The sequence below is a fragment of the Haemaphysalis longicornis genome, unplaced genomic scaffold (assembly GCF_048455015.1).
Source record: "Haemaphysalis longicornis isolate Haplotype H1 unplaced genomic scaffold, Haemaphysalis longicornis Haplotype H1 scaffold_10, whole genome shotgun sequence".
NCBI lineage: Eukaryota > Metazoa > Arthropoda > Arachnida > Ixodida > Ixodidae > Haemaphysalis > Haemaphysalis longicornis.
The window spans coordinates 58,329,324-58,473,502 of record NW_027526204.1 but is presented as its reverse complement, the minus strand read 5'-3'; the positions used below and the strand labels follow the sequence as shown (position 1 = coordinate 58,473,502).

Below are 144,179 nucleotides of genomic sequence, written 5' to 3'. Positions count from 1 at the left end.
ACGACGTTAAGTAGTTTGCGTTACGTTAATGTTGTTGTATTGTAATTAAATGAGACGTAATTACGTGGTCACGTGACATCATTTATTAGCAGGTGGGTATGATTATTGTGGCGCAGTGGGAAGAGCACCATGTACCTCGCGTTCCGCCCACAGGTAGTGAATGCGTTGTATCAGCAGCTTCTTGACGTAGTTTGAATGAGTCAAAGATATAAGGCGCGTTCGTAGCTCTCCATTCTGTGTCGGCTTTGTTGCGCAGTGGGTAGAACACCATGTACCTTGCGTTCCGCCCGCAGGGTCGTGGGATCGAAACCAGGCGCCGGTAAGTATTTTTTTTATATGGTGTAGGGGGAGGGGTGCGGACCACTACGGACAACTAGAACGGGTGACATCGTGAATAAAAGAAATGCTCTGCATTCAAAAGTTACAGTTATCACTGAATTGTTGGCCAAGTAACCCCATGGAGAAATACAAACGTTGAAGGTTCAGGTATTGCAACAAAGCAGTTGCGCTTTAGGATTACAATATATTAAATCTTTCATGTTGTTGGAGTCATCGGGTAGGTTTTCGTGAATTCTAGCAGTCCGGAGCCGCCATGGTTATCAGCTCTGCTCATTAGGCATCTGTTGCAACATAAGCACAAAACGAAAATGGAGACGCGAAGCCAGAAGCAACAGCGTTCATAAAACTGAAATCGGGCGCAGCGAAAACGGACATGTGTTAAGGTGAACCCTGCCAGTATGTTTTCAGATAACGATATTGCTGCGGGGAAAGGGTTTGGCAGTCAAGCAAGCACCCCGCCTGCATGATAAAGTTTGTTTTCCTGCCATCAGTGGTAGCACCGATGAGTTATCTTCTCTGTCACCAGCGATGATTGATGCGGTGGGCATGAGGGGCATAATCGCTGACACATCGCAGGGCCAATATTTGGCGTTTCGAAATGTATGAAAAAAAGAGGGCTACTAGCACGAAGGTAGAAATTACGCCCATGTTCCCGCAAGGGAACCCTTGAGTGATGCGACGCATCGGGGAGTCCAATTCACAGCGCCTGAAGGAGAGGAGACGGCGGAGGAGAGTCGAGCATGCGCGCACTTGCGCCACGGGAGCGGAGCGAAGCGAGCGAAGCGCGCACACGCAGCTGTTGTTTATGATAATGAGACGGAGTGAGAGTGTTGCGCACAGCTGTCGGAGAGAAGAGCGGAGGAGAGTCGCGCATGCGCAGGTGGCGTGCGGACGCCGCCGACGCCGACGCAGGAGGGACATGCCCCAAAGCAAGAGATGCGTTCGCATCTAAAAAAATGGCTTTAATATAATCTCGCTGTCTCAGTTGACCATAAATGCGTTGAGAACGCAATGGGTGAGCGAACCTGCTCTTTTCCAAAAACGACCCCCGACGATTAAGTGACGCTATGGCGTTTCAAATTCTTAAGCATAAACGTAAAAGGCCTCTTCAATTTCTCTTTAATGTACACTTTTATGGAAAAATTTGTAAGCCTTGGCATCACCTTTGTCAAAACGTCTATGATTACTGAAACCGTCGCACACTGTTTGGAATAGCAACTGAATGACACGCCCTGATTTACACGGGCAGCTGTCATTCAAGCATTCATCCTTAACCCAGACGGGCGACACGGAATAGTACCTATATCTTGGTCGTCGTAAGAAGTAACTTCACTCCATCACACTCCTCTCAGTGTAGTGCTTTTAGGTCTCCAGCACTACCATGGCGGGAAAAAGTGCTTATTGCAAAAAATGAAGGAGTCTCACCCTAGTCGTAGTGATGTGAAGGTAGCCAAACTTTACGCAACCTTCACGACCATCACGACGGCTGGTAAGCTTGTTCTTCGCTGCCGCAACGTTTACCCCACCTTTGTTGCTATTACTTTGAGGTTCCTTCATTTTTTTGTGGAAGTGATAATCATTGGACAACACCTTGGAAGGGTGTACTCTATGACGTGTCTTTCTCGTTCCGAGTCAATGTTGCCACGATTACAGTTCACGCTGGAGTTTTTTTTTGCCCAATCTTGGCCAATCTTTCTTAGTTGTTATGCTTGTCGTGACAAACGTGCGCTGGGAACGCTGGGGCGTCGTTGCGAGGCACGTACACACGAGCGTCCGGTATTTTATTGTTTTTTTAACTGCCGAGTGGTCGCCGCAACGTTGACCAATCTCACTAAGTGGGTATGCGTGGATTAAGAAGCGTGCGCACGTGAACGCCATGCGGTATTCGCTAGGCACGCAGACACGAGTGCAAAGCATTTTCTTGGTTTTGTAAACTGCCGAGCGTTCGCCGCGAGGCCCGCGCTTTTTTCCAACAATGTCTCCCGACAGTTCAGCAACGCTATGGCGTTTTGAATTTTAAAGCATAAACGTAGGCGGCCTCCTCTATTTTCTTCAATATTGACACCGAGAAAAAAAATGGGTGAGCCTTGGCGTCACCTTAATCAAATGTCTATGATTACTGACACCGTAGCAAATTGTTTCGAAAAGCAATTAAATTACACACCCTGATTTATACGGGCAGCTGTCAAACCCGTTATCCTTTCCCCCAGAATGGTGACACCGACTTGTACCATTATCTTGGTTGTCATAAGAAACAACTGCACTCCATCACACTCCTCTCGGTGTAGTGCTTTTAGGGCTAAAGCGCTGCCATGGTGGGGACCGAGCGCTTATCGGAGAACGGATCTTCTCGTAGTAGCAGAGCAATTTGAGAACACTGCTACGTATCCGCCGAGAACGCCGTTAGCATTAGGGTTCCGTATTTTGTTTTGTGCAGATAGATATTCTTGATACTGTCGCAATGCGCCTTTAATAAATGCATACAAATAAGACCATGGCATTTGTACACCACAGTTTTTTGAGGGCTAAAGCAAGACATTCAATACAACATTTGAAAAACAGCTAAACTGCAGGCCAATGTGTTTCTACGACAAAGCCGAAGCTATTCGACAAATGTGATTACGGTTGTGTTGAGGGAAGGAAACCGAAAGCAGTTTATTTGTTGTCATGTATTGTGTAGGGCAATGTTCCAAAATCCCGCACACTCCGTGAAAACACCCACACGGTGTCTGTTTATCTCCGCATCTGGCCGGAATGACGTTTCCAGTGCTACTTCCGCTGCGGACGAAGTGTGGCCGCATGCACACAGCGCAAATGTCTGAGCACTTGCAACAATTTTTTTAAAGGTTGAGGAGCGAGGGTTAACGTTCACAAGAAAAAGAACAGGCCCCGGTGCTCTCTACTTGTGAACGTTTGTCTTTTTACTGCATCAACTTTTCAAAACGATTTCAAACCAACTAGTTCCGCAATGCATCCTAGTCGACCCGCCACGACCCTTTAGCCTGGCGAGGAAGATCACAGCAGAACCGGTAGGAATTAAGGCCAAACACACTTCCACCCTGCGCAAAATATGCTGAGGTTCTCTTCTGCCGGCTTACACCTAAATAGGGGCGCGCAAGGTAACAACAGCGCCGTCACAGCGTAAATTTTAATGCCTGCGGAAATAGGTCGGCAGCCAAATTTCATCAGCGTGAGGTTCGCTCCCCTCTCCTTCCCCTAGCCGGAGGGAAAAGAATCCGCTCTGACGAGACCACTGCGCCATCTATCGGTGGGCTTTTGAAACGCCGGCGAGGATCACTGAAACGCTGTTGCCCAAGGGTATTCGGTATAGCTTAACGCATATACTATACCTTGGCTCATGTCGTACTCCTTACCTGTAAATGAAAACAACGATTGGTTAGATGTTTCAGACCCACAACTCCTAAGGCAACAGCCCGTACCCAGAATGTCAAAAGCAACAGCATTCACAATTGTGCTCGCGCCTTAAAAACAACCATGCACAACGTATTTAGTGATATTTTATTAATGAAAAGAGCAATTATCACTGCAATGTTGGCCAAGCCGCCAAATGGAGACATATACAGGCGTTCAAGTTGCATCCAGTTACAATAGAGTAGTTGCGCAGACACACCGGTGCAGGCCCATAGACAGAGGCCACCAGCGGGTCTGGGAACCAGCTTCTACCCCTGCGTGACGCGAGACCAACAGCAGACGGACGGAAGGGCTCCAACTCCACCAGCTTCGCTGTTAAAAATTTTTCCTTGTGGGTTGCAGTTATGCCAGGTTTCTCGGGCTCGGTTTTAGCGCCGAGAGCCCGCAGTGAACGCGAACACACTTGCACCGCAAGACAAAACGCAGCCGCCGTTCGGAGCAGCGGGCGCTGTAGGCTCGAGCCGGCGCCACCTTGAATTATTTTCTCCTGGCTTCCATCCTTACTCTTTCCCCTTATCGTCCTCTTTGGACGTGGCCCTTGGAACGAAGGAGCCATCAGGTGCTATAATTGGCATTCCGCACAAGGCGCGGTCTTCAGGCAGGTTGGCTGAGCCTGAAGGTCAGATAGGGTACCGGTAGACGCGCAGTCTCATGCGAGCGTCGTCTGCTTCCGCCACTCCCACTACGACAACTGCCCTGGCCTCCCGTCCGCAGGCGGCTTTCACGCGCTTGTGTGCGTGTTTATATGTCGCAAAGAGCTTACCCTTCGGAGTAGCAACTGCTAGCATCCATCGCTGTTACTGGTCAAAGTCATGGTGCATCAGCGTTTTTGTTTCGGTGGGAAAAGGTAAACAACACGCACACACTCACGTGAAAGCGGCCAGCGGACGGGAGGCGAGGGTAGGTCTCGGAACAGAAATGGTGGAAGGAAACGACGTACCCGCGAGCCTTTGTGGTTCTATGCCTTACGTATTGACGCATAGAGGAATTAGCGGAATGAAGCGTTTTATTGGTTCGTACCTGGAGTATTAGAGCTTTCGCTGTAAAAATATGGAGCCATTCCACTCTGTGAATGCTGATGGCCAGCGAAGCTGTATAATATACTTATTACTCACACGGGTAGATAATGTACTGCCATTCATTTTGCACATCATTCGGTAATGGTAGTTACTATATGTGATTACCTATAATGAAACTTGGTCAGGGTGGGGTTTTTTCGTAGCAGAACAGTATGGGAATGTCCACACCGCTCCCGTAGAAACCCATGTATTGACAACCGACGATAATTCTGTAAATTTTATTGCTCAGCATTATTTGCAGATTATACCCAGAACCGATGCCGTGAAACGCTCTTCATATCCATAAAAATTCAGATTTGGTGGAAGTTTCACGTTTATTCATTATAGTAGTGTAAATGTAGATGATGGATCGGACATAATTTTGAGAAATCAAAAAATAAAAACAAAAATAACATTTCACGAAAATGATCTGACAAGATCAAAATCATAAATGTTATAAATTTCCCGCAGCAGTCGAATAATAAAGGAAAAAAATTCAAAGAGCGCTCAAAATGCGGAATAAGAAATAGGGAAACTGCGAACCGTGCACCGTCCTGCATTTCTACAAAAATGCAGATTTGGCGGAACTTTTAACTTTATTTGTTATAATATCGTAACTACATAGACTTGGTCGGACGCAATTTTCAAAAAGAGCGCAGTAATAAAAACAGAAAAAAATCAAATTGTAACAAAGATGAGTTGTCAAAATCGAAAATATGCATTTTCTGGAGCTCCCCTAAAGCCGAAAAATTAAAACAAAAGGTCTGCGGAAAAGCGTTCAAAATTCTAAATAAAATAATAGAAGAAGGAAAAACCGTGTAATGTGTTGCAGTCCGTGACGCGGTCCGTGACCCTCAAGCTGAACGTGGGCGTCCGCTTTTCTCATGGAGGCGAAAAGCAAAAACGCCCGTGTGCGCGAGATTTCGGCGCACGTTCAAGATCCCCAGGAGGTCAAAATTAATCCGGAGCCCTCCACTACGGCGCGCCTTATCGCCTGCGTTGCGTGGGCGTGCTAAACCCTACAATCAATCAATCAAATCAACGTGGGCGTGAGGGCCTACGAGCTAACCCACTAGCTTCGTGTCGCAGGCGCTCGTGGTCGTGCCCGGCAGGGCCCCGCAGTGCCTTCGCTACTCTGGCACGGGGCACATGAGGCGCGACTGAAAGGTGCCGCGCTGCACACTCACGAAGCGAACGAATGCGTACGGACGTACGCGAAGGTGGCCGGACCGGTGGGCGATGTGGACCGAACGGAGAACATCATAAGCCGCGTTTACATGAATGCGACAAGTGGCGCATCGCATCGCATCGCATCGCATCAATTTTCTAGCGCATCGCATCCATGTAAACGGGGCTAATGCGCTAGGAAAGCGCGTCGCATTAACGCGCCAGACAGGGGTGCATTGAGACGCGTAAGTCGACTTTCGAAGCGCATGTAAACGCGAGCGCATCGCATTAGAAATTATGTCGACAAGAAAAGTAAGCCCTGCAAATGCAACTTTGCATTTCAAAACGTCTAAATCGAGTGTAAGACGCCAGAAAATGCGAGTCGTGAAAAAAGAACAGAACCAGACGTGCCCGAAGCTTTGGAAGCACCAGAAACGCTGCTTTGCCTTCGATGTGCGACGCCGTATGGCGCCACAATCGCACCTGGGGTAATGCGCTACATGTAAACGCTAGCGCATCGCATTACTCGTGATGCGCTAGGACATCTGACGCGCTGCTATCGCATTCTGTCACATTCATGTAAACGCGGCTATAGACGAGGAGGAGACGGAGGCGGCTGCAGCAGGGGGCGGCGGAGACCCGGTGACGGAAGACGCGCCGTCTGAAAAGAGCACTGAGGTGAAGGAGTCGGACGCCGTCGTAGTGTAACTTGCGCAAAGTGCCAACGACGGAGACCAGCTGACGTACGAAGGCGACGGCGAGAGCCCGGTGAGCATGGCGGGTCAGTTCCCGGCGTCGGAAACCCCCGCCCCCCAACAGGGCGTCGACTTGGAAACTGGCGACCAGGACCAGTCTGTGGCCAAGCGGCCGCGTCAACACAGTGTCGGGCAACAGTGAGGGGGGGGGGGGGGGGGGGGGACGGCTTCGCCCCAGTGGGGTCGGTGATTGTAGACCTAAGTTGTGGCGCTCGAGCTTCAAGCCGAATCTTAACACGCCCTACGACAGAGGACCCACGGCATCAGAGAATTCGTAAGAGCGCCATCCTTTCCTTCGCTTTCGGACTGCTAAAAGTTTTTTTGGAATCGTCGTTGTGTGTCGTTGTAACGCAAAGAAAGTTCAGGGCGTGTTGTAGCGATGGGCTTAAGCTCGTTAGTTGTATTTCGTGGGTTTTCGGTTCTGTGTCGGGTGTCGAAAAGCTCTTTCTTCGTGCCAGGGTGGGGGTATGGGGTGTTTTGTATGCACGAGCGTCACGTGAAGCTCTCTCGAAGGGCTCAAGTTGGCCCGGTTTTTTTAGATGCAAGACATCTCTTAGTCGACCCTCCGTCGTCCGTCGGCGTCCGGCGTCCGCACCTCTCCACCTTGTCCCCCTCTCCACGGCAGCTGTGATAACGCCGCTCTCCTCCTATCCGCTCGGCTCGTCTCGTGCCGGCTCAGGCAGACACCGGCAACACTGTCGCTCCAGGAGCCCTTAAAGGGGAAGCGTGCTCGTCTCGTGCCGGCCCAGGAAGACACCGGCGACACTGTCGCTCCAGGAGCCATCTCATGGTCGGGGCTATGTCCCTCCCTTGTTGTTGTGCCGTCCACACCCCCTTTGCGCATGCGCGTCTCTCCTCCATTCTCCTCTCCTCCAGCTGTATAAAAGCAGGTGCGCGCGCTGCGCGGCGTTCAGTCTACTCCGAGACACCACCTGCGCCGGTTCTGCTCCGGTGTGGAACCTACACGGAACCCCCATGCTTTGCATCACCACATAGTTCCCCTCGGGGAGATGGTGTAATTTTTTTTGCGGGAGGGTCGGGGGCGTTTTCGTCGTTTTACGGTCGTATCAGCTGTATCGTTTAGTGACCGAACAAGACCTGGATATAGTGGCGGTACAAGAAACAAAGGTTGAGAGAGGGGAGCAGACAGATCGTATGGTGCGCCCGTTTGCGTCGAGGTACGACGTGTGCGCCGCTCACGCGGTCGGGATGTCTGCGGGCATTGCCCTGTTGGTACGACCGAGTTTGGGGGCAACCCTAGTGACTGTCACCGTGTCCGAGTGTGGGCGTTTTGTTGTGTGTGATTTTGTTTTTTCGTCAAGCGAATGGCGCTTGATTTGTGTGTACGCGCCCACAAAGGCAGCGAAAAGGAAGGGCTTTTTTTAGGATGTTCGCGGGTTTTGCGATACGGAGAGGCTCGTCATTTTACCTGGCGACTTTAATTGCGTGTGTTCCGCGCAAGACAAGAGTAGCCCGACAAGTTTCCGCAATGCAAGTATGATAGTTTTAACTGATATCGTCGCTGACTTTGCGCTGGCAGATGTGGATGATAGCCTTGGCAGTGGCGGTACCGCTCGCTGTACACACTTCCAGTGCAGCAGTCATGCGCGTCTCGACAGATTGTATGTTTCGACAGAGATTCTACCGGAGTGTGATAGCTACCGAGTCTCCCCCGTTTCCTTCAGCGATCACTGCCTTGTGACCGTAACCGTTGGTAGAATTTCAAAACCAGGCAACGCGTTCTGTTGGGGGCTTTGGAAGCTTAATAACAAGCTACTGCAGGATGAACATTTCACTGAGGCCGTTAACGCATACGCGCGGACGTTTTTCGGTGGAGAAGAGAACGTTAACTTTACCCTCAATTGTGAGCTTTTCGAACAAGAAGTTGAGTTAAAGGCCCTCGAAAGATCATCCGCAACCAACAACCAAATACGACGAGAAACGAAGAGAAGGTGGTTACGAAGTACCCTGGACGTTAGGAAGAGTGTGAATCGCCCGGGGCGTTGAAGGGTGACGTTCGAGGAGTAAAAGCGCAGCTTGTAGTAATAGATAAAGAGAAGTATCAGGGTGCGCTAGTGCGCGCAAGGGCTGAACGATTTTTGCACGGGGAAGCGCCGACTAAAAGATCGTTCAGCGCGGGAAAAAAGTATGTTCGCAGAAATGCGATAGTGGAAATTGAAGCTGAAGGCGTGGTTTACATTGACCAGGCTAATATCGAGCGTTGTTTTTGTGACTTTTATAAAAATTTGTTTTCTTGTCATCCTGTCGATTTTGCCATGTTGAGAGAAGAGTTTACGTCGTTAATACCAAGCTTAGACGTGGGAGTTATGGCGTATATCTCGAAAGAGATATTACAGTAGAAGAGGTACGCACAGCTATCGACCAGTTGAACCCAAAAAAGATGCCAGGCCCTGATGGCCTGAGCGCGGCTTTCTACAAGGCGTTTAAGGGTGACATCAGCCCGGTTGTATGTACAGTTTACTCTGAGGCGTACCACACAGCTGTGCTACCACCTTCTTTTCTCGTGTCACACACTGTGTTTATACCGAAATCGGGGGAGGTTGCGAAACTCAGGCAGATCCCTGGGTTTCGTCCTATGAGTTTGACAAATGTCGATTATAAGGTTTTAATGAAAATGTTGGCTAGCCGCTTACAGACTGTCATAAAGGACGTGGTAGGGCCGCATCAAACGTGCGGGATCAAAGGGCGGTCGATAGGGCGGTCGAATATTTATACTGCCCGAAGTGTTCTGGAGTGTTGTGACGCCTTGCAAGGGACTTTGGCAATGCTACAGGTAGACATGGCTAAAGCCTTCGACCAGGTGTCGCACGAACTTTTGTTAAATATGTGAGAACACCTGGATGTTAGTTCTGTTATTTTCAATGGTGTGCGCATGGCGTACACTGGGTGCTCTACTAGGCGTGTTATTAACAAAACGATCGGCACAACCGTACCTCTTCAAGGTGCCGTTCGTCAGTGTTGCCCATTGTCTCCGTTGCTTTTTTGTTTGTATTTTGAAGCCTTTTGTTTAAGTGTAATCAGGAGCGAAGACCTCAAAGGTTTTAAACTTCAGTCGTGTGAAGGGCAGGTGTTAGCTTACGCTGACGACAGTGCTCGTTTTTTTTGTTGATAGGAGAAGCATAAGCATTGCTGTAAACACCTTGAAGAGTTTTTGTAAGTACAGTGCCAGTGGTGTTAATTGGCAGAAATGTCTAGGCTTCTGGCATGGCTGCTGGGACACTACGCCTAGTGTTGTCGAGGGTATCAGCTGTCCGACGACGCCGGTGAAGTACTTTGGAGTGCCACTCGAGAAATATGTAGACAGCGACCCTAATTGCACAGTCAAGTGGTCGAACTGCGTGAAAAGGCCGAGAATTGTAAGGGTAGCGGACTTGCATTGTTTGCGAGGTCCTAGGTGTGTAATTTGTTTTTAATTAGCAAACTGTGGTACGTTCTACAGGGGTTGCACTGTTCGCCGGCACATGTATAGGCTGTGCCCCGAGTTTTTGCTGTGTTGATTTAGGAGTCGCCATGGGAGAGAACCAGCCGCTCGAACCTGTTTCGGCGCGTGCGTCTTGTTGGTCTGTCATCATCGCATTTGTTTTTGCGTCAAGTGGTAAATCGTTTTTTAAAAAGTTTGGGAGTTGGGCTAGTTGGTAATGATGCATCTCGAAAAACAAACTGCGCTGGTCCCCGTTAATTTGCGCGCAGTCTGTTTTTCGAGGCAAATCGTTTTTTTATTTGGCCAGAGCGCTTCCTGATTTTGTTGTAACGTCAGCTTCTTTTTTTTTTTTGGCGCAACGAAAGGCTACTTCCATGATATGGTACAAGCCACCATCTTTTTACGTGCACGTTTCACGCTAGAGCACTTATCTAGTGTGACGGGTAAAAGATTGTATAATGACCATGTCGATTCCGTAATTCCCGTCCCTTTGTATAGATCGCTGTACCGTGTAGGGCCAGGACAGGACGTGTTTAAGTGTGTGAAACGTATGGCGATTGGCCCATGTGTCAAGACGTTTTTCTTTAAACTTCACTCGGGGGTCCTTGCTGTGAAAACATGGCAGCAGGAAAAGCGAATGTTTTTGCCAGGTGGGGTTGACTGCTACCCTTGCAGAAAACCTGAGACTGTAGAACACGTGTTTTTGGACTGCTGGGATGGGGTCTTCTTTCGGGACGTGCTTCAGCGGACCCTCAAAAAAGATTTCCCCCTGGACGCTCACGGTATTAGGTTTTTACCGATTGAGAGTGACGGAGTATTTTATGACCTCGTGATGGTCCTGGCCCTACATGCAATTTGGGAATCCCGAATGGCCATACGCCATAGGGACGTTGACTCTAAATGGTCACGACAATATTTCGATGATTCAATGCGTGTGATTATTGAAGTGTGGAGGGCTCAGCCTGAGCCACCAGAGGGGTTGCCTGTGATGGAAACACTGAGGAACCTCAAACAATTTTAATCGTTTTCCTGCTGGCAAGGTTATGACTAGCAGTTTTATCGTTGCAGTGTTTTGTTTGTTGGTGCTTGTTTTCTACTGAAATATTGCAATAAAGGAAAAAAAAAGCTCGTAGAGGAGTCGGTAAAGCGCCTGGCACCTCCCGTTGCGGCGACGGAGCAGCCGGCTCGAATCCTGGCGCAGCCGCGGTTTCCAGGCCCTATCATTTCCGGGACGCATATGACGTTAGTGAGATCTTGGTGGATCCCGGCATAAAACACGTTCGTGTTAAAAAAAAAGAATAACGCGTATTTTGCTACACGTTGCCATGTTTGACTGCAAAGAACACACACTCTACGCAAGTGCCATAAGAATGTTGCGCGTTAGTAGACAATTGACGCAATTGCTGCATATTTCTATACGTTTATCGAATTCGTTTGGTTTATATCTGACTAGTAAATTAAAATTGCCATAATTTCCCGATCGTCTGAGCGGGTAACCAACATATGTTCTTTTGGGGGGTTCCTATAAAACAAAAGCTACAACCATTTTCCTTAACCCCTTCCGTAGATGGTTATGCATTGACGGCAAATGCGAAGTTACGACGTCAGTGTCATCTAATTATGACCAGTTAAACGCGGTGTAATGAAACTTGTTATAATGGTCAATTGTTATGTAACCGTTTCTGAGAAAGTTTCCACAAATCAATAGTGAAAGCAGCTTTATGCTGAGCATTCGCTATACATTTGGCTTTGCCGCAATGTGATTTCGTGTTCGCGCTAGAAAAATTTGTACGGAAGCCTATGTATATAAAATTTTGCTTTAAAGCGAGGTTCTCGCCAAGACGCGGGAACCCACTGTGGGCTACCCCGTAGCACCTGACACCAAGTTAAAAGCCAATGCGTCCCTCCAAAAAGCCAATGTGCAGACGGGTTTCGGCAAGAGACACTGCGGGCAATGATTGATTGATCGTGATGTTTAACGTGCCAAGTCTCCTGGGCAGTGGGGAATGCCGTTGTGGAAACTTCTGGATTAAATTTGACCACCCGGGAATCTTTAACGTCGCTACCTGCAAAACTAAGTTCGTACAGCACAGAATGTTCCCCGAAGTTGAGCCCACAGTGGTTTCTTCCTCGGAAAGACCAAGTCAATAAAATCGCTTCCAATGTCCGTTTCACTCGCGCTGATAAGCAGAACAGTACCGCGGTTACATTGGGTGCACCTTAAACGCCACAGTGGCTGCGCCCTGAAGTCTCCGAGCCTTGCGTACGGGTCAGCATTCAGGCCAGGGGTGCGGGCGCCGAAAGAATCTGTGATAGGGCATCACTCACCCATGATGAAAGAGGTATGACAGCGGGAAGCCGATAATCAGTGAAGCGGTGCTGCCGAACGCAAAGAATACAAGGGGGATAATGACGGTTATGACGACGACAACGACCACGATGGCGGTGATAATTGGAGCCCAAAATGTGCGCGATATTTTCTTCCGAGATACGAAAAAGTCAGACACTCCCGGGGCAACGCAAAATATAATTTTAAGATGGTCATAGGCCGCTACCCGCCGCTATTCTTTGCTAAAAGATAGCAAATATATTTACAAAGTTATTTCGCAGAAATGAGCCAAAGGAACATTTTACGTTGTAACTAAATTACGGGTCTTGCAAACATTTCGGCACCGCAGCAGCCGGAACCCAGGCCCGTCGCGACCGAATTCGTCGTTCTACAAATTAGGATACTGAAGCTGAACAACCGCGATCCTTTAGGCGCTGGTCAATCAACTGGAAGTATTTTTCTTGTTCGAAGTGGGGAACTAGGGGGCACTGGATGCGTACAGGAAGAGGCAGAAAGGAATCTCACAAAATGTACCCATGCTACCTTTCATGCATTCGGCAAACTTCGCGGCTTATACGCACTCCACGCTTGCCTTTCTTTCGTGTGGTACTAGAACAATAGAAGGAGTAATAGATTTATTGGTCAGCTGAAGTGACCTAAAAGGTACGGAGATATAATTTTAAAAAATATATAAATATTGGAATTGACCTAAGATCAAATGGGGGCACCTAAGGGTTGGTTGGTACCTTTTAGCGCCATACTATGCGAAACTTAAGAGAACACGTTGTAGTTAAAAGGCTGGTACTAACTCAATGTGAACTGTAGCACGAACTACCAGTAGTGAACAATTGTGTGGTGTGTATAGAAGCTCCATTAGGTCCATGGCACGACGCTATCCGTCAAAATAAGGTTGCCCGTGCGCTAAATCTTACCAAAATTAAACTAAAACTAAATCTCACCAAAATTCATTTTCCCCCCGAACAGCACGTGAATGGAACCCGTTGCCTGCACATGTTGTACAATGCCCGGATGTTTTATCATTTATGCGTGAGCTCCCAAACCCACCAAAATGTTGATTTGTGCTTGAATGATGTGCTATTTTTTCTTTCTTTGTTGTGCTGTTTCCTTTCGTTGTACCACCCACTCCTGCTTAAAGCCTTGCCCCAAGGCTAGCAGAACCCCAATAAAAAAAATAAATGCATTATTTAACTTGATAGGTATCGCCTCAAAATATTCATCTACAGTGGGGTCCTTTCACCGCGAATTCGGAAATACGAACCCAGGAGGACATTATATGGACATCACCTAGGTCTCACGAACTTGGTCGTGAACTTGGATCTCTGTAACCTGGTCTACGACCCTTCAATCGGCCATGTGGAATAACCGGGGCACATAGCCCTCCAACCTCTTCACTTAGGAAACCAATTACCCTACCTACGTATTGCGAAGGAAAAATAAGTAACTGGGGCTCCAACCCAGTCCTTCCGCGTACAAACCCATGCCTCTTCCTGTAGGTCTAATAGGCAGAACAGCAAAGCCTGCTTGGCAGTTGCTCAGCCCAATAGAATCACAGTTCCAGGCGAACCAATAGATGTCTCTAGTGGGGGTGCACCTAGGTGGCCAGGTTTGTCCCTCAGGCTGCCCGGTTAGGGAGGCGACATCATGTTCCCAAATAGGTAAAAGCCCGACAATTTCTGCACCCACCCAGCACAATCCGCCGATTCGTTTGGAGCACTCCGGCTATTCTTTTGAGCTGCCACTTAAAGAAGTCCAGTGTTCGGCTTCAGACGCTCGGGGTGTACGGCGGCGTGTTTTTAGCATGAACTGCGTAGGTCTAAACCCCATCAGTGCTGCTTTAGTCCGAACAACCCGTAATTTTTGCAGTACATTGTTCTTTTTGCTCAACTGTTAGCCTTATTTTGACAAAATAAGAATGTCTTGGTATCTTTCAGATGGGTTTAGGAGCAGAACGCGGAATAACACGTCCAATCTCCTTTCCGCAGCTCACAAGAAGTGAGTGGCGTATATTTTTCTCGGAATGCAATATCGCGTCAGACAGATGGACGTTTTAGCTGGTGAGTTCATAGTCAGGATCGGAACTCGAATACAACCCATGTTTCGTGGTACAATCATGCACCTGTATAACCAGCCTGATGGCACTTCTTCCATGCTACGCCGTGATAGCTTATAACCAGCACCGACGTTTTCCTAAGACATTTTATGATCAAGAACCACCACCGGAGCTCTACGCTAAACATTTATTTATCAACGTCTTGTTGTACTCTGTTTTGTATGATTTGTTTTAAACGTCCCAACTCTTTGTCCTTGTAATAGCTGCTTGAGAGAAGCGCGGAATTCATAAAATCCATTCTAATAACAAATGTCTACTGGTCACTGAGCCTTGTAATTTCCAATGTTTTAGATGCGAGAGAGAGAGAGAAGCACTTTATGAAAGAAGACCTCTAACCGAGGGAGGTGGCCGGCAGCCGGAGCTGTGCGGCGAGCTTCGTAGCCCGGGGTATTATGATCTTCTGTCTCTCCGGATCATAGCAGCTCAGCGCTGCCTCCCAGAACTCCCAGGAATTGATTTGAGGGAGGGGATCATATGGACAGGCCCACATGTGATGTTTCACAGTGGCCTTGTTTCCGCATAGTGGGCAAAACGGAGAGGGATAACTAAGGGGTGTAGTGATGGAGGAGGGCCCTATTGGAAAGGGATTCGGTCTGTGCGAGCCTCCATAGTCGTTCTTCCGTGTACGTCAGTGAGGGGGGGGGGGTCGGTGGGTATTTGAGGCGAGAGAGGCAAGCGTCTTATGGTCGAACCTTGTCCCGCAATGTTGCGCCGTCGTCCACACCTCCACTGCGCATGCGCGTCTCTCCTCCATTCTCAAGGCCGCTCAGAGGAGGGCACGAGCCGCTGCCGCGAAACGGCAGCGGTGAGCAGCGCATCCCGAACGCCGCACACCTCCACTGCGCATGCGCGTCTCTCCTCTATTCTCAAGGCCGCTCAGAGGAGGGCACGAGCCGCTGCCGCGAAACGACAGCGGTGAGCAGCGCATCCCGAACGCCGCACACCTCCACTGCGCATGCGCGTCTCTCCTTCATTCTCAAGGCCGCATAGAGGAGGGCACGAGCCGCTGCCGCGAAACGGCAGCGGCAAGCAGCGCATCTCGAAATCCGTGCACGTGAAGAGGAACGTAAACGTCCGCGCAGAGAAGTGGTGTTGCGCCGGCGTCCACACCTCCACTGCGCATGCGCGCCTCTCCTCCATTCTCAAGGCCGCACAGATGAGGGCACGAGCCGCTGCCGCGAAAAGGCAGCAGCGAGCAGCGCATCCCGAACTCCGTGCACGTGAAGCGGAACGTAAACGTCAGCGCAGAGAAGTGGTGTTGCGCCGGCGTCCACACCTCCACTGCGCATGCGCGTCTCTCCTCCATTCTCAAGGCCGCACAGAGGAGGGCACGAGCCGCTGCCGCGAAATGGCAGCAGCGAGCCGCGCATCCCGAACTCCGTGCACGTGAAGCGGAACGTAAACGTCAGCGCAGAGAAGTGGTGTTGCGCCGGCGTCCACACCTCCACTGCGCATGCGCGTCTCTGCTCCATTCTCAAGGCCGCACAGAGGAGGGCACGAGCCGCTGCCGCGAAACGGCAGCGGCGGGTAGCGCATCCCGAACTCCGTGCACGTGCAGCGGAACGTAAACGTCAGCGCAGAGAAGTGGTGTTGCGTTTGCGTCCACACCTCCACTGCGCATGCGCGCATTCTCAAGGCCGCACAGAGGAGGGCACGAGCCGCTGCCGCGAAATGGCAGCAGCGCATCCCGAACTCCGTGCACGTGAAGCGGAACGTAAACGTCAGCGCAGAGAAGTGGTGTTGCGCCGGCGTCCACACCTCCACTGCGCATGCGCGTCTCTCCTCCATTCTCAAGGCCGCACAGAGGAGGGCACGAGCCGCTGCCCCGAAACGGCAGCGGCGAGCAGCGCATCCCGAACTCCGTGCACGTGAAGCGGAACGTAAACGTCAGCACAGAGAAGTGGTGTTGCGTTTGCGTCCACACCTCCACTGCGCATGCGCGCCTCTCCTCCATTCTCAAGGCCGCACAGAGGAGGGCACGAGCCGCTGCCGCGAAATGTCAGCAGCGAGCAGCGCATCCCGAACTCCGTGCACGTGAAGCGGAACGTAAACGTCAGCGCAGAGAAGTGGTGTTGCGCCGGCGTCCACACCTCCACTGCGCATGCGCGTCTCTCCTCCATTCTCAAGGCCGCACAGAGGAGGGCACGAGCCGCTGCCGCGAAACGGCAGCGGCGAGCAGCGCATCCCGAACTCCGTGCACGTGAAGCGGAACGTAAACGTCAGCGCATAGAAGTGGTGTTGCGTTTGCGTCCACACCTCCACTGCGCATGCGCGTCTCTCCTCCATTCTCAAGGCCGCACAGAGGAGGGCACAAGCCGCTGCCGCGAAACGGCAGCGGCGAGCAGCGCATCCCGAACTCCGTGCACGTGAAGCGGAATGTAAACGTCAGCGCAGAGAAGTGGTGTTGCGTTTGCGTCCACACCTCCACTGCGCATGCGCGCCTCTCCTCCATTCTCAAGGCCGCACAGAGGAGGGCACCCGCCGCTGCCGCGAAATGGCAGCAGCGAGCAGCGCATCCCGAACTCCGTGCACGTGAAGCGGAACGTAAACGTCAGCGCAGACAAGTGGTGTTGCGCCGGTGTCCACACCTCCACTGCGCATGCGCGTCTCTCCTCCATTCTCAAGGCCGCACAGTGGAGGGCACGAGCCGCTGCCGCGAAATGGCAGCAGCGAGCCGCGCATCCTGAACTCCGTGCACGTGAAGCGGAACGTAAACGTCAGCGCAGAGAAGTGGTGTTGCGTTTGCGTCCACACCTCCACTGCGCATGCGCGCATTCTCAAGGCCGCACAGAGGAGGGCACGAGCCGCTGCCGCGAAATGGCAGCGGCGGGTAGCGCACCCCGAAGTCCGTGCACGTGAAGCGGAACGTAAACGTCAGCGCAGAAAAGCGGTGTTGCGCCGGCGTCCACACCTCCACTGCGCATGCGCGTCTCTCCTCCATTCTCCTCCTCACAACCGTATAAACCAGGTCGCACACCACCACCCTACCCACACGTCTACTTACTCTAACACCATCCATCAACTCTACTTACACACAACCCACCCCCCATTGCTGCCTCGCATCCTAATCATGGTTCCCCCCACGGTAACATGGCGTAATTTTTACCTCGTATAGTTGTTCATTTCTTTCGATCGTTATAATTTATTATACAAATACAAGCACCTTACTCAGTGCTCTTCAATGAGCCTGTGTTCAAGTAAATACATAAATGAAATTTGTGTATCTTGCACTACTAGTGCAAGGCTGGAGAAACAGCAGAGCTCGTGGCCACTCTCCCTTTGTGGGAGACCCTGCTGTTGCACCTCACATGTACTTGTGAACTTGCCGGTGAAAGTTCTCCTAGAATGGCAGCCCCGCATCGTTTCGTCCGCAGGCTTTCACATCTCTCCTGGTGTATACCGCGGTAGCACGCGCTAGAACCCGCGGGCAAGTCCAAAGCCAGAACCCGCGCTACGGACCCAAAGAAAATGATGTGCGCCAAAAGAGGAATAACAGCTCAAAAGTGGTAATTTTCAAGTGGGGCTCCGAGGTACCTTGGCGGAGTTGTCGTCCAAGAAATATTCTCGAAAAACACTGGCTTACTATGCCAGTCACTGTGCCAGAATTCTACGCACTTGTTCCAGCGGACTTCACTGCCACACAAGTCGCAAAACCTCCTTGGATCCTTCACCGCCTCACACTTTTCTTATCACTCCAGAGGACAGTAATGTCTTCGGCATATGACAAATTTTAACATCTCTGTACTGCAAACGGAGTACGTGCATATTTCACTAGGGCGCTAGGGAGTACTCGGACAAAACATAAGCAGTGGCTTAGCTCGGCTATGCCAGGATATATGTAGCGTAAGCTAAGGTTCAGCAGGTTATTCGTAGGTTTCCTGGTTGTCTGAGATTAGCTGATTATCATGCTTACTGCTGCTGAAACTATTTCCAATCCAATGCAATCCCATCCAATCCAGTTCAGTCCAGACCAGCCCAATCCAATCCAGTCCAGTCACTGCTCCTTGCGCATGCGCAGCACGGCTCTCCAGAAGCCACTCGAAACGGCTATCAAGCGGCTCTGGCGCAGCGTTAGACTTGGCTACTGCGCAACAGAAACGCACAGCTGGGCACGCTCCGGCGCCAGTGCGTCTGCCGCAGCTATGACGTCACTCCTCTGGAACGCGCATACCGGCGAATGTGCAGACCCAATTCTCTACACATCCTTCTCCGATTGGAGTGGATTTCGCATCCAATACAACCCAATTTATTCAAATCTAATCCAAATCCAATCCAATAGATCCAGTGTTCCTGGCTCCTGCGCAGCACGTCCCTTCAAGTTCCAGGCAGAACTGCTCAACCTCGGCCAGTGTAGCTTACGCTAAAAAAGCCTGTTAGAGGAAGAGAGAAATAAGCAAAATGAGGGGAAGGGATGTCTCAGCATTCCCTCGTACGTCAGTGTGTAATGTGTTTACCGTTGCGAATGCGTGGTACACTCTTCAGGCGACTTGTGTGTAGAGAAGGAACAGAAACGTTCCACGGGATTTTTGCGGTTTCTGTGTAGGGCTCAAATTGAGAGCGCAAGAACCGAACTAATTTGCTTCGCTCGATCAAAAGTGGAGGCTTAGGAGTGGCTGAGTCATTTAGCTGACGTAACATTTTTAGATTTATGTTTCTGAGCACAGAGGGATTGCTTTCAAAGGACTGTAGTACAAGTCCGGCTGTTTGATGTAATGTCAGACTATTGTTTCAACCTCCGAAATTTGCTGTGTATGTGTGCACGCTTTTTTGCGCGCAGCCGTGGATGCTTTAAGATTTGGCAAGTTAGGTTTTCTTTTAAGTATTCCTGTCGTTTACCGCGGAAGTATTTGTACAAAGATATGATTGGTGCGTCTCTAGCTGTGGCGGTTTATTGTCAGTTCTATGCAGTAGGCCCAAGTAATGTTCCGTTTCCCCGAAGTCCGGTGTCGATCAGGAACCCAATCGCCCGGGCTCCGGTTGATTTGGCAGGAGGCTGGCTGGGCGATGGTGTTGAAGTTCTTGGAGACGGCGGTCGAATTTGCGAACTCGAGGCGTTGAAGTTGATTAAGTGAAACGGAAGTTTATGTACAGCTATTTACAGTAGGATAACGGGGTACATGAGAAATAAAAAGAAAAACTTCGAACTTCAGCTAGACGCTAGCTCCGAGTGCGCACATATCACTCGAGCTCCTGAACTTCGTCTAACTCTCCTATTCTCGGAGCGTACACAAATCGCTCGAGAAACCACGGCCGAGACTCTGTCTCGCCGCAATATCCGTCTAGTTGCCCTGTGCGGCGCTGCACCCTAAACCTCCAACGCGATCTTAACCTCGACTAGGGGGCTCCTAAATCCCAACCAAGCGTTAACAGTCGAGACTCCTTGTCCCGCCGGGAACTGCCAGCTCAGCGCTCAGACAAGAACGATTTCCAACGGCCAAGTTCGGCCTTATAAAACCTCGAGATCACCCTCTCTCGGGAACGCCCCTGTAGCGTTCGTACACGCGTATGGGAGTGCCCGAATTCACGTAGACAGCTGTCACTCAGCACGTCACGGAATATTCAATGAGGCGCCGCTATCTTCGGGTCAACGGCACGCTCGCAGACGAGCAGGTTCGAGCGACCCCGCGGGGTGAAAGGGAAAGACGGCGACCGTGCGACATGCTGACCAGGGCGCGACAACAATGGAGACGCCGGTCATCCCACCAGTCGAGCAGACGTTCCGGGAATCTGGCGGCGCCGTTTGCTTTCTCTCAATGGGGGATTATCCTTGAGGTATGCGGTGTGCCAGACGGTCCGTCTCCTGTGCGCGCCGTGACGAATTAGCGGCTGTTGCTGCGCAGTGTCGGCAGTGCTACGTCGCTAGACAGAGCGGCGGGTTCTCACGCGCAGCCCGGGCGCCCGGCTGCTAATCTCATAAGCGGACCTTACAGTCCAGAAAAACCATTATTTAATAAAAGTCAAACAAATGCCAGTACGTTCATCCTTTACATCTTCGTGGTTACGTTCATTCTTTAAACCCTTCTTGTTTAAGCGTTATAGCGGAACGCCTCCTGTAAAACTCGGGCTACAGGAAAAAGGACTATATGTACACCCTGGGACCCTTAACAGCCGCCTATGAAAAAACTTGAAACGATTTAGCGCACCTTCCTGGATTGTTCGGATGCGATGTTCCGCTGGGCCATCCTACAATTAATCCTTAAAAAAGATCTCCCGTTAACACAATATGCCATTCGGTTTTTTCTAGTGGACAATGATGGGGGCTTGTCCTATGATTGTGTTCATAGCGCTTAGTCTGCATCCCACTTGGAAAACTTGTAGAGAAGTTTAAAATGCAGACGAGGATGCTCGTACAGTATGAGAGTATTTTGTGGAAAGTGTTGCCTATGTAAGAGAAGTTTATAAAGTGATGCCGGAAGAGCCTGAGTGGTTACCTATTCTGAATCATACTGGCCCAGTTTAAGAAGTTTTAAGCCGCACACTTCAACCGAGTGAAGGCTGGAGCGTGTAATTTGTGCACGATACAGTGCATTTTGTTTTGTCGCCAAGCACGCAGTAAGGAAAAAAGCGATGATAGCTCAAATAGATCGAGGGCGGTTTCATAACACGACAGACCCAGGTACGATTCGGACCATGGGAAGCGTCTTTTCTGTCCATGGCTGCACATGTCATTGGTTCCCGTTGCTGCTAACCCCTTGCGCCTTTGGGGTGGCCGAGTGGTTAGGTTGGCGGTTTTACTGCGTAAAAACCTGTCTTCGATTGCCGAGACCTCCCTTAGGTTTCGAAGTTTCTTGGTGGGACGAACGGACAAAGCTTTGCAATAGAGGAGCAGCATGCTCTAGTGAGGCACACCAAAAAAAAAAGGCTAGTGAAGATGGTTGGAAAGCAAAGATTTAACCGACACCCACAACAATTATCCGTGCGACTTGACTTGAATTCACACACGTGGCTCTACAAAGAGCGAAACCAAAGATTCGGCCAGCCGTTACCTGAAATTCGTGGGGCGGCGTTCCGAACACAGGAGCGTTGGCCACGGCCGGGCTAGAGCAGCGGACGACGCCGCCGCTGTAGCCCGGCCGTGATTCCTTTCCTTCGCGGAAACTTACTCCACCTTGGGGATTTCTCCTAAATCTGGTCAGTTATCACAAAGAAGACTTGAACTTTTACCGCACGCGTTATCTTAGCTGACCAGGACTACTTCCATAGTTAAAATCTGCACTGCACGCACGTTTACACATTTCCCGTCGCGGTGGCTCAGTGGATAAGGCATTGTGCTCTGGGCCCATGGACGCGGGTTCAGTCCAGGCCGCTGAGGCTGCTTTTCTGGTGGAGGGGAAAAGTGGAAACGCCCGTGTGTGGAGATTTCGGCGCACGTTAAAAATTCCCGGGTGGTGAAATTTAGTCCCGGTACTTCAACTACGACGCGCTGATAGCCCTGGCGTAGCTTTGGCGCGTTAAATCCCACATTGAAATAATTTAGATACGTTTTGGCGTATGAAACATCTTTAACTACATTTGGAACACACCTCACGCATCGTAATAGCAGGCACCCTCATCTGGCTGCGGCGCCACCATAATCATCATTGACTGCATCCTGCCTTCATCACCATCAGGGGGGGGGGGGGGGGGCACGGCCCAGATGCAAGGAGAGAAACGCGCGAAAAATCGAACGTGACCGTGTGCCTAGTAGGTTCCATTTCATTACAGCTCCCAGTTCCGGCCGCGCTTGCGCACCTTCACTAAATGTAGGAGGCCGCGTCAAACCGAGTCCGCAGCATCTTCGTACACCATAATTAAATACCACGCAGTGTTAAATTAGCAAAGCGTACGAACTACACGCCAGTTCCACTGCCCTCGAATGTGCTGAATTGCTATTGGGAAGCAGTTGTGACCCTAGAAAAACAACCAGCATGCCCGGAACAAAAAAATAATCACGCTGAATACTGCAATTCATTTTAGCAGTTCAAAGCCAGACCCAGCTTCGTTGGTGTAACTTTGAAGCCTAGGGCAAATTTTAAGGCTGCAGCCTCAAGGCAGCCGGCTTGAGGTGCTCATACCTCATAACACTGCACCTAACATAAATGACACTGAGGCTAAGTAAACACACATCATTTTGTTCAACTGTTATTACTCTTGATTGCAACATTTAATTCACTCAGCAAAGGCACTCTCGCGGTTCCATAGGAATGCCTCATATATATACGTGGAATAATACGGTACTTCCATGCTGAAATGAAGTACTACCATCTGTATTCAAGAAAACCGTACGCCAAAAGAGTCGCCTCTACCTGATTACATTGGGTAAAGTGGCGTACAGGTGCCAACCGGATAGCGGTACCACCTCTGTATAACCGGTTGTAGGGGGCGGTGCTTGTGCAAAGTTTGTGCAGCGGGTGTGTCGCTCAAACTCGAACCTCGTTAATTCGAAGTCGCATAATTCGAACCAACGGACAATTCGAACTGACCCATGGGTCCCGGCAAATTGACGTGCATTTGAATGGCGGAAAACCCTCGCAATTTCGAACCTGAAACACGGGCCACGGTTAATACGAACAATATTGCCTGTCCGCACAGACAACTTTTCGTGTAATTCAAAGCCGAAGGCCGAAGTTCAGCGCGTCACTAGCCTCCGCAGCTTCACAAACCCGTACCGTGTGTTATGCCAGCAGCTTGGCTGGCATAACACGTGGCCTCACTTCGTGCGCTTGCGGGCGGCGCGGTCGTACGCCGTGCTTTTGCATATGCGGTAGTTTCGCAGCCCAAAGGACGTGCAATACCGTCTACTTTATCGCGCATGCGTTTCTAGTACCGGTAGCGCGCGCTGTGCCGCTAATCAAAGGGACCCCCGCTAGTTCGAACTCCGGCTAATTGGAACAGGCTTTCTGCCCTCTCGGAGTTCAAATTAATGAGGTTCGACTGTATTACCTTTCTTATGCAAACGAGCGACTATTATAAACATTATAGCGCAATATTACTTAAAAGTGGTACGTGTTTTTCGTCATTAAAGAAGGCAAAAGTAGTTCAGAAATTGTGTGCCGTGGCCTCTTGAACTTGAAGGTGTTGATTGGGACCTTGCTATAGCTAGGTCTCATTCTGTGAAATCAAAAACTTGGCGATTATGGTTACGGTGCTATGGTGCTAGTGATTATAACACTGACCTGAAGCCAAGACATAAGGCCGCTCACCTTCTCACTGCACAAGCAGCAGTCCAGGCTGTCTCCTGCCAGCGCTATGGTGGCTGGTAGCCACCATACCAGCGCAGCAGTAGTGCAGTGTAACCTCGCGCCGCTGTTCAAGCCACCCCTTCTGATTTGGATATCGTTACGCATCGCTCAACTTGTATTTAGTCGAGCTGATAATTCCCTAGATTTGAGTTTATCAATCAGGTTTAACAGTGTATCCTCGAGTATAGATTTCTGTTTTCTAACTTGGAAAACATAGACAGTTCTCGGACATAGCAACTACATCCAATTTCACTCCGAAACTAATAGCGTTGAATAGTGTCAGCAGAATCCCCCCCCCCCCCCGGGAGGGGGGGGGAGGGACCCACGTAGGCTAGGTACCTTAAACTCCGTGGCATGGGCTGCACTGGTTTTTGCGCCACCGGGACAAATTCTTATGAACGCAAATAAAGCATTGGTATCGGTTTCAGATGATATCCCTAGCACTGTGCAAAACACTAAGAAGCTCAGCAAACCAGGTCGATATATGTGATGAAGGCGGCACTTCTAGCACTAATCTGTGAAGTCAGCACTGTGGCAGCCCTCACAGCTGCCGCAGAACAATTTTCCAATAATTTATATAATAATATTTTTCTTGTGTCTATTCCACTATTACGTCTACTTTTAATATGCTTTCTTCGAATAGAGCACTGGCTGTTTTTGTATGTGTGTGTGTGTACGTAGTTATCCCCCACTGTAATGCCGCAAGTCGCTTGGGTATCTGATAAATAATAGTAATTTATTTTGGTCCCGAATGCATTACCGATGCTTTAGTACTGTTATCATTAGGGACCGGATTTTAGGCCAATGCCTATTTTTTTCCTTGCGTTCCTATCGCCCCATTTCGATATATGAGCACGAATTGGAGGTCAAGGACGGCTTTTATGGCGGTTTTATAGTGCCTATAAATGCCTATTTTGGGTGTTGGTGCCTAAACTCCGATAAATGCCTATAAACGCATTTTTTGCCAAATTGGCGCCTAAATCAGCACTATGAAGCGTCAAGTTTCGCTTTTGAGTTCAATTTGATACCTTTATTTATTCTACCTGGAAATATTTACTGTTCTGAATTCTACTGGTCTGAACCTGGTCCTCTTTTTAAGACTCCCGCCCCTCCCTTTGCGCCGGTGCAGCCAGAGCGGCGGCTTCTGCATGCTTTACGGGTGGCTTTCCCGCAGGACTTGGCAGTGGACGCACAACTCTACTAAAACTATGATACCGTCAGGGGCAAAGAAAGTGATGGGGCAAAATTACGCCCACCTCCACTCGCGGTAACCCTGGTGTAATGGGACGCATCTGGGTGGTTCCATCGGTGTTTCCGTTGGGTTGATTCTCTAAAGGAACCGTCGCATCAAGCAATCGTCGAGTACTGCGAGAGAGCGCAACTGAGCACGGACGCCCGTCGACTGAGACCGCGTTAGCTATCGGAAAGAGGAGAGGAGGAGAGTGGAGGAGAGACGCACCTGTGCCGACGCCGCCGCCGCCGTTGCCGCCTTGTTTGTAATTTATTAGTTGAAAAGTTCACCAGCAGGGGAGAAATTGGCTCTAGGCGATTGGACCCGACCAATAGGAGGCACCCTTCCCTTCTGGTCCGGTCTTTCAACGTGCAAGGTCTGGCTTTCTCCGCTGCCCTTTTCAGCCATGCCGAAACGGAAGACGCCCAGAAGGGCGTTGATCCGACAGTGGACACTTAACTCACCATGCTACAGAATAGACGGAGAGACCGTGTTCTGTCAACCGTGCGGAAAAAAGGTGAGCCGACGAGTTTTTACGTGGCGTGAGTGTTTCATGTGTTATTCGAAACCACGGCCCCTCCATCAAGTGCGCTTGATCCAGGGGCCGTGGTCGAACTCGAAACTATGCAAAGCTGTCCATCGCGCCTCCTTGGTTGGCGCCTGGGCGTCATGCCCGCTATTCGCTGCTATTGCTTTTTGTTTATACTACCCCTTCTTCTGAGAAAAGAAAGGAGGCACCTGTGTATTTTGAATACGGCAGACAGTGTTCCTTTCGGCATTTTTTCAAACGTTGGTTATTTTGATTGCTAGCGTTGTTTATAAGTTCTAAACTTTCAATACCATTGAGATTATTGAAATGAAATATTTTAGATACCTTGAGAAGGACATTCACATTTTTATGTACCGTCCCTGTGTGCTGCGTTAGGTGAAAATCCAGAAATTTCTTAATCAAACGAGCAATTGATTGGTTGGTACTGAAGGATGATGTTTCAAAATTAGCGCTGATGAACGGAGCGCGTTTTTAAGATATGCACTGGACATCCGTTAAATCGAAGTCCACCTCGTAGCTACTCGGTTAATTAAAGGCAGACGGTAGCTAGAATTACCGAAGTGCGCCACTCTAAGTTAGCACGCAATTGAATCTGGTATCTTACTCCCCCGCCGTGCCACCGTGAAATTTGGGGTATTGACGGCGCGCGCCGAGTCAGTTGAACAGAACGTCATTGGAATCTCACCTTGTTTTTCAAGTACGTTTTGGTGGTATGACACGCGTAGCAGCGCGGCGCTCAAGTGCAGTTATACCATCAAATAGGACGCAGGGGGGGTGTTCGAGCGCTTCTCTGCGGAAGTTAGAATGTTTATTCATGCTTATCGTATTTATTTGTCTTCTGTTAGCATGTCAAGACGCGTAGTATATGCTAGCAGCTTATCTGCGCTGTGATGTTGAATATACGCTTCGTATTTAAGAAATCCTAACGCATTTGCGCAGATTCCTTGCGAGAAGAAGTACAACCTGGCTCAGCATGAGAAGACGGCAGGTCACCTGGCAAACCTTAAGCGGGACAAGCCCTCAACATCCAAACAGTCTTTTTTGACAACAGCCTTCAAGGACGACCGGACGAGCGCTTTCAACGTTGATTTGTGCGAGGCCCTGGTGGCCGCAAACATCCCTTGGACCAAAATTGAAAATCCCGTGCTGAAACAATTTCTACAGAAATACTGCAATCACAACGTGCCGTCTGAGTCTACTTTGAGGAAGAACTACCGCCGGCCTTTGTATGAACCGACATTAGCAAGAATCAGAGAAGAGCTTGGCGACTCCTGCATTTGGATTTCCGTAGAAGAAAAAACAGACGTCAAAGGGCGCTTTGTCACTCACTTTCTTGTTGGGAAGCTTGCGGCGCACAAGAAGACAAGGGCTTTCCTCGTGTGTTCGAAACCTTTGGAGAGAACAAATGGGGAGTCTGTAGCATTCTTTGTAAACGAATCCCTAAAGGTTCTTTACCCTACAGGAGTCGAGGCCACCAAGGTTCTGTTGCTCTACACAGACGCTGCAGCCTATATGCACAAGGATCCCCTGAAGGCCTTCTACCCGCAGATGCTCCATGTCACCTGCCTAGCGCATGCGCTTCATCGTGTTTGCGAGGAACTGAGCAAGCACTTCACTAACGTCAACGAGCTTATTGGTTCAGCCAAGGCCGTGTTCCTGAAGGCACCCTCTCGCATGCGCGTCTTCAAGGAGATGCTGCCTGATGTGCCCCTTCCGCCAGAACCCGTCGTCACACTATGGGGAACGTGGCTAGAAGCTGTTGAGTACTACAACTGCTACTTTTCGGTCATCAAGGGCGTGATCAACGGCCTTCCAACTGACGAGAGTGTTGCAGTCACAAAGGCTCAAGCTGTCCTCTCCGTGAGTAGCCTTCCAGGAGTCCTCGCGTACCTTTGCGCCAACTTCACGTTTTTAGCGGATTCTATCAAAAAACTTGAAAGTGCGGGAGAAACTCTTGTTACGAACGTTGCGCTAATTCTCCACGCACAGGCAAGAATCGCCACCGTTCCCGAAGGACCCGTAGCCGAAAAGGTACGTGCGAAGCTGCAATCGGTCCTGGACAAACGCAAGGGGTTTTCTGTCCTTAAAGAAGCTTCAGAAGTCCTTGCTGGTGAGCACTGTAGGATTCCAGTGTGAATTAACCCATCGAATCTTCCCAAGTATAAGTACGCACCAATCACATCTGTCGACGTCGAGCGTTCGTTCTCTGCGTACAAACTCATTCTAAGCGACAAGAGGCACAATTTTGAACCCGCAAATCTGGAGATGCTGGTAGTTACCTATTGTTTCTATAATTTTCATAGTGATTCTTAAACTAGGTTCCGCGTTCTGTCGAAACACAATTCTTAATATTTATATTTCGAATTAGCGTATGTGTATTTGGCAGTGTTGAAAGGTCTTGTCTGTATAATTAAGGTGCCTGTAGAAAATTGCTAAAGTCTGTACGCAAGTTCTCACATAACATGTTAATTTTTTTAACAAACCTTGTCTATCTTGCATTAATTATTTTCTTTCTTTATTGTAATTTAATTGCGTCAGGCAGACATAACTTTGCGCTTTTATAAATCAGTATTACCATATTTCAAATATTGTTTCTCCTGCCTGCTTCACAATATGCGACGCTTGAGTGACTTTCGCATCTGAACATGTATGTAATCAATGCGCTTGTGAAATTAAGCCTGTTGATCGCCATTAGCCCAGAGGTATTACGGGGCCATTCCACTTCTAAGGTCAATGTATAAAACTTGTTATGAGAGAAAAATAAAGAATTGAATTGAATTGAATTGACCTGTTACTGCCATTGTGGCCTCATAGCAATGACATTTTTGGATTTCCTGTCGCGCTTACAGTTCGCTCACGTCTTCACTTGAAATTATTACCATTTATCTAAAAATTTATTGCGCCTATTTTATTCTTCTTAGTGCCTAAAACGTTGTTTTTGCCGCATATTTTTGGCGCCTTAAACGTGCTTTTTTAGTGCCTAAAAATCCTCCCTCTAGTTATCATATATAAGGCAGGTGTAAACGCACACAAGCATCGCTGCATCCCATGCAAAGGGAGAAGAGGGCTTTTAGCGCAGGTATTGTCCTCCGAGCAGCACAAACTGCTTTCTCCAACGAAGTCTAAAAACGACGCTCCAGGTGAATGACTAGCGATTCAATGGCCGTGTTGACGCTGTTATCAAACATGTGTCGGTTGGTTGCCCCAAAGCATAGACACACCCTCACGGAAAATTGACAAAGAAGCTGCATAGCTAATCACGATGTGACCTATGTTATTTTAGGTAAACTTACACAGTTAATTAGAAAAAAAGTTTTTTTTTAATTATGTGAGCGTAAAGCCAGGAAGAAGAAAAATAACAAATTGAAATGTTACCGACTATCATGGAAACTGGGTTGTCGTCGCAACATAACTTATGCGTGAAAAGCGGACACAAGATCCCCGCAGAAAACCCTTAAAGGGCTGGGGAAGAGCTTTTCAAAAATATTTTGCTGGGGGCAATACCTTATGGTTTTCCAGACGCTGAATTCGAAAAACATGTTTATTTTATGTGTAAATACACCCAAACCATTTGTTTCGTCAAAACAAATGACCCTTGCCCGCGGGCGCGGTGAGAGCCCTGGCTGCCTTTCGCGATTGGCTGGCGGCAGCTGACGTCATATTCGGAAGTTCAGGCGCTGCGGGGACTGCTCGGCAAGAAGATCTCATTATGTTCCCGTTCAGATGCGGTCCAGAAGGTCCTCTGGAGAATGGAGGGCTCACACAGTCTTTTTTTAGAATCGGAGAGGCTGAGGGAAATATAAAACCAACAGGTTCACTCGCGGTGAGCTTTAGAAAGGGGCTCTCCCCCGACGACTCATGGCCGACTTGTTTCTCGGATCCAGGGAAGTTGCGTTGCGCAGATATTGGTTCGCCGCTTTCAGTACCAGCGCTAGTCAGAGTTCCTAGCACAATTTTTTACCCACCATCATCCCTACCCTCAAATGTGGAACTTTGTTTTTGCATTTGGACAGGCGGCAACAAGCTCTGTGCAGCGGCCTGCGATGCGCACAGCCAGCGCGGCCGCCGCCGGTCGCCGCGTCGCGCAGAGGTGCTGGTGCCGGGTCGCTGCTCGGACGGTCAGCGGAACGTGGATTGCTGCACATACGCATGTTTTAGAATAGGGGAGCCGAACGTTGGTCGCCCCCCCCCCCCCCCCGCAAAAGCTAGAGGAACCCAAGCGCAGCACGCTGGTCCCCGACGAGCTTTAGAACGCCTTCCCCAACTGCTCCGGCCGGCTCAGGTTGCACGGATCGCCGCTATGTTGGGAACTTTAGGCTTAGCAGCATGGAAGATCGCTGCTATCTCTACAATTGCGAATGACTATCGTTAACACACTTTTTCACCATACTATCATCCCCTTTCTCGCATGTGGAACCTTATTCCTACATTGATAGTCATTCTAGCGATCGGTGCTGTGCTAATTCTTGCGCGCAGGTAATGCCATCCATCGGCCTCTCGCCGCATCTCGTGCTCGGGCAAGTTCGTTTGCTGCCGTCGACGAGCCTCCGCGACCGGTCGGCGCTCCGCATCGCGATACAGATTCGATCACCTCTTTCGAAATCACCTTGGATGACAATCCCTAGCACAATTTTTTTACCACACTATCATCCTCTCTTGCACGTTTACCTTGCTTTTCGCGACAGCCTTGATTCTGGACGGCAGCGAAGAGCGGTCGCTGCGGTCGAGCCGTTTCGTGCGCCGTACGGGCATGTGCGAGTGTGCGGAGCGCTTCCGCGCGCAGAAAACGCTTCATGCTATCAGCTTCCTTGATTTCTTCTTAAAATCTAGCTATTCAGCTAAGCTGTCGTCACAGCCAACAACGTTGATCGGGAAAACGAGCAAGTTCGGGAAGCCCAGAGCGCCGTGGTCCCACAAATTTTCTAATTCCCTTATAATAATGGATAAGGAACTTGGGGTACCTCCGTATTTGTTTGAGCCCGTCGCTACGCGTGTGAAGCACAGAGCACCCGACGACTCGGCCGGCCCCGCGACTACTCGTGAGGCAATGTAGTAGCCACGGGCGCTCGGGTAGGAAATCTCTTGTATCTAGGAGTCGCTTTAGGGAATCACACAGTAGCATTACGGCTAAAACTTGATGCGGAAGCAACTCTAGACAATGATGATTAATAAAGTGCAGATTACACGCCTGCTTAATTCGGAACTTCGCCAGAAAACTGGGACAGAGCGAAGCGGCGGCGCACGTCGCTTGCCGTCTTCCGAATATGACGCTACTTCCGGTTGCTGCCTCTCAGTTTCTCGCTCTTCCGGCGATGCGGCAGGGAGCAGTGGGCGGGGCGTAGAGTCACTTTAACGACGATTACCGCTGTCCCCAAGCTAAAAATGACGAAAAAAAACTTTACAGGCATAAACTGAACAATATAATAATTGTAAAAAGTAGAGTTTTGACCGGTTATAAAAGCGCTTAAGTAGCCCTTTAAGGCGGGAGCGCCAGTGACAAAAGGCTGAGGGCCTCCTCGAATTATCCAGTTGCGTAGACTAACTACTACTAAATAACTACTTCCAGGGGCGAATGTTTGCCGCCAGCGGAAACCGCCATTTCATCGTTTTGCCGCCCAGAAGTTGCACCATGACGCCATGACGCGATCAATACTAGGTTCAAGGCCACGCGGAAAAGTTAGCATTAACCTCCATCAGTGGGCCAACAATGTGGATTGTACCAGGATCAGCGGCATTGTCCTGTGAAAGCGCTGTTAAACAGCAACAACAGAACAACAACAAAAAAGACATCCCCCTCGCGAGGGGCACGATCAAATGCACAGCATTTCCGAGGGGGTGCGCCGGCAAGTCGGATCTCTTGATCGCGGGACCCGTGTCGCCATCTTTTGGAAGCGCGGGACAACTTGTGGCGCTTTCGAAACAAACGAGAAATGAGTGAAGGATATAAGGCGCGTTCGGTGCATCGAAATCTGTGTCGGTTTCGTGGCTCGGTCGGTTGTGCGCCGGGCACCTTGCGTTCCGCCCGCGGCGTCATGGGTTCGAAACCGGGCGCCGGAGACTGTTATTTCTTCCTGGCTGCGGACTAGGGCGCGCCTGCGGACAGGGCGCGCCTGCGGACTACGACAAGGCGCGCATGCGGACTACGACAGCGCACGCCAACGCCGCGTGACATTGTGAGTTACTAAAATGCTATGCATTTAAAACTGCGGTGGTGTAGGAATTAAAGAGAAGGTGCGGGAATTAAAGAGAAAGTTTTTATATTTTCCGTTTCATCGCAAACGTGCGTTACATCGGCAGCTTTATCGTCACGATGTTCAGTGATGATCGGCACACTGACACGCGGGAGAACGACACTCTATACCGCTGTGCGGTGCGTTCAGGCAAGCGTAAGCGGCCGCTCTTCGGCCAACTAAAAAGAACCGCAAGATTGGCGAATGAAGTTCGTTACTTCGGTCCGTTTCTTCGGTAAGCAGTGTCCTCCCGTGAAGAAATGTGGAGTGGCAAGGTTTGCTTTAAGCTACGATTCTCAGACAAATCGCGCACAACATTACGCCACGGCCCGACGATAAACATAGCGCTAAAAACGAGAGATGTTTTCCGCAGTTGATCTCACCCCCAGTGCTCTCTGCGCATGCGCCTCGTTACTATAGCAACGGAGGCGCGTAGTCGGCTTCCAGGCCGCCGCTTTCGTGCGCCGCGGCTCCGAAGTCAAACGGGAGGGCGCGGCACTCCGCTCGTCGAAAGGCGCGCCGTCGGCAGCGAGAAGCGTTGCCGCCGCATATCCGATCGCGATTTTTATCATTGCAACGTGCAGCGCCACGCATTTGGCGCATTTTTCTCAGCCTAGCGACAAACAGCTGATCTGACGATTCGTGTCGTATTTCGATATGTGCACACAGTAGTTAGGCTATTCAGCGCTATGATGGGCTCTTATCGCGACTGTCGCTTGCCAGAATTGACGCCCTAAGCTGTGCACCATGTCATTGCAACGCAAGCTTCAGAAACCGACTCCACTATGCAAGCACGATATTTTTGATGGAAATGATGTACAGTCGGTAACAGCGATTTCTACTTCAGCTGCATGGGTATATCTGGAAAGCGATGACGGATACTCTTCAAACAAGTTGTGGGTACTGCGTGGTCGGAACAGACTTCAAAATGGTGCACTAATTTTTTCTGAATTATTTCTAGCCAACACCGCCGAAGGCCGGAAGTACAAGAAGCCTTGTTATAAACAAGCGTTTTATCGACTGTAGTTTGATGTGTTCTGAAGTGGGAAACGATGCAAGTCTCTGTTGTTTAGTCTTTTTTTTGTTATTTTTTGACCCTTCGGTCTGGGCCTAAATAGTGGCTTGATGTACAAAAAAATAAATAGAGCAACAAACGTGAATGAAAAAGGCAAACGTACACCCAGTACTGCAGGGTTGAATACCTTGCGCGCGCTTGTCGCCTAGCGCGCATTCTTTTTTTGTTTTTCGATTCGGCTAGGAATGATGCTCGTTGAAAGATGAATAATTATGCTATTGTTGGCGAGATACGCTTCATCACGCGTTTGTTTTCGGCTCCTTCATTATCCTCACCAACAGGAAGCATGCGGCACCATTTAAAGGGGTCCTGAAATACCTTCCGCCGATGCATGGATGTACATGTAACCAAATAAAGCAATGTATTTGCAATCTCCTCCCGCAAGAATTTTGTTAAAGCGATGAGTATTAGCTGAAAAAAACGTAAATAAAAAACCGCGCATTATCGTCGCGCCGCGTTTCCTCCTCCTTTCGCTGTTGACGGCGCGGCAGCCTTCCCTCCCATGATGCTGCGCTCCTCAGCGGTGACGTACTTCCGCTATGGCGCTCCTCAGACTGCCGTCTGCTACGGGCAAGCTTTGTTGACACCATGAATCCCGCACTCCGCTCAAGGCTGGAAAATCGAACGAAAAATCTGGCCGCATTTGCGCGGCGGCCTTGCCTTGCCCTTTCGCGGTGTACGTTGCTGTAGTTGCTATCGGCGGCACGTTTTTTTTATCGGCGGCGAACTCGCAGCCGCTCGGGAAGGATCGTGCGCTCGTTCCCTTTGATATGCACCGCGCACTGTTTATCCAAAAAGCGGCTTATCAGGTGGCCCCGCTGGTGCCGGGTCTTATTTTGCGGCGGTGGTAATTCCTGTCGGCGGCATGTGAAAAAGGCATTTTAAACCAATACAGACCCCGTGCACAAAACGCTTCAATCATGTGACCAGTTCAGCTTGGGGTGACGCGTGGTGGAGAGCGGCAACGTTGGCAAAACATGCTCCGGCGCGGCTCTGAGCTTTCTAGCGCTGGAGCGAGCGCCATTTCTTTGACAATCCCAAACATCGGTTGCCTTGGCAACAAGGCACAAACCAATCCAGAAGTCAATTACGGTTGCGTGATCCCGGATCAGCTCGGGGCCCCACCTCGCGACAAGTGGGTACTGCAGGCGTACCACTCACTCCCCTTGGGAAGTGCGAGATGCGTTTGACATTACAGGAGGCGATGGTGTGTGTGTTGTGGTGGACGCCTTTGTTTCGCGATGAAATGCGACGTTGTGCTTCTGCGGATGGATTGTTTCCCATGGTCTGGATTATCTTTCTCGAGCGACGTACGACTCCACGTCGCATGGGGTATGTTCAGTGTGCGTGGCTAAAAGCCATCTCGGCTTGTGCACCAGAGTTAAGTGACTTGCTGTTCGTCCCCGCAAACCGCGCGCGAGGTGAGTGCCGAATTTACGACAGGCAGGAGGAGGCAACCCATCGTCTGTCAATCGCGGTTCAGACTTGCAACGCATGTTGTGACGTTGTGTTCGTTCGAAACGCATCTCTGGATTGTTTTGAAGTTGAATAAAATGTATGCGTCAAACCCGGGCATTCGGCTCAAGGCGTTCTCTGCGATTGCACGAAAGAAGTGCCACGGAGCATCAACGCATTCTTCATGGAACGTACTCAGGTAAGAGAATATCCATATCGTGTTATGGCCGTGTTGCACTCAAAACAAACGGTTAAGCGTTTGTTTACAGTTGTTTCGTTTGTCGTAAAATGTCCAAGCACTCCGGCACCCCGCTGGCAGATCAGCCGGCGAGCCGACGCTGAGCAGACGACTCATCTCTTTCCCGGAAGTGCGTGAAAAAGCCGCGCAATAGCAGGATGTCTAGCTCACGACGAACATCTGGGAATCGATGATGTAGACATGTGAAGATAACGGCGTCCATAAATACGAAGGGAAGGGTGAGAAAAAAGCGACAAACTTTGCAACAAAAGTGTGAGCTTTCCTGCGCGTAAAAGAGTAATACTTGGCACAAATGACGTTGACGACCCCGTCTAACGATTGCGGTAGTTCATTTAGTGTGCTCAAAACGCCTTTCAGGGCCCCTTTAAGGCGAACGTTCTCAAGCAGACGCGTCCACACACTGAACGTTTACGTCGTAAATTTGAAGTTGCCAAAAGCACAGCAGTCATAAAAAATGATGTTCTTGCTGCTATCGTACACAAAACACTGAGGGTTCTTAATTAAGCGGTTCTTTTTGGTTCAGTAACTCATTGGCTGATCTGAATCATGCTAATCAATAAGGAAATTTTTGAACGAAAACTAATTGCTAGTTATAGCCCATGATTCGTGAACTATCCATTTAAATAAAAATGTATTTACATGAGTAAGCCTGTGATGTGGCGTCTGGTAGTGTATTTCAATGTTCAGATGTCATGGAATTGATGATTACTAAGTTTCATTGTTCCTCAATTCGTACATATGGCCTACTGATGCAGGGTATTCAAACAATGGACATGTGTACTGCTTCATGGATCCTGAAATGTGAAGCAAGGAAAAATGAAGCAGGGGTAAATTTGCCTATTAAATTTATTTGATACAGGGGGGCGATTTCACAACAAACTATTTATATTTTGATGTTGCATTTCTTTTAGTGCATTTGTTTACTAAAAAGATTGCGAAACAATAGCCCAAGACAGTTCAGCAACTTGTACTCATCAGGAAAATCTGAAAAAAAGCGAGGCGTCTACGAGCCCACGTTGTTGAAAAAAAAGGTTTATACATTTGAATGAGTATTAGAATAACAGAAAGATGGGCGAGCTAAACTGATTCATGATAAAAGGAGTACTACCACGAAATTTTTATTATCTATTTTTGTTGCTTTTATTGATGCTTAGTGGTCTGGCGAAGCCGACACAACACTTTAAATACTTCAGCGCGCGATAATTCATTACATTGAACGGCCTGAAAATCATTCGTTTCAATTTCCCGCGCTTTCAGCCCGAAAGGCGCATATGACCGAATCCAGGCATGACCTCACCGCTTTGTGCGGACGTCAAAACACTGCGGAGGCCGGTGAGGGCGATGTTTCGATTGCGCCGCCGCCGAAGCTGAACGGCTGAGTTGCCTGAAGGTGCTACGCCTACCATTGCTGCGGAAATTCAATGACCGCTTTCAATAAAAGTCCTGATGGTGACTTCTATTGCGATTCCGGGCTGCATTATCGCTTCCTTTCCCGTGTGTGGAACTTTATTTTTGCCAACAGTGCCTTTCTGGCAGCGGTTATGCCTGTAGCTCTGGTTACGTGCACGCGTCTGTGAATGCGCCGGCGCTCAGTCACCGCTCGCGGGGCCGTGCGTGTAAAATGACGCAATGGATTTTTGACGAGCGCTGTCCGCGTCACTTCTTCTGGCTACCACGGGATGATGTCACACTGATGTCCATTTGCTGAGTGCCGCTCTGCGTGCTGTTCCGTCGGCGCGATAAATGACATCCAATTAAAGTATAATCTTCGCGTCGCAGGCCGCTCATATTCCAGCCAGGGTTTTCTGTTGAGCAAAGGAAGCCATCTGTGCAATAATATTAACGCCAAAAAATGGTGTCAGTGCTCCTTTAAGTTCTAACTGCGCAAAGGGACAAGGACAAGAGAGGGCACAAACGCTCGTATGCTATTACAATACAAAGCTGCTTCTACTGACTCTTTCATCAAAACGTCAACCAACTATGTTTCCAAGGGCATGTAACCCTCCTTTATTAACACAACAACATCGCCTAGACTGAGAGCCCGCTTGTTCAACTTACCAGAACGGCCTCTATAGTGTGACGCCAGTTCTCAGAAACAGAAGCGTAGCGTTGCAGCACAATTTATGACAGATAGATCTGCAGATAGCAAAGCACGGCACATCGGAAAGAATTGCGACTCTCTGCTCATCTTCTCGGGTGCCAAGTTCAGCTCAAATAACAAGAACGATACTAATGAGTACTTGTTATACCACTTTAGGAAGAAGGATTAAAAATATTCCCATTTAGTCTCTGATTAGGGACATTTGAGGGCCTGCTGCAGTTTTGAAATGAAAAGCTAGTCTCCTTTTACACCTGCGGCGCAGTGAAATGAACTTGAAGAATAAAACTGTTGCCGGAGGTGCGGCAGAGTCTATTTCACCTCTGCATCCCCCTTGAAAGCAAGTGGGAAACCATTTTTGTGAACAACTCCTTTGCAGTACGGCTGGTTGGGTTTGCTCGAAACGCCGAACAAAACAGATGCATGGGGAAGCAGGACATCATGCAATGAGTTCCGTAACCCTGTCTGGTGAGCACAGCATTGAGCAATTCTTGAAGAAAAGAGCTCAAAAATTGAAAAACAACAGGAGAAACTAAGCAGGAACCCACGAAAGTGCATTGCTGGCATAGTTGTTTTCCTTTTTGCTTTTGTTGCTCTGTTTTTCAGGTAGCAATGTACTAACTAGCTTAACAACTAACTAACTAGCTCAACAGCACATTTTATTGAGGCGTTCACATGTGGGCTACAAACTGACCTGCGTATTTGGCGACTCGATCTGGTGAACAAGGTGTGGAAATGTGTAGAGATTGGGGCATGGTGCTGCTGAGAGCCATGCCAGTCAACAAATTACGTGCAATTAAGACCCGACTATTTGAGCCAAAAGACGGGTTTTTGGCAGCCTAAAATTGGCCACAGTTTTTGGGCCACATAGATGTAGGCTTGTTACCGCGGCTTAAACTTGATATCCGCGTTCACTACCAGCGCGAGGGACGAATACTAGCCCACGTTTCACCCCTCAGCACCTTGCTCGCATGTTTAACTAGGTCCCAGCAGTTCTGTCGTGGACAGCGTTAAGCAGCTGTAGCTCCAGCTACCTCCATCAATTCACGTTTGGAGTGAGTGATGCGGTACCGCTGGCTGCAGTGTGCATCATGCGGGTGTCATATGTTACTGCGTCAGTGGCCGACACATGCGGCGTGCATTTTTACATGCAAAAAACAGACCACGCAGTTCTTGACACGCCAGTTAGTTCCTGAATGAAGTGTTCCTCTATTTCTAGTTACCTACTTCAAAACATATTTATTGCACGGGGGGCAAACTTGGACCGGTATTATAGGTTACAGTGGTTGAATTGTTGCATTTGTAAGTACTGTTTCGAGTAGGCCACACTGTATCCAGTTTTCTGAAATGAGCGGAACAAGTAAACACTCATGTCCTATCTTGTAATTGTGTTAAGTTTTGCCTGTGTTTGGGCTGCCCACTTGCAGAAACACGTGTCCACTAAGAGACAAGTAGCCCGTCAGCTGCAGGGACATCAGGGCGACACCATGACCATGCTGATGGAGCTGGGTCAGAGCCAAAGAGTGTCCTGCTGCCACCAGACGCAAGCAACTGTTTGGGCTTCTACCACAGGTACTGCCTCCTTTTTTCACAAATTGCCTCTCTGTGTTACTGACACCTGCGTTTTAGAGCAAAGATGTATTACTCGAAGTACAAACCCAAAACATGGCGGCGTATTTGCTCCTTTCATTGCAAATGTCAACAAAAGACGATAGTCGACTGGCGCCCTTGCCAAGTAAATGCCTCCCTTCTCTTTAGCTCACCTCTCATGCCGTTCCTCTCCGATCTCGTTCCTCCCAGGATAATACGCAAGAAGTTTTGATCAAGTCAATTTAAATTTATTGCGCTCCACTGCTCCAGGTCGGGTGCCTCGATGCCAGGGCTGCCAAACGGCGGAGACGCGGGTGAATCGAGGCACCCTACTACAATGTTTATAGTACCGCATTACCTTACTCCACGAGTGTTCCACGCGGAATGTGGAGCCTACCTAGTGGAACCTTTCGTGGCTGTTGTAGTTTGATATTTTTAAATGCTGCCAGGTAGCGCGGGCAACAGCAGGCAACAATTTTCTGCAGTTGAAGTATTATTTCATCTGTTTTCATAAAAACCAAGCATCCAGGAACTTTTTATTGAATAAACACTCCAAGCGTCCCCGCGTTAAATAGTGATTTCCTGCCTTGTGTTTGCGTAATGTTTTGTTCTTGTTCAACAGTGTTGACAAGTATGAACATTGCCACTGGACTTGGACATTTAGATTTGGCTGTGGGTATATAAGACGATTGGGCAGCTTCTGTTTCACTTTGGCCGGGTGGCTGAATCGAGTCTCAAACCGACAGACAGACCAAAATTTTTGTGTTTAAGTAGCCCATGCAGCGGAAGAAGACGACCAGCGTCTGGCTTCCAAGATGGTGATGGAGTCGACTATCGAGGCAGTGCGCCTCCGATCCTCTTCCTTTCCTTCTACTGTCACCCACTGCCTGCCCATCTTTACTTCTCAACATACTCCCACCGCCACCAAGTTGGTTAAGAGGTAGCTGGCAGCTGCACGGGTAAGGCGAAGCCCCGGCCCCACCACGACAAGTTCTCGGACTTCCGTAGCGACACATAATTTCACAGCAGCGATGCTTGCAGGCTGGCTCGGGGATCCAGTAAAGCATTTGGCTAGGCATCTCGGTGCCGTCGATATCTGTAAACAGCATTGTCAACGCGGCGACCGGGATCGAAGGGGAACAGCTGATGCGGTCGGTCCAACTTGCAGAGATCATGCGGCGAGAGTAGTAACATTGGCGTTGCGTCCACGTCCGCTACGCCTTCCGTGAAGTAGTCGGAGTGTTCCAGCAGCACATTTGGTTTCTCTGCGAACCACAGGACTCCCCTCTCGTCGGACCTATAAACAGTGTAGAAAGGCGCGTCCAGCATCGACTTGTGTTTGTAGAAGAAGGGGCCGTCACCATAGAAGCATTTGTTCTGCTTCGCCACGAGGATGCCTCCCCACGGGGTCTGGACGAGCGCTAACAAAGTTCGCCTCGGGCATCGAAGCTCGCTTACGGAGCGTCGGAGGAGCAGGCGCTTTGATATCCCCTGAAGCGAGTCCAACTTCTGCACGAATCGCGTTTTTGTTGCCGGATCCAACAAAACTTTCTTCCAATCTTAGCACGGCTGCTAAAATGCTGCAGAAAGAAGAGCTGCGCTGCCAACGAAACGGTCGCAAAGGACCGCAGGGGCGCCACCAAAGCGGGAGTCTAGTCAGTGATTCCAAGTTCATGACAGGGCCGGTCAGACGTGTCCAAAGTGGAAGTCGAGTAATCGATGCGAGGGTTGTAGAAGAGCTGTATTGACGTCTTCGAAGTGAGAATTGTGTCTGTAACACCAGCGTCTGTCTGGGGCCACTAAAACGTCTCCAAAGCTAGAGCCAAGGCAGGGTCGCTGAGCTGTCTCCGAGAATATAGTCGCGTCAGCGATGCCGAGGTGCCCGGAGTGTCCTTGAGACTTCTTCAAAACGGGGATCATGGAAACCCCATGGTTGGGCGGTCGCTGAAGCCGCTCTCCCAGGCTAAGCCCCTCGAGGTCTTGCTTGGCGTCCTGAAAGGCCTCAGCACCTCCTTCGTCGTTGTCCTGTTCTACTACGCGTCACCAGTCATTTTCCGTGCGGGCGGCACGTCCCCAGGGACCATTGTCTGCTGGGCCTCCTCCAGAAGCGAGCAAATAGTCGAGGTTGCGATGCAGGTAGTAAGCAGGGCCGCCTGAGGTTGAAGGACGGCGCTTGCGGAAGAGTCTTGGCTCACGGAGAAGCGTATGCACGTTCGCAGGGCGCAGATACGCTCGTCGTAATAGATCGCTTCCAAAACGTCGGCATCAAATTTGTCTTCCTTAAGGTATTCCTGAACTAGAGCGTCGGGTTTGTGCAGGCTCAACTGGTCATACAAGATTAGGTCGAGGAGATTCTGTCGGTTTATGGCCGTTGCTGCCTGACTCCGCACTGTCATGGTTCCGGAGACGGTTGCTCGCAGGATATCTCGGCGAATGCGAAGAGCGTCCATGGCACCAGTCAGCGAAGCAAGACGCTGGGGTTTCGAATGCCTAAGGGACAAGGGCAACTTGGGCACAAGCCGAAAGAGGCGGCAGTCGAGGGCAAAGCTTCCACGATAAAGCAGTACGAAGGTATTCAAGCCTCGCGTGCCTCTGAGCCGCTGCGCCGTCAAACGTGGGTCCGTTCGTTCGTCGTTTCCCTAGTTTCGGCACCAGAAAATGTGTAGCGAAATAAGACCAACGTCTGGCTTCCAAAATGCTGATGGCGTCGATTAGCGAGGCAGTGAGCGCCCCGATCCTCCTCTTCCTTTCCTCCTAGTGTCACCCCCTGCCTGTGCTTCTTTATTTCTCAACAGCCCGAGAAAGAAAAACTTGTTCCTCAGAGTGTCAATCTGGCAGTCATGTTTGTTCTTTGGGTTCCATGACAACCCATGAAGTACCGTGGTACTGGTTGCAGGATGGAAGCAGCTTCAGTGGCTGCACAAACAAGACTGAACGCTCTGGCTCACTATATCAGGACCGCTTGTGCGACCACTAATTTATTCTCCCCACAACTTCGCTGCGTGCACTGCGAGGCGAAAGAGGCACATTTTATGCTAGCAACTTCCTGGCGACCTGCCAGCTCTCGGTCTAACACGCTGGGCAACCCTTATGGTCAACGTCTGCCTCTCGACTGCCCTGCTGCAACCCGGAAATCCCGCAGCTCGTTCTTTTGCCGCAAAAGAACAAACCAATCAAACCACATGTCAATTCAATGACAACATACAGTGGCACACTGGGCATGTGGAACTATTTTCTCAGAAACTGGGTTCCTCAACCGTTCGCCCTCAAGCTAACTCCAGAAGTGATGCATCAAAAAACTGCTTCGACTATTGCACTCACCAGGGTTGGTAGTATTGGAAAATATAAAGATCACAGTTTTATGACCAACACTGTTTTGTCTACTGTTCCTTCAGAAATGGCTAATTACCTCTAATAATCTTGGTAACTAATTGACCGAGTGAAAAAATAATGGCATATTTGAAATCAGTGGGGAAAAAAGCAGAAACATTGACAAGTTTCACAAAGTTTACATCAAAATTAAAAGAAGCTGTTTTAAGGTCAGTGTGCCCCCTCAACACGGGTTTGTTCCCTGATCCACTCCGCTCTCTTCTCGTCCCTGAAGGTTACACCTGTCATCTTCCACTCCATTGCGCGCAGAGTCGTCCTTAATTTAAGTTGAACCCTGTTACTGATCTTCTAAGTTTCTGCCCCGTAGGTGAGTACTGGTGAGAATGTGCTTTATGCCACTCCAGTGTTCTTCTGTTGAATTCTCGCTGAACTGGCTCATGTATGCAGTAGCAAAAGCGATGTCCGGCCTTGTGCCTCCAGCAAGGTAAAGCAGTGCACCGATTGCTTGTCTGTACCTAAACTTTACGTCTTCTCTCGGGGGGTTCCTGCTGTCTCCTTTTTCGTATTTGCTTCCCGGATCTAGTGGAGATGACGCTGGTCTCGCATCTGTCATGCCAAACGCCTCCAGAATATCCTCTGCATAAGCCGTCTGATCAAGAGACAACTTCCCGCTTTCTTCTTTCTTCAGTCGCATGGAAAGATTGTGACTAGCCTCTCCCAGATCCTTGGCGTCAAATTTGCGACCCAACCGGCTTTTGAAATCAGCGATTTCTGTCTCGTCTATTGCGATGATGAGGAGGTAATCAAGGTAGACGCCCACGATGAGCTCCTTTCCTTTGCTGACATAAACACAGGGATCGGCTTTGGATCTTGTCATCCCTTCTGACTTCAGGAGACTGTCCAAAGTGAGATTCCACTCTCTCCTTGACTGTCCTAGCCCATATAAACTCTTCTTCAAAAGGCAGACCTTGCAATCTTCACGAGCTCTTGAAGATTGTTGCTGTTTCATGTAGACGGCCTCTTTCAACGTTCCGTTCAGATGTGCCGCATTGATGTCAACCTGGTTGATTTTCCACTCCCTTTCGACGGCTATCGCCAGCAGCGTTCTGATGGACTCGAGCTTCACTACAGGAGAGAAGGTTTCTGTGAAATAAATTCCCTCCACTTGCGAGTATCCACATGCTACCAAGCGTGCCTTGTACCGCTCCAAGTCACCATTGGCGTCATACTTCTTACAAAATACCCAGTTGCATTTCACGACTTGTCTTCCCTTTGGTCGTGGCACAAGCTCCCATGTTTCTGATGCCTTCAGGCTGTCCAGTTCGCTCTTCATGGCTGCTTTCCACTCTTCCTTGTCTGGAGCAGCCAAAGCTTCCTGAAGCGTCTCTGGGTCTTTCAAGCAGTACCTGGCTACACAGCACTCGGGGCATTCTCTTTAACACATTTCTTTGTTTGCAAGTCTCTGAGACCGTCTCGGTGCCAGAGTACTGTCACTTGTGGCGCGGGACGGCTGTTGCGTAGCTTGCTCGTTTTCGTTTGATGAAACGGCTGTATGGTCGTTTTGGTCATCGCTATCGCTATGGTCAGCACTATCAGCGTCCTGTGGGTCATCTGAGCTTGCTTCAACTTGAAACATTACTGGTTCATCAGTGCTGTTGCAAACCTTAGGGCCGGTGGTCGCAGCTTTTACATGCTTGCATGGGAAGTAATCCTTGTCAAAAGAGATGACCCTGCTAACGAAGAAGTGGTCTTCGAGATTCTACAGCTTGTAGCCTTTCACCCCTTCTGGGTAGCCGACCAGTATGCACTCCTCTGCTTTCGGATCCAATTTGCCCTTATTCCGCAGCCTACCTCGCACGCTCCATGCTATACATCCAAACACCCTGAGGCTGTCCAGCTTCATTTCTCCCCCTGTCCACAAAGCTTCCGGGGACTTTCTTTCAATCGCTCTGGATGGACATTTGTTTCTTATACGGCTTGCAGTGACAACAGCGTCAGCCCAAAGCTCCTTGGGGACACCTGACTCAATGAGGCACGTTGTCATGTCTAGCATTGTCTGATTCATCCTTTCAGCAACTCCATTCTGCTCAGGTGTTCCAGGGCTGGTTAGTTGGTGCTTGATGCCGTGCTCAGTCAAGTACTCTTTGAAGTCAGTGCTGTTGCACTCTCCCCCGTTGTCACTACGTAAAACCTTCACTTTTCTGTCGTTAAAGTTTTCCGCCATGCATCTGTACTCCTCGAACCTCTGAAGCACTTCGCTTTTCACCTTCATAGGATACACAACGGTGTACTGTGAGTAGTCCTCAGTGAAGGTTAAGAAATAACTTGAACCGGCCTTGGATGTCGGCATGATTTTACCGACGACATCTGAATGAATAATCTCCAATGGTGCTTTGGCCCGAGTTGCTTCTCCCTTCAGGAAAGCTTCATCTTCACAGCTTTCCTAGACGACAAACGGCGCAATGATTCTTTATGTGATCTTTGCCGGTTCCGCAGAGGCCCCGAACAGCATCCTGATGCAAATGGCGCAGCCTCCGATGCAAAAGAGATGTGTCTTTTGCCTGGGGAGCCTCGACGATACCTCTGCTTCTTCACGGTGTAGAGTCTCCCTTGCTTCGTTGCAGTAAGGACTACTTCTCCGTTCTATTTGGAAACGAAGGCTTTGCCGGCAGTGAACGTAACTTGCAACCCTCGCTCCTCAATCCTTCCAACCGATAAGAGGTTCCTGTTTAAAGCAGGCACATACAGGACATCTTTGAGCGTGATGTTTGTCCCACCGCACTGCTCATACAGCTGAATCTCGACTGTTCCTTTCCCTTCGACTTTGATGGGCTCTCTATTTGCAGTCTCCACTGCTGATTCGCATGGCATGAAGTCGGTGACCTTTGAACTTTGGGACGTCATGTGATCAGTAGCAGCGCTTTCAAGGTGCCCTACACCAGGGTGTGACGCTGCCTCGTCCTTCGCACATAAGGCCATATGCGTTGCTATTTTGCGTGTGGAAGACTTCTCTTCTTTTCCTGGTCCTTCTCTTCATCCGGAAACTGGTCGCAGTCTCTCGCTATATGACCGATCTTGCCACAAGCAAAGCATCGCACCTTCTTCTTTTGGACACTTGACGTCCGTTAGGAATCTGGTCGTGTTTCTTATGAGCAGGCTGATAGTTCATCTTCTCGTTTTGCGGCTTGCTGTCGGACGTGGAACTAATTTTGCTGACCAGCGCCCTAGTCTGGCTGCCGTCGTTGTCCACACTCTCTTCATTGCGTCGCAGCTTTCTTTTTTTTCAATGAGCAGCCTCGTCTTCACTACCTTCGTGCTCAGTTGCTCTTCGTCCAGCTCCAAATTGAGAATGAGCGGTTCGAACGTCGCTGGAAGCCCCATAAGCATCATAAAGGCGACTTCTCTGTAGGTGAATGCATGTCCCGCACTTGACAGTTTCTTGTGCAGCTCCATGAGTCTTCCCAGGTAGCTCTGCATTGATTCTTCTTTCTTCATCTTTACGTTGAAGAAATCACGCATTAGCTGGAGTATATGCAGATGTCCAAACTTCGAGTGCATCTCCTCAAGCGTCGTCCGCGCTTCTCTCGCAGTTTTACTTTCGCCGATGTCATCCAGGTAATTGTCCTCAATGACGAGGAATAGAAAGGTCAATGCTTTGTTGTCTACCTTCTCATCTTTATCCGTCATCTCCTCAGAATAACCGGGTTCGATGGCGTCCCAGCATTCATTCAGCACGAGAGCGGCTCTTGCCCTTATAGACCAGGTATGGTAGTTGTCCGCCGCCAACTTTGGTAGCCTGAACTCGTCTGATGCTCCCATCTTTATGTTGAACTGAATGCAAAACAGAAATGTTCTTCCCCTAGTTCGGAAAACGCACAACCTCTACTTCTGATACTCTTCTTTTTCACGCCACAACTGCAGAGCACAACGCGATGTCCGTCCCTTCTTCCCGACAGGTTCGTTTCTCCGCAGCCGCGTCGTTCTGCCACTTACTGTGACCACCGTCTTGTGTAAACACCGGCTTCAGTGGCGTCAGCAGTGAAGCAGGTTTCGTATGACGTTTCGTACTTCTAACGAAAACAACAGGCCCTGTTCCACAATCTTCGTGATTAGGCACACGCCGTTCGCCATTCACTTCGTCCCGACACTTTCACCACCCCACACGCGTGTCGCTGGAACTTCTTCCGTGGACAATAGCACGTGAAGCAGAGAAATGGGTGTGGCTTGACTGTTCACGCTTCTTTATGGTCGAAACTTTTGCAGCTCATCTCAAAGCAGTCCGTTGCAGTTCTTCGCCAATTGTAGTCCATGCACCGTCCTGAGCCCATAACCCGTTAGTTTTTGTGGTGTGTGCAGTATGACCATGATGCGAAGGGCACAGATTGCGGCAGCTTCGCGAGAAGCCGAAAGAAACGAAGAGAGGCCGTCAAGCTTCCATCTTCTTTATTGAAACGTAATACGCGCGAGCGCGCGGCACGCGGGAGTAAGACAATACGCCCGTACAAACGAAAAAACAAAACCCACAAAAGCGCAGGACGGTGCGCGCACTCTGAGGTGAGTCACGGAGTTTCTTGAGCATGCATGCGCGCTGCAGTACACGTGGCACGATCCGGTGGCCGTTTATTACACAACTAACAAGCCGTGGCTCGTAGCAAGCTCGATCTTTCCATACTATAGCTTTGATCATTCAATAAATGCGTAAATAGGAACAAATCAGGACTCCTAGATCTCTGGAATTCAGTTTACAACAGCAGTTTCAATCGCTTTCATCGGCAGCATGAGGAATTTTTGCATTTAATGGGATGCCCTGAAATTGTAACACCACTTAACTGCCCCGACATTTCTTTTCTAAGAGGTTAGGCTATTCTTGTGTGTTCGAAAGGCAACATAAAATTACTGAATTTTAACCAGCGCAGAGAAATAGATTCAATCGTTCTATCCGGTCTTTTGAGCGCAGCTTTAGTTAAATGAAATTTTAGTGACTCTGAATGCAGGTTTGATGAATAACGGTGTCGGATAACTTATTTAAGGCTTTCGTCTCAAGTGAACTTGCGAATTAAATTGCTAACGTGCTCAGTACAATCAACCACTCATGTTTAGCTAGACTTGCAAAGTGACAAGCAGGTTCACAGTATGTAAACGAAGCTTCTGGGACCTCACAGGGACGACAAATTTTCTGTTACGGCTGCACTGTTGACCGTTTGTGTTCCTTTTAAAATCTAACAGGTGCCTAGAACAGCGAGATGTCTTTGAATTCTTGCGTAATGTCGCTTACGAACCATCAAGCTGGCAAATGAAGTTGCCCTGTCGCAGACGTAGTAAAACGTTCCTTTTTATTTCTCGTATTACAAAACAGCGCAACCGATACCCGTTAACTACTTTGTGTTGAAAACTGAATCTCACTTTTGTCTTCGCAGTTACTTCTTGGGGATTGGTTAAAAAAGGCACGGATAAAAGTTTTCTGTGCTTTCGCTTTTTTTTGGGGGGGGGGGGGGGTTCTGGCAACGTTCCAAACGCAGCGAGAAGAGAACGCATGTAACGCAAAAAGTCAAACGTTGGCTATAAGTACGTATTACGTGCAATCGAAAGTACGCTAGGCTTCGTGTTTCGTAGGGGTGAAAAAGCAGTACTTCAACAAGTGGATGCCAGTATTTTTAAAACTGATTAACGCTCCTTTTGGCTAGATATTGTCCAGAAATTGTGGCTCGCCCTTTTCAAAATGGTATTTAAGGCGAACATTGTGGGGAAAATAAAAAAAATCCAGCGAGTCGCGGCACACACCCTCCACACACGTGGGCAACAACGTGCATTATATTACGCGATTTCTTCTCCTCCTTTAAACTTAGGTCAACTTAAGAGGTTAAGACGTGTCCATAATATCCATTTGGTTATGCTGAGTGAAACACACTTTTGGGCAAGGTGATTCACGTCGTGAAAAATGCCACACGAAATGCCACATGACAGATGCAAACTCACAACTGCTTAACCTTACTGAGAAATACCGCTGAATTACTCTTGCGCATCCACAGAAGCGTATTTTAAATAATACATAAAATTAACAACACCGTAAAAACAACGACTGTCCAAAACTGGTATTTATTTTCGAATAGGTGCGGGAAACATTCCATTACACAGGCGCTTGCGGGTGTAAAATTCGTCCCCGGTAATGTATGGGCAATAGCGAACGGGTCGTGTGCAGTGTTATTGTTTTTGTTTGTTGCTTCTTTCAAAATTCCTTCTAAACGGACAAAGTGCAATTTTACAAGGCTGTGGCAACATGCAAGGGTATGCACCGGCCTTGTCGCTTCTTACCCATTCCGTGTATTAAACTTTTATTATCCTTTAAATAACCACCACGCCACCTTCAAAAAGCACCTTTCGGAGTTCCCGAAACAGCAGACGACTGCATTCATCAGAAAAGTGCAATGTGTCGAAGCAATGCGTTTCACACACAAGCAGTGGCAACGGTGACGATGTTTCGTGGAACTAAACTAGCGCATTACCCCGCAACGGCCGCTTATTATTGCGTGTCTAGAAAAAAATCCGCAAGCAGAGGTAACTATGCCACTGCTTAGTGCCAAACAAGTGCACATATTTGTTATATATCATGGGCAGCACGCGGCTTACGCCGCGCGCAAAGTGAACGAGCAGACGACGTGAGAGCGCCATCTACACTAGGAGACTAGTTCGTCCCGCCGCCGGCAGGGGCCGACTGTGTTGGATCTCGGGCCGAATATATGCAATGATAAATCACAAAAGCTGGGCCTACAGAACAAACATGCTTAGCATCTCGAAACAATTAAAATGAACATTTTAAGTGCAACTGTTAACGCCCACCCCAGCAGGTCTGATAGTGTTTTAAGCGCAGGGCTGGCCACCACTAAATCTTGCGGTGCAGCCCCAACGCCTCCCGCCCACCGTCAGGACAAGGATGCGCACATGGATTTCTTTTCAGAGCATATGGACACCACCAACAACCGAGGCCGGCCAGAGACGCTAGTCCGCCACATCAATAAAAATATGAGGTTCACTTTCAGCTTCACTAGAAGAACGTCGCCCAAGACATCACATTATCACATACTAGCCTTGTCGCCCTAAATTTCCCAGGGAAGATTGCAACAGCGGCTACATACCATTCATGCGAGGTTCACAATGCCGAAACCCTAATAATTGCCTACGCCGCTACAACCCATTCAACTCTTTCATCCGTCACTATCATTTCCCAGTGCCAACGCGTTTGCAGTATCTATCGAGAAGGTCGCGCCCCATCTCTGGCCATGCACCTCGATCGTCAACAACTGCCCGAAGTTCTCGCCATCACATTCATCTGGACCTCTGGCCACGCCGGACGCCCAGGGAACAAAGCAGCGAATGCTGTAGCGCGAGGCCTCAACTCCCGGGCATTTCCATTCGAGAAAACGGCGAGCGTGGCGCTGACTTTCACACCCTTTGACACTACTTCCAATGTCCTTTTATCTCACTCCGCTTACATAAGAAAAATTATCGCCTCCTGTATTTTTGGAAAAACATATCCCACCATTCAGCACTCTTTTAGCAACCACCAACCTTAAGTCTACCGCCGAATTCAAACTTACACAGTCTTCAATCACACCATCCTGCATCACATCAACCCCAGTGTCTACCCCTCTGGCTTCCAGCACTGCAACACCACTCTCACTGGTTATCATCTAGCCCTCTCCTGCCTAGACTCACCTTAACTTCTCATCTCCTCTGCCATGGAGCAGTGAGCGACTGCGGACTAGCCCGGAGCCAGCTCGCTCCGGGATTCGATTCGGCGCGGTCACGAGGCCTCCTGGACTAAGGAGGCCCCCACTGCCCTTCCTCTTCGCGTTCGCTCCAATAACATGTTGACCACCACCACTACCGCAAAAGCCGGCAGAGGCATTGTTCGTTTATTCGTTAAAATAAACGAGATGGGAAGGATGCACTGCAGATAGTGTAACGTGGTACACCTGCATGAAAGCAGTCCGGGTCCGGGGTAACGGAATATGTAGAGGAGAGAACAGGGTAGGAAAGGAAACAGTGTATAGATCATGTAGAAAGTCTGTAGGGCCAGCGTAGCAGGTCATCGCTTGCAAGCGTCAAGAGCGCAGCTTACATGCTGAAGCACAGAACAGTCCATCCGCGCACTGCACTGCCCAAATTGTGCAACATAGTTGTTATACAGTGCACAGCACTCCGCCGCAGGATTTAGTATATCCCATTACAGCCGCTGTGAAACAGGCGTAGGAAGCGTTGTCATTGTCGCAAGCCCGCTCCGAAATCCGCGTGACTCCGCAGCCTTGTACTCCAGGTGCGTTAGATATAAAAAAAAATTAACGAAGCGCAGTGCTAGGCCGCGGCTGTTTTTGTGAAGGCCCACATTCAAAACAGAGTGCACCGAACACGTGCCGCGTTGGCCTTACCTTACCCAACTGCGTAAAAGCAACAGCGAGACATGGCCGCAATGCTCGAAATTCGAATTGTCAGAAATTATGTCCAACATATTGCAAGCTGCAGCCAACATGGCAGTGAGAATGTCCAATCAACTGGCACAAATTTAATCGCAAAACTCGAAAACATTGCTTGCACGAATTTGTAAGGAGTGCTCTATGGCGTACAATCGGAATAGGAGGTGCTTAAAGGAGACATGAAGAGAAAACACAAGTTTGGTTCATTCAAAAGATTGTCTCGTTAGAATCATACTGACACCACTTTTAACGTAAACTTCGCTCAAATAAGCTACATAATTAGGAAAAACGGGAATGGTCATGCGACCCACCAGCTCATTTCCCGCAACAGAACCTGTGATGTCACATGAGCTAAGCTCTGCGATTGGTGGAGGCTGGCAGAAGCAGACGCAAATTAGGTAGAGCTTACAAACTAGACGAACGAGGGATTTGCGCTTAAATTTAGGGCACATTCTTTACAAAGCAATAAGAATGATGGGACAAACAGTGGAAGTTACGATGCACATGTAAGCATAGAAGTACTGATGCGTTCTGCTGTTCGTACTGCGCACAGCATGCTTGCATGGTTTACCTGCACAGCACTACGGGGCTTGGGGTTGTCTCAGACGACACTGCCCGATTGACGCAAGCAACGGTGTCTTACGTGACCCCATTTGTCGAGCGAGCACTGTTTCAGGGAACGAATGTTTTCTCCCAGAACAAAAACAAGCCAGGTTTAAATGCGGGCAAAAACAAACCAAACGCTTGCCACGGTATGGTGGCGCCATCTAGGTTACGGAACGTAAAGAAACGCGGGAACAAACCGACACCGCTGTACAGGGTGGAGACAACCTTTCAACGGTCTCGTGCCACCGCAATTGGGCCAACGGGCTCAACGCGTTATTCTTTTCGTTCCCGACGAGACCTAGCAACGCGAAACAGACAGTAGAGAGTTTTAGCTGACCGTTTTCGACGCTCCGCTCCGGTATCGGCGGCCTGCTCAGAGCAACCGGAGCCAATGCCGTTCGCGGCCAAGCGCGCCACGCATGCGCATTGGCGCTTCCGCTTGCTATCGGAGCGGAGCGGACCGTGAAAGACGGTCAGCTAAAACTCCCTAATATGATTCAAACTTCTTCAGTAAACCGCGTTGCGGCGATAATTTTAGCGCGGTTTTGACACAATGACTTGCTTCGGCGGCGAGCGAGCAACCGAAAATGGCGGCGCCAGCGTATACGTGTCTCTACCCTGTACGGCGGATGCGTGAATGAAGGTACTCTAGGCTGCAGAGCGGTCGGTTCCTGTGATGTCATTTGGGACCACGAAAACGCACGATTGAGCGGGAAAATCAAAATTTTAACCTAAAATGTTTAATTTCTCATTGAATAAAGCACCGTTTGTATCCGGACAAGCGCTGGGGGCACTATAAAACACGAAATCTTTCGAATAAAACCAACTTGCATTTTCTCTTCATGGCTCCTTTAAGTAGCCTCGCTTGTCTTTTCTTCTTACGATTCTTTGTCATTTTGTTGCTACCTTTGTTCATTTGTAAATTTCTTTTTGCTCGGATATTTCTTTTATTTGTTAGTTTATGTTTGCTAACATAAGAATGTCCATGAGCTTATTCGCCTAGTCTGTGCACCTTACCGTAATCGAGTGAAGGGAACACAGCACTAGCAAACAGAAAAGTGGATGCCAGTTTTGCTCACTGTGACTGAGCAATACGGCGAAAAAAGCGCATCATTTAAAAACTGACATTGCAAAAGCTCTCTCCGAGGGCTCCCCCGTTCTGTGTGTCCTTTTTCTGTGTAGTCGTCATCTCCGCTCCTTTTCTAAAACCGAGGGTGGGTCACATTCTCTGCCGTAACGGAGCCTCTGGCTCCTGTTTTCCATTGATAGCCCAAAAGAACTGACCACTTGCAATAGAGGAAAGGTTTACTCTCTTTCCGTTTTACCTCGCAAATGTGGTGGGGTTGAAATATCTCTGGCGGAAGAAGCGGCTATTGCGCTCGCAATAGGTACCGCGGAAACAAAATTTACTCCGTTTGGCTCGAAGACGGCTATGAGAAACTTCCTAGCGGGATGAATATCGCGACCAGCCGCACAAAAATATTTCGACGTTTTTTGGTGGCATGTTCGGCATGTTAATACAGGCATGTTTGCACTCTAGGGACATTAGCACAGTGGTCCAAGCCGGGGAATGATCTGACTCACGAAGATTTTGGCAACCAGGCCAACATCGACAAATACATCGGACAGACACTCACGGGAGCACAGAGAGGCTTGTCTCTTACCACATAGGCCACTGCTTATGTACCACTACAGGCTGGTCCCGTACCACTACGCACCACTACGCATCACCTCAGGATGAGCCGCCTCAAGTATTCTGGACCACACCATTTTCTCAAAGAAATGGCGATCGGTTGCGTAAAGGCGAGTGCAGTCTAACACGCTACCGAAACATGCCCTCTACAACAGATATTTCTCAGACTCTTATTCAGGCAGCAAGTGGTGTGCAGAGAAAGCGACACTGCAACAAGTATCGGGGAATCATCACATTTTTTTCTTAATGAGATTTGCGACGCCTGGCTTGACTAGGACTTGGCAACGACCAGTGCGAAAGTCTCCACACTTCACGGGGACAAATATAGCTGCCTCAGCTTGTAACAGAATGCCATCGGTGACGGAAAACAGACCTTCGTTTTTGTTTCCCCCTTTTTCAACATAAATAGGTAGTCTTCGAAAAAAATTTCATCAGTTCCGCAGTCCAACGTCGCACTGCATTCGCGTAAGAAGTCTATTGCGAACTATGACTTCATGAGCCGCATGAGCGAAAACCGCAAACTTCGCGCGAGAACTCTCTTCACCGAGTGAAACTGCCGTGGAACATACTCCAGAGGGGCATAAACTCTCGGCTCTGTCACCATGAAATTAAACCCTTTGGTCACAAGCGTCGGTTCTGGACACGCGGATGTTTCGGTCACCAACATAACTTTCGGCAGGGTTGATATTTAAACGCGAGGCTCGTATACCAGAAACAGAAGCACCAGTGCCCATTAACGCTACCGTGTCCACTTCACCTACAGAGTCACTTTGCTTTTCAACATTATGACGGGCAGGGGATGCTCTACACTTCTTAGCCTGCTCATTGTACCGGGAATAAAAATTTTCAAAATAATGCTTCGTAAAGTCCTGAAAAAAAATGAAAATTTGAAAAAAAAGGCCAGCTTTAGACGTCATTTAAAACAAAACATTGTTTCTCAATTTTCGCTATATTTACACAAAATGGCGCTCAATAACTGGGTAGTCCATAAAGCCAGGAATGTTTTGCAATCTTTTTATTTTAACTTCAAAAAATTAGGTCACATTCACCACATTTTTAATGCCCGATCCATAGTTGAGTAGCAGTTCGCAGTAAAAAAAGACAAATAATGTGCTCCCCGGCACCTTGAGGAACTGATGTTTTTTCTTCAAATGAGCGGAACCAACATCACTTATATGCGTTATTAAAGCGTATATTGATGCATGCTATTAAAGCAATCGCTTGATTTTCGCACAACCCAGAGCATTCATGGGCCGAATCAAGTCTGGTCGCGCAGATAGTCGTCATAGTTTTTCTCGACATCGCGATGGACGACAACACACTTATTTGCCTCTGCTGACAGTGGTATCCGTTACCTTTGTATGAAAGTATTTGCGCACAGCACAAGCGGAGGTTCTGACCAGTGTTTGTCGACACGTTGACGGTCCTCGGAAGTAGAAAGCTGCACCCTCTCCTTATCATATAACTTTCCAAAGTAAAGATTGGTAGATTTTGTAGCGGGATAAATTTTGTGTTTCTAAGTTTTAAAAGAAGCACATCTATTTACCGTCTCCGGGAGCCTGAAAGGCGGACAGTTAGAAAGACGAAGTTTATTTGAAGTTAAACTTCGCATGTACCACGTAGAACAGAAATACACCCTTGACCATGACGATCGCATGTGAAACAGTCGCAGTACCAAATAGGGTAAACTACAAATAATGTGGGAATAAGCAGTGTCACAAACGAAAAATATGGGTTTCTGACACAATAAGGCAAGGCGATAACGAAATATTGTTAAAATAGCAACCTTTTGTTTTGTAGAAGACACAAGCTTAAAAACCTCACAATTATTTGGTTGCCTTCCTCAACTAACTAGTTGAACAACGGGTAAATATGAGAACTGATCAGATGTTGTTTCATCAGTAACTTTGTTTTTTTGTTAATCTGTAAAAACAGCCATAATTTTGTCTTTTTTCTCTGAAAAATGCTACTCAACTGATGATCGAACATTAGAAAGTGTTGAATGGCACCTCATTTTTTCAAGTTCAAACAGAAATATTGCAATAAATTTTTAGCTTTTTACAATACTTTGTTATTGAATGTCCTTTTGTGTAAATATTGAGGAATCTGCTTATCATTTTTTATGAAGTCGAAAGGTGGCCCTTTTTTCAAAAATTTCATTTTTTTCGCACTTTACGAAGGAGTGTTTTGAATTTTTTTTCTAGAGCAATGAGCAGGGTATTAAGTGTTCAGGAGCCTCTGGAAAACCAGCGTAAGAATCTAGACAGCCTATTCTGTAGGCTGATGTGTAAAAAATGTTTAGAAGTGCCACTTTTGAGGGACATTGCACTCGCTACTAAGTTTGTGGCATATTTAAAAAAAAAACTACAAGTAGGACGAATCCAATTTTTCTAAATCCAGCAGAAAATTTTGCAGATATTTGGCAAAAAATTAAGAAAATCTGGAAAAATGCTTCTTTGTTTTACGGGTCCCCAGAGTTTCCACAACAAATAATAAGTAAAGCAACCCTGCGGGATCGCGATATAAATATTTTTAATAATACAGTTATGGTGTTTCTCACTAAAATGTTGCCAGTTCCATGGTGGGGATACATTGTTCTACACAATAGTAAAGTTTAATCTCAAACAAAAAATAGTCATGCCACCACTTTGGCTGTTCTTATCCTAGCACACGGAATTATGAAATGATATACACCGCTTTTTTGAATCACACTAGTTGCTGAGCTCTGGTGCGAAATAATTTCGAGCGGAAATCCTGCATGGCTGCACCTGAGCGTTTTATTTTCATTAAATAAACAGCTTAAAAATACTGAAACATCTGTGGCAACCATTTGCATTTTCTGCGCCCCCAGCTTTCGCTGGCTTCCTCTAATCCAGTAAGCAGGATCGCAAAAATTAAAGCATTTTTTCTATTTATTTTAGTTTTTTTACGCACGTGCGCGACCTTCACATAAAAACGGCAGCGACTCGTGATCTCGGAAGCCAATACTTGTAGGAACATCTGCTCCCGTTGGAGAAAAACAGTATGAAGGTTTCTAACGTGCGCCCAACGTGGCTTCCATAGAGGTTTCCAGGTATGAATGTTTCATGAGGATCAACGGAGAAGCGTTACGTGAGTAAAAACAAAAATGTCTGAGGAAGCATACCTCAGCTGCTAAATTTGCAAGTGTGAGTCCGCGTCCTTGAATAGGGCACGCAAAGTTGTTCCTCTACCAATGCTTGACGACAGAAAATTATGGGAAGAAAATATTTTGAAGTATTTGCGTCAGTTTATCCATTGTACGCTTTTGGTAAACCTGTGTCTGCTCCCCAATGACTCTTTCGTACGTAAACCAAAGTTTTGAAACCTCAGAAATGGCCTTCAGTGCTAGCAGACAACTAAGGGAGCGCGTTTTGCCTTAATTTTGCAGGTGCCGGAAAACAATCAAACACCCTTTGCACTTTTGTCACTAAGGCAGCCTGGCACGGGTAGCAACTGCAACTGAAGTGTGCAAAAGTACACCATTGACTATGAATCACATCATTGCCTGCAGGTGAGTCGAACATTTTGTTGCCGTAAGAAGTAGCCGACTAATCTTAAAGAGACCCTGTAACACTTTCGATAAGCGCTTAGAGTCTTTCCTTCGCGTCTGGAACCACTGTGAAAGCTAAAGTTATCGCCAGCATGGAGCGGCACTGCATGATTTGCTCATCGCACCAGATACGCCTTCCATTTCTGCTTTGCTTTTGTGGCTTTTTTTAAGTTTCTTTCGAAAAGCGTTCATTGCTGCAACTCAAAGAAAACCGGCAAACCGCCGCTACATGGCCTTAATGACGTAATTATGACGTAATTAATGACGTAATGACCGGAAGATCGATAAAAAGCTTTTGAGCGAGTTTACAAGTTATCTGATGGACACAGATAAGTAATTTTTGGCTGAGGTACTTTGCGATCCTATAATCTAAGTACTGGGTCTGTTGAGTGAGTACATTCTGCAAGCCTTTAGGATTTCAAAAAAAGTTGTTGCAGGGTGCTTTTAATGGTTTATTCAGAGTGTTCGCGTCTTCGGTACTTTTGAGTCTCTATTCACCATCGCGATGAGTTTGAAGTACACACATTTTTAAATATTGCAAACTGTGGTAGAATGGTGGTTTGGGCTAGTTGGTGCATAATAACTGAATTCAAACCAGGGCAAAAAGACGCGACGAGAAATGGCAACACACCACACCACAACAAGGAATGACCGCAGCGCCGTCTGTTGTTCTGCTTTACGTCTTTTAGCACTGATTTGAATTCAGTAATGTTAAAATGGGATTTAAACAAGGTATAACACTGAGCTGACCTGCCCACCTGAAAGAGAATATACGAAATAAAGGAAGAATGTGGTCAGGCCGAAGGTTCATAAAATAACGTACGGATTAGCCTGTTCTGAAAGGTTGAAAAAAAGAAATAAAAAAAAAAAACAAGCTCCCCGGGTGCGTCCCGAACCCACAACTGCGGGCTACCGTACCTGGGACGCATGCTGGATGCGTTGCGTAACAGCTCAGTCGTTCTCCACATAATAATTCAAATGACACGACGACACGTACAGGTCCAGCTACTCAGTTGTGCAGTTTGCTATTTGCTCCGTCATGGGCAGTATAAAATAGGCGGTTCACGGTCGACATGGTTAAAGACCTCTAGTTTTAGTGGTACGGACCTGCTCTATCTAATGCCGTCTCACCCACAGGTTAATAGAATAGCACAAAACCGAAATCCCACCGTCACCAGCTTGATGTCTATATAGTTCGCATGTGACCATAAATGCTTCGGTGCCGCACTACCATTTGTTACATAGATATACAACAGCGCCGGACATGAAATAATGCAGTATGCTCTTTATTTCCTCCCTACCCCATAGTGATCTCTAAAATCGCATCTTCTATGTTTTCCGTCACGACAATTCATCCGTCGCTCAAACTCAGGCTTAGTGAAGAAAATGTCGTTTACTTTTCCTTTATACTGCTGCCCCCGTGCAACAGTGGACAGGCGCTATGATAAACGACACCCTGGCAGAAATTATAGTTCGAGAAACTTCGTGTGGTTCCTGACTCCTGTTCGAAGACGCGACTGCACTAGAAAGTTTAGTCGAAGTACTCCACATCCCTCGTTGTGCTCGAGAGCTTCGTGTCAATCGGGCGCTTTTTCCATAACGATAAATTTATACATGCTAGTCAAACTTTCCGTTCTGTTAACGTCTCGCGAGCGTCATGCTGGCAGAATTCCTATTTCACAGGATCCCGCCTTATACGTTGTCACATTAGACAAGCCTCGCAAATCTCGGAGACGAGCTTTCCTTTCCACACTCCGGGGAAGTTGTTAAGACGCCGCTGAAGACATAGACAAATACTTCCGGGTGTGTGGCAGAGTATACGCAGAGCCCAAGAGATACAGAGTGATACAGCTTGCTACTTCCGCATCTTCCATGTTTCGCATCTTCCATGTTTCCCATCACGACAATTCATCCGTCGCTAGAACTGGCAGGCCGAGTTGTTTTTTGCGCAGGCTTTCACATTTCTCCTAAAGTGGACCACGTTATCACGCGCTAGAACCGGCGACAACCGACTTCGCGAACTCGGAGTCTGTGCTTCCCCCTTCCAACGCGAATGCAGGTGAACTGGCGAGTAGAAAAAACAGAATGCGAGATATCATGCCGCAGAGTGGCAGTGTTGTCGAGGTGCATGCTCGCGTGCGCTCGTTCTTCTTTCTGGATATATTTTCTGTTCACACCATACAGCGTAACAAAAAGATTAAAAAACTCTGATGTTACTTGTGGTTAACGGGGTGTCAGGGAAACGCGGTTCTAGTGCTGAGAGACAGAAGGGATTTATAAGGGGCTCGCTATGATCGCCGGGAAGGTGACATTCTTTGAAGAATGCGGCCTTGCATCCTTCATTTTGCAGCATCTTAGGCCATCTGTACGACATTCGTAACAATATTATATTCATGTGTTTCTTCACATGCCATGATTCCTGAAAATTGTGCGATTAGAAACGGGCAGTGGAAAACTAATTGTAATCTGCGTTTAGATCACCTTTCCAGTGTTTAAATTCTGCGACTTTTTGCTTGAATATAGCCTGATTTTAGGAACAGTGGCTTATCACACCAAATTCAAGTCAATTCTATGAGTAATTTATGAACAATCAAGTAACCTTCGTATAACGTGGTTGACTTCTTCCATCACTGAATCTAATACAGCCCGTGGGAATCATGTATGAATCCGTCATCGCCAAGGTTAGCGCCATCCAAGCACACTTTATCTTATTAAGTAAGGGTAGCATTGCAGCTTGTGTATCACGAGGGTTAAAAATAAGGACACAAACATTGGAAAAGCATAGGAACCCGCCGCGGTGGCTCAGTGGTTAAGTCGTTGCGCTACTGAGCACGAGGTCGCGGGCTCGATTCCCGGCCGCGGCGGCCGCTTTTCTGATGTAGCCAAAAAGCAAAAACGCCCGTGTGTACGAGATTTCGGCGCACGTTAAAGATCCCCAGGTGGCCAAAATTAGTCCGGAGCTGTATACTACGGCGCGCCTTATCACCTGCGTTTCTTCGGCGCGTTAAAACCCACAATCAATCAACGAAAGGCATAGGAACCTCTTTATATTCCCCTGACAAACATGCCGCAAAACCGTATAAGATATAATCGGATTTTTGTAGAATGATGCCATTTGGTGAACTGGCAATGGTGCTTTAGGAAGAGCTATAATTCAACGGCGCTTTTGGTATTCATGGTAGGCACAAAAAGACACTGGCAAATCGAAAATGTTTTGAGTGTATAGACTGGTAATGCCCCCAAGTTTAAAAAGGAAGACGAGCTTCTGTTGTTCAGGGCACAGACGTTGACAGTTTTTGTTTCCTGAGCGTTCTCCTAGGTTTGAAAAATTGGTGCATCATGTTCTTCCCCTAGCAAACGATTGGACTACAGCGGGATATCCTCGCACAATCATGAAGTGAATGCCGCAATACTATTTCTGAATTCTTGCCCAAGGAAACCTGCTACCAGCTGTTCGTAACAACAACAAAAGTTATCCTCTAGACTTGCGCTTCCGCAAGGACAATTTTGTGCTCATAATTAAGAGATCGGCCCGTTCGATGAACTGAAGTTCTAGTTAATATAATTTGCCCACATTGTGGTATATTTATTATGCAAAGATAAAATCTGTTTCGCTATGTTCCTTAGGAAGTACATTACGTCGTCACTAAAAGAAATAGCGGGCCCGGTTGCAGCGAAAATATCACAGAGAGGTGTGCTTGGAGCTAATAGATATTTAAAACCATATCGCCTGGACAAGTCCAATTGATGTAGTTGTAATAAATGTTCGCCGCAGTTATACGGTCAAACAAACTGATTCATCGTAGATTACGCAAACCTTCCCTTCGGCAGACTTGCCCGGATGAGTTCGCGATTTCTTAGTTATCAATCACCACGCTATCTGAATGAATGATCCAGGGTTCGCTTGATCCAGAGATCATTATTATTTTATTTTTAGTGTGGAAGCACCAATGACCCTTTTTTGCTGATGAGGGGCATTGGCCGCTTATAAAGGATTGACCAGGGATGGCTGTGTCCTACTATATTTGCCGGGTCATTTTTCTAAGGTTACTTCACAAGCAGGAGGATATTACACACGCCCACACCTAATTTTGGCCCTATTTTCAGCGAATTTTTAGGATGTACCGCGCGAAATTTTCTTGTTGTAAAATTGTCCTAATCTCAAAGTCGTCATAGACAACTGTTTCTGTACGTGATAGCGAATTGGCATCGAACATCTGCTGCTTTTGATCGAAAGGGCTGTTGACGTGGCCCGAGCTCAGGCATCCTGGAATGAGGACTCCTCTCTGAAGTTTTTTCTTGATTTATTTAAAGTTTATTCTCTCTCTCTTGAGGGTTGACCTAGAAGTGTTTTTTTGTTTACTGTGAAAATAAGCACGAATTTATGTACATCCATACAGGGTCCGGCTACTTCCCGTTTTGGTGCTGCTTTTGCTTTACGGGAACAGTTTTGCACGCAAGAATGCCTGGAGTGCATCCCAGTCAGCTGAAGTAAGCGAGTTGCGAGCAGACGAAGGTGAGGAACGCAACAAGACTTATACGGCACCCCGCAATCAGCTCCATGACAGTTGTTTGTTTAGGAGCGCGTATTTTTAATGCGTTTTCTAACGTAAGCAGAACAATTCTAAAAATTCTGGTGGTCTAAATTAGTTCAAAACCGTGCACGTTGTCGCAGCACATCGTCCATGTTTAGGTTTCGAGCTGAATACAAAATTGGTTGTTTAGAAAAAATGTATGAATATAAACTTTACATACCTTGCCTTTGGATAACCATTGCATTTGCTGTGTCTAGTAATAACCTAATTGTAAGGCTTATTCCTTGACTGCGTTGCCCGAAATAAACGAAAGTTATTTGCACCTGTCTTATTCAAGAGTTTCCTGCTCCATGTGACTGCATCGCGATAGCAAGAGCTTCAAGGCTACCTTGTCATGATTTTTCAATACATCAATCACCCACAAGACTAGGCATGTGGGATTTGTAAAAAAAGTGCAACAAACCTTGTAAAAGCATATTCAATCGCCACGATTCGTCATGAGAAGCTAATGTATTTTACCCTCGCCTGCGATCGTTAGCTTTACTTTTTTTAAGTTTAACCTCTTTGTGCACGACATCCCTGAGATATGCTAACGAGCAAAGCCAAATTGTGATCACTTACTTTACATAAAATCTGACAAATGTTCAGAAAACGAAAGCTTAGCTTTTCCTGTTGAGCCATTGCTTACCATCTAATTTTCTCAATGTTCATAATATTCGCTTAACCTGTTCCTACAATTCTCCCAAACGGTTTCTTCGGTTTATCAGGCGGAAAGAAAGAAGACAACGGCGATTCATAAAGTTTCATTATAATTTGTTTCTCGGGGGCACCGCGTGTCACAATACTCGGAATAATAAAATTGGCAGCGTTCTTTTAAAACGTCGGTTTTTTTTTTTATTTCTAGGCTCAATGCCCTTCTTTTTATTCTAAGGACCTTTGCCCCACCAACACACAAAACAATTTTCTCTTCCTTGTTTTAAAATCACATGACCCCGCTTCTCAAAAACCAACCATGCGCTTGCTATGCAACTAGAGTTTATTTTACGTCGGCACCTACACTACTTGAGAAAGCTAAGAAAATGCAGGGTGTGTTCAGATAAGGACAGCCAATGTGGTGCCATGACCATTTTTAGTTGGAAATAAAGCCTTAATATTGTGTAGAACGAAGTTGCCACGCCATGCAATGTGAAAAGTAGCCCTGCCCGGTATCATCCTAAATATTTTTTTCTAAATCAGCTAGCGTGTTTCTCACTGAAATAATGTCATTTCCATGGTGAGGACGCAGTGCTCTTCACAATATGAAAGCTTCATCTAAAAAATGGTCATGGCACCACTTTGGCTGTCCTTATCTGAACACAACCCCATATGTTAAAACATCGAAAGATGAAAGTTGTGGGTTGCAAGCGTCAACGTTGTAAAATATAATTTAGCACATGAAACAGTGGGAACCTGTGCTGCGTTAGTGGGAAGTGGAAGCATTTTTATAGTTTTTTGCGGAATTCAGGATACGAGTAGCGCTCCACAGCTGAAAGGCTGGCTGGTCCACACGTGCGGCAGCAGTTTGTGCCTTGACACAGATATGACAAGTGCTCCATGACGTAGCGAAAGTCCTACTTAGTAGGCTTTGTGGCAATGGGGGCATACGGCAACAGCTTTCTCTTCCGAAAAGTTGGATGTCATAATTAACTGGAGGACTCGATAGTCTGAGGAGAACTGCAGTTTGTTTTTCTATCATCTTGGGGTGTATGCCCTAATATGACTTGAGGTCCTCCTACAACCGACGTTCAAAGTTCGTCAGCAGTGGTACTGGGCCCTTTATAATGCGGTTGTTTGGCGTTCGGTAACGGTGATGTAAGCGGTCACTTCATTATGCTTGGCCATCATGTTAAGGATTGGTATTTACTTGATCCTCCCGACTTTCAAGGCCATGGTATTTGCAATGGCATGGTTTGTCTCACGGCAAATGCAAGAAAAAATGCGCCCAGACATTTGCGCTGCATAACAAAATGCTTGGCGATAAACTGAATGAGCAACTGGAAAGGATGAGGCGAGCGTGAAGCCTAATGGTCATGGGGGAAGCGTGGTAGTAGCTCTTGGTGCACGTGGCACTTGAGGAACTGCGAAGGATTTTCAGGGTTGAGCTGGAATTTGGTAGAGACCAGTTATTATCAGCCGGAAGTTTGGCAACATGCTACGTGGTGGGCTGCAGTTAATAGTGCGGTAGTGGTTACCGCTGACGACGCTGGTTCATTTCCGCTCCACACTGACGTGTCTCGTGTTCCTGTAGACTTCGAATGCGATATTTGTCTTTGGCCGTAAATTCTGAACTTTTTTAATGTGTACGCGCTTGTAAAGTGCACAAAAAGCCGGGAACATGCTAGTTTAGGACGTATCTGTCTCGGCCTCCTCTTTGTATTTAGAGAAACTCTACTGCAGGACAGCCAATGGCTGGCGTTTCTGAGACGATAACCAGGTGTAGACGACTTTTAGCTACCCGCCGTGGTGGCTCAGTGGATAAGGCATTGCGCTGCTGAGCACGAGGTCACGGGCTCGATTCCCGGCCGCGGCGGCCGCTTTTCTGATGGAGGTGAAAAGTAAAAACGCCCGTGTGTACGAGATTTCGGCGCATGTTAGAGATCCCGAGGTGGTCAAAACTAATCCGGAGCCCTCCACTACGGCGCACCTCATCGCCTTCATTGCGTCGGCACGTTAAACCCTGCAATCAATCAAAACCGACTATTATCTGCTTTCCATTGAAAGTTCAAAAGCAACAGAAAGCTGACATCAAAGCTCGTGCGGCTTTCTGCGTTTTGTAGGATCTGCTTCGTCGTCCTCGGTGCCGTCCACTGAAAAATGCCCATTTGCTCGCGTGGACACCAGCCTACTTCAAACACTGAGGTAAGGCTACATAGGGATGAGTACACGTATGTTTAGTAAGCGGAATAGGAATCCCTTTGGTAATGATTGATACACAAGAGAAAAATCATAATACTACATCTTTTCGGAAAAGCTGCAGTGTCGTGTTCTACGGCATAAGCGCTACACTTCGTCCGCTATTACAGTCTAGGAACCAAATATACCTGAAACTTCCAGCGCTACAGTATGTAAACATTCGCAAAGAAAACTCATGCAAAACTTTAATTAGGGCGAAGTATGTGGCTATTTTGGTCTACAATGCCTTCAGCAGCAAAAATGCGACGTTTGTAATTGCAAGATTTCAGAATGTACAAATAGCCTATTAGCACAACTGCAGCAAAATCATCGTCATGGTAGAACAAATCACTCCAGAAGCGCACTAATAATAAAAAGTGTTTATATCGCAGTGCCATTCGTTCTAACCGACCGGAACAATGGCAAGCACAGCGCTTGGCGAATGCTTGTTATATTTATGCATTGCGGAAATAAATAAACAATTTTATCAACGTAACTCTTACTTCCCTGCTCTGCAATAACCGACGGAAATTTTGAGAAGTTTTAACAGGCCCTGAAGCTGGCACAGTAGCTATGAAATTAAGTGCTGGGGAGCTGGTGTCCAGCAAGCACACAACTTCCGCATTCAAAAAATTTTTACTGGATCTTTTTCGAATAGTGAAAATGTTACAGGCCCGTCACTCAAATACACAATTTCCCCCTATGGCTTAAATTTTCCATTCACTCCAAAAGTTGTGTGACGTAAGTTGAATTCACACACGTGGCTCTACGAGTGAAACTCTAAACAAGAAATATACACTTAACCACACCCTTTATTACTTCAAAGGTGTACTCATGGATAAGGTTCAATCATTGCATTATCCACGAATGGTGGTTGATTGAGTTGTATTGGTGAAGCAAATGAGTGGAAACTTGTTTTTCTATAAAATAAAGGTAGCTCAATCCCTGCGTTAGACGAGAAGAACTTGCTGGGCTAGTTGGTGAATATTTGCAATGATTTGAGGCGCAACAAAAAACACGGATGAAGAAACAGAGTAGACGAGACAGGCGTTATCTAGTCCGTCTTAGCGCCTGTCTCGTCTACACTGTCTCTTCGTCCGAGTTTTTTGTTGCGCTTCAAACTATTGCACTTGTGTTAGACGATCTCACATCTCCTCCGTGTCTGCCGCCACCGACGGAGGCGACGAGATCGGCGGCAGAGACGGAGGAGAAGTGAGATGCCAAGCATTGGTGTGAGCTTGCTTTTTTCTTTACTAATTTCTACCGCATGCCCAAGGCGCGCACACGGCTGCTTCACGTGCCGTGGACGGAAGGCACAGCGGCGCGATAGGTCGCGTGACGCTATCACGTGGAATTAGGGAGCATGCAGGGGGTATATCCGCAGATGTGGTCGGTGACTGCATCGTCTATATTCCCCATCTCGGCGTGGGCTCGTAGCTCAATCGGTAAGACAACGGGCTCTCACTCCGTTTCTCTACTCGTTCGAGGCACGATTCCTGGCAGTGCCAGTAACCTCTTATTTGTTCGCGGGAGTAACCTGTTGACACCAGCGGTCGCTACAGAACACTTGGAGGGTAGAGGTAAAAAGCTTCGCTTTAAAAAGAGACACAAGACCCTGCCGGGATTCGCCAACCACCTTGATAGTGCGGGAGTGATGATTTAAAACATATCGCCACGACACAACGGTTGCGTTTAGAAAAATAACCTCGAAAAGTATTAGATAGAGGAAAAGGGAAAAAATACCAGTTAGAAATTCACTTTTCGTGCTACACGAATGCTAATTACTTGGTTTAAAGAATTCCTGGCTTGTAAACTGACCACGTTTTGAATGACACTTGCGCAGTAAAGTTCCCTGAAGCCTCCACCATAGCTGATCCGTAGCAACTGCACTGTTTCGGGCACAACAAGCCACCGGAAAAATGTGACCGGCTGCGACTGCAGCAATAGTGCTTGCTGTACTTCTTTTCCGCTTTATGCGTAAAAAGTTGGTCCATATTGATCCCTGTTACCCAACTTATCTTCCGTATCTCTTCTCTTGCTCTTAGGCTGCCTTATATGTTCTAAAACCGTGTTGATCGCACACCCATATGCAGTTTGCAGCTCCGTGAAACAAATAATAATAAAAGTCGCTGAAGCGTCGTAAACCGAAATACGGATCGCATTGGCGATTGTGTTGAATTGTATAGACTTTATGAACTTCACTATGTCTATTGCACTAGAGGAACTAACAGAACAGAACCACATTCGTTAGGACACGATTGCCGGGACGCAGTTTTCGCTTCTCGATAGATTTCCGACCACTCGTCGGCTCACCGTTTGGCCACCGGTTTTGTCGGTGTCTTCGGTCGGCGCGGCAGTCAGACTACGCAGGCGTTCGATCGGCCGACGTGTTTGTGTCGTGGTCCGCGTCGTGTGATAACGCGGTCCTGCCAACTCATAAGACGGCGTCGCCGCCACCGTATTGTCGTCGTGTCGACTCGGCACGAGCACGCCTTCATTAAAAAGCATGGTAATAGCGTAAAAGGATAAATAGACGAACACGGTAGCGTGTAAGCGTGCTGCACGAAGCGCGTAATTAATCAAAGGTGCCCCTGCGACCCACTAACGATGAGCAGACGACACTTCTCTTTGTGAAGTGCAAAAAAAGCCGCGCAATAGCAGAATTATTCCTAGTGACGCACGTGGGGGAATTGAGGACGTACATGCGTTTTAATGGAAGTGTCCAAAACACCCGGGAAAGTCTGGGAAAGGGGCGACAAACTATGCAACAAAAAAGTAAACTAATCGCTGGACGTAACGAAGTTATACTTGGCAGAGATGACGTTGACCACCCAACCTAACGACTGTGCTTGTTCATTTAGTGTGCCCAAACCGCCTTTCAGGACTTATTTAAACGACAGGAGCTTGCAATGCTGCGCACAGTAATTTAAAAACAAAACTTTCGGGTTTTTAACGCTCTGAAGCTACACCTGAGGAATCACGCAAACCGTAGTAAAGAGCTCCGAATTAATTTTTACCACATGTGGTTGTTTAACGTGTACTGAATTCTGAACGCACGAGCGTTTTCCCCTTTCGCTTCCATCTTAAAAATAGCCACTTCGGCCGAGTTGGAACCCCTTTCCTTGGAATTGATCAGCAGCACAACACCTCAGACACTGAGAAACCGCGGCTTTTTGCCTTATTACCTGCTCGTCACAGCGGAGCAAAACAAAAAGGCATGCATACAACACCAACAAAAAACACTTACGCATGGGCATCTGAGCATATCACGGCGGGCTGCAGAAAAGAATAAAAAAAAACCCTTTTATTTCAGAAGAATTATTTGTAGGCATGGCGACTGCTGATAGCAATTTTTTTTAAAACGTCTGCAGCCATGTGATTACTATACAATATAGCACGCCCAGCAGAAATATTTTATGGATATAGTATTAACACTCATATACAGTGAAACCTAATTAAACGGTAACGGACGGGGATGCGAAGAAAGTACGTACTAACGGGTACTATACTATGGTTATCCGAATGCATTAGGTTAAAAGGAAACCGAGTCGGAGATTTTGCTTAACTACGTATTAAAAACTACGGCTTAGGCAGGTACGGTTTGACGAGATTCTACTGTAAATACTTTGACACTGGCTTTGTGTGTTAGCGATGGTTAGTGGAATAAATGGGCCAGGGTTTGTTTGTTACTATGCCTCTAATTTGCGTACTTGTCTACCATGCCAGCTGCGATAAAGGCGCCGGTGAGTCGTTTCACCCTCCTTGGATTTATGCCTGTATATTTGGTGCTTCCTCTTATACCAGTTGCTTTAATTTTTGTTTGTTGTATGTAAATTTTTACTGTTCAAATCGGCTTGTTTATCAGCCAAGGAAATAATCCAGCATCGGAAGCAACCGGCGACGCTCTTCGGATGACGAATGCCTCCCTGGCGTGCAACCTTCCACTCAAGTGCGATCCAAAAAAGCCTTTCCGAGAGTTGGACGGCAGCTGCAACAACCTTGCTCACCCACACTGGGGAATGGTTAACATGTGCCTTAGACGGGAGCTGCCTGCGGCGTACAGCGATTGTGAGTAGTTTGACAACAATAGCCGACGCTTTCCGTAGACTTCCGCGCACTATGGAGACGGTACATTATTAGTAAAGTAACACCGTGAGTTGGCCTAGTTGGAATCTATCCATGGCTTTACCGATGCGCAAACAAACGAGGACGAAGAAAGAACCAACACGGACAAGCGCAGTCTAACAACTGAAATTTTATTGAAGAAAACGAAAGACCTATATACCTACAAACCTGCGCACCATCATCCCAAAATAGTTTTTACATCACGCATAGCACACGCATCAATCACATGTCGGAATCAGACATTACAAGATAGCATCTCTATTTCTTTGTCCAATAAGGCCACAGAAGGGTGACTAACACACTTGGTTTTATGCTTTGATATGTGAAATGCTTCAACAATCTCTCTGGAAGTTTGATTGTGATGAGTAAACAAAACCACTGTTCTATCGAACAAGGGTGTGCAACCACATTCTTTACAATGTGTGGCCAAGTGCGTGAAAGGCCTTCTTTCAAGCTCGACGCGTGTTCCATTAATCTTATATTAAGGCACCTTCCAGTTTGACCTATATACACGCGCTCACATTTATCCAATGGTATCTGGTAGACAACATTCTTAGTACAATCAACAAACGGATGCTTGTGGGCGATAGTGCACACTTTCGTCTTTCGTTTTCTTCAATAAAATTTCAGTTGTTAGACTTCGCTTGTCCGTGTTGGTTCTTTCTTCGGCCTCGTTTGTTTGCGCATCGGTAAAGCCATGGAAAGACATTATTAGTAGCGTTGTTCGTTTCCGGGTGACACCCGATATTTCCTTGTTCGGACACTCCGAACCTGTTTCAGGAGATTCGGTTTAAACCTGATTTCTCTCCAAATGCACTATCGGCGTCAAATGAAACGCGACCACGAAAATATGAACCAGAACGTGCAAAATTGAAAAATACTGTTCGGAGAGTTCATATAATGGCTTGCTATTGGTATGTTTGGAAATCCACTTTTCCCTACTTTGTTTTTGTAACTAAGCCACGCGTCATTTTGGCTTGCATGGAAAGAAATCGCGCTATTTGTGTGTTCAGGTTCATATTTTCGTGTTCGCGCTTCATTTGACGCCGATAGTACCTTTTCAAAGAAGCGATGTGCAGAGACGTGCGCTGACGGTTCGCTGTTCTCAACCAGTACTTGCTGTAAGCAAGTCCCACAAACACAGCTTCCGAACTTTAGTATTGCCATAACTCTGCCGCTCGCTACATCAGGCTAGCAAATTCTGCACTACATGGTTGTGCATCGCTAATAGAAGCTGTTTTGTCGAGAGAACTTTCTCTCAGTATAAACACGTTCAGCAATCGGACAGGTCCCGGACAGCAATCGGACAACAATCGGACGGGCATATTGTGCAAGGAGATGATATTGTATATAAACCAGGGTGTCGAACCGGAACCGAACCGAACCGTAAACCGGAACTGAACCGATATTTTTGCCGGAACTGAACCCGAACCCGAACCGTTATTTTTTGAGCGCGCTGAAACCGAACCGGAACTGAACCGAAAAAAGAAATAACGGTTACCGGTTCATGCCGAAACGGTTCGACCCTCTGTTGTTGATATTGCACAGTCAATGCAATTCAGGCCTTTTTTTCTTTCACGTACCATCAACTTCGTACTTGCTCGGGTACTTTCCCCTCCCGACAATTGAACACTATCACGCTCTATGTAACAACAGGGGAAATGAATTAGCACCATTGTAGCAATGATCTGTTGCTGCTGGAGGCGCGAGCGTAGTGCAAGCTGACCAAACGAAATGTCATTCTCGGCAGCTTGCAGGGGATATAAAACGACTTTGCCCTTCCCTAGTTGCGACTTCATTGGAGCAATCAGGCTGCAGGAGTGCTCCACTGCGCAACAGCGAAAGCTCACACCCGATGTGTGCAAACTTTTTGCATTTCATAATTTGTTTAAAAGGACCGACACCTGCAAATTATTAATACTTGACAAGTGTGACCGCAGGAGCTGCTCAGTGGCTAAGCCGTTTGCTAAGCCGTTTGCCCAACTCGCTACATTGCTTCTACTGCGACTCGTTCCGGAGGGGAGTACTGCTGTGGACGAATTAAAGAGCGTCTACCCAAAAAGTCCCATCTCATGCTCCGCGTGACAAATTTCCCTTTCATTTTGTAACCGCATTATCTGTTATAAGATTCCGCAATGTAGCACACGGAACGATGGTAGGGGTTCAGGCGGTACGATGACATACTGATTGTAATGCACACTTTCGGTATCGCAAAATGAATTGCAGTGGTCAGAGCAATAATGCAGTGACTGAGCATTAACTAAAGCTTACTTTTAACAAAAGTGTGGCTAACACATTCGATAAGGTGACAGCTAACAAATTATTCAGGGTGACCAAATATTCTAATTCATAGGTAGTATTTATGTGCCTGTTGTAGGATTTTTCTGTTTTGTTACAAATATAAAAAAATGTGCGCCATTGGTATTAAGCGCTGGTATTTGAACGCGCCAGTACGCAGGACTAAATTTAAGGCTTCAAGGTTAGCGTGATGGGTGATTGCATAGCGACGATTGCGATTTCAACAAAAAAGGAAAGGACAGAAAATATATCCCACCGTCATATGTCTTGGCGGTGGCTTTATGAATAGTCGCTGGTACAACATAATGTCTGAGCGAGAAAGAAGGTGGTAAATCGTCGCCACTTCATTTGTTTTTCTAATATCTCGTGATTGTTTAAAGTTTGCTTTGCAATTGCGCCACTGCCCTTGGGGAACAGCAGAATTTTGAATTTTTGTTTGTGTTTTGACTTGAAGGTCGTTTTAAACTAGTAAATGTTTTTTTCTAATTTCAGTGATAATTCAACTCGTCGAACCGGTTCGCGAACCGGTTCAAGCTCCCGAACCGGTTCGTGAACCGGTTCGGTACGTGATTTTGTCGAACCGGAACTGAACCGGAACGAAATTATTTCACCCGAACCCGAACCGTAACCGAACCGGTATTTTTTTCGGTTCGACACCCTGATATAAACAAAGATGAGCAAAAAAATCGATGACGAGCTTTCCATTAATAAAATATTTCGTGTCTTCAAAGTTATCAATGCTATTTTACTGCCATCATCACTAATTCATTTTCAAACAAATTCAAACTTCTGGAGAGCATTTTTTAGAAAACCCTGGTGTCTCATAGATTACCGAATTGAAATAAATACCAGTTTTACGCCTTAGTATTAAATAGCTTGTGATACTCTTTGAAACAAACTGAGTGTATTAACATGTACATTTGTAGATTCACCCCAAAGCATCGAATTTCGGAATGGTTCCAGAAAAAACACCGATTTCTCCCCGACTATCAGTTCAAAAAATAGCACCCGAGTTTTACGCGCCGATTTTTACTTGATATAACGAACATGCTATTTATTAATGATATGCAAGATGGTTGAAGGTGCATCTTCTGGGTAAAATGTCTGCAGGGTAAACACATAAGTGCATTTCTGAAAATAGAAAAAAAAAACTGGCAACCGGGAGAAAAAAAACCTTGCACACTAAAAATTCAGAATATTTATCAACACATACGCCAACCTCTTTCTAGAATTTCCCACAAGGCAGTGGGTTTATAAAAGAGAGTCTGATTTGTCCCCGAAATACAGTAAAAGGACCCTGTAACAATTTGTTACCGTATTTCATTGCAAATCTCTAGTCCTTTCAGATTGTGGTCAATCAGTACTTAAGTTATGGCGCCATAAAATACGTCAGCCAAATATTACTTCTGTACTCTCATTGAATAATATGAAAACTTGCTAAAAAGTCAGGGCCCTTCTACTCTGGGAACGTGAAATTCAATGAAGCTGTAGCAGTTGTGCGTTTTGCTATTGCGGGGGTTCGCTGTACTGAATTTATATATTATCTTTATGGGCTCAATTCGGCGTCCGAAGTGGAGAAGTTGCATTTCAACCGGGAGAAATTCGTAGGAACTCGACAAGGTAGAACTCGCAGCGGCCACAGTAACGGCTGCACATTCAGCGGCAGCAGTATTCGTCGTTTTCACGCCCACTCAAGCTTTTGTGCATGCCTACGCTCCTTCAATTCCGGCTGCTCCTCTAATTAGGGACTAGCACGGGCCCATCCCAGGAGTTAAAAGTGCGACTGCTGATAACGGCGGTAGGGCTGTTATAAATCGATTGCGCAAGTTGTGAAAGCAACATCCATGGTAATGATGAGTATCAACTCTGAATTTAGTTCAGTTCAATTCAGATATTTTATTTATTTCACGCATTTTTACGGAGAAAACATTGGGGCCAGAGCATGTAAGCCCTTAGCAAGGCTGCTAGTAGTGGGCCCAAGCAATAGGTTTACGCAGTCACCGACTCAGGTGTAAGACAAATGAAATGTACAGCACGTACAATAATATATGCGTACAACAAAAGGCGGAAGCCAGTTTGGTCCCCACAAAATCTACGTATTGCACGACAATTACCAAAAATACGTGGAATAAATCAGGCTGAAATACTTACAGGTTATGAATTATACATAATAGAAAAGGTAGAGCTTCGTTTTTTCCGATATGGATTTCTAACGCAAGACGGAAATTAGTGCTCTGCTTTACAATAATGGGGAGGATATTCCATACTTTCGTTCCATTGTAGAGTATTGTGCGTGTACAATATAAATTCTTGATAGATGAAATGTTGAGGTTTCTGCTTCTTCGGTGTCTGGTTCCCTTAAATAGGCTATAAATAAAATATTTGAGAGATGGTTGTCATCTTGCTGTATTTCGTAGGTAAAGATCAGGTTTTGTAGTCTGTACATTATCAAGATCGGCATAATACCAAGCTTTTTAAAGATTCCAGCAAAGTGCTCCGTACAAATCGGAAAAGTGACACTTCTGACAGCTGGCATTCGTAATGTTTGATGGTGTCTAGGTTAGATAAATTAATATACCCCCACGACTCTATATAGTACGTTAAATGACAGTGAAATACGCTGAAATACAGCATTCTCAACGTTAGTCAGGGGGAATGCTGTCGTGCTTGATATAAGGTAAAGCAGGCTTTGCTCAGCTGCGAACAGATGTTATTTATACGGGCTTTATAATGCATTTCCTTTTCAAATGTACATCAACATAAAAGTATGATTCAACTTCTGAAAGAGCGGATGTTGGTAATATCAGGGCAAGCTTTGTAATGTGTTCGTTTTGGGATGAAAATATAATATGTTTAGTTGTGGATACGTTTAATTCAAGTCTGTTATCACAGAACGATTCTACTAAGTTACTGGGTACGTTAATTGCGGAGGATTCTATTTGCTTAATTTTCTTGCCTGAAATTAGTAACACTGTGTCGTCAGCGTAGATTTTTCTTTGTGCATTACTAGTACGAAGTGGAATATATGTTATGTACAGTGAAAATAAAATATATCCCTGTACCGAGCCCTCTCGGACGCCGTGGGTCATGGTAAAAAAGTCGGAACACCCTGCGTCAACCTGTACACGTGGCTGACGGGATTCTTTATAGCTTCTAAAGAATCTTAGCGTATTGTTACGGAAACCGCAGCGTTCCAGGTTGTTTATTAGTATTTAGAGATATAGGGAATCAAAGTTTTTTTATGTCTATGAAAATACGGACAGCAATTTTCAGTTCATTGAGCAGTTGTTAATATTATTTTAAACGCAAGTCACCGCTGTGCTAGCCTATTTGTTTAGGCGAAAACCATGTTGAATTTTGCTGAAACATCATATTGCTATTAAATGCTACTGAGTAATTAGCTTTGCTAATGGTTTTTCAAAACAGAAGTTGATTATAGAAAGCACTGAGATTTTTTTATTAAACACTCAGTAACTAGCTTTGCTAATAGTTTCTCAAAACAGAAGTTTGTTATAGAAAGCACTGAGATTGGTCGATAATTTATCAACAAATTCTGGTCGGCACAATTAAAAACTGGTGTAAGTTTGGTGTGTGGGTATTAACGCAGGTATAAGCAGCAATGAGTATTTTAGCCAAATGAGGGCAAATCATGTCGAGATTAGATTGCAGTGCGTTTGGTGATATCCTATCGCAACTTGCCGCCTTACCGATTTGTAGTGCTAGGATGACATTGTTTGCTTCCTGAGGAGTAATATGAAAAGATGCAAAAGACTAGTTGATGTACTGAGAGCCTTACATTAAAACAGGAGGGCAGCTCAAGCGCCATATTCCTAGCCATGCTGCTGAAGTGTTCATTAAATGTGCTCGCCAGACTTGAATTGTAGCCTCCGTATGGGGTAACGTGTGGAAGCTTTGGGAGTGGATTTTTACCTTTATAACCGGATTGATTATTTCCCAAAGTTTTCTTAAACTCAGATCATTCGCTTCCAGGTGCGATATTAATGCTCTGTTTTGATCGACGTGTCAACGCTAAGTATTTTATTTCTATAATACGTGTATAGATTGTTACAGTAGACATTGCCATTGTTTTGTTTATACTTATGATACCAGTATTCTTTTGAGCGGGAATGTCCTAGGGCTTTGCGTGCCATCCACGAAGGACACTTTGAGAGAGGCGTGGGTGGTGGCGAGGCGCTTTTATTTTAACGGAGAAGCAGCGCGGAGTAAACCTTCACCGCCTGAAGAGAAACCCTAATTTGAAAAGCAAAAGTTCGAAAAGCGAAAACGCCCGTGTGCACGAGATCTCGGCGCATGTTAAAGATCCGTAGGTGGTCAAAATTAATCCGGAGCCCTCCAACTACGGCGCGCCTCATCGCCTGCGTTGCATCGGCGCGTTAAACCCTGCAATAAACAAGGATGCCGCACTTACAGGCACCCTGCACCTGACAGGGGCCGCGGCGAGCACAATATAATCCTAATGAAACTGCCTCCACAGCATGCTAGGGATTGATAAAGGAGTGGTGATTTCTAGAGCAGTTAGGACCCACGTACAGCAGCGTGCCGTACCAGCGGTCTACGTAGCTGACACTGAGACACGGTGTAACGAAAGACGCCTCTGATTAATGCATCAGTTCCTCCATGCGTCTTGTGTCATCCACAATTTCATTGATCGGCCTCAATACCAACGACTAATGTATTTTATTCTTGGTCTGTGTTATCATGACATTAACCAATATGCCTTTTTTGTATGGGCGCTTGTGCTCGACTCATGATAAGTACAGCTGTTGGTGTGTCGGACAGAGTGCCTACACCTGCGTGTGATGACGCCGTGTGATGAACAGACGTCGTGATGAGCATTGTGTCTTTCACAAGAGAACCGACGCCCGGAGACACCAGGCTATGGAAAATGCGCTGCTGCTTCTGAGGCAAACAACAGTGAAACGTCCCTAAACAGCTGTGCGGTAAAACGTTGCTTTCTCTCCTAATGTGGAGAGGGGTCGCGCGATTGATTACGCCATTCAAGGGATAACACGGTTAATTTGCTGTTTTTCCTCTGTCGCACAATGAACGATTGCGATAGCAGCTTTCAATAATATTGCAACAAAAGCAAAGCAGAAGCTGGATGGGGTAGCTGCTGCCACAAGCAAATAACTCAGTGCGGCTTCATGCCGGCGAAAACCAAAGCGCTCGCAGTGCTTTCACACCCGAAAGCAAGATTGAATGCTTTTATTGGAAGAGAATATTTCGGGGTCTGAACACCCTCTGAAAATTTCTGAGCGCTTCATTCTCTGTTCTCCTCTTTCCGGCTTTTTTATCATCGCGCTACTTACACAATGCATCCATGCATTAAAGAATAACAATCATTATAAAGTGTCGGTTTGTAAAATGGTCCATGGTTACGAATCAAGCTCGCGGAGTCCTGTGTGCCCTGGAATTTTTATTTAGGCTTGACAATGAACGGAACAACTAGCCTTTTTTTCTTACGAAAGCAGAAAGATGACTAAGTTATTTTTATGGCCTTGGTTCTATTTGTTTTCATTTGTTACGGGCGGCATTTAAATTCCCCTCCCTCCGGAAAACACTCCTCCAAGCGCCGCCGTTAAGGAGAGTGCGTGGTGTGTTTCGTGCTTCAGTACCAGGCATCACGCGAAACAATTCCGTGGCAAGTAATTCCACTCTTTCCTGAATTAAATCGCCCTTCCGTAGTATCACTACTGAGATTAGAGCTATGGCGTGCCAACGTCTATTACGAAAAATAATAACAATATCGCGGTTCTCATCCCGTTTGCTACTATTGCTTTGAGGCAGCCAGAACGATTACACTTATAAACATTCGGTTCTAGCTACAGGGTTTAATTCGCCGAAGCTGTGCCTGGGCTACGAGGCGGGCCGTAGTGAAAGTCTCCAGAATAATTTTCACCACCCGGGGAATATTAGCGTGCGCTAAAATCTCCACACACGGGCGTATTCGGTTTTAACCTCAATCATAAAAGCAGCCACTGTGGTCGGGTCGAACCCGCGTCCTTGGGATCATCAGCACGAGCCCTCAGCCTCAGCGCCACAGCGGCGGGTGACGCTACTTTCGTGTTTGAGAGGGTATTGTGCTGGCAGGCAAGTATGTGTTTGGAGCCAGATATTGGCGCCAAACAGGCTTTGAGTTTGTTTCTATATTTTTTGTTTTTACCACACGGCCGCGGCGGGCTTTTGTTATATGTGTGCGTAGTGAGGCGGGTGTATCATTCTTTATTTTTTATGCCACGCGGGTTATCTCATTTGATAGGGAGAGTGGTGCGCCCTAACGTCCCTAGCCTAGAATAATTTCCTTTGAGCTACCATGTTTTCGATTTAATTCCGCGGTTCGAGAAACACTCGTGCCGAAAGATAAATTCCCGCAGAGCAGACGCCGCGGCATTTGATTCGCCGACACTCGCCTACGCACGTCACATTGTTGACTGTTGCTTCGCCGCTTGTGTATTCTTTGAGTTGTTAGGGGAGCACAAGTTATCTCCAAACGGCGTGTTTTTACTTCAAGACAGCTGCGTCCTCTTTGCCTTCGTGACAATATTCATGGTATTCCTAAGAAGGAAATGAAGTTAAGAGTGAAAGAGATAAAATAAACACAGCTGTCTGTGTATCAGGGCGCCTAACGTTTGTTAATGAGCGACCGACTGCAGGTGTTTCCTCTATACGTGTTTCTGTGACTGGGAGGCCTCTACCGAGTACCCGGCTTGTGTCGACGACGGTGCACTACGAGAACCGCAGCGTTGACCCTCGCTTTACAAATATGGCGGTGCTGTTCGGCCAGTTCCTGACACACGACATATCGCATCTCACCGGTGTTAAGCTGTCAGCGCTGCCCATCGACCTTGGTGAGCGTGCTCCTCATGTTACAATATAGTTTGACGAGCAGTTTGTCTAATATTATTTGAGGTTGTTGCTTTCTCATAGTACACAGCAGCAAGGCGCAAAAAAATCCTCACGTCACACGTAACGAAGTACAAGATCATCTGAAATAGGCTGTCTTACTCAGAATACTACAGCTTGCAAGCTATAAAGAAACAAGCAAGGGCACGGAGTAGGCTAAAGAAAAGCGCCGACTGTGGCCAAGGAAAAATCCTTTGTGTTGTACACTAATGTTCCCCGCCGCGCCGGACGCCCATTTTGAACTTTGCTCTTTTCTTTTTTAGCACCGCATCCCGTCGTTGTGCCTTTGTACTGTGCTCTCCCCTTGTTCGCTCTCCCTAGCTGCTTGTTTTCTTTCGCCGCGACATCTGTCTCTAAACATGTCGAACTGTGTGTGCAATCTCTAGACATGCCTACGCGTGCGGAATATAAATCCCAGTTCGCGGCCGCAATGAGCGGCGCGGGTGATCGCACACCGCCGCATATGTGAGCATGGCTTATTCCTTATCAGGGAGCGTTTAGTGAGACGTAATCAATTCCGGCTGAAAGATATCGATTTCATCCGGGAGATCGAAGATGAAATCTTATGACGACGATGGCAATGACGCATATTTATATTTAGACACCTGACATGAACGGCTGCACTTTTTTACGACTATAGAAAGGCGCTGCCTGCGTGATAAAGTGACCGAAAAATATCAAACTCAATCTTTATTTTAATCCACACCGGCACTTACGGTTCGATTTTCGCTCTTACTGTGCGGTTCTGTGGTCTTATATATGCCGACAGCGTATAACGCCACATGCATATTGTTGAACAACCTGGTTTGATGACCCGGTTTGTGAAAATACAGACGTTGTAAAGCGAACAGCCAAGACAGATGAATACCTATATTCCGTCATCAGAGTGATTGCGTATTTGTTTTGCGTGTAATTAATGATTTTAACACGTACTGATACCTAGGTGTGTGTACGGGCTGCTTTCCCAATCCTTTACGTATCTTCGACCTAAGACAACGTCATTTCATCAGGTACCGGTTACCCAGTAGGCGCGGTCGAACAAGCTCTATAAGCCATGTGCAGTAGGCGCGCAACGAATGCGCAAGTGTGCTAAAACAAGCCCAAAACAACCGTCGCTAAAGCAGACGAAAATTCACCCAGACTCCGTCCCGCCGTCGTGCCCGGCGGTTACATCAAGCGCTAGCGCGCGGCGAACGCTGGGTAGGGCTAAGGCCCCTCCTTAGACAGTGACCATTTGTAGCGCCATCTAGACCGTGCTCCGCAAGTTGGTGACATCAACGGAACGTCTGAGATAGCGTAGTCGACTCTCTTTTATAATGCCGCGAACCATACATTGGGTTTGTTTATTTGTGTTTTGCTTTTACCGCCAGGCTGCGCCGGTCTGTGTTATCTCTACGCCAAGGGAAGCGCGTGTTCCATTCTTTCTTTCTGTGCCGCATGTGTTATCTGTTGTGATAGGGAGAGCATTCCGATCTAACGTGAACAGCCCAGAATAATCTTCTTGGATCTACTATGTTCTCGATGCGAATCGACGTTTCGAGAACCACGCGCGCTAAAAGATAAAAAGCCTGCAGTGCGGACGCCGGGGCATTCGATTCGACGACACTCGCCTGTGCAAGTCACTTTGTTGACCGCTGCTTCGCCGCCTCTGCATTCTTTTGAGTTGTTAGGGGAGCACAAGTTCGCTCCAATAAACGTGTTTCTCATTCAACACAACTGCATCGTCCTTGTCTTCGTGACATCTGGTGGAGGTGCGGGGTACGCACCCTTCATGCCCACTACAACCTCTGGAAGCCGCCAAGCCAGTCCAACAAGAGCCAGCCTCCGCGTGCGAGATTTACCACCCGAGTTCGGTCTACTACCGGAGAAGACGAAGAAGAAAGACGTCGCAACCAGCACCATGCTCAACCAAGCCAATCCTCCTGTCGTTCTGCAGCAGCCACGGGAACCGCCATCATTCCGAGGATCCCCCGCAGAAGACCCAGAAGAATGGTTGGAGAAACTGGAGCGCGTCCGGAAATTCAACAGGTGGGACGACGCAGAAACGTTCCGGCATGTTTTCTTTTACTTGGAAGATTCGGCTCGCACTTGGTTCGAGAACCACGAGAGCTCCTTGACAAACTGGGCTCAGTTCAAAAGCGAGTTCACTAAGACCTTCACTACCGTCGTGCGGAAAGAAAGAGCCGCCCTTTTGTTGGAAACGCGCACGCAACACCCCAATGAAGGCGTCTTGATCTTCGTTGAGGAGATGAAGCAGCTATTTCGCCGCGCGGATCCCGAAATGACGGAAGAAAAGAAGTTGCGGTTCTTAATGCGCGGAGTGAAGGAGGAACTGTTTGCCGGACTTGTCCGAAATCCGCCCAAAACTGTCGCCGAATTCGTTACCGAAGCCAGCACCATTGAGAAAGCCCTCGAGATGCGTGCTAAGCAGTATGACCGCAACTTTGTTGGCGCGGCCAATGCGAACGACTTTGGCAGCACGCGGATCCCGGCCTTACCTCTGACGTCACCCACTACGTCCGGAGCTGCCGTGACTGCCAGCGACGAAAAACGCCGCCGACAAGACCCGCCGGACTTCTGCAACCGATCGCCGTCCCATCGAGACCATTTCAACAGATTGGAATGGACCTTTTAGGCCCGTTCCCTACGTCACGATCACAGAACAAGTGGATTGTCGTAGCGACAGACTACATGACGCGCTACGCAGAGACCGCCGCTCTTCCGAGGGGGACTGCACAAGAAGTGGCGAAGTTCTTTATAAGCCAAGTTGTGCTGCGACATGGAGCCCCGGAAGTCCTAATCACAGACCGCGGAACGGCATTTACTGCGGAGCTGATGCAAGGAGTATTACGCTACAGCAACACGGATCACCGAAGAACGACGGCGTACCACCCCCAAACGAACGGACTAACAGAACGTCTGAACAAGACAATCGCAGATATGCTGTCAATGTACGTTGACGTTGAACATAAGACGTGGGACGAAGTGCTCCCGTATGTCACGTTTGCGTACAACACGGCTATCCAGGAGACGACACAGCTGACGCCGTTCGAGCTTGTCTACGGTAGAAGGCCGACTACGATGCTCGACGCCATGCTTCCGCACGTAGAAGACGACGACCTCAACGCCGACGTCCACGGATATCTTCAACGTGCGGAGGAGGCCCGCCAGCTCGCTTGAGTTCGTATAACGCACCAGCAGCTGGTGAATGCGGGCCGCTACAACCTCCGACGCCGAGACGCCGAGTACCAACCAGGGGATCGTGTGTGGGTTTGGACTCCCATCCGACGACGCGGACTCAGTGAGAAGCTCCTGCGACGGTATTTCGGACCCTACCAGATTCTACGACGTGTTGGCCAACTTACCTACGAAGTGATCCCCGATGGTGACTCCGGCACATCACGACGACGCACGCGGCCTGAAGTCGACCACGTGGTTCGCTTAAAACCTTTCTACGGACGATGACGAGCTTTTATTTTCATTTGTTCGGACTGTCGCTTATGTTAGCATCGGGTCGATGCACTCTTAGAGGGGGGGGTAATGCCGCGAACCATACATTGGGTTTGTTTATTTGTGTTTTGCTTTTACCGCCAGGCTGCGCCGGTCTGTGTTATCTCTACGCCAAGGGAAGCGCGTGTTCCATTCTTTCTTTCTGTGCCGCATGTGTTATCTGTTGTGATAGGGAGAGCATTCCGATCTAACGTGAACAGCCCAGAATAATCTTCTTGGATCTACTATGTTCTCGATGCGAATCGACGTTTCGAGAACCACGCGCGCTAAAAGATAAAAAGCCTGCAGTGCGGACGCCGGGGCATTCGATTCGACGACACTCGCCTGTGCAAGTCACTTTGTTGACCGCTGCTTCGCCGCCTCTGCATTCTTTTGAGTTGTTAGGGGAGCACAAGTTCGCTCCAATAAACGTGTTTCTCATTCAACACAACTGCATCGTCCTTGTCTTCGTGACAATATATCTCTCCATCACCCCGAGTTTTAGGAATTATATACCGTAAAAGCTCGTAAACTAGGACTCGCTTAATTCGAACGTACAGTCAATTCGAACTGACGCCCCGGTCCCGGCACAGCCCTGTATATTGCAACTAACTCGTTATAATTAGAATGCCCCGTAATCCAGAACGGTTAATTCGACCTGGGATCCCCTGATTTCCATCGCTTCTCGCAGAGGAAGTCTTCCCAGAGTGATTACATTGTGTTGCAAATCTAAAACAAGCCAAACTTACTGGGAATGCGAAAAAACGAAACAGAAAATCAAAAGCGTAGCGCACGGGCTAAGCTGCTGCGACAGCTTACTTCGCTTCCACAGCGGGCGCTGGGACACCGGTGCCGGTACTCCGGCGCATGCCGTTGCAGTTTTCCTTTGTTCCGCGCTCGGTGGTCTGGGACAGCGATCACGTGGAGTGCGCAACAAACGCGTAGTAACGCCTAATTAGTGATTAAGACTCAAAAGGTGACTTTTAAAACGAAAGTGTTTTATTCCCGCATACACGAAGATTTTGCCGACGTCATATCCGTCACGAAAGTGATGCCAGTGCAACGAAGCAAGCAACCTGCCAAGGGTGCACCCCCGTACAGAGGGTCTTCTTGCGGGGAAGCAACCTTTAGTACTAGAGTGCGTTTTAATTACGGTTGTTCGTTTTGAGGTTTTATATTTTAACACGAAAGCGTTTTATGCCGGGATACACCAAGATTTCACTGGTGTCATATCCGTCACGGAAATGACGCGAGTACACCTTTTCCGAAGCGACCCGCCAGCAGGACGTCGATCACCAAGCACACCCGCAAGACAGCCGCTAACCCGCAAAACATGCTCAGCTTCAGATTTCGCTGCACATTTAACTTTCGTGTTTTACTGATTCCTATGAAAGAGGAATCAACCAGTTTTTGTTTGTGCTGTGCCCGCGCGGTGTGGCGCGATGTCCATTCATTTTAGCTGCCGCCCGCTAATTCAAACTCCGCCTAATTCGAACGATGTTGTGGTCCCCTTCGAGTTCGAATTAACGAGCTTTTACTGAGTTGTGAGGAACAGACAAGGAGTCTGAGACTACAGAGTTATTAGGGAATCTTGCTATGGGCGATAGGACAGAAGGCCTCCGGCAAGGACGGATAGCTTTGTAGATGCTGATAGGGATAACAGTCTGAACGGTGAAGAGTCGGAAGGATTATGTGGTCGAAGGAGGTGGCATTGGCGCGTCCCCACGGGCAAGCAGGTGGCAAGTAGCCTTTAGTATAGAACCCCCTGGAAATGGCCGGATAATAACGTTCGTGCCACCTTCGTTACAGTCGGCGTTTACAATATATTAATCGTTTTGTTTTCTTTCTAAAGGCTTCAGATATCGAGAAAAAAGTGTGCAGTACTCTTTGCCCTTCCTACGTACTTCGAAAATGTATTTCTGCAAGCTATTTGTGAAAGCGGCAACGAAATCACTACTAAGGATGTTGGTAAATTCATATATGTACCACAGAGATTGTTACTAACCTGCTCGAGGTCACTGCTTGAAGAATAGTGCAAGTAATTTTGAGGTGATACTAGTGATACTTCGAAAAATCATTATTCGCGAACCGATACCTGTACACGATTATTATTTCATCACCAAGATGTTAACTTAATCCGGACATTATTGATCGCCTCACGTCATCACACAAGCGCTGCATACTCACTCTGGACATCAAGGGTTCTTTCGATAACGTTTAACACAAAGCAATACTTGCAGGACTCGCATCTCTCGGATGTGGAGAGCGCATGTATGAATACGTCAGGGCCTTCTTAAGGGGCCGTACTGCGACAATCGGTATTGGATATCTTCGATCGTCCGCTTTTGCGATTCAAGCGAAAGGTACGCCCCAAGGCTCGGTAATCTCGCCACTGTTATTTAGGATAGCCATGAAGGACCTCCCATCGAAATTGCAGTCAATTCTCCACATTAAACACGAGCTATATGCAGATGACCTTCCGTCTGGACGCCTACTGCCTCCATTGGAAACTGCAAGATGCCTTGCAGCAAGCGTTTACCGTTACCTTTCACTACCTCCAGACACGAGGCCTCCAGTTCACACCCAAAAAATCGGCTTTGCTGACGCTCCACTCTCAGCCTTCTCACAAATCCGTTCGAGGTTTACCTGAACCTCAGCTGGCCATTGCAGGGCAGCCAGTCCCGAACGTCCCGCAACTGCGGGTGTTGGGTCTCACAATAGCCAAAAACGGCTCTGGACTGCACAAAATTTCCCCGGTACATTTAAACCCTGTCGCAACTTATGGACCTTCTGCAACGCATCTCCCATGGCCGTCAGGGCCTTAAATAGCACGATACAGTACAGAGAGAGAGAGAACAAGACTTTATTATCACTATCCGGCGTGTGAGGGAGTGGGTCATGCCGCGCAGGGCTTCGCCACCCCTCTGTCTCGCTAGACCTCTATGTTGCCTGACTCATCATTGGCTACTAGGAGGAGTCTCCGTTCGCCTCTGCCGGGTCAGCGCAGCATCGAGCCGCTGGATAGCTTGGAGTTGCGTCGCCTGATGGGGCGACGTGACGCACTGTTCAATGTCCGGTGGAAACGAGTCCCAGGTATTCCCCTGCACGGGAACACCACACCCCCACATCAAGTGGGCTAAGGTAGCCGGTCCGTCCCCGCACGCACTGCACATTACACTCGCAAACAATCCGGGGTTCACATGTCGAGCGAGTGCCGGTGTGAGGACAGTCCTGGTTTGTAGTTGTCGTAGAAGGACACCTTCTCTTCTGCTTAAACCTGGATGAGGCGTGGGTAGTTGTGGGCGGGTCTCCCGGTACCAGCCGAGTATCTCTCCGAATTCCATGAGTGGTTCCAAGTTAGCTGTGGTCGTTTCTTCCGCTTCCGAGGGGCGGGGGGCGTCGTGCGGCACGCGAGCTCACGCACGACGGCGTCCGCTTCCTCGTTACGGTTGGCGAAGCGTCCAGAGACGGTCCCCGTGTGGGCTGGAAACCATCTTAGGTGTGTGGTGGTGGTTTTGACATTGGGTAGTATCTTGGCAGCCGGGGCTCCAGTGTACCCTCTGCTGTAGTGGGTGATGGCTGAGCGAGAATCGCTGAGTATCGTGGTTACTTCCGGTCGGCATCTGAGAGCCAAGGCGATGGTGGCTTCCTCCGCCTGCTCCGCCGACGTGGCACGTATGCTGCACGCGTTGATCGTCTGGCCGTCCGTTGCCCGGATAATTGCCAGTACAAATATATCCGGTTTGCAGTGGTGTTTGGCTGCGTCGACATAGACTGCTTGCGAGTCGTCTGCGTGAGTTTCGATCAGGACCTTGGCTCTGGCCCGTCCTCTGTTTGCAGCGTTACATTGACTGCATCTGCAGCGGATGGTTTACACCAGTATCCGAGAGGTGGGAGGATCAGAAGCTCAGATTTTTGTGGCGAGCATCGAAGTCCCGTCCCCCGCAGGCCTTCTTCGATTTGTTGTATCGCTTCCTGTAGCGACGCTTCTATGTGACCAGTGTTGCCCCCCGCCATCCATAGCGTTATATCATCCGCATAGATCGTGTGTCGGACGTGTGGAAGGCGGGATAGTCGCTTGGCCACCGGCATCATCACGAGAATAAATAAGAAAGGGGAAATAACGGCTCCTTGCGGTGCGCCGGTACTTCCCAGCTTCCGTTCTTCTAGTTGGAGGTGCCCAACGTGGAGACTTGCTGTTCTGTCGGTGAGGAATGCTCCTACGTAATTGTAGGTGCGTTTTCCCAGTCCGAGCTGTTCGATTTGTGATAGTATAGCGGCATGCGAAACGTTGTCGAATGCACTCTTGATGTCCAGTGCAAGAATCGCTCTGCAGTCGACCTTGCTGGGGTTCTCGAGCAGGTCTTGTTGGATGAGCAGCATTGCGTCTTGTGTGCTAAGATAGTGCAAGCTATGCTTATTAGCAGCATTAACTATGGAGCCCCATACCTCGCTCTCAATACAACGGAAAAGGCTCGACACAATATCATGATTCGCCAAGCGTACAAAACTGCGCTTGGCCTCCCCACTGCCACTGCGACCCAAAAACTACTTGCTTTCGGAGTTCACAACACGTGGGAAGGGCTGCAAGAAGCCCATCCTTCAGCTCAACTACGGCGCCCGCAATTTACTCCCACAGGTCAACAAGCCCTTAAAGCATTAGGACACCGCCCGCTACCCCCGAGGGAACAAAAAAAAACGCGTCCCTCTAGCCCTGCGAGATTGCATCCGAGTGGCCCCAATCCATCCAACTATGCACGCCAACTACCACATTGGGCGCCGGTCTTCTCGGGCTCGAACCCTTACTGAGCGATACGGGAACAACCACAGCGCCCTGTACACAGATGCTACCCCTACCCTGGGCGCGCCCGCCACGTAGCATGTGTAGTTACACATACTGGCCGATGCATCAATACCGCTACTACTAGAACAACCTGAATCGATGTCGCCAAAGAAATAGCCATTACCCTGGCCGCCACTTCCCGCCCTGAACCAGTTACTATCCTCACCGATTCGCAGACAGCCTGCCGAAACTACCAGATTGGCCGCATTTCATTATCAGCAATACTCATCCGCCAAAACTGCTCGACAATCCCTGATATCTGCATCGTCTGGGCTCCTGGACATGCCGCCATCCCCGGCCATGAAGCGGCTCATGCCGTGGCTCGCGATTTGATACAGCGAGCCATTGCCGACGGTGGCCAGTGTCTACCCCGTCAAGATCAACCCCACTACTGAGCGGCTACACAAACATTCTCTCCCATTACAAGTAAACTCGCCGCAGCCTCCTACCACCACACTGGCGCCTCTCCAGAGAGGGAGCTATAACTTGGCGGCGTCTCCAGACAAATACCTACCCACCTCCTACCCACCTCTACCTCATCTTCCCCACCCAACAACCTTCCCTCTGCGCTTACTGTCCCCAGCCTGGCACCCTCTGCCACATCATATGGGACTGCCAACGAACTCCAGACTTCCCCAACTTCCCAACCCCACCTTTGATCAGTGGAGGGCTTCCCTGGCAAGCCCGGACCCGGAAATCCAGCTTAAACTGGTGACCCGAGCACGTACAGCTGGACGAAGTCAAGGCATCCCGGACTAGTGCCGCCTTCCGCGGGGCGAGGCCGACACATCAGCCTCTGCTGGATAAATAAAAATATTTATTCTCGATGTCTTGAATAAAAGGCACGCTCTTCACTTCCTATCTGCATCATACGTGCGAAAGGTCCATCCTACGAGCATGAGACGAAAATTTCATAGAGTGTGGTCAAAAAAGTTTCAAGCAAAGTTAAGGCGTCAGGTCCGACCCCTCAATATATATTTTTGGCAAAGCGTGTGCAATGGCTTACTTCCTGTGAATTTAGTGGTTTTTAATAGGGAGGCAGGGGTGCTCAGTGTAGAGGGCACAGATTTTTACAACCAATTTTCACAAACAATTTAATATTGTTTTCTTTAATTTCATAAAGTGTGGTCAAAACGTTTCAAGCAAAGTTAAGGCGTCAGGTCTGACCCCTCAATATATATTTTTGGCAAAGCGTGTGCAATGGCTTACTTCCTGTGAATTTAGTGGTTTTTAATAGGTAGGCAGGGGTGCTCAATGTAAAGGGCACAGGTTTTTACAACCAAGTTTCACAAACAATTTAATGTTGTTTTCTTTGATGGTTACGAACACAACTGTGCTGTTTAGTTAGAGCAGAAGGAAGCAGCCGATTCATCAACAACTCTTTGTATACACAGACACCATTGAATTGTATGAAGCATGGTACACCTCATGAAATCGTATGTGAGGTGGTAGAGTGTGCCTCTCAATGAGTCGCAATAATGCAGGACCGGGTCCAAACCCCCCATGTCTTCAAGGAGATCGTTGCTTTCCCATTCCTGTTCCCGAAAACGACTATTTTTACGGACAGTACAACACCACGCTGATTGGAATCAAGCGAACAGAACCTTGCGTTCAGTGCGGACGAGGTACAGTATCTCCACTCGTATAATTTTTTTAATGCCTTCCAGCAGCGGTTAATGCAGTGCTGCATTTACGTATTACATTGGTGACTGATATTTGGACAGAAGTGATATGTTTGGATCTGCTAGTATTGAACTGATAGTCTACAGTACTACTGTTTATGAGCAGCACTGGACGGTCAGAAAGACAATATAAGATTATGTGAGTTAAAACAAGTAATTTGTTCAGAGTATAGCATATCACGCGTTTTTGTGTTCCTGATGCATTGAGAAAATAACGAGCTTGGGTAGGCACAGGGAGACAGTGATAAATGTGGAGGACTTCCCCAGACTGGCGAGACGCGAAGGCCGTTGGGACCAAGCCGAATAGAGGATTTAACCTAAAACTATTGCAGCACTGTACCAGCATCTAGGTTCGGACATCATGATGGTGGGATCTTCTGCTAGGATGATGAATGAGCAATGAATAAGCGAAAAGATTAGGACACGACAGTGATCGAGATCAAATGCTGACTTAAACAGAAAAATAGAAGCGAAGCAGGTCGTTGTGCGTATTGTGAGAAAATTTGTAACAGCTGGGCGAAAAATTCAAGGCAACACATTGGCTATATTGGAGGAGAAAATTCTGCTGTGAATATTGAACAAGTTTTACAAGGAATGAGGAACAGAAAAGGAACATAAGAAACTCAAGGGTGAAACGGGTAATAAAGTAGGCTTTACTTTAGGGTCAACTTCGATACTGTGAACGGTAGTAAAGTGCAAGCCGAGGTTGAGAGCCGTGACCACGCGAAGGGGAGGAAAAGAATTAGCGTAGGTTTATTCAGAGAAAGGATAAAAAATAATGAATAGAAATCTAAGCAAACTCTGTATTTATTAGCGACAGGGCGCACGACTAGACTGCTGGCTTTATAACAAACTTTCTGTCTCAACCGGAGTGGAGGGTGGTAGTGCACACGTACGGGACGACAGCGTGGTGGGTCAGAAAAATTTCAGATTCATCAGTAGCAGATATGAGAAAAAGAAACGAGGAAGGAGGCTGTTGCGCTATTTTAAAACAGGAAGAGCGTTTTGAGGTATGCTGGACATAAGACAGTCATGAACGAAATGTACAATGAAATAGCCGTAGTTGACGAACCAGATAACTGAACAAACAAACGCAGTTCCAGCCAGTGTGAAATGAGCAGAAACAGCGGAGCTGTGGAGCTGTGGTCTCTTGTGTCAGCTCGAACGTGAACTGTCACTCGCCTGAGAACGGCAGCGCCGTCTCTGCGGAAATTATGTGGTTCGCGCAAGGAATACGCAGCTAAACATCATCTGTAGGCCCTCTTTTCCGTTTATCCGGAGGCAGAGAAACCAGCCCCTGCTAGACCACTGCGCCATCTACTGGTGGGTAAGAAAACAGGTTTCTGCCAGTCCGCCGGTATGTCTGGTAACCTGTTCCTACGCCTTCGTGACGCACGACCTACAGCAGACGTCCAAAAATGCCGTACCTACAACAGGACCGCAGCGAGAGTCTGTAGCAGGAGCTGGTATCTTAAAGGCATCAAAGAAGAAGCTTGCATTAGTGGATGTGGAATGTATACACTGACCGGTGAAGCTAGTAACGTAACGAACAACATGGGTGAGACTGTGATGTCGAAAATATACTAAGCAGAATCATGTTCTAGCAACACTAGGCGAAGATAGTTTCGAATGGACTAGCTTGGTTCGCAAGGTTCCAGGAGTTAGTAAAGAGAACGTTAATAGGTGGAGCAAGCAATAAAAAGAAAAACAGCAAATCAAGGAGGAATAACCACAGAATTAACGTGGCGTTGGTCTTGTTAGAAATAGAGCAGAACGATTCTTTCGCAGCTGCAAAAGTAGAGGTACCACTAGACTCAAAAACGCCAACCAAATTTCAATTCGGAATGTCGAGATGTCAACGGCCTTACGAGCTATAGACACATCAGCCTACTCTCTTAATGTTATAGGCGCCCATGTACGCGGCAGCGTCCATTTCAAACAACCCAAGGAAGAACATTGATTTAGAAATGGCGACTCAAGAATCATTTGCATGCAAGTAATTCGCTTGGTACTGGAGAAATCGGCGGGTGGTCATATGATTATCCAGTTGGAATTTCTAGACAACTAAAAAAGCATTTATTCAATAAACACGGCCGCTTTCATAGAAACCCCGCGAGAACACGGACTAGAGAATACGTAAACACTGCTCGTGAGACCGGAAGCAACAAAAAAATGCCTTGAATAAATACCTATTGACATTGTGCAGGAAGGATGGAGTTCATTAGAAGTTATGTCGGGCAGAAGAAAACAATCGCAGGAAATTTCTTTCAGTATGTCTAACGCAGGTAGACGGCAGTTGGCTTGTAATAACTTGAGAATAGCAGTAAATGGAGAATATTTCAAATGTTTATCATTTGTGGAGGACACCTTGTTTATTTATAGGGGCACGACCTCCAAACAATTCTTGTAAGGCGTTACTTGGAAAGCCTTACCGGAGTAATAGAACCTTGAAGACAAAAGATTACTTGGGATTATAAAAGCGACTGCCACCGCCAAAAACATACCTGGGCAATTGCAGTGGGGCCTCTAGTTCCCTTTGATCTCGTACTACTTGAATGCCAACGTGCTGTTAGCACACTGGTAAAGATGTCTTTAGTGCAGGGCCATAATACGTCTCTTCTGCGCCCATTGCGTGAGTGTAGCGAAATTTTAGCAGTATTTCTCGCGTTTTTTCTTTCGCTAAATTACTTTTATGGCTGTAGATCTGAACTGATTACCAAAAGCGTGTCCTTTCAAATAAAATCGGGTTGTATTTTATGTTTATGTCCTGTTTTAAGAAAAGTGTATGTAGTGAGAAAGTATGGTGGTAACTAGGGGGGCACACGAAAACCGGGCCATCTCCACTAATGTGAAACCTGGGGAGGGGCGAAGCATACGGTGTACAAGTGTATTCAAAGGTTGCAAGTCTCTCTCTTGCCGCAAGGCGCGCCCTTATCTACGCGACATGCCAATTACGACGACCAAATGCACCAAATTGTGATTTAGGCGTCATCGCACGATCTATAATTTTACGTTTGTTCGTGTTCTTTGCTTTCTTCTGATTCGAAAAGAAGCTGCTGCCGCATGGTTTAACGCACTGCCAACGTTTGCTAAGTACCCACGCACAAAAAATAATTGTCTTGAACGTTAGCTGGACTCCGAAAACCGTACACTTCGAACACTGAATTTGCAGCGCGCAAATTGCGGCTTGTAAAGGGGATGTGAACTTGTCAGTCCTGCCGGGCAACAGGTGTTGTGCTTATGGTAACATGTCTTAATCGTTTATACGCAGGCGTTGTCGACCAGATGAACCAACAAACTTCCTACGCGGACCTTTCTTTGGTGTACGGTCATAACGAAAACGTTTCTCGAGCCACGCGAAAATTTGAAGACGGTAATGTCACGTAACGATTGGTCGCATGATTTTCCAAGTGGATATTTATAGCTTGTGTAGTATGTTTTGGGGGAATTGGATGTATTGAATGTTCACATAATTTTACTCCACGTGTTTAAATACCCTGTAGCCTGTTTGCTTTGTAACCCTTCTTGGTACTTTCTTTCAGTACTAATGCTTGGGGCAGAGGTTAGAGAAAATTTCATTTATTTGATTCATAGATTCAGCTTGTTGAAAGCTCGGCACAAGTAGGGAGGGGGTACAGGAAAGCAGTAGATCGAATATAAAAACACCTGAAACAGAATACATTTAAAATAGGTTACAAAGGATAGGTCTTCAATGTTTTCACAAACTGGCCATTTGGTTTTTTCCCGGAATGAACCACCTAGGCTATTGAAATTATCAACATCGGCAAGTTAAAAACCCATAACATCACTCTATGTAGGGAATTTCTGTGCCTGCATATAGAAAACGTTTTGTGCTTAAATCGGGCTTTTGCCCCACATTGCAGAGAGGCGTAAAAGGAGGCTGTTGACAAAACTCTAATTTATCTGATTTATTTCAAGCGCTGAAGTCCGCTGGCAATATGTTCTGGTTACGGCATGCGATTGCCATGTCTCGAAGTCACAATTATTTTGTGTGCATGGCGTATCTTGCTTGCTCAATATGTGATAGGCAGTAAAATAGACGGGTTTTAATAATGAAGGTGGGCGCCTTCGGGCGAGGAATACGCGAGCGGTGCGAAAAGCATTCTACTCAACAATGCGTTTACTTTTCGAGTATACTGGATTCATAAAAGACATTATAAAAGAGTACAAAATTTGCTCAACCACTCGCCCAACAGTAACGGTGTGTACAACGAAACGAAGTCTAAGAGAGCATGCGTACTTACGCGCGGATGTAGGAATAAAATTGTTGTTGGAGTAAGTCCTACCTTATTTTCTGTGAATGAAAACCGCTTCAGGCGCACATACATCTACAAAGGCATGACAGATTTTTTTTTCAATCAATCAATCAACCTTTTATTTAGCTATCTTTTCATAAAAGAGTGCTGAGACAAGAACAAAAAGCCGCAGTACAGCAGCTTGACGAGGTCTTGCCCCGTTGTCTTGGCAACGGGTGCAGCGTATGGATTCTCTTTCATAGATACAAAAAATACCGTAAAACTACAACAAACGTGTACAGGTACAGCGTATGGACTCTCTTTCATAGATACAAAAAATACAGCAAAACTACAACAAACATGTGACAGATAGTACAGATACAGATACGTCATCGATGCTAGGCTTTGCACACTAAGGGCAGAATTGAAAAGCACATACATTATATATAATGCACAGCAATATTTCGCAAAATATCAACCAGAGAAAATTGGGTGTTTGAAATTATACAAAGTTACATAGGCCGCAGCCCGAGTCACAGGTATATAGGCTTGAAACGCCGAAATACCAGCCAATGACAAACACACAAAAGATAACTTTTTGCTAGTTTTAGGCAAGGCCTCTATTTTTAATCATATGCGATTTCAATCGTTTCCTCGAGATACTACTTAAATCTAGGCCAATTCTGTGTAATTTTTTTAATAAACACGGCACACGATACTGCAATTTTGAAAATCCGTAGTTCGTACGCGAGAAAGGTTGTGACCACATGTTTCTCTCCCTCAAGCTATACGGTAATATACTTGTGGACAACTTTCTGTGGCAATGGAGCGAAAGCTACAGAGGGAGGGGGAGGAGGAAGCTAACTGCTCTGTGTTACTGCGCAAAGTAGTTCCCAATAAACGAGTTTCGGTTTCAGTTTCGGCGTGACCCATACGCATTTGATACAGTTCATTTCTTCGCATAAGCTCCGTAGTTCAGTGCGCTGAAACACCACCACCGAGCATGCAGTGACATTAACGTCTCCTTCCACACGCTTCATTTGTTTGTAAACACAGGCCAACGCTTTGACTGGACACGGCCCAAGCGGCCGTGAACTGGAGAACTCAGACAGACTGTCGACTCTGTATTGTTCACAAAAGAAGTGAATTTTGTAAACGCAGCAGTTTTGACGGAATGCACCGATCTCCAAACTCTTCTATTGGGCAGCAGCACCGGCATGTGCGGCGTACTTACATAGCGCGGTCGCGGTATACCGAGAGAGCAGCATGCACACATGCTTAGCGCACGCTCGCTTACGCCGGGAAACTGGCAAACCGAACGGGTTGCGAAAACGGCGGAGAGTCCCGGTTGCATCAGTCTGACTTCGGCGTGCACTTTGTAAACCACTCGCTTCGTTTGTTCAGATAGCAAAGCTTTGCAAATCTTATGCGGAGAATGAAGTTGCGAGCTGCTGAAAGCCGTCAACAAAAACACCATGTTTTTTTTTTCCGGGAGGGAACCGTTGTGACGCCAGCGGCGACAGCCGCAACCAAAAATATCCGAAAATATAAAAAAAATGATCTCTGTTTCATATATTCTGCTAGCATTAGTGGAATTATCAATGCAAGTCTAAAACTTAAGAACTAAATATTTTTGAAATGCTGAGGTTACCGCCAGCTAACTATGTTTGTTGAACTACTTCCAGGTGCGCAGTGAAAAGGCGTGGTCCGGCTCCGTAGCCTTGACTACATTGCCACAGAAAGTTGTCCCCGAGTATAGAGTTAGCTTATTTAGGTTACACAGGTCTATAAAGGCTTTGTTGTTATATTTGAAAAATTGTGTGCATTTGAGCATGAGGTTAGTTTCATATAAATGCTGAATCGGTACTACATTAAGGCTGCAAAAAATTTCGTAGGTATGCGCATCATATGGTACGTTAGCTATATTTCGGATTGCACTTTTCAGCAGTACACCTAGCTTGTGTATGTTGGTTCGTGATGTTGTTCCCCATACAAGAGAACAATAACTTAAGTGAGAGTAAAATAATGCATGATAAATTAAAAGCTTAATCTTGGATGGTAACACCTGTCGTAATTTGCCCAATACACCTCACGTCCTGGCCAGAAATCTCAATATGGTCATCCCAAGTTAAATGCATATTAAAAATTACCCCCAAAGTTTGAACTTCTGTCGACAACTGTATGTTCTCGGATCCAAGATAAATTGCAATATCTTGGTTAATACATTTTTGCGGGGGCGTAAATAGAAGAGCTTTTGTTTTCACTGCATTTATTTCCATGAAATTGATTTTACTCCCTTTTAATAATTTACTCAAGGCATCATTTGCTAGATTTTCGAGATAATTAATATCGCTATACTGTAGAAACATACTTGTATCATCGGCATAAACTATGAAATGAGCATGCTTAGTAATATTGACAATATCATTTATGCAAATATTAAACAAAATTTGACCAAGAACACTTCCCTGCAGAACACCTTGCGGTATTCTTTGCATCGTCGATTGTTCAGATTTAATTGAAATACATTGCTTTCTATGCATTAGATACGAACGTAAAAGGTCAAGTGAAACGCCGCGAATTCCGTAGTGTTGCAGTTTAGCAAATAGAGTTAAATGGTTGATCCGGTCAAATGCTTTTGAGAAATCGACAAAGATACCTAATGTTAATATTTTATCCTCAAAGCCGTTCAAAATTAATTCTTTTTGCGCCAACAAAGCTAACTCTGTCGACATTCCTTGCCTGAATCCAAACTGTTGCGCCGATATAACGCAGTCTTGTTCACAAAATGAGGTAATGCGCTTACAAATAATTTTTTTCTAATCCTTTGGATATAGCAGGTAGCACCGAAATTGGACGGTAATTTGATAGCTCGTTTTTGTTTCCGGACTTAAATAAAACTACTAGTTTTGCATGCTACATTTTTTTCAGGAAATATACCTGTGGAGAAACTAAGATTAAAAATGTGGGTAAGAACCGGTAACAAAAGATCAAGCACGAACTTAATCGGTCTTATTTGGATGCCGTTTATATCACGTGCCTTACTGTTTTTCAATGACATAAAGGCAGTATAAACTTCTCCGGGAGTGGTTGGTTGAAAAAAGCCGTGTGTGCGTTGGGTGTGTTTAAAAACGAAATTGCTTCTTCATTGTGATGGCTTGTTACTAAGGGTGTGAAGTAATCATTAAACTTATTGGCTAATTCTTTTCCTTTCTGTAGTTTATTACCTAGCGTTAACTCAAGCTCATCGTTATTGTAAGCGTTAGGGTTTAATAACTTGTTTATTTCACGCCATAATAAATTACTGCGACGGCTCATTTCTGAGAACAGACCTTCGAAGTATGCATTTTTCGTATTTCTCCATAACTTTATCACTTGATTTCTATACTTTTTAAAAGCAGAGAAGTCAGTGGAATCCCTTGTTTTAAGAAACTTACGATACAACGCGTTTTTCTCGCGAATCGCTCTCAGACATTCATCCGAAATCCACGGCTTCCGTTTCTTGTCGGACGCTCTAACCTTCCTGAACCGAAAACATTCCTCATATACAGTTACAAAAATACGCATAAAGGTATCGTAGGCTTAATTAGCGAATTGGCAACGATGGACCGAAGTCCAATCAATATTTCCTATTTTACCGCGACAGTCGGCTAACGTCCTACCACTAATTTCTTGAATAAGAAAACTGTCCGAGTGCCGAACCCGCTTAGAAACCTGGTCACATTCCAGGAACTTAAAGATAGGCAAGTGGTCACCCAAGTTCGCAGCTATCACTCCGGACTCTAAACAATTTTTGGCCATGTTCGTTGCAAATAGGTCAATTAGGCTTTCATATGAATTAGTGATGAATTCAGATGAATCAGATGAATTTATAACCAGGCAGACGACAAAATTTGTAAAAGCATTTAGGTCCGTTACAACAAGGATGGTTTGCTCCCTGCTTTACTTTTTGTCATGCTGACTTGGATAATTCGCCGAACTTTCACATTTTATGCACCCGACGTCATTGCAAGCACGGCCTGAAGTGCCATTGTTCTTTCAAAAGCAATCAAAAAAGCCCAAGTGCTACAGAAATATGCCTCGTTAGAGTAAAATCAGGTATTGACGGCGCGACGAAGCAATAGTTACAAAAATGGCCGATGCTCCAAAGAGTGGGAACAAATAAAAATACTTGAAGTCCAGCTTGTAAGGGAGGTAGGTTCCTACAACCAAGGCTTATGTTTGTTTTGAAAATACAATTTTGTACATGTCTGAATGGTCGGGAATGGTGCAAGGGCCGCCTTCGTGCCACATGAAAGCTCTTCCGTACGCCATGGCTGCTAGTGCTCCTTGCTTGATAAAGGTGTGCCTAGAACGTGTGTCGCTGAACGCCCGATGGCGCAGGCAATAAGGAATCGGTGATAGCGACGTCATGAGAGAACAGGCGCACCCTCGCCATGTAGAAAACTGATTTTAGGGATGTAGACGTGTTAAACGTGGCTTCTCGGCGAAGCAAGGTACTTTGAGTTTTGGGGGTTTTCGAACCGCGTTAGGACATAAATGCAGGGCCACGTGTCGTTTATAAATAACAGCTTAAAATAGATACCGAACATGGCCGCATTGACAACTATGTTCTTCACAATGCAAGGGAAGGCGGGCACGTTACATCTAATTTTTTCATTTTATACATTTACACTTTTGTATAAACTTCTGACACCCCGTTCCCCTTATTCTGGATCTTTGCTAAATAATCCCCAATTACGCCACCTAAAACTTTAGTTTAATCCTCCCACATTTCCAACATGCAAGGAGAAAATAATGCGTTATATTAGTTCGAATGCGTTCAAACCTAGAAAAGCTTGTAAGAGCAAGCACTTTTATTGCTATCCTAAGGATGTCACCTGTATTCCCGTTATAACACAGCAGTAAAATATTGAACCAGCCCTTCAGCGTAGTGCTTGCTAAATATTTTTTTGCATTTACGCCTCAGTGGCTGCTTATGTGCGTGCATGAGTAGGCGCTGTCTCGATTAGTATGGGCACAGGTTGGTGCCCATACTGGAGGCCGATCTGAGAAGATAAAAGGGAGTGCACTGCAAAAATAAACGAACTGTTTTGAAAAAAGTCTCGCTGTTTAACACAGGCATGATGTTGAGCCGGGAGATTGGAGGCATTGAGTACTTGCCGGACAGCCTGTCACCTGATGAGGACAACTGCAGCCACCCCGACGAGGGTGCATTATGTGCGTATGCTGGTAAGCACTCTCCATGCATTATTTTGAAGAGTCCCCTTCACTGGTAGAGTTCTTAACAATGGGCGTGGAGTTTCACCGAATGGTTACCTGCACTCTGAAGAGCTGCTACGGGGAAGAAATAAATGCATTTCTTTGGCACCAAAAGCACTGGCAATACTCGCGGTTATGAGGCCAGAAGATGCCAGATTCTGCCCTGTTGGTGGTTTGAACAACAGTAATAAAGTCTGTTTTTATCTGCAGGGCGTGGCAACCATTGAATTGTTCGAGTGCTTTTCCGACACTTAGAACCACAAAGCACACAAATATTTGTTATGATTTGGAGGTAAAGGAAGTTGCACGAGTAAATAACTTCTATAAAAATATTTATCAAACTACAAAAAGTACAGACAAACTAGAATAAAAACGCAGCTGAATGATAACTAAAATATTGAACTATGGATGCACAATTGATTCTGGTTCATAAATGGTGCAACGTTATGGGTAACACACGTATCCAAAAACATAAAGTAATAAAGCTCTTATGAACAGCGTAGGAAGCACGTCAAAAACTCCTGATGATGTGCTGCATCGTGCTTTTACCAGTACGGCATCCTGGGCGTTCTTCTCGGCGTTTTTTATGCAATGGTCAATAGTAGCTTTGAAAACAAGATTAACCCATTCGCCCAATCACGCGAAATTTCAGTATACTATTTTGGTTGCTAGCCATTAAGCAAGTCAAATACATAAAGAGGAAATATGAGCACCGGTGTCTGAATTTTGACGAAGCTGAGACGCATTGCTTAACAACAAAAAAAAGTTCGCGGAAAAATGTTATGTCAGCATGTTTAGAGGACCGAGAGAAACCGTGTTTCTCTCGGTTTCTCCGTGTTGTGAACATTCGTTCAGTATTTCAGAACTGGAGTCCTCTGTTTCTGATTCTGTGTAGGTAAACTTTAAATAAGTGTTTTTATTCGTTTACTTGAAATTATTTCACCCTTTTTATTGTTTTAGAATATTGTTGCACGGTGGCTGGCAATGTTTTTTGCACTTCTTACCTCTGCATTAACTCATCGAGGGTTTTGTACTGTCAGTGACTTTGGAACCCATGTCTGTAGTGGTTTTACTTATGTAAGACTCTTATGCACTTCAATAAACCCCTGCGTCTTTTTGTATTTGCCATAAACACAAAACTTCCACTACCAATACAAATAGGTTGTTTATTTTCTGCTGTAGTATTCTAAAATTGCTTTTTGGTTTAAACGCACGTAACACTCATTCTGAAAATTGCGCAGCAACAACTAAAAGTAATATATGCGCTTTATTAACACAACATTTTATGTCGGTGCCGTGCGCGTCAGATTACAAGCGGGAGTACTTATTCCGATAAAAACTTGCGCGTTTCAGTAAGAACTTCGGTGACCGGAGATAAAGAAAAACGTGTGCAGTTTTAACGACAATAGTTTCACGTAGCCAAAGACGACGCAGCTGTCTCGAATGAGCCACTCGGGCAACAGGCCAAATAGTGCTTGGAGAAGTAATTTATATGGGCAAAACCTTTCCTAAATGCTCAATCTGGTACCACACTGCGTACTTGTCAACATTGTTGAGCAAAAAGAAATCATTAATCACATTTACGGCAAAACATCAATGCATAACTAGTACTAGGCACTGGTATTTTATTTACTATAGACGCGCGTGTTATGTGCGATAAAAAATAAAAAAAATATGCGTAGAAAAGAATAATGTACCTCCAAAATGCAAAAAACAACTCGCGCCCGTGGTTGTACCTAGTTGCGGCATTCCAAGTCCAACCGTGACAAAAGGTACCCATAGATGGCTCGCGAGCATTGGAACACGGCCATATTGAATTGAAATTTGAAAACCTACACCGTAATGACAGACGAACAGCGTGAGAGATAGGCGCTGGAGAGAAGAGAGGCAGTTCCGTGGTAGGGGCGGCAGAAGTCTATTGTCTTTCGATGACATTTCCAGCGAACGGAGCACATACACAGTCAATGTTTGTCACGTGTGTTTTTGTCAAGGTGACGCCCGAGTCAATCAGCAGAAAGGCATTCTGGCCCTGGCGACTCTCTGGATAAGAGAACACAACCGCATTGCGCGCAAGCTGGCTGGCATCAACCCTCACTGGGACGACGAGATGCTGTTTCAAGTCACGAAGTAAGAACGTGGGCTTGTTTAGACGATGTCGTCAAAAATTTTTCGTCAGGAAAGCGTGGTAGAAAATCTCTGTCGTCACATACTGCACGATTCCAATGCTATGTAATTGTAATAACAAGTCATTTTTATCGGCACAAATATAACAAACACCAATGCTGTTTGGCGTTTCCCGGGGTAGCGTATTCTATCATAACCTTGGACAAAAGTTCACATTTTGGTCTATATCGGCAATAGTGTTCGTTCCGTTGTTTGAGACCCTGTTGTCGGTATATTCTCGACGCCCATCATCCCTAGCAACACTCGTAACCTTTCGTAGTATCAAGTCAGCGCAAAAGACATGGTACAAAGGAAGACAAAGAGGATGACCACGATGTCTTCGTGTTGGTTCTTTGCGGTGAAGTTATACTGTAGACGTGTACCACTTTGCCCAGTGGACCGCCTTACTCCTCAGCGACTTCGGGGAGGAAGCAGCGCCGCCCTCTCGCTGTGAATGAAAATATTATTTCTCTTCGTTTTCCGGTTCTCTATAAACTAAATGAGAATTATGCGACTTGTGTGGTGCCATGGTTTTAATTTTTACATAAGTACATGATGAAGAACATGATGCTCAAAAAACATGTGTAAACGAAAACAAACATTTAGGGCATCACTTTCACAAATGCGCTATGGGTCATGTGCTAGGATAAAGATTTGGATTTCTGTGCGCCGGTTCGCGAATTCGATACAAACCTTAAATGCTGCACTTAGTGGAGCGAGAATACCCACGATACGCGTGCGTGATGGAATGCACAGCTTGTCAAAGATGTTGCGGTGGTCTGAAAAATTGTCGTCTTGTAGCAATACAAGTATGTGCATAAAAAAAAACTATCGAATCCGGGCATTTTTTTATTGATACGTTTTTCGAAACGTCATGGGAGTAGAGATAGTTGCTACTAAAAGTTTCAATTGATCGCTAAGCAACGATATTCTTGGCTGAAATTATGGTCTCCACTTTGGGAACAAAGTCAATTACAAACACACCAGGAAAAAGCAGAAGGGAAAGGAAATCGCAAGGCAAGATCTCAGGAACAATTCTGGAAGAGGTTGCATGAGTGCGAAAATGAAGTACAGCATCGCCACATTTTTGCGTGAGATTGTGTATGAAGTAGAGCTGCCTCAAAAAATCGAATATGTTCAGTTTCCTCCCGTAAACCATGTTACGCCTGCCCTAAATACACTATGAGCTCCTACCTTCGTTACCACACTGTTACTGTCGGAACTTCAATGCCATAAAACCATTTAACGTGCCGGTGTGTAATGTAACACTTTCGTTATGATCGTGGTTTGCATGGTGGGAAAACGCAGTATATTAAGCTGTGAGGGTTGAGATCACATAAACTGTCGTGTACGAAGGAACCATTTTTAGGCAGGCCACATTCAGCGCGACAAAATTCTCCCTTGGCTTCGGTGGGCTCAATTTATTAATGACCATAATCGCATTTTATTAAGTGCTAACGTTGTGAGTAGACTAATCATCCAACGTCATAAAAACTAGCGCGCTCTGTGGTTGTCTTGGCAACACTAAAGTTCGATATTCCGACGAAGTCTTCTGGATTCATTAGGACGATTGCTTTATAAAATCATAAGACAGGACATTTCTTTACTTATTGCGACTGATTTTCTTTATGGTTATTTAATGGAACCTTTGGAATCCTCATTCACTTGCATGTGAGACACCTTGATGACACATACCAGGTTTATTTAGGTATAAAAGCGGGTGAAAGCAAAAACCATTGTGTCGGCTTATTGCGGGACGTCAATAGGGCGTGCTGGCCTGGGTAGTTGTTATTTGATTGTAGTAGCCGTCACAGGAATCTCCAGTTTAGCTGAGTTTTTATTGTCACCCCCATTCTCACCAGAACAATGTCGCCGCGAAATGCGTCCGAGCGCTTTCAAGAAGCTCTGTGGCAGTACGGTATATCTTTTTCTGACGATGTTGCAGAGTGAAAGTGCATGCTATGGCTTTTTTTAACGGCAAAGATGTTTAGCAAATTATAGGATTTCCCGTCCGCAGTTAAAAGTTCCAAGAAAATGCCGACAGAGCAGATGTGAGCGCGTACTTTGCGGCGACCGCCAGGCTGTTAAAAAACCAAGGAAATGTCCAGCGCTCTTGTGTGCGTGCTTTGCAAAGACGGACCAGCGTCTTCGGCACACGTTTTTCAAACCATGTATACCCACCTAAGGCGATTAAGAAGATCACGGCGATAGCTAGGCGGGTGAAAAAAACCAAGAACATACCGATTGCTCATGAGGGGGTGCCTCGCGGCGAGCGCCCATCGACCCTAGTGCGCGTTTGTCAACCCAGGAATACCCACTTGAGGAAATTGTCGAAAATTGGCAAAAAAAACTCCAACGTTCACCGTAATAGTGGCAACACTTACTCAGAGCGAGAAAGACCATAGCGTTCGCCGTAACCAAGTCAATAATTGTTTAGCACAAGAAGGACAGTCATAGCGCATGCCCCTCCACGGTGATGTCCAATGACTATCACTTCCAAAAAATAAAGGTAGCTCACACTAATAGCCACAATGGTAGAGTCGTTGCGGCAGCGAAGGAGAAGCAAATCGACTACAATCGTGGACTTAAACCGTCGTGATGGCCGTGAAGATTGCGTACAGCTTCGCTACCTTCAAGTCTTACGCGTTAGTGTGAGCATATTGCTTTTTTTGTGTAGCGGTGATTTTCTCTTGGTATACAGATTTATGCGCCTTGAATGATCGGTATACCAGATTTTCTCTGATGCCTTCGATAGTTTTGCTAAGAAAAAGTCTTCATATTGGCACTTATTTCTTATGAAAATATAAAATTAGAAAGTGTGATAATGCGGAGGGAAAAAATCCGCCAATCGGTTTTTGATCGGGATGGTGATAAGCCACGTTCACGCCATTTTCAAGATTAAAACAAAACGACCATTGAAAACAAGACAAATAAATTATAATGTTCTCGTACTGAAGAACTAACGGTCTTATCTTTCCTTGAACAACGCAAAGGAGCACGTCATAGAGGCGTAAAAGGGACACAACTGCGTGGTGGGCCGTTTACGCATCGTCTGCGTCTTTTTTTTCCGCTGTTGCCAGGATGCTGTAATAACACTCCGAAGGTATATGCTATTCGCACAGAGCAAATTTCAGTTCTTGGAAATGGATGACGGTCCACTATAACCGCTTGATGCAAACTTCAGCAAGCTGTACGCACGATTTGAACACACGTAGTGCTTGGACTTGGAATATTCCTCTATCCTTTCAGTCTATACAAGTTGTTGCAAAGGTGAACTTCGACAAGCTGTATACATTCTTCGAACACACGTAATTCTTTGGTTTGGAAATTTCATCTGCCGTTTTATTCTGTACGTCGTGTTGCAACAATATGTGAGTGGGCTTTTAAACATCAATGTGCCAAACACCACTGGTCTTATTGAGCTCAACCGTCGCAAGAACGTCGCATTCTGTGTTATAGTAAAAAAAAAATACAGGCAACCTTATTTTTCAAGTTTTAAAGGGACAGACAACCAATTTTTGTCGAGTATATATTCTCTATTCCAAATAAAAGGGCATCACTTAAAGCACCTTGACGAGAAACGGTTTTGCTGATAACCCCCTAGAACTTTTTAAATCGAAATTTTTAGACCTACGAGCCCTATGTGTCCCTCCCAAAAATAATGCTGGCAACCATGACATAGAGTAGCTCCTCACCATATTTTTGTTTGTATGCGAAATGAAAAACGATATTTAAAAACTTGTCCCCAGCTAGAAAAAGTTTGAATCGCAGGCTTTCCTGTTCCTTTACATGTTTTTTTAATGCAACGGTCTATTTTTCACGAATGCGCCATCTGTTAGGATAGACGATAGGTAGAATCTGGCTTCACGTTGTGGAGGTGGGAAGCTCGATTGTCCCCGGGCGCGACGTTTTTTTTAAGTGCGAATGCACTTCTTAAGCGACCCTGAACCTGCGTCCACCGGCGATGTCCGCATAGCATACCCACGTGGGGGATTGGCCAGGAATCTCCTCGTCTTGTTGGCAACGGGGGGAGATGGGCGCGCGCTGCCTGGCCGCTGACATGGCACATACCCACGTGGGGGATTGGCCAGGAATCGGGCGTGAGAAGGGCTAATGCATCCGCTTAAAGGAGTACTGACACGAAATTTCAAAGCTGAGATCCACTCTAGCAATCAAGTACAACGACAACACAAATAGGTGTCTGTGAATAAATGCATCTTTCTTTCTTTGTAGTTGTCTGTGTGTGTGTGTGATCTCTCTTTCGCGAACATTACCGAACCGCGCAAATTCAACTCGTGCATTCGCACTTTCACATTCTTCCCCTCGGGGAAATGCGGGGAATTTTTTTTAAGCTACCGTTGGCGTATTTGGAAACTGAAATCAAATATTTTGCCAGAACAAACGCCCCTGACTCAGGCAGAATCGTCAAAGCTCCTTCACTGGGTCTGTTTACTGAACGCTGCCGTTGATTCCGCGCACGGAGGCTCAGTTAGCCACAGTGAGAGCAACCCAGTGACGGCGGGCGGCGTGTCTTTAAAATTTTCAAAATAATGTTTAGACATACATATACCATTTAACCTTGTTTAAATACTTGTGTTAAAAGATTTTCAATACGTAAATCAACGTTTCAGCAGTTGCAGTAGCTGCCAGGTTTGCAGGCCACGTGACAGGGACACATATTGTAGTGTCAAGTTTCCACACTACGAACCGCCACCCTTCTGATTTCAGGAAGTTTGCTGCCAAATTAAAATTATTTCCGCCAATTAGCTTAGAAAGTGCTTGTAGGTACCGGGCTATGTAAAACACTTGCTTTCATATGAGCTAGAGAATATATACGCGACAAAAATCGGTTGTCGCTCCCTTTAAGGAAAAGCAAAATATTTTATTTGTAGGTGCGCAAAACAGGCCGTTTAGGGCTGTTGCACAACCATGTATGGACAAAATTTTCTAATTTTTTGTAGAAAAAACATTTTTCTGTTTATTGCGGCACAACAGGCCCTACTGTGTTCTTAAGTACCATTTCAAAGAGAAAAGTTGCGGCTATCTTTTCTCCAGGAGCCCCAAACTGATTTTTTATTGAATTGCTATAAAAGAAGGACACTATGGCGACTGTTGTGTTTTTAAACAAAATAGGCTACGAACTGGGGCCTTCGTATTAACCTGCATATGGGAATTATGCAGCGGCTTGTGAAAAAATATTGTAAAAAGAGGTTCACTTTTTGTAGAAACAGCTTGTGCAGTTGAAGCGGATACGCAATTCCTGTAGAAATTGTTCTCCTCACGTGGAGATTACAAAGTTCAAAAAAGATAGTGCATAGAAGAATGAAGCATCAGAAAGACATGAAAGCTAAGCCTTTACAAAAATGTACTATATTGTACACTTTTGTAAAGGCTTAGCTTGGCGGAAACAACTAAACGTAACACAATAGACCATAAAAAATAAACGACAGGAACAAAAAATACCCAAATATTTATATACGGGGTCTCTGCAATCAACGCAAGGTCTAGGCAACCTGCGTTTTTCAGAATAAACGAGAGCACAAAATGAAATTATATTTCTGAACCACATGCAAACAATCCGCGAATCGAACTTCAAGTCCACCGCTTATACTAAAAAGAAAACGTTTAGACTGTAAATGCACGAGGTTTTCTTCTAAGCCTTAAAATGGCTTCTATTGCGCCTATACAAACATCTTTCAATAGGCTTGGCTCAACCGTTGCATTGTTCAATAAGAAATTTTTGTAATTTTAACGGTGAGTTTGTTTTCGTGTTGTAGCCTGTAGCTAGAGCAAACGCTCACTTAGGAAAACTAGAAACTTGGAATTTTGGCGGAAAAGATTTTTCCTGACACTTCTGTTTTCATTCGGTGTTTTACGGTTGGACAGCGACACACACACGCACATCCTGAAATCCCTAATTGGGCGTAAATATCAAATATTATATTTGGTTCAAGATATTTCCGATTGTTTAGATGCGTGAATTTTTTGGTGCTGCGGAACAGTTGCAGGCAAATTTCAACATTTGTACAGCTGAAATGCCATCTTATACAATGTAAAAACTCCATGAAGGGGAAAAACAGTATATCAGGCCAATGTTTTGGCGTGCAGAGTTTGCGTTTGCTTTGGTATGGCCACAATACGAATACTAAAAATGACGCCAGGAGCACTCCCACAATAATATTTATTGACTGTTTATACATTTCTAGCGCTGCGCTCGGCGTTGTTAAGTTGTGTGCACTTTTTTCTTCCCGGTATTCTGTGATGCAGGCGCATACAGGAGGGTCGCTACCAGCACATTGTATTCGCCGAGTGGCTTCCTTGGCAGCTCGGACCGAAAGTCATGGACGACTATGACCTTCGGGAGAGCGATACGGGGCGCACAACTTACGACGAGACTCTGGATGGCACGCTCAGCAACGAATTCACGGCCGCCCACTTTCGATACGCGCACACGAACGTAGACCGCGATTTTTGGAGGTGAGCCTTCTGTCCTTGCTGTTTGCTAACTCTGCTCACGGATTCTGCAATTGAAGTGAGAGTTTGAGTGAGTTGCTTGAGATTTTTTATTTGATTGATTGCGCAGTTTAAGGCGTATAATTTTTACCACCTTGAAATCCTTACCGTGCCAATAAATCTCCACGCACGGGCGTTTTTTATTTTCGCCTCCATCTGGAAAGCAGCCACCGCAGCTGGGAATCGAACCCGCGTCCTTGGACTCAGCAGCGAATGCCTTCGCCTCTGAGAATTGACGGCGGTGACCAATTTTTTATTTTTAATCGGATGTCAGTAGGCAAGATGTTTGACTTAACTAACAAATTATTTTTGTCAACACTTTCATAACATACAGAGAAATTACAAGAATGAAGTAACGGTACACTGTCTGTATGTCGCTCAGCTGAACACCAAGGAGGAACCTCACAATACGCCGCTTCTATCTTGTGGTAGCCGACTATGGGGCTTACTCCCGCAATGCACATCAGAAACAAGCTTGATACGTATCCGTCGGTTTCCTCATAGCCCTAATATATTATAGCCTCATTATAACTAACACAAGCGACTATAACTGCGCGCGTTCAACCAAAACTTTGCAATTTCATTTCAGTAGCCATTAGTGGCTTGAATACGTTTTGGAGCAACAGAAACACAGATTTACAAGCGCTGTATTGAATTTTAAACCTAACCTAGCCTGCTTGCTTATGACCATTTGAGCTTTTTCTCCTACTAGAGTTGACGAAGACGGCACACAACTGAACTCAATCGAAGTGAAAGATGACTACTTCCGGCCACTGAACGATACTTACAGGCCTCTGGACGATGTTCTTCGTGGATCCGTTCAGCAGCCGCTAAAACCTTTCAACAGGTACAAGTTCCTTCGTTGGTTCCAGCCGGGAATGGATTGGTGTGAGAGCTTTTACCTAGTTATACATTTGGATGCGAGAGTCTTCAGCGCCTCACGTTCCGTTTCCGAAATTTCAAAGTAGACAACGACCTATTGCAAAGTTTCGACCTGGCTCAATTTTAAAGATTCAGTAAAATGCCTGAAAAATCATGAGAAACGTCTTGTCATAGTGAAATTCATGTCATACCTCTATGCAACCGTTCTATTGGCTTTAGTTAGGCCAGTGGAGCCGCAACCTAATGTAATAAATTTTCATATACTGTCACGACGCCATTAGCAAGACAAGGTATGATAGACATCACCACCTTCGTCAACTATAGAAGTACTATGGAATACTATGGAAAGTATTACAATCATCATTGTCATAATATCAACGTCATTACCCAGCTCCTGCTGCTAGAGTAAGCGGGGCGGCTATCTAAACGCGAAACACTCAGCGCCCACTTTGCCGTCCTTGCTTGAATAGAAGTTAGAAATTAGGAAGTTAGAATAGAAATTAAATTGAATAGAAGACTTTGACGTCCTTGCTTAAATAGAAGTTTATTGAATAGAAGTTAGAAACTTAAGAAGTTAGAATAGAAATTAAATAACATACAGAGGGCATGCGACACGGGAAGCGCAAGGACAAAGCAGTCGCAAGGACAACTCGACACAGCTTCACGCTTCCACTTGTAGTGTCGCGGAGCACTGTAACTGCGCAGCGAAAAAAAACCCTCAATACAGCAGTAATACTTTCATGAACCGTATAGGTCAGCCAATGTTGCAACACAGTCAAACGCGAAGAATGAGTGAAAAGGGGTCAAATAACTAAAACTGCGCGAACTAAGTTACCGACCATGCAGCAAACACAGCACAAAACACCAAATCGGACAACGCAGCCTATGTTTTCAAATCTCACTGCCAGAGGATTCGTTCATATTAACACGTATGGTTTTTAAGCTAACTGTAACAAGGTGATTGCTCTGACTATGAAACCAATTAAGTAACCTTGGCAGTTGTTTTCTATCAGGTGTCGTACATCTGTAGTTTTTTGTGCTTTAACTTGCCGTGATCTCTTATGTCGTATTGTTTAGATAGGGGTAGTTAATTGCAGGTTGGCCATTATTGTCAAAAAGCCACACTAAATATTTAAATTTTGTTTGAGTATCGTACAAATCCGGTAGTCATATAGCTTTGCAACTGGCATTACATCACATTTAATGAATAGTTATTGATTCTACAAGGTAGTTGGTACGTTTTCCACAATTTATAAGAACCTATATTGTAAAAATATCCCAATGTTTTCTTCAGTTGTGGGCCCGCACACTGCACGGAAAAAATTATTCTAGAGGAGAAGGATGTATTATAAATCAGGATGGTTATTCTCGGCGGTTGTCTGTACCGTTGAGGGCAAACGATTCCTAATATGTGAGATAGGTTAGAGACAACCACGTGGACGCGCTCATCCCAGGAAAGATTTTCTTGAAAGACAACCCCTAGCTCTTAAACGTAGGCAAGAGTTAGATTGTCACTGAGTTTAACAAAATGGATTGATCAACAGGCACTGTTTTATTCTTGCTTCGGAATAATATTTCTTTTGTTTTCGCAACGCCCATTTTTAAACCATTGTTAAGAGACCATTGATTTAGAACATCTCGCGTAAGGTTTGCTTCCTGATCGAAACAAATTACGTACATTGCGTGAAATATAGTATTATTTATTTAAAAATACCGTACAGGGTCTATTAGGTGCGTTGAGTAAGGAAGATACAAAGATGATAAACAATCATATTGCGCAAACAATGCCACAATTTAGAACAATACATTAGGGCTAAAAAAATGTTGTTTAAATCAAACGAGAGGTTATGAACAACAAGAATTTAACAGCAGGAAAGAGCAATCAGCAAGAACACAGACAAAATTGGGGCACTTTATACAATGCTATTTTAACAAGGGTTTTAGTTGTTCGCGAAAAGTTTCATGAAGAGCTAAAGTCACAATTACAGGTTGTAATGGAGCGAGTCAACGCCGATGAACTGAATGGCTTGGCTTGTCCAGAGATGCGTGCGATGCTTCGCGGATTGTGCAGTCACTTGACATGCCCAACGATGCTGCAAGTGGTCAGCGTGGTGGCCTAGATATGTGAATGTGTTTATCAATGAAGGGTAGGAGGGCGGCCTGTTTCTAGAAGCTGTAATGAAAGGTCATGTTATATTTGCATGGTGCTCGATGAGCGATTGTAAATGCGACAAATTAACCCTGATGCTCGGTTTTTCTGAACTTTTAGCGGGTGACTTGGAAAGGAAACTACATCGGTAATGCGGATTCCGAGTGGGGGCAAAAAATGTCACTTTGACATGTTTGAGGACGTTATCTGGCGCGTCTTGTAGGTTTCGTTTAAATATAGTTGAATCATTTGCAATCGCCTGAAATTTGTTAGGATTGAGACGTAAACCGTGACATCCTTGTCTCCGCTAATCCAACCATTTTTGCAGCAAAAATCTTGGCTCATAAAAGGCGAAAAGTGAGCGTAGTTGTCGTCAGCGTCAACTCAAATGATGCAACAATGGCTGCCGCACTAAGGAGAAAAAAAATAAATAAACGCACATCATTTGTTTTCATGCGGGATGTTAACACGGATCGTCAGAGGAGAAGCCTGGTGCGCTAAGGACAGTGCTTACCCGGCATCCTGCTAGAATGAAACAAGAATTAGGCTTCTGCCTGGCTGTGACAGATGCACGTGACGCCACGGCCGTAGAACGGTTGCACGTAGAGGAGAGCTATAACTGTGGGGATGCTGCCACGTGAAGTACGCGTAGTCTTCCTGTCGGAGTAACTTGTTTTAAAACACGAAGAAACCAAAGCGAAGAGCGACAAACACCCCGTAGCAGTTCATACGTTTCTGATAATCATCATGTAAACAGACCTTAGTGTACGAGAAATTTTTCTGCCCTCTTTTCTACGAGGTGTTTTTCAGCAGATCGTGTTTGTTGGAGGGCGGTTCTCGGATCGTGGCTTCTGGATGCAGAGGGTGCTTCCTTAACGCGCATTCTCTCCCCGGTAGCTTCAGTCGGGACTCATCCTATTATGCATAATTTAGTGGTTTGTGCTGCGTTGGTTGCATCTCCTTTCTGTTTTCTCTGGGTACGCATTTATGCAAGGGCAACATTGATATCAGTCAGTGGGATTTACCATATAACAATATGAAATCCTGCTTTATGTATTTATGTTTAGAAAACAATTATGGAGCATCTTGCCTAGCCCACATGGGCACAACTGAGTAGGCCATTCTGCTGTGCTTTTGCAACGCCGATGTGACGGCACTTTACACTCTTCATATGCAAAGCTTGTCAGCATTCAGGATGGTTTTTTCACACAACTTAGAACTTCTACGAGCCCGCCGCTCCACTTTTCATCTATGAAAAGGATCGCAAAATCGTCGCAATAAAGAGTTTTGACGAAGGAAACTGCACAATGCACAAACTTATAACGCCAGCCCTCTAAAGGCTACAGCTTTCCATACAAAAATCGCGCTTTAGTTCTTTGAAGTCTATGTACTTCTCTATTTACGAAGCTTATTTACGAAGTCTATTTTGCTTCTATCTTTTATGTATTTACGTCTAACACGCGTGAAGAGTGTTCCTTGTCTTTATACCACTAGGAAAATGGATCGCATTTTGAAAATTAACTTAGGTGGAATAATGAAAAGGCAGCTTTTAGATTTTGCATTGTTGAATTTCGGTGTGCAACGTGAGAAAAGTTCCACACAAGGAATGTTTTCTTGAAAAAGCGTCTGACCTCTTTTCCAGGTTCGGCGACAACTCCGTAACGCGTTTTACATTCCATGTTCCGCCGACTCCATTCGGCGGAGACCTTTTCGCCATTGACATGCAAAGGGGCCTTGATCACGGTGTGAGACCCTACGTGGACTGGGTTCAGCACTGTCGGAACATCACAATATCTGATTTCTCTGATCTAAGGCAGGTCATACCGGAAGAGGTGGTCGCGCTCTACGAGGGACTCTACGAGTAAGGAAACAGTTCCTGTAGCGATTTCAGCATTGCATAAGCTGCTAGCCTTTAATGGATTACAGGAACCAACGACCTCCAGAGTACGCACCAGACGCGTATTCTAGAGGTCGTGGGTTCGGATTCCACCCGGCGGGCATTTTTTCTCCACTTTCTTTCTTCACATATATATATATATATATATATATATATATATATATATATATATATATATATATATATATATATATATATATATATATATATATATATATATATATATATATATTTATATATATATATATATATATATATATATATATATATGTTTCAAGAAGAATAAAATGACCTACCACATTTTCCTCTTTGCTTTCTTGACTGGCTACACTTATTTCTGTCTGTACATGTATATACAAACAAACATTTTTTACATTTTTTATTTAATCCTCTTTCATGGTTTAACAAATGCCTTTCGTGTCTCAAATGCAGCTGCGTGTATCACCAAAGGCTGTCTTTGAAATTAAACAAGGTTGCATTTTCTCTTGATGGCAGTTTTAAGTAAACATCATGTTCACAGGGACGCTCGGGACATCGACTACTTTTCTGGTGCTGTTTCTGAGCCCAAGATTGAAGGAGCGCAGCTTGGTGCGACTTTTGCCTGTGGCGTAGCTCGTCAGTTCCAGTATCTCAAGTTGGCTGACAGGTTCTACTACGAGCATGCCAACCAGTCCGGCTCTTTCACTGATGGCAAGTCCTTATTCAAGAAGCTGTTTTTTTTTTCTGAATTAGGTCATTTACATTTTACCATAGTTGTATACTGTTGGTCTGCAGGACAGCGTTTCGTCCTTAATTTTTGCAGTGTTTTTGCAGGCCTTCGTTTTCAACTGTTGGTTTTCGTCGTGGTCCATGTAGAAAACATACGTTCATCGACACCTAGCTAGCGTGTTTGCTTAGCGTGATCATTTTAGCGTGGACGTGCGCCTCCTTGCAGATTCAACACCGATGTCACTGGTCGCATTCTTCGTCGCAGCTGGCCCCTGGATAATTTTATTATCTGTAATAATAAACGCTTAAAACGTGTACGGCACTGCTACACCAATGAAGCCCGATGTTTTTAACTGCTTTACATTTGGTTGTCGTTGTTGGTGACGATGTATTGTGTTTACATTCGGTTCTAATGGCAGGTACCTTGATGGTGCATTACGGCAACGTACCCTGGATCCATAAAATTTCTGAATCGCATAAAGATGATCTTTTTGCAAACGTCTAAAGGAAACTGAGATTTAATCACACCTCAGTCAGAAAAAATATTGCGCATCTACAAAATTGCACAAGCTATTAAGCATACACACTCGTTGTATCTGCTGGGAAAGCCTGGTTGCAGCATAAACTTTGAAGAAATGCGCGCAAATATCCGAAACAAATTCACAACTGAATATGCGGACACGTGTATTTTCAAAAAGGGTATGGGTAGCGCAATTGAGACATGTACCAGCAAATCTGAATAGGCATGGAGGAGCGCATAATGTATATAAGAAATAGGGATTGAAGAGCCGCAATGCTAGCAGCACGAAACTTCTTACTGCTAATATGACGACAGTATTAATTTGACCCTCCCTATGCTTGAGAAACACCTTAAAAGGAATACTGACTAGTAGTGATTTTGGCCGAAACTTTGAATGCATGTATGCCGGAAGGCCGTTTGCAGCTCTATCACAATGTCTAGAATATAGTTTTATTTATCACGTACAAGCAACCTGCCATGAATTGTTTTGTAAATCTGTAGAAACGCTTCGCAGTCCGCTATAGCACACCTCCATCATTGAAATATACTTTTAATGCGAGGGTAAATTTGCACTAAAGCACGAAAGATTCGCGGCATTTCTCGTGGCGAACTGGAGTACCCAGGAAGGTTGCAATGCATCATGGTTACAATATATCGGTTAAAACTTTTACGAGCCATTCGCATTTACAGTTAGGAAACAATCCATCCTAGTTTTCGATAGGTACTTCTGCAAGATTCAAGGGCGGCAAACAGGTAATAACTTCAGCATCCTAAATTTTTCTTTTCAGGGAGTCAATTAAATGTTTCTGTTGCAAAGTTTCTGCATTAAGCATGTTGGCCGATAGTTTATTATATTAGGCACGCCTTAGTATACTACAGTACACATATGAACCTTGTTCCTTTAGATTGGAACATTTACGTTTCTTCTGCCGTCATTAATATTGTATATTAGAGCAGTGGTAAGAGAAACGAACCTGTTTGGTCATACCTCACCACGCACTTATTGTGTTGGGCCGTATACTTTACATGACATTTTTAATGTCACCGTGTCGCTCGTTTGACGTACAAATTCTAGTTGCATATGTATTGGTTGCCTCATTTTTACCCAATAAGCAGCGAAAGAAATGCGGAATGCGGCTAAATTGAGAGTTTTAAATTATTTGTCGTGTATGAATAAGTGGAGGTTATTTTCATACTCTGCTTATTTTAGATACCTCATTGATATAGCTTTTTCTTTTTTATATCTTCAATGTCACACGATAAGTGTTTGCTATACTCGGGAAAAAGCTAAGACCGGCAACAGCTGTTGTGCGGTGTCACTTCGCCGAAGCGACGGAACTAGAGGTCAACGGACGCGCGTGTTTTGAACGGAGATTGCTATGACCGCGTGGTATTGTCTGCCTTTTCTCGTGTGTTTTTGTTTGTCGTCGCTGCAGAAGTTAATAGCACATTAAGTCCAAGAAATCACGGAAACGGCTCATGTCATGTTCAAATTATTCTCAGTAACGCCCTACTTGTGCCGCGCGGAGTAACATCCGGCTTCGGTGATGAAGCACAGGGGCTACTTTCGTTGCCGTTCTTAGGTAGTACCCGAGTATAGTAAATTATTGCATGACAGGTTTATATATATCTTACGAAGTGCCTGAATACTGACAGACTCATTATTCAAAGACTAAGAGAACCAGCTGGATCTAGAGACTAGGAATTTCGGGAGTACAATTCCCTCATGGCGGAGGGAAGGGGTGGGCAACCTGTGGCCAGCGGGGTAGTATTAAGCGGCCCAGGCACAACGTCAGTTCCCTCCTCCCTTTGTCTCTTCCTATCTAGCTGAAGACTAACTGGCAATTTGAAACTCAAATGGTGTTTGACAGGAAGAAAGCAAGATCGCTTCCAATTGGCATTGCCCCCCATATTCCCACTTAGCGACATAACGTCGCCACTCCTTTCTTTGCACCGGTCTTAGCAAAAGCCCCCCTTTACTCCCTCCCTCCATTTGCCGTCCGGCCCTTGCCTTGTCGACTTCATGCAACTGGGACCTTCACCTCTAAAGGTTGCCGACCCGTGGCGTAGCGAATCACTGCAGCAGAATTTTTTGAACTTCGAATCCTAATGGAGGAAAACGTGGAAATGGTGTTTTTGCATTATCGTGATTATCTCTGTCGCTCCTGTAAATACCTAGGTCGTTTTTCTTTAAAAGTGTCGCGCGGAATGAAGCCTTTAAAAACTAACTTCGCCCTTTGGCCCTAAGCAGACCTTATGATGGGAATGGGCACTTCTGAATATACTGAGCGTTTTTATACTTTCCCTAGCATATGCTCGGTCGACTGATATATGGAAGTGGTATTTTCGATAAATGTTACCCATACACATACACATAATGAAACCCCGGTAAAATTTCAAAAGCTTTTTTTGGGACTCGCGCACATATAGAGAAGGAAGGACCTAACACGTGATATCAATTCACAGCCAAACTGCTAATTATACGGGATTGTAACTTCTGGAGTACATTGATATAACGTGTATGAGCTCATTACTCGTAAGATTGTTTAAATTTCCCCTCTGAGAGTCTTAAAATGCTAACATTTTAGTAAGAAATACCTCAATTTTCCACATGCTCGTTTATATATCGAACAGAGTTTAGTTTATGTAGGTAACCCGTTCCCAAAATGACTAACAAGGTTTCTTTCTTACAGCCAGCTGATGTGGATAATCAGGGTTGTGGAGCCTTATGTGTTTTAATAGATTTCTCAATAGCTACACACAATTTTATTATATCGAAATCGTTTTGGTTCTTGTTGCTACCCATATAAATGTCAAAAACCTGATTTTAGAGTTTTGTCCAAACAAACGCACAAAGTAGTAAGCGCGATTGTTTAATTACAATCCTCCAAATGTGGAATTCCGTTCAAGTTCTCGCAGCTCGTGAGCCATCTCTATGCACGCGAGACAACTAAACCCTTCACGTGGGAGGCCATGTTATTTATTATAATGCTGCGGACTGATGGCTATGCCTGACACTATTACCATAATCATTGCAATGTTAAACTAGTCCTGTAGTACACAATTGTCATACGCTTTGTTTCGGGGTGGTTTAAATGAAGAAGGAGGTCCACCTGTTTCCGAGAGTGGCGCGTCTCCGATAGAAGTTCAATATTGCCGGAAGACGGAAATTCTTAATTTGGTAGAATTCCGAGGAGAAATACTTATGACAAGAAACAAATAGCTCAACACATTATAACCATTATTGCCAGTAAAATATTGTCCAACCCGCGCATCACCGGAAACTACCATTAGTTCGACAATATAACTGTGGTTTTTATAAGCTGCCTTGGATGTATGCCAGTTTCGTGACTTGTGGCGTGGTCTATATTTATACAGTTCAATTCATATTTCCAATCAGAATGGCTGAATAAATGCTTTTCTAACTTGTTGCTCTCAGATGAGCTTTGTTAGGAGCGCTATTATCCCCATCTTGGTTTGCTTCTCAGTGACAAATTTGTATTACCAGGTAAAAAACTCGATTTCTGTTCGCGCTAAGGAAGCAGCTGCTCTGTAGTCTTTGGAATGCAGTAAACGTCTTGCTTGGCTCTTTAAAAACAGGTGGTTTAGGATTTTTAGTATTTTCAAAACCTTAGCTCAGTGAAATTTCACCTTTGGCGGTGTTCAACAACGATAGAGTTGGAGTTATTTTGAAACCCACCCTGTCCAGCTGGCAGTTAAAAAAAAAGCTCTCAGTCCTGTACCCGATTTAACTCTGTGTGATAAACTTTGCCGACTAGATGTTTTTAACTATGCTTGTTTCACATGGTACAGAGCAACTGGCTACCATTAAGAAGACGACGCTGACAAAAATTCTTTGCGAAAACGTTCATGGTCTGGACGCTGCTCCGGTCAGTCGGAACGCCTTTCTTCGGCCCGGAAATGAGTGAGCAAAACCATAATCATCGCACGATGCTAATCTAGCGTGCTATATAGCGCTGAAAATTGTTTAGAGAGCATATAACCAAATGGAACGGCCGTAGCTTAACATTGCAGGGTATTGGTCATTGTGCATTATTGAGAATCTCCTTTAAGTCGGCTTCACCATTACACGGATATGCATTGTCGGAAAGGCATTTGTTACGGGAATGTACGCCGTCATATTTATTTATTTATTTATTTATTTATTTATTTATTTATTTATTTATTTATTTATTTATTTATTTATTTATTTATTTATTTATTTATTTATTTATTTATTTATTTATTTATTTATTTATACTGCAGCCCATTTCAGGGCTATTGCAGGAGTTCGCATGCAAATTATCAAGTGATATCAAGCAGAATAAAGAACACGAGCGCATGACACAGATTATCTGGTTCGCAACACTAGACAAGATATTCAATGAACAAAGGCAACACCAAAGAAAGCGAGAGTAGATACAACTCTCTATTTAACGCTGATTTGATATTGCACTTGAAAATTGATGTAAAGGGAGCCCGAGAGTATCACCGGGTAGCGAGTTCCAGAGCTCAATTGTCAAAGGAAAAAAAACAATAGTTCAACAAATCAGTTTTGACGTGAAATGGAGTAATATTTAGCACATGTTGGCTTCTGGTGTGTACATATTTTGGTGCTGCAAACTGCAGCTACAGGTGAAGTGAGAGCAAGCGCGGTGAATTATTAAAGCGCCACGGGGATCACTCTCGACGTGAGCGCGCGAAGCGCGAGAGGAGAGCCATGGTGCGGCCCTTCGGCTGCTCCGGCTGCATCCGCGCCATGGTCCGTTAACTTTTCTGGCCGATCATGCAATTGCTGAAACTAGAAAATATATTTGGATTTTCAGTTTTGCATTACCTGAACAATTGCAAGCAATATTGCGCACACAATCGGGTATGTTAATTTCGCTTTGCTGCCAAACAAGTCTTAAGGCTTATTTTTACCTTTGGCGTTTGCCTCGCGTATATGTAACACACCGAGAAGGCGCAAACACCTGTGAAATAGGAGATACTGTATGATGGAAGGCAATTAACAGCCGGATGGTAGATATTCTGCCGAAACAGACTCCAATATAGTTCAAAAATGTTTTGGCCAGTGACGCAGCACTGCATATAACGAGGCGGCCCCAGGTTTTCCGTGCTCTTCGTGCGCATTTTGTTTCCGCCATTCAGAAACGCCAGTACGGGTTTTTATTTACAGTGAAATATCGTTACTACGAACACCATAATGACGAATTTCTTAAATTTACGAATATTTTAGAACGCCCCACCAGATTGCCTATATTATAAAGTAGAAATATTTTAGAATTAGGAATTTCAATATAACGCCTATTTAAGAATGACGCACGTGATTTATTTTCCCCGTTATAATCGATGAACATCATTATTACGAATTCGGCTAAAAGTAGCAGCGCGGGAACTCTCGCGTGAAACGGAAACCGGCGTATTCCCCTGGTGCAGTAGCTATCATCATCACCATTTCGAGTGCCAACAGCTAGCGACACCAAAAAGCGGTGGTTTAATGTGCAGTAGCCTAGCAGGCCTAGCCGCATTTGCCTGTTTTCTCCCTCATTGTGTTGGGTGTTGGTGGCCGGTCGGTTTTTCTTCAGGCTTATCGCATGTGTGGGCAGGTGATTTTGGTGCGAAGTTCTTGCGAGATCCACAGACGAGTGAGCTAACGACAAATCAAAGAAAAAGAGAGAGCAACCATCACTTTTAGTAACGATGATGACGCGAAGGAACACGACTGTGGTTCACCGAACACAGCAGAAGATGAGATCGTGTCGAACTGACGTTTTAGTGCATATGAGCAAAGTCCGCATTTCCATTGCTCACTTCAATGACGTACGCGATGAGGCATTGTGCAAGGCGGAATAGGCAGAGGAATTTCTAATCAGTCGTGCGTGCTGCACGCGGCAGAAGAAAATAACTGATTTCTTCACATAGAGGAGATTGGGAGTGAGCGCAACATTTTGATTTGAGGGTTTGGCTGTCTGCACACGCGCCTACTGCTAACGTACGTCATTTTCATTTTAAGGTTTGAGCACTGGCTTATAACCGCCAGTTTTTCATTACAACGATATTTCAAAATAACGAACGATTTTCGGCGGTCCCGCGCGATTAGTTATATCAAGATTTCAATGTACAGCGCTATTCTAGCCAGGACCTTGTTATAGACGGTATTGTTATAGACGGTATTCGTTGAAACGTTTGGCGGTCAATTTCTTCTCTTAGCAACACTGGAAACGGCCACAGACATTGCCGATGCGCCACGGACACGGCGCAGCCTGGACCACTGCGACCGCACGCCGAAGAAAAAAAAGACACCGACGTGCGTCGCCGGCTCCGTTCCAATCCGATTCTAAACTGTGGCGCCAACAGGGATGTTATTAATCGCACTCACAGTGAACTCGACGCAATACTTTGTGTTCGACAAAGAGTTCGTAACGTGAAACACAGTCATGTGTTTCACAGTCATGCTTAGCACGGTCAAGTGCCGTCATCCCGCGGAGCCCGACGTAACGAGTGACGGCGCACCACGGCCGGGCTCGAGGAGCGGCGAACGCGCTCTTGCGCGCCCACCGCTCCTCCAGTCCGGCCGTGGGCGCACCTTGGCCTCCGCGATCGGCTACCGGCGGCGCGCCGCCGGCAGCAAATCGCGGAGGCCACGGGCGCACTCACGCGGTTGCATGAAGGAGAAGAGGGGTGCCTGATCTGCGCGCCGTGCGCGCAACGTCGCCTAGCAACAGACGCTTGGCCACAGATATGGCGGCGCACACTTGGTTGCCTGCATGCATTCCACGCCATTGAATAGCGAGGATATGTTCCGCTTCGTGAGGAATATAACAGGCAATACAACTAAAAAATCTTGACCCTTCAATCCCGTCATCAACTTTGTATGATAATTATCTTTCTTACTGACGTGAAATTTTTCATCTCAAACCATTCTGCGTATGCTTTTATTTAGCGTGTACGCATTGTAGGACAACAAAGTTTTGTTTTTGCTTTTTCGCTGCCCGGACTTATGCACGGGCACAAAAAATTTAGGATCATTACACACTGCTAATGTGGTAGTCTAGAGAAGTGTAAATCGGGGTTATAGCAGGTACGTAAGCGTTGGGGGCGAACATGCCAAAGGCTTTCCCTTTTTCAGCAAGGTAGTTTTGTCTCTCCGCGCGTTTTCTGTGTCCCGAACCGCGTTACGGCGTATGCTGTTTCCGACGCAGACTAATGAGTTCTGCGAATACAAATATTTCAGTGGTGCGCTGCTAATAAAGGGAATCAATTAAAGTATGCAAATTTTTAGGCAAATGCGATAGCATTTCATAAACACCTACAAACTGGAAATGGGTGTAGGCTTGAAAATTGCCATTGGGTGTATGTGCAATATGATAAATCGTCTCACTTAACGTAGTTCAACATTTTGCTTATAAACGATGTCAGAATAGTCCGAAATACTGGGATTTTGTGGTAGGTACGTAAATAGTTTGTCGAGTATCGAGAATCACGAGCGCAAGCAAAGGCAAACAGTAGCAGCTGTTACAAACGAATCAGGCGAAAGAAAACTCATGACCCTTGGTCTATCAACTTAAGGTTATGCTAATTCGGCTTGTGTACAACTCGTACGCCGTGAATGTAACATAGCTTTGTAATGTTTAGGTAAAGATGAAGCTCAATATAGCCAAGCCCAACTCTGCCATAAGCGCGCCGTGCTCTCGTTGTAGATTGTAACCCTTTATCAGATAATAATCTAGCTAATCTGCCTATGATTTTGGAATGGAGACTCAAAATCACTTTACTCAGACAAGGCACAAAAAATGCACGGAAAATGCCACACAAATAACCTGCCATACAGCGAGCAGTAAGTAAATCGTTCTTCCGGCACACGCGCTAACTTTGCAACTGTGTTAACATTTGTTCTAGGTCCGAGGCAGTGACCTGCGATGAACTTCCTGACATCGACCTGAGTAAATGGCGAGAGGAGATCGACGAGAAAGATTAAAGAACCCAAGGAAAATACAAATGCGCGCTCTAACTGGGGCTGCAACCCACACTACTCTCTAGAATGGGAGCTGAAACATGATTGGGTTTCCGCTAATAAATCTCCGGTGTTTTTCATAGATTACGTGATCATGAAAGCTTGAGGCAAGTACCTGTGTGACGGTTTATTGGTCAGGATGGGTCTACTTGTGCTCAGTCTTCTCCTTGTGGGCCTGTGCCTTCCTCTGGGCAAGCAGAACGTTGCTCAGCTCGTCACACTTCCTCTTGCCACGCAGGTGGGTGCCCAGCCTTTTCTTGATGAACTTGAGGGCACGCTTATCCTTGGACACCTTTAGCAACTCCATCGCTCTCCGCTCAAACGGTGCGAAGCCACAGACTTCCCGAATGAGGTCGCGGACGAACTTCGTGTGCTTTGACAAGGCGCCCTTCCGCCGCGACGGCCGAGGCTTGGATTCATTTTTCGTGACCCTGTGGCCTTTCTCGAGGCCAACAGCCAATTTGTAGTGTAATCCCATTGCTGCTTCGCTTAATGGCGGCAGCCGAGAAGGCTGCCGCCATTAAGCCATATAGCCTTTAAGCCATATACCTTAGCCATATAGCCTTAGCGCAGACCACCCTTTAAACTTTAATAGGAGCTTGCAGTTCAACTTTTTTTTTTAAATCGGCGGCTGTTTGAACGTTTGCTCCAAGACAGCCTTTAAGCGTTCCCCGGAGAGCTGATTTCGGAGTTTTGATAGAGTCTAGCCGTTCAACGTTTTGTGTAAAGCAGCTGTTCGGACATGAAACGTGAACGTAGGCCGGATTGAACAAGTGAACTGAGACGGACTATTTGGTGCATGATGCTACTTAGAAAAAACAGCGCCAAAAAACGATAAGACAGGGATCGCAGTGTTTGTCTTTACTCCCTGTCGTATCGTTTTTTGGCCCTGTTTTTTTTAAGTAGGCCGGATGTTCCACCTAGCCGTATTCCAGCGGCTGGGATTGTGATGCAGTGCCAATAGGTTCCTGAAAGCAGGGAACTTTTTAACCGGTAAGCTTGTACGGTCCGCATAAGCATTTCTCCTTTTCGAAAGAGCGCCTGTCACTCTTTTGAGGAATAAATATGGGTGTTGACAAATACTGTGGCGCTGGTAGTTTGGAAGGAAAGTTGTCACTATTCTTGCTCTACAGTGGCCTCTGGTTAGAGCGGGTACCATTTCTGTCGCTCACAAAATGCCGCTATTCCTAATGAATGGCACGGAAGTCTTGTTTTTGACCGTGTACATGGCTTGTCGTGAGAGAACAAATGAATGAATGTTAATAGGTAAATATTTCACATCGCAAAAATACCGCCAGGCTACGCAACCGCCTTGGTACGGTCCTTGATAAAACTCAGACAGAACAAGGTTGGTGAAAGTCAACACGTTATTTTTATTTATCACACACTGACAGCGAAATAGCTGGCATTCGCAGGGGGTTGAAAGCACACAAGAAAGTTCCGGTTCTCCAGAACGAAAAACATCAAGAAAAATAGCACGAAGAGTCAAAGGCGAACAATAAGAGCAAGCACAATTCAAACGAGCAATCTCATCTGCCACAACGACAGCAAGCACAATGGAAACAGACAATAGGATCTGCCGAAATTAGACGAAAGTTTCACTCAACGTAGAAGAGACCTCTGGCTTTCAGTTAATTTCAAACCGATATAAATCTCGGGGAAAACACAAGCATAAATAAAAAAAACATTAGGAATATGAGCTTCTCTTAAAAAAGCAAATATTGCTGCAGCGTTGTTGCTCCTGAGCCTGTGAGCAACGTGGGAGCTCACGTGTGCTAGGCATCAAAATTTTTGTGTGGTTCATTGCGTACAAGTAAAAGCCAAAAATAAGGTGGCGATAAATTTCTTTTTCTTCGCTCGGGCTTGTTTGAGCCTCCACCCCAGGTTTGAACTTTCACCGAGTGTTTTTTAGCGCTCTGACGGTGTGAGGTGGTGCCAGTCGAACTGAAAGGCGACGGGATCTGCTATGGGCCAAAGCACGTATCACCAGTGAACTTAGAGATATTCAACCGCCTTACATCTGATACGATTAGCCTCTTGCCTTGACCAAAGGCTTTATTCGTGCCACTGTGGTCCTTAGAGAGCTCAGAAAGACGAAGTTCTTGTAGCTCAAAGTGGGGGAGCACCGCCAGACTCCTGCAATCAAATCGCGTTTCGTTGCGTGGATTAACTGTCGTTCATAGACGATGGGGCATCCGAAGATCAGGACACATCGGAAGATTGCCTGACGAAGCGGCCGATCCTCTCGAGATACTCAGCTGAGCCCATAAGGCAAGCTGCGTGGTTGGGCAACAGTATAAAACATTTCTCAAGAAGATTTAGTTTGTGGCGAATAATAGAGAAAAAAGCCCCGGTATCTCTTGAGAAGACAAGACGCCTCTAAAAGCACCGAAAAAATGGCCAAACAGGGAATAAGCCGATATAGAATACGGGCATTTAGACTTGCAGCCCGCACTCGCCAAGTGCGAAATTTGAGGTTTGCTCCTGTCTGAGATCTTTAAGGTGTAACGCTGAACGTTGAGGGGCTAAGCCTTTCTAATAATTAATGACAAGCGGTCGTAAATGCTCGCTTCGTTGAAGCGAGAGATGGCGGAACGTTCCCATTGGGTGTCAGTACAACAAAGAGACCGCAACCTTCCCGGCTAACTGAAACAGTTTGTTCACGCAATTCAAGGCGCAATAAATAAAGGTGTTTAATAGCTCGGGAATGTGGCTGGCGGACATATGAGCTGTCTTGTGCAATTGCCTACTAAGAGTGTGTGGGAAGTGTAGTAAAGACCATGCTGCCACCTGCGCCAGTTAGAAGTACAGGCAGTTGTGCAAAATGGTATGCACAATCACGTGTATAGACACACAGACACCAACAAAAATATTTCATCCGGGTTACACAATAGGACCAGTTGGCACAGATAAATAATAATGCGACAGCCCGAAATGACGGGACAAAGAGATGCAGCCATCACTTAGTCCCGCCAGGTCGCATTTGTTGTATTACTGCGAAGATGTTTGCTTCGCAGTTCGACTGGAGGAGCGGCGCAACAGCGTAATGTATACATTTCAATAATTGCAATGTGAAATGATTAGCTAGTTCTTGTCTGATTGCATGAATTTGGTACTGGCCCTTGTGGTACAAAATTTGTTTAGAGAATTGTGCTTTGGGGTCATTTACTGGCAATGATGAGTCTAGTTAGACACGAAGAGGGAGAGGATAGCGTGGCTGTATCCAAACACACCATGTGATTTCATCAGAAAACGTTATTCGAAAACATTACCAGAAAACATTAATTGCATGCCCCGAGTACTCATTGGGGTATTTTGCAAATATTCGCCCAGCCACTTCATGACCCATCTTGTTGCCATGCGTATTTTGGCAATAAGGGCCTGCCCGGGGCACCTTTTAATCTATTGTCATCTGGGACAAGTGCCATCCGGATACAAGCCACTTAAAACGTCCCGTTGCATCTTGGTAGACCCAAACGTAAACAGCAGGGTGGCGATGCACCTGTTAGGCGTGCCATTTAACTTTATTAAAACGGGCTCGAGAACTGAAACCCTTCCCGTTCCACCGAGGTATAACGGGTAAATTAAATACATTAAAAATGTATGTATAGATTTAAAATAAAAAAAGGTAAAAATGTAATTAAACAAGATAATTACGCAGAAAATGACTTACTAAAGAAAATGGTAAATACAAAAGATCTAAAGGCTATTATCGCGTTATTTGCCGCTGACTGTTTCTGCGTGTGAGTGAAATTGTGACAAAATATTTGAGGGGTTAGTATTGTTGAATATTAGCGTTAACTAGTATTGTTATTTCTTCTACAATTTTTAATATTTTGTATGTTTTATTAGCACCGGTTTCCTTCTTACGAGATAATTTCTATGGATATCAAGAAGTTGTTATCTGGTTCTATGCGTTTGTTTGTTATTGGGCAGTCCTGTAAATAGTGATCAAAACTGTCTGCTGGTAGGTTACATTTACATATGTTATTATTTGCAATTGCGAACCTATGAAAATAAAACGGAAATCTATCGTGTCCAGTGATAAACTGGGATCTAACTGGAGAAGCCAGGATACTCGGACTGCGGGTCGCTGAAAAGATGGCTGAATCATTAACATACACGAGCTTGGGGCACGCACAACATTTACGCCGTAGCCGTCGAACATCTGTTTGTCCAAGAAACACGGCACCTATGCCGTACTGAGAGATTCTACAAAACGCGGTGACCATCCACTCCTCGAACAGGGGTTCCTCAGCTGAACTGATATCCACTGGGCAATATGCTGACTAACTGCTGAATGTTTTTGTGGACAAGGCAGTTTCACAACAGCTTTATGAAGATATGGTGCACGTGCAAAATTTCCGCAGGGAAATTCACTTCCCACACAGTGCCCGAGTCTTTGGTTGGTTTTATTCATTTTGAGCTGCCCCTTTGTTAATTTTGTGGTAATTTCGAAGGCAGATTGCCCACAGGAAAGATGTCGCTGGCCCAAGTTTTCGAGTGACAAAGTTAGAGGGTTGCACGCCGAGTGGAGTTTTCAGAGAACCGTTTTTTCGAACGCATCCAAAGCCATTTACTCCTGCCTTCATTTAGCAAGCCAATCAGCCTAAGAGGTTTACCAAGGGAAGTCAGTCAAGACTGCTCGAGGGGGCAAGTGTGCTTGGTAAGCTATTTATCGTTTAAAAAATTGTGAGCCATGACAGAACGCTTTGTATAATTAAACGGAGATTTAAAATCGCGCCAGACCTGCGCATATGGCCGTTCAGGTAAACCTTGCTCAGTGGGGTGACGGTGAGCATTCTACTTACAGGATTGCACAGTGGCATGGTGTCATTAAGGGAAAGTGCGTCCTTTTTTTCCTTTTGGAAATGAGTATTGGTTTCCGTGAGCTTCTGAATTCATCGGCACCGTGTTAAGAATAGTTAAGGGCTTATTTTGGGGCCACCTGTGTGATACTTCATTTGCTATGGAGCTGTATCGGGGTATTTTTAATCGTTTTCTGATGTCCTCACTTGAAAACTCCAGAGGCTCCTCATGTCTTTGAAGCAGAAGCCATTCCATAGGCCCAGATTTTCTTCGCAGCAGTGAAAGGGGACAATGGGCAGGACGCGTTAGAGACAGATTGAAGCCATTCAAAATCGTAAGGCGGAAGGAGGCCGTGAAGCAAATCGTTTTAAGTGGAAAGACGATGGAGTCCTGTGAGAACACAGGCCGTAAGCGTCTCATTCGTTCAAGGAGACTATATTGGTTTAGTGATCATAACCCTTAACAAGTGCTTAGGTATTTCGGTTTGCCCTTGGATCGGTGGTTAGTTCCGGTAACGCTACTACTGTGGTTGTGTTCAGTGATTTTAATATGGGTGCGTTGGGAGTGAACATGCAGGGATTTACGCGCTTCATGTCAGAGACATTCCTCTTGTCATGCCACACCAATCCGGTCAGACAGATCATCGAGTGGCTTTGTGAATCCAGTTGACCTAATCCAGGAATGTGGCTGGAGTTTCGAATCTGCCTATCGGTTTGCATCAGAGCGCCAACAAAGTCATTGCAACCATCGTTACTAAGTGACACTGCTTTACAGATCCAGTAGTCATCCACATTCTCATGGTGGAATTGCCTTAAAATTTTTGATGCGTCGCTACGTTGAGGAATGTGAGCCAAGTTCGATGAAAAACCTTACGCATTGTTTCTTTTCAAAATACTTTGCCCTGGTACGAAAAAGCTTAAAGTGCTTACGGTTTCTTGTGTTACTGAATCTATCTACGAGCAGTTACAGTCAAATTTTAACCGTAGCCAAGTGCGATGGATCGCATTTTCCATCGCTCCTTTCTTTTTCTTCGGATAGGTGCCGATTCATTGGCTGCTAGCACTCTTACTCTCAATGGCGCTCCATAAATAGGAGCCTAATTGATTGGGATTTTCTAAGCGTTTTCACTCAATGCAGCTGACGTGGAGTGTACTGTGTGAATAGGCCGTGTTCGTGCTCTGGTATGCTGGCAGCAGCGCTCCGGAACTGCTACCATCACTTGTCACGTCGTTCCACGTTTTCGCTTTCCCGGAATGTTCAGCACGTGGCCAGCATACCCACGCAATATCTGCCGTGCGTGCGGTTTGGTATTTCCCAAAAATATAAAGCCCTGGAGGTTTTTTTTGTGGAAGACAGTTTGGGATGTCAAAGTCAGCTGTGTGTTACTCTGATATTTTCAAGAAGACACTGGAAGGGCTCGCTGCTGGCTGCAAAGCGGGGATTCATCAAGTAGAATCACAGACAGTTGCGGTTAACATTAAGTAAACGCCATTCGTAGCTTAGGACAACGTGCGTGAGCCTTTGCCGTTGCAATTCACGTCGCGAGAAAACCAAGAGGCATTTTTTCAAGCATCTGCAAAGACGAGTTTTATTTCTGGATAATGTGTCATGGTTAGGTTTAACTTTATTGGTGCCTGGAAATTGACGGTTTTTACGCGCCGCGACTCGGGCCTGGCGTTGACCTGGGGATTGCTGTTACTCCCAACAGCACCAGCGTATCCCTCCTCCGATCAGATTTCTCTGATTCAAAGAGGTTCAATGAGGTTTATAGAGCTTTGTCAGTGGCATGCGAACTTGTCGAAGGTCCGAGACAGTCCTCTCTACCTAAGCACTTACTGAAGTTTCTGAATGTGAAAGCAATAATGTTTCTTTAAACGAATAGGACGGTTTGATCCCATACAACGTTCTGCATTGCCTTTGTTTGCTTGCTGCCTGACAAATTTGCTTTGCGATCCGCTTTACGCTTTCAAATGTCTTTTGTCTCGATAAGTTGCTTCACTGCTCGTTCCCTGTTCGCTATTCCCAGTAAAAACTGCGTGCTTTGGAACCCCTCGCACTTCTGAGGCATGCTCGATAAGTTGTTTCACTGCTCGTTCCCTTTTCGCTATTCCCAGTACAAACTGCGTGCTTTGGAACCCCTCGCACTTCTGAGGCATGCTCGATAAGTTGTTTCACTGCTCGTTCCCTGTTCGCTATTCCCAGTAAAAACTGCGTGCTTTGGAACCCCTCGCACTTCTGAGGCATGCTCGACCCGCAGAATTTCAATTTTTGGGCACTGTAAAGTGTATGAAAACCGACTGTAATTTTAATTAGTTCAGAGGTAGGGGTTACGCCTTGGTCACTCAGGCCTTAATGAAGATCTTGCTCTTTTTCATTCAAGAGTTCTATTTAAAAAACGACCCCCTGCGAAGTGTTCAGGTTGCGGTGCGCTGCGACAGCTACACTGACGTCACACACGTTAATCTTCTTTAGAAGTTTATGCGACTGGTCCTTGGTGTATACTTTGACAAGTACATCATCTGATGACAGCTTCTTTGCCTCATAATTGCTACCGACAATGGAATCAAGGAATCGTGCCACTTTGTACACGGTCTTGCTGGTGAGTGCAATTTCGGCTTCAAGGAAAGTTCTGTGGTGCGCAAAATATTTGACTGTTCGACAGTAACTTAGTTGTTTCGGTTCGGACCCTTTTCGGGGCCCGATCAGTTTGGAAAGGGGTTTTTGAAAATACCACGCGCCAGAGTATAAACCAGAGAAAGGGGTTACTTTTGCCTTCGACGTTACCCTGGTAGTGAAAGAGGTCACAGTGCTCTTTTCCCGGTAGACAGACAGGGAGCCCATCGGCCGGAGCTTGACCAAGGCTCCCAAGGCCGCCGTTTACGGTCTCTACCCCCACATTTGAGCACTCCGCCACGGTTGGATGCAACTTATGTATTGGAGCTCAGAGTCTGCGGTGTCGCGGCTCACCGTCACCATGAATACTCGAGGTTTTTCGTGCGGGGAGTGAATTGCAATGAAGAGGGTTGGTGTAGAAGGTCTGTTTTAAAAATATGCGTGGTATCAAATCAGGTCTAAGAATTTTACTTCCGACAAATAGATAAGAACGCGCTTGACAGAAAACATGGGATCGTCAGGCGGAAAAACGCTGCGTTTGGTGGGATGTGTTGTCTGTAGAGTTGGGTGAAGTTTTTGTGTCGTATTGCGTCGAGGACTTTTCCCTGAAGAAGTACGTGGGTCACGGATAGGGCGTTTTCACACCTGCGAAACAGGGGTCTCGGAGATCCCGAGAGCAGGTAGGAGTGTGTTACATGGGTGTGCCTATCCGTAACCTACCTAAGCTAACTTCATTGTGTATGATGTTTGGGTCAGTCATGTATGCTCCCAAGGCGGTCGTTATTACGTGTAGTTTGTCTGTTCATTCCAGAGTGCTGGTCACGTTTTGCGAAGGTGCTGTATGATGTGTGACTTAAGGTCAGTGTAGAGAGAGAGAGAGAGAGAAAGCTCTTTATTAGAGGAGAAAGCCGAGAGTTTTGCCGGAATCGTACCACCGACATGGTACTCGGCGGGGGAATGGGTAGGGGAGGGTAGAAAAGGCCCTACAGATACAGGGCAGAAGAAAGAGAAGAGAAGGTCAGTGTAAGGTACTGTTGTTATGTTCACTTAATTGTAAGCGCAGCAGCAGCGGCCATTTGATCCGCTCTTCGTTCCCAGCGATCCGCTAGCGAAGTCGAACCCACTACACGGTCACTTCAAGATTGAACGCGTATGCGGACATAGTCATCTTATAAACTAAATGAATAGCTAGTTTTAGAATAACGTACGCAGCCGTACGCAAACAGTTAGCGAACGCTAGTTTTTGCGGCATTAACACTGCGCAATGCGCCGTACGTTAAGCCGCTTCTGCGTTTAGTGGACGGAAAAATAGCGGACGCTATTTCAGCAAAATAGCGTGCGTACGTGAGGCCGCTTGCGTTTCCAAGACGGTGGCAAGTAGCGCGACAACCATCCACCGTTCCGCTCTTCTGTTGACAATAATTTGCTTCCGATGGACCAAGGTCTTTGCTCCTGTGTTTTTATATATGTCAAGTGGTTAGCACGTCGCCCTCGCGCAGCTCTGTATTGCCGTAACATCGCTGACTGTCCGAACGAAGCTTGCAGCCTAGCCAGCGACCGGAGCTGTGTGTGTGTGTGTGTGTGTGTGTGTGTGTGTGTGTGTGTGTGTGTGTGTGTGTGTGTGTGTGTGTGTGTGTGTGTGTGTGTGTGTGTGTGTGTGTGTGTGTGTGTGCGTGTGCGTGTGCGTGTGCGTGTGCGTGTGTGCGCCTGTGTGCGTGTGTGCGTGTGTGCGTGTGTGTGCGTGCGTGCGTGCGTGCGTGCGTGCGTGTGTGTGTGTGTGTGTGTGTGTGTGTGTTGTGGACGCGTTCACTTCGCGATGAAATGCGACGTTGTGCTTCTTCGGGTGGAGAGTGCTTCCCATGCTGTGGATTATCTTTCTCGAGCGACGTACGATTCAACCTCGCATCGGGTATGTGCAGCGTGCGTCGTTAAAAGCGTTCTCGGCTAGCGTGCCATAGTTAAGGCACTTGCTGTTCGTCCCTGCATCCGCGCGCGAGGTGAGTGCCGAATTTACGACGAGCAGGAGGAGCAACCGGTTTTCTGTCCATCGCGGTCCAGACTTGGAACGCATTTTGTGACGTTGTGTTCGTTCAAAACGCATCTCTGGGTTGTTTTGAAGTTGAATAAAATGTAGGCGTCAAACCCGGGTATTCGGTTGAGGGCGTTCTCTGCGATTGCAGTAAAGAAGTGCCAGGGGTCTTCAACGCTTTATTTATGGAACGTGCTCAGGTGAGAGAATATTCATGTCGTGTTATGGTGGTGTTGCATTCAATACGAACGGGAAAGCGTTTGTTTATACTTGTTGGGATAGTCGCAAATTGTCCAAGCAATCCGGCACTCCGCAGGCACATCAGCCGGCGATTCATTTAGCAAAAGAGTCGACAGATGGCGCCGTAAGCATTAGCGTGTTGCTACGCAAAACAGATGAGACGGTATACTAAAACTCCTTTCGCGGTGTTTACGTAGCGTGACGCAAAAATTTAGCGTTTACCGTACGCAAAGGCAACAAACGCTTTACTAAAACTACCGAATAACACGATTTTTACAAGACTGCTTAGATGCCAATGCAGGAATCCCGCCTAAAGAATCTGAAGATGATAAACTTGGGGATATCATGTTTTACTATGTGATTTAAAAACAGAGAAAACATAAACTTCTGCCGTAAACGTGCTGCTTTTGGTGTTAAGGGTCTTACATACCCTGAATTGTGTTCCATACGATGCACACGACACGCTAAGGTCGGTTCTTGATGTGTCGCTCAAAACTTCTGCACACTTTTCTTTCTCTTGAAGAATCAGGAAGTGCTAGATAATTAAGTTGTCGGCGCTCGTTTTATATCCACTGCTACGAAAGACGCGTACAAGTCAGACGACAAGGCGCGAAGCTGCTATGGTGATAAAAAGTCAGACAGGGTTCATTTGCAGTTGTCTGAAAAGGCGACAGGTGGTTCTGACGCTTCCTCTGGTCAGATGTGCTGTTTTGTGCGCTGAAATCTCTACGTATGATTGGTTTACCAAGTTCGGGTTTCATTTATGACATCTACTCATACAACAATCAAGGGTGTTGCGAAGAATTGACTTTGATGGTATAACTCGTTTATAGAACGAACTTTCCCAGCTAAACTCTAGTGACGGGTAGACTACAGCTGCTTCTGATGGGTACGCATGGTTTCGTCTCAAAACGATTGCACAAGATTCTGTGTGCTCTAATCCATCTATGCTTCGCCACATTTTGCGGGCATCTACGCTGCGTGAGCGTCCAGGGAAGGGGAACACGTGTGCAGCTGTAACGCACGATTTAAAAGACACGGCTTCAGGGGCACTGCGCGAGCTTCAATATAACATGAAAAGCCATTAATCTCGCAACGTATGCTGAGCATAAGTCCAAAAATAGTCTGTTAGGCGCTGAAATACCCAAATAGCCCCAAATATAACAATAGGCACCAAGAGGCACAATAAATGTTTCATTAAAGTGTTTCTATTCTCATAATGCGTGGTTAAATGTTGCGTAGGCTTGACACGGGTTCCAGGAAAAGTAGGCTTTTTGTGTATAGTTCCGGTTTCTACTTATAAGAACCTCCACCTCTATTGAGTATCTTTCGATGGAATTTGTCGGGCAATATACAAACGGCCTTGCTATTACGTTCTTAAATATCAAATGCTGTCGCTGACACCCTCATATGTCAAGATGTTTGACTGCAACATCATACGTGCTCGAAATAAAGCCGAGTTTTTTTTTAATTATGTTAATTTCTCTGCACATAAAAGCGGCGGTGAACCTAATTTGCGAAATAAGTCGTATTGGAAAGCACACGGTGGTGCTTGAACATTTTTGCCTGAACTAAACTGGCTGGGACCGGAAAAACAAACGCAAATTAGGACGCAGTTATAATAAGCTTGCCGGGCGATCTATCTGCGCTTAAATGTAACACATATTTCTTTTACAGCAGTAATAATGGTGCGTTAAACAATGAAAATGGCGGAAATACACGTAAGCGTACAACTGGTGCGCACTGCTGTAGGTACTGGGCGCACTATGCTTGTTTTAGCTGCGCAGCAGGTCGCAACTTTGGAGTTGTCTTTCGGCACACTGGCTGATCGGCGAAAGCGTCGTTGTCTATCGGACCTTGTTGGTCGAGTATACCCAAGGAGGTTGTATAAAACTTCTGGAGTGGAAGTCTCCCGTAGCCGGCAACGCAGCCAGGTGAGGCCGGGGGAACCGGAAGGCGGCCATATTACCATGGGCAGAAAGGCCGTTGAACTGGCAGGGCCGTAGTTTCGTGTTTTGGGGGTTCACATGGTAGAAAACGATAGCGAAGTTGGCTTTGTCGATGGCGATACTTGAGGGCAGCCTGAAGTTCACCCTGCGCGTATGATATTGACGTAAGATACGATTCGGGCAGCTAGTTCGCATCTCTGTGGGTGAAGAAGAGAGTAGCCGCAGAGGGAAAATGCCTAGTGTTGTACGAAAGACAAAACTTCTGCTTTTATTTAAATAACCGTTATTCAGTGTCTCGAAGGCAATATTCCGCATCTGTAGCATTAAAATCATGTTATGTTGCTATCCACGGCAAGCACCGCCTAAACACGGCTACTAATGCCTGCATTTCGCGCCGAAAAGTGCTGGACATTTCTGTTTAAGCGTGATTATTGACGTTGCTTTTTAGCACCAGTGGTGCAATTAATGAATATTGTTAGTTTCGTGACTCTGACACACAACCCAGCTTTGCCGAAACAGTGTAGCGAGTGGACTTGTTTTAGGCCGTTCTGCAGTGAAGATATGGCAGTGTTTGTATGTTTTTCACATGCAAGTTTTCTGGTTTACACAATATCCCATTGAGGGCACATGCACAATGCGAAATTAAGGAGCATGCTGAGTTACTATGCGGTCCAGACTTAACAATTTCCTATTTCAGTTCATATCTGCCATATCTAGGTTTTCCTTGTATTTTACAAAAGTTTTAAGGCGTGCACTCAAGCTCATTAAAGCAGTTTGTTTATCCAGGTTAAGCATTGATGCACTGAAGCCTTACGACCTCCACCACCCGCACCCCCTTCCTAATCCCAGAGACCAATAAAGTTTTCTCTCTCTCTCTCGCTGTCACAGAAAGAATACGATAAATATAAAGAAGTTCGCTTCAAAGTGAATTAAACACGCTCGGTCGCCGTCTCTCGACTTCAACTCATCTCTCCTAACAGCACGCTGTCACGCAAAACGAAGGGCTTCGTTTTTAGAAAACCAGTGACAAGGGCAAATGTTCATATGTGACGCATCGGTGCAACAGCGCGATGTTTGGCATGTTCATTTCGTGTCCGTGTCTGACTCGCGCTGTTTATTTTTCACTTTATCACTAGGTTACTCAATTACATTCTCAACCTCGTTAACCACGCACGTTAGACCCTACTCGCCTGCTATTGAGAGTAAAACTGGCTCAGGAGGTTGCTCTGTTCCATTCACAACATCGCTAAACGTGCGAATTTCCACGCGAATAGCCTGCTATTGAAAGAAAACTGCGCGCAGGATACTAATTGTGTTCACAACCTCGCTAACCGCGTACGTTTACAAGAGAGTTGCCTGAAACTAATAATAAAACCAGGAGTATCAAGAACCCGGGAGCGTGAACGAGTTGTAAAAAGCTACGCGAAATGACTCGACTAACCTGGCATTTATCATTAAACGCCAATGAAAACTGTGCGAGTACTCGCGTAGGGCCGGCTGAGCGCAATGGTATATTGGACGGGACTGCCTTGGTTTATGCCAGTTACTGTCTGAATAACCGCTCTGCATTTCAATTAGTGTGGAAGGACAAATGGCGACACACATATTATAAAATCGTGACTACGCGCAGCCAAATGACTACTAGGACCACCGCAACTACCAGTGGAAAAATGTGCATATCTGTGTAAAGAAGTGCGCGAACAAGTAGGTGGACGATGGCGCAGCGGCGAATTTCCTTTCAAGGCGATGAAGTACCACCCTGTACAAATAGTGCATAAGTACTGACCATTCTTTAAAACTGCGTGAATACGCGTCCAGGATCAACGCATTCAAATACGCCTTTTTTCCAAGGACCACGCATGAGTGGAACGGCTTGCCAGAGGAAATTGTCTCTGCGCCTCCCTCATCTTTTGTTAGAAATTTGCACAATTTTTTGTTGAACTAATCCCTACTGTACATTTATGATGCGTTCCGTACTAATTGCTTTTTATTTTACTTTATTGCCCTGTGTAACCGATAGCACTCTTCTTTTTTGCGTTTTTGCTTTGTATCTGCAATGTGATGCCTTATTTGTGACAGTGTAAGTCAACACTTTGTTGTTTCAACCATACAGCCTTTTACCCGCAACCATTTTTTGTTATATTGACTGTACTGTATTCCTTTGCTTGTTTTCCCCCCTACAATAATGCCCGTGAGGGCGATGTAGGTACCTGTATAAATAAATAAAAATAAATAAGTGTACACTCATAACGCTGTTAATACCCGCGCGAGACGAAACGAACAAAGTCCATCCATGGTGATCCCCAACATCCCCTTCCCGCGATTAACACGCAACCGAATGAGACGCACGAGCACACCATTGCTTTTTTCTACACCTTTAAAGCGTCCAGACAATATTCACGACGAACTAAGTCATAAATTCACACGTACAAACATGCAACATCGCCAGACATGCAGTGGGTAGCCGGCAGAACGCGACGGATGCGGCGCGGCTGCTATCATGGAGCGAGTTTTTCTGCCCAAGGCAAGATGGCGGCCGTCGGCGTCAGTTTTCAGGCGCCATCTTCACTCCAGAAGTTTCTATACAACATCCTTGAGTATACCACATGTTTCATGAAACGATTACTTTCTACACTAACAAAAACAAGCCAGGTGCATATACGGTCAACAACAAAGCAACGGCGGACAACGGTTCGCTGATGATGATCATTGATGATTGCTCCTGGTATCCCCTTTGTAGCGGGGTGATGACGTGTCATCTTACCAAAAAAATTCCAATATACCTATGTTTTACACTCTTAGTTTATTACTAGCACTGATTTTAGAGAGGCACGAAAAACTATTTAAGAACAAAATACTTCTTTTTTCTGTTACAGGTGGTAGATGCCCTAGGCAATATTCCCCTCTCTGCTTTTCGGCCACCAGCATTCTGATCTCTTCTGGTCGTCTCGACAGCCTTGACGTAAACTCCCGCTATGGTACCTTTAAATCCTACGGCTTCCGGAAGCCGAATATTTCCCTCCTGTAGATTTGGACGGATACCTCCGCATATTTTCTGTTTCTTTTCCGCAGACCACACATACTCAGTCATGTTGTGAATACTTCCCCACAAAGCTCTTATTTTGCAAACAACCTGCCCTAGCCGCAAAAAAAGCAAAGCACTGCCCTGGGAAGTATCGTAGAAATTTTTCCTTCTGATATCCAATTTCGCAGCCCTGTACATCTGTAATGACGTTTTTGCTAACAAAAGCCCGATCAGGGCTTGTTGGTTGAACGTACTGAATAATTTGAGGCGCTAAACATTGGGGACCAGAAGAAACACGTGGACACAGGCAAGGTGCCACTTCCAGCTATACTTTATAAGTGAAAAACCCTAGATTAAATGCACTGTTCTTACGTCACAAAATCATCACACCAACAACGTGTGCAAACCTACACGTGTACATCTAAGAACTGGAGTTCTTTGAGTGATAATGCGACCGACGGTGTACCGATGCACTTGTTTCCCTCCTTGTGAATGAAGTACGCCTCCAAAATCTCTCTTTCGTGCCTACATCTGAACCATTATAAAAACGTGGCCTGTTAGAAGAGCGGAGTGCAGTTTGTACCCTGCAGAGTGCACCTTTTGTAGTGCTCAGCCATGTGGCCCCCAGAGTTGTTCTTTATCGCCCAACAGTGTTCGCGCGCTCTGTCGTTGTAACATCTGCCTGTTTGGCCAATATAACACTTGTTACAAGTCATGATAATCTCGTAGACAACTCCCATGGTGCATTCTGTGTATAATTCGCCGTGCTTCTTGGAGCACGATTGCCGCTTCCTTTGCGTCATCGCAGGGCAAACCTTCGCCAATTTGCAGGGCGCGCTAAACACCACGCTGACATTGTACCTTTAAGCAACTTTTTTGGCGTTATGCGAGATCGTGTGAAATACGGGATAACGTGAACTTTCTTCTTTTCTATCTTCTTTTGCACCGAAGGAAGGTAACATGCTGACATAATGGTCTTACAAACTCAATGAATGACAATTTTTGCAAGACTGCTTCGATTCCAATGCACGAACCACCCTCAAAGAATGTGAGGAGATGATGGACTTGGGGATTTCATGTTGTACTATGTGATTTAAAACCACATTGATGCCATAAACTTCGACCGTAAAGATGCTGCTTTTGGTGTTCAGGGTCTTACAGACCCCGAATTGTGGTCTATGCTCAGATCACGACACGCTAAGGGCGGTTTTTGATGCGTCGCTAAATAATTTCGCACACTTGTACTTAACTTGAAGAAACATGAAGTGATGCAGAATCGCATTTGTCGGCACTCGTTCTTTAACCACTGCGACAAAAGACAAGTCAGATGACAAGGCGTGGAGCTGCCATGGTAATAAAAAGTTAGACAGGGTTCATTTGCAGTTGTCTGAAAAGGTGACAGGTGGGTCTGACACTTCCTCTGGTCAGATGTGCTGCCTTGTCCGCTGAAAACTCTACGTATGATTGCTTTACGAAGTTCGGGTTTCATTTATGACATCTACTCATACAACAATCAAGGTGGTTGCGAAGAATTGACTGTGATGGTATAACTCGTGTGTAGAACCGACGTTCCCACCTGAACTTTAGTCACGGGTAGACTACGGGTGCTTCTGATAAGTACCAATGTTTTCGTCGCAAAGCAATTGCACGAGGCTTTGTGTGATGCAATCCATCTGTGCATCGCAAATGTTTGCGCGCATCTATGCTGCGTCAGCGTCGACGGAAGGAACACGTGTGCAGCTGTAACGCACGATTTAAAAGACACGACCTCAGGTGCATAGTGCGGGTGCTGCACTACAGCATGATAAGGCATTAGTCTACCAACCTGTGCTGAACAAAAGTCCAAACGAAGAAGATATTTGTGAGTAAATGTCTGTGTTTTGTCACATCTGCACTTCGGAGACTTCAAAGTCTGCCGTGTCACTGTTTGTTGTTTTTCACGACAAAATTTCTATCCAAATATTGCCCCACATTCCAAAGGAGCACTTTACGCCAATGCTTTTGTGATTTATTTTACAGGTGAAAAGACCCCATCGAAACGCGGTGTGCAGTTCTACCAGTGGGTCTACGGTGGCTAGCAGCACTTAGTTCACTATGAGTCACAAGAGGCCACTATCAAGGTCAGCAAACGTTTCTCACCCAGACACAACCAATCAAGTTTGATTGATTTTGGTTATTTTACGCACCTACGCCCCCTCCTGGCGTATTGGGCCCGCGACAGTGTTGGGCTGCGGATTACGTTTGATCACCCGGAGATCTTTAAACAGAGCGAAAATGTAGCCACGCGCACGTTATCGGTGTTTGTCTTCAACTGAAATGCATCTAACGCTGAACGAATCGAATCGCGTCCTTGGGCACAGCCCCAGAACGCCTTAGCCACTCAGCCGCCTTGATGGGTGACTGATCAATCTTACACCGTTTTTTTAGTGTGCACGCCTGCAGGTTTTGTGAATTATGCGCTGTAGCCGGGATTATGGCGGAATGGAATTGTCCATGTATAGGATAGTGTTGGAATCAGAACTCATACCGCGGTGAACAGAACCCCCCTCCTCCCCACACACACACACACACACATGCATTTCACTCAATAGCTCCTGGGTAAGCTCATGCCTAATCGCCTTAGATAATAACTAGAGACAGGACTTTCAAGCAAAATGCCTATCCCCCCATTGAGTACGTACCAAGACTATTTAACATATAAGCATAAACTAAGGGACGGAGAGCATTTTGTACTATATTTTATTGTGCCTGTAAGTACCCATGTTGACCATACGGGAATTTTAGAACCTATTTTGACCATATGAGCCTATTGGGCAGGAGGTCGTACTATAGGCGGAAACACCTAAATTAGGGGGCGCCATGGTTAAGTTTCTATACAGGGGAAACGACCGACAAAAAGGCATAGGTTTGTATAAGGCACTAGTCGGCCAAACAAGTTGCATTTATTGTACGGAGAAATTATGCATATTCGGGCAATGTAAACCTACGGAATTCACATCAGGCGTTAGACTGCATCACTTCCCGAAGCCCGAAACCCATACGCCAGCTCTGAATAGCAAAGCTAAAATTTTGAAGGAGCGTGGTACTTGGTTTGTAGCAGACACTTCACGGCAGTGTGTTTCATGCTTATCTTAGACGAAACTGTTAATAACAGCAGAGAAATGGCCCCAGACACGAAAAGCCGTCTCAAAAGGTTTACAATCATTCGCGGCGGTGAAAAGACGGGAACTTAAAAGAACAGCTCTTCCCTCGGTCAACATACCGGGGTAAACACCTTAGGTCGCCGTAAGTTAAAACTTTTTCGAGGATTTGTAGTGAACGTTTCGCCTTGCTTGGGACAACAAAAGCGTAGCTCTAGGTCACTTTTAAGGAACGCTGTGTTTACGTAGCTCTTAAGTTCCAAACCTAATAATTGATTCTGAGGGAGCAGCGCAAACTAGACAGGACAAAGGGTAGGACACAACGCGAGCGCTCGTGTTGTGCCCTACCCTTTGTCCTGTCTAGTTGGCGCTGCTCCCTCCGAATGAATGTATACCAACTGGCCCAGTTCTCGACCTGGTTGCACCCTAATAATTGAGTCGCGAGTCAGTGCTGAAATTTATACGGCACCGCTTACAAACACGATAGATACCCCTCAACGCACGCTACGGCAAAATCGACTGACATGCCAAACAAAGGTGTTCTCAAAAATCTTTATTTTCGCTAGCAACCTTCGCATCAAAACAACGCACGGGACAATGGTCTAAAACCGCGTTCATTCCATGAAAAAACGCGTACGAGTCACATTAGCGCCGGTCACCCGCAATGCTGACGCTGCAGGCAGCAGTTAAAACAAGCTGCTGCTTGCAAAATGAAAGCGCTGATGAAAAAAATGTCAAGATACGGCTCTGCGAACGTGCAAAAGAACGAGCACAGAAAGGTAACACTGAACGATTTCTTTTTAATAGAGCGTTTTAAATAACGTACGCAGCCGTACGCAAGCAGTTACGAACGGTATTTTTTGCGTCGTTCGCACTGCGCATGCGCCGTACGTTAAGTCGCTTCTGCGTTTAGATGACGGAAGAATTATGGACGCTATTTAAGCAAAATAACGTGCGTACGTGAGGTCGCTTGCGTTTCCAACATGGCGGCAAGTAGCGCGACGACCATCTATGGTTCCGCTATTCTGTGGACAGTTTTTGCTTCCGATGTACCAAGTTCTTCGCCCCTGTGCTTTTAAATACGTCGAGTGGTTCACACGTCACCCTCCCGCAGCTCTGTATCGTAACATCGCTAGCTGTCCGAACGAAGCTTGCAGCCAAGCCAGCGACCGAAGCTTTGTGTGTGTGTGTGTGTGTGTGTGTGTGTGTGTGTGTGTGTGTGTGTGTGTGTGTGTGTGTGTGTGTGTGTGTGTGTGTGTGTGTGTGTGTGTGTGTGTTGTGGACGCGTTCGTTTCGCTACGAAATGCGACGTTGTGCTTCTGCGGGTGTATAGTGCTTCCAAGGCTCTGGATTATCTTTCTCGAGCGACGTACGACTCAACCTCGCATCGGGTATGTGCAGTGTGCGCGGCTAAAATCCCTCTCGGCTTACGCGCCAGAGATAAGTGGTTTGCTGTTCGTCCCCGCAAACCGCGCGCGAGGTCAGTCCCGAATTTACGACGGGCAGGAGGAGGCAACCGATCGTCTGCCAACCGCGGTTCAGACTTGCAAGTCATGCTGCGACGTTTTGTTCGTTCGAAACGCATCGGTGGATTGTCTTGAAGTTGAATAAAATGTATGCGTCAAACCCGGGTATTATGTTCAGGAAGTTCTCTGCGATTGCACGAAAGAAGTGCCACGGCGCTTAGACTCTTTCTTTATGGAACTTACTCAGGAAAGAGGATATTCATGCCGTGGTATAGCCGTGTTGCGTTCAATACTAACTGAAAATCGTTTGTTTACACTTGTTTGGATAGTCGTAAAATGTCCTAGCACTCCGGCCCTCCGCTGGCAGATCAGCCGGGGAGTCATTTCGCAAAACATTTGACAAATGGCGCCGTGTCGGTATGCAAAACTGCTGAGACGCTCTACTAAACTCCTGTCGTGGTGTTTACGTAGCCTGACGCAAATAAAAATTTCACCTTCTTCCCGTAGGGGAACCCTGAGTAGTATGCAAAGCAGCCGTGGGGTCGACTGAAGTTCCCATTAGTTTGCAGTTCGTCGTTTCCGTGGACGTTCACCTTCGTGTGCCTTCGTTGTATCAGTAGCTTCTTGACGTAGTTTGAATGAGTGAAGGACATAAGGCGCGTTCATAGCTCATTCTCCGGTCTCGGTTAGTAGCGCACTGGGAAGAGCGCCTGGTACCTCCCGTTGCGGCCAGAGAGTTGTGGGATCAAAACCGGGCGCTGCCTAACTATTTGTTTTTATAGTGGACTGCGCTGACGTCAACCCAAGCCCTGACGGGGCTGAAGAGATGCGCATGCGCAGTAGAGTGCGGACGGCGGACAACGACAACAAAAGAGGGAGGGACACAGCCCCAAGCATGAGATGCTTCGCATCTAAAAATTGGCGTCTACCGTACGCAAAGGCAGCAAACGCTGTACTAAAACTCTCTAATGTTTCAGCAGTTGCGCAGCAGTCAGGACCGCAATACTCAAACGTAGCCATGCAAGGAACGCTCCAAGCGTAGGCGACGACCCGTTATGCGCACAAAATAGGCAGCGCTCCACGTGTGACACAGTATTGTGTCAATGGGTATCCAATGGCCATTAGACGCCGCCACAGGGAGAGACGGCAGAGCATTTAAAACGGGCGAGGTGACTCTTTCACGGTGATGCCAAGCACAGAGATTGAAGGCAAACCGCCAAGTGGGCATACTGCACACCGACACAGTTCACGTAATCACCGGCGATAAACGAACACTTTCTGCGCTGCCTTAGCAGCCTAGCTCCTAGCACGTCGAGAGACAGCCAGTACGTTTCGAACAGAAGCTATCGCCGCGACGCCAACGCTCATTGTTCTAGAGGATCACGTGACCCGCTGCTCTTTCTCCAAACAATAGCCCACAAAGAAAGAAAAATTAACGTTGAGGCAGGGAACGGTTCCGAGGGGGAAGCTAGCCGGCGCCTCTATCCCCCCTCCCCCAACCCTTTTCCTTCCCCAGCACTCCGCGCTGATTTGAATGTCGGAATCAGTACAAACTAACAAAAATGCGAGAGGCAACTGATCTTTTTGTTTTGCTCTCCTGAACGACAGCATGCGAAGAAAGCGCGGGCCGAGAGGAAGCCGGGGGCCAGCCGTACAGCCACGTGCGATCAGCGAACAAAGCGGAGCTCTTTTTCGTGCGTTGGTCAGTTCCGCGCGTATATCGTCTGCGAAAACCTGCGGTAGTATGTAAACTCTACCACCTGTAGCGGCTGCTGGGTGCGACCATATTTAGCGTGGGAAACCAGGTTTTTCACCAGTCGGTGAACCAGTTGACGGACGCGAATGCATTTTCTCGTCAAACTGAAACTTAATTCGAACGCTGAGAACTGAACAACGTTGGATACTTGGCTTTTCTGTTTCTTCTTTTAGTAAGTTTTCCCGTGCAGCAGTTGTACGCGTTCTCATGTGCAACGTAAGAATTCCTGGCGCGGCTGCTCTCGTAGAGGGACGGCGGAATGTCAGCTAAGTGGCGTTTTGTTTCGGACAAAAGGCATTATAATAGCTAGCGATACATTCTCTGGTGGTGTGTATAGTTGGAGTAATTCTTTCCGATCAACATATACCGAACTCACTCCCTAGAATTCGATAAATAGCTGAATATCGGTCTCCGGAAATGTAAGGCACCTCATCACCCATGTGAGAAAACCTGTGTCGTCTGCTTTGTTTTCCGTCCATTCAGTTTCGCGTTGGCGCCTTTAGGGGTTCCACTTCAAAATCTCCTACCCAATATGGGCTCTTTAGCGCCTAAGATACCTTTATGTAGCCTAAGCTACACTGGCCGAGGGTGAGCAGTTTCGCGTTGGCCGTGAAGGGCCGTTTTGCGCAAGCGCGAAGAGCGTGAGATTGGATTGGGTTGGATTTGGATTGGATTGGATTGGTTTTGTTTGGATTGGAATGGATTTTGATCGGATTGGATCAAATTGGATTGTATTGAAAATCCAATCCAATTTTAGTACGCGTGTGTACAGAATTGGGTCTACACATTCGCCAGTCTGCGCATTCCAGAGGAGTGACTTCATAGCCGCGGCAGACGCACTGGAGCCGGCATGTGCCCAGCTGTCGGCTCCGTTGCGCAGTAGCCAAGTCTGTCACTGCGCCGGAGCCGCTTGATACTGGCCGTTTCGCATGGCTCCTGGAGAGCCATGCTGCTCATGCGGGAGGAGCAGTGACTGGACTGGACTGGACTGGACTGGACTGGATTGGACTGGACTGGACTGGACTGGATTGGATTGGATTGGATTGGATTGGATTGGAAAGCGTTTTAGCAGCAGTAAGCATGATAATCAGATAATCCTAGGCAACCAGGAAACCTAAGAATCACCAGCTGAACCTTAGCTCACGATACGCATACCCTGATATAGCCGAGCTAAGCCACAGCTAATTTTTGTTTATACAGGGTATTCAAAACTAAGTCAACAGATTTTTTTACAAAATAGACGCTTAGATTTACGTAAAGACCACATCTACAGCAGGCTAAACGCCCAGGGAGACACAGAATTAGGCCCTAATTATTGATGTCGGCGGCCTAATGAACTAAAATTGAATAATTATCTTTTGAGCGGCTTGAGTAAGCAGGCATGTTTGTATTGGAAAGTTAGACGCAATTGTCTTTCTACGCAGTTTCATTGGGTAGAATTGTTCTAGCGCATCCGTAGTCCGAGATATCGAACTGTGAAGTTCAACTGCCATTCGCATGAATACGCATGCTAGAAAGTGAAGACCTGCGCAAAGTTCCTCCCCTTTGTTTTGTTTCGTTAACGGTTTCGAATATTGCAGATTGCTTAAAGGGTGCCAGTTACCACTTTTGCCTATTCTCCTACCCCGTTGTCAAACTAAATACCGTACACAGCCGGCACGTAAGAAAAGGGGGGAGCTTTGCGCCCGACCTCACTCTTTTGCATGCGTAATCATGCCAACGGGCAATTAAATTTCGCAGTTCAATATCTCGGAGCACGGATGCACCAGAAGAATTCTGCCAAATGAAACTGCGTAGAAACAGGATTGCGTCTAAAGTTCCAATAGAAACATACCTGCTTACTGCAGCCACTAAAAAGTAATTATTCAATTTTAGGTAATTAAACCACCGACATCAATAATTACCATCACTTTCTGTGTCCCCCTCGGCCCATAACCTCACTGTAGACGTAGTCTTCACGTACATCTAAGCGCCTAATTTTAGAACAACCTGTCGACTTAACTTTGATCACCCTGTATATGCATTTTCCATTTTTCGAGTCGACAATATGCATGGACTGTTCTCGCTTCAGAAGTCCGGAAGTCGAGAAAATTCGGCGAGTGGTGCCAAACACGCCGGGAAACGCAAACACTGCGCGAGCAACCGCCACGTCGACTTCACCACATGTTCCAAAGCGCCAGAGGCCCGTACGCAGTGACCCTGCAGCTAACCTCAATGACGTCACCCTTGTTCAAACGAGCTGTTTTGTTCTATGTTTTGCGGACACGCTGTGTCCGCGAACCAACGATGAAAACTTTTCATAGTGCCCTATCCTTTGGCAAAAGAAAACAAGCAAAGAAGAAAATGAACACGGCATAGCCGCGCGAATGCCACTTAAGGTCAGAGACGGCTTCTCGGGGAAAGCTACTTGCAAACCTGACACACAAAATTTTTAAGGTGACGCCACGAACACGTGCCCAGTTATCCGCCGATCTCTGGTAAACCGCCGGTCGGTAAGATGCAACACATGTTGGACAAGGAAGAAAGGCGGAACGAAGCTTATAAGAATGAGCGTCTTGGAACTTTTCACGTACTCTAGTCGGGACAGCCATCATTTGCCGTGCCCGGTAACCTTCAAGAACATTTCGAAGCCTAGCAATTAGGGATTCGTGCGTGCTGTCTATTATTGATAATCGGTATGTAGTGCATAGTTACCGATTGGTGTTATTCTCGCAGCTTTGCTAGCCATCTGCTCCTCCAGAACAGAATAGCTCAGTAATTTGTACGGAATTATGGCCCTTCCCTGTACGATCCATGGGATTCATCGGTGTTGTGAAGTGCTGATGAGGTCTTTCTGCTCGGTCAACCGGTCAACGAATAAATACCTGCAGTTAAGATCTTCCTTCGGGGTGCAGTTGTGTCTTCAAGCTGCAGTTACTATTTGTGCCTGTTCCAACGAAGCCTGTTGTTACCCTTTAAAAGACTCGGCTCAGGGCGAAAAACTACCACAAAAACACTCGTCGGTGGAATTATTAGCTTTTCAGTCGGCAAAATTGGCGTAGCCTAAATTATTTACACCACGCTACACGTAAACGTAAGTTGTTACACTCCTGTGCTTATTTCACGCTCTTATCAGGAAGCTGTTCCGCCTGTGAGAGCTTGGGCACCGCTGTGACTTAGGATGCGGAGCTCGTTTCGAAGGTCCAGGAGAAAAACGCCACCACCCCCAAATGACGGGTTGCTGACAGAGTAAAATCTATCTGAAAATCTGCCATTCTGTATGACATAAAATTATTCATGGATTCCATGTGCAAAAAGAACTGCCAGAGGTTCTGAGCAGCAGATATTCTGATATCCCAGAAAAAATGAGCTTATGGAGCATATTGAAGTGGAAGAACGCTCCCTTAACTTGAGTGGACGTTGAGCGTTGTTTTTCTTTTCGCACGCAATTATCGACTGAAAATAGATTCCACTTCAAGCAGCAAATCAGCAAAATGGCTCTGGTTTATCAAGGCTTTTAAAAAAGCCTTTCATTTGTTGTCGAACTACCCTGAATTTTAGGAAAACCTGTTAACATAGCGAATCTTGTGTGGCTGATTTCCACGAACAAAACGAAATTGCTTTCCTACAGCACAAGACTTGCCTGCCGTTTTACGGCAAGTCAAAAATTGGTTTTAAGATGCGCTGCCAAAGTAAATACCTCGTGCCTATAGGGGCCTAATGACAGTATTTGGAGCCTAGATTTGCCCAGATGGCACTTCTCAATGCCTATTATAGGCAGCTAAACCTTGATTTGTCGTGCCTGAAGTTCAGGTCTCTAATAATAACAACTGGTTATGCTTCCGTTACACGGGTACCTGCAGCGCCGTCAAGAACACGGTCGTTTAATTTCCTAACGGCCGTGGGAACTGAACGGTGGTGGCTCTGCTCACACGACCGTTCCCCC

General features: G+C 46.3%; 2 protein-coding genes and 1 pseudogene across 5 annotated transcripts; 2 read left to right on the top strand and 1 right to left on the bottom strand.

Annotated features, from left to right (window-relative positions):
* The first annotated feature begins 25,426 nt into the window (after positions 1 to 25,426).
* Positions 25,427 to 28,378, top strand: LOC144157748 (uncharacterized). Its single transcript, XM_077688521.1, has 2 exons — positions 25,427 to 25,622; positions 26,595 to 28,378. The coding sequence occupies exons 1-2, from the start codon at positions 25,512 to 25,514 to the stop codon at positions 27,789 to 27,791; spliced, it is 1,308 nt and encodes a 435-aa protein (XP_077544647.1). The 5' UTR covers positions 25,427 to 25,511; the 3' UTR covers positions 27,792 to 28,378.
* A 27,050-nt stretch (positions 28,379 to 55,428) lies between these two features.
* On the top strand, positions 55,429 to 119,296 carry LOC144158607 (salivary peroxidase/catechol oxidase-like). 4 transcript variants are annotated; one of them, XM_077689617.1, is made up of 16 exons: positions 55,429 to 55,535; positions 55,872 to 55,994; positions 60,434 to 60,549; positions 63,385 to 63,466; positions 67,365 to 67,567; positions 76,597 to 76,791; positions 86,663 to 86,803; positions 90,132 to 90,233; positions 96,238 to 96,348; positions 98,370 to 98,505; positions 104,809 to 105,018; positions 105,767 to 105,901; positions 109,728 to 109,946; positions 110,503 to 110,672; positions 115,024 to 115,135; positions 119,113 to 119,295. In XM_077689617.1, exons 2-16 carry the CDS (start codon positions 55,972 to 55,974, stop codon positions 119,189 to 119,191), a joined length of 2,034 nt encoding a protein of 677 aa, XP_077545743.1. In that variant the 5' UTR covers positions 55,429 to 55,535; positions 55,872 to 55,971; the 3' UTR covers positions 119,192 to 119,295. The 4 variants fall into 4 exon arrangements, with proteins under 4 accessions (XP_077545743.1, XP_077545740.1, XP_077545744.1 ...); XM_077689614.1 differs by having other exon boundaries at positions 55,456 to 55,573; XM_077689616.1 differs by lacking the exon at positions 55,429 to 55,535 and adding an exon at positions 55,543 to 55,784.
* A 46-nt stretch (positions 119,297 to 119,342) lies between these two features.
* LOC144158608 (large ribosomal subunit protein eL36 pseudogene) lies at positions 119,343 to 119,735 on the bottom strand (annotated as a pseudogene).
* Between the last annotated feature and the right edge of the window lie 24,444 nt (positions 119,736 to 144,179).

Bases quoted from the DNA above. Each gene is read 5' to 3' on its own strand.
- LOC144157748 (XM_077688521.1), top strand. From the start codon at position 25,512: ATGCCGAAACGGAAGACGCCCAGAAGGGCGTTGATCCGACAGTGGACA. The intron at 25,623-26,594 runs GTGAGCCGACGA...GCATTTGCGCAG, and splicing joins GTCAACCGTGCGGAAAAAAG to ATTCCTTGCGAGAAGAAGTA.
- LOC144158607 (XM_077689617.1), top strand. From the start codon at position 55,972: ATGAATCACATCATTGCCTGCAG. The intron at 86,804-90,131 runs GTACAGTATCTC...GTTTATACGCAG, and splicing joins TTGCGTTCAGTGCGGACGAG to GCGTTGTCGACCAGATGAAC. The intron at 98,506-104,808 runs GTAAGAACGTGG...TCTGTGATGCAG, and splicing joins ATGCTGTTTCAAGTCACGAA to GCGCATACAGGAGGGTCGCT.